Source organism: Oreochromis aureus, linkage group 4, assembly GCF_013358895.1.
Source record: "Oreochromis aureus strain Israel breed Guangdong linkage group 4, ZZ_aureus, whole genome shotgun sequence".
NCBI lineage: Eukaryota > Metazoa > Chordata > Actinopteri > Cichliformes > Cichlidae > Oreochromis > Oreochromis aureus.
This window is the reverse complement of record NC_052945.1, coordinates 6,371,796-6,513,044: the sequence shown is the minus strand read 5'-3', so window position 1 is coordinate 6,513,044 and position 141,249 is coordinate 6,371,796. Positions and strand designations below refer to the sequence as shown.

At 40.2% G+C, this 141,249-nt stretch overlaps 10 protein-coding genes across 11 annotated transcripts; 5 read left to right on the top strand and 5 right to left on the bottom strand.

Annotated features, from left to right (window-relative positions):
- The first annotated feature begins 6,101 nt into the window (after positions 1–6,101).
- LOC116328517 (glycine-rich cell wall structural protein 1.8) lies at positions 6,102–23,520 on the top strand. The gene is made up of 22 exons (XM_039611522.1): positions 6,102–6,196; positions 7,562–7,609; positions 8,104–8,133; positions 8,415–8,474; positions 8,565–8,597; positions 8,791–8,865; positions 8,988–9,071; positions 10,531–10,560; positions 10,779–10,823; positions 15,230–15,292; positions 15,400–15,447; positions 15,565–15,624; positions 16,846–16,899; positions 17,123–17,152; positions 17,643–17,687; positions 17,944–17,985; positions 18,189–18,248; positions 20,191–20,262; positions 20,499–20,531; positions 20,674–20,712; positions 21,199–21,255; positions 23,157–23,520. Exons 1-22 carry the CDS (start codon positions 6,130–6,132, stop codon positions 23,159–23,161), a joined length of 1,080 nt encoding a protein of 359 aa, XP_039467456.1. The 5' UTR covers positions 6,102–6,129; the 3' UTR covers positions 23,162–23,520.
- Positions 23,521–23,708: 188 nt separating this feature from the next.
- LOC116328858 (perforin-1-like) lies at positions 23,709–30,683 on the bottom strand. The gene is made up of 6 exons (XM_039611530.1): positions 30,601–30,683; positions 26,108–26,659; positions 25,870–26,008; positions 25,560–25,771; positions 24,327–25,224; positions 23,709–24,234 (listed from the first exon to the last, which is right to left on the bottom strand). Exons 2-5 carry the CDS (start codon positions 26,638–26,640, stop codon positions 24,345–24,347), a joined length of 1,764 nt encoding a protein of 587 aa, XP_039467464.1. The 5' UTR covers positions 26,641–26,659; positions 30,601–30,683; the 3' UTR covers positions 23,709–24,234; positions 24,327–24,344.
- A 218-nt stretch (positions 30,684–30,901) lies between these two features.
- Positions 30,902–36,553, bottom strand: LOC116328869 (perforin-1-like). 2 transcript variants are annotated; one of them, XM_031750764.2, is made up of 6 exons: positions 36,512–36,553; positions 34,559–34,620; positions 33,650–34,232; positions 33,416–33,554; positions 33,106–33,317; positions 32,006–32,888 (listed from the first exon to the last, which is right to left on the bottom strand). In XM_031750764.2, exons 3-6 carry the CDS (start codon positions 34,180–34,182, stop codon positions 32,006–32,008), a joined length of 1,767 nt encoding a protein of 588 aa, XP_031606624.2. In that variant the 5' UTR covers positions 34,183–34,232; positions 34,559–34,620; positions 36,512–36,553. The 2 variants fall into 2 exon arrangements, with proteins under 2 accessions (XP_039467463.1, XP_031606624.2); XM_039611529.1 differs by lacking the exons at positions 34,559–34,620; positions 36,512–36,553 and having other exon boundaries at positions 30,902–32,888; positions 33,650–34,182.
- A 2,205-nt stretch (positions 36,554–38,758) lies between these two features.
- LOC116328878 (perforin-1-like) lies at positions 38,759–41,604 on the bottom strand. Its single transcript, XM_031750776.2, has 4 exons — positions 41,046–41,604; positions 40,812–40,950; positions 40,497–40,708; positions 38,759–40,279 (listed from the first exon to the last, which is right to left on the bottom strand). The coding sequence occupies exons 1-4, from the start codon at positions 41,576–41,578 to the stop codon at positions 39,397–39,399; spliced, it is 1,767 nt and encodes a 588-aa protein (XP_031606636.2). The 5' UTR covers positions 41,579–41,604; the 3' UTR covers positions 38,759–39,396.
- Positions 41,605–44,968: 3,364 nt separating this feature from the next.
- On the bottom strand, positions 44,969–48,722 carry LOC116328889 (perforin-1-like). The gene is made up of 5 exons (XM_039610592.1): positions 48,343–48,722; positions 47,487–48,069; positions 47,253–47,391; positions 46,728–46,942; positions 44,969–46,510 (listed from the first exon to the last, which is right to left on the bottom strand). Exons 2-5 carry the CDS (start codon positions 48,017–48,019, stop codon positions 45,628–45,630), a joined length of 1,770 nt encoding a protein of 589 aa, XP_039466526.1. The 5' UTR covers positions 48,020–48,069; positions 48,343–48,722; the 3' UTR covers positions 44,969–45,627.
- A 6,963-nt stretch (positions 48,723–55,685) lies between these two features.
- paqr4a (progestin and adipoQ receptor family member IVa) lies at positions 55,686–74,310 on the top strand. Its single transcript, XM_031750385.2, has 3 exons — positions 55,686–58,333; positions 63,419–63,637; positions 66,421–74,310. The coding sequence occupies exons 1-3, from the start codon at positions 58,060–58,062 to the stop codon at positions 66,852–66,854; spliced, it is 927 nt and encodes a 308-aa protein (XP_031606245.2). The 5' UTR covers positions 55,686–58,059; the 3' UTR covers positions 66,855–74,310.
- A 5,654-nt stretch (positions 74,311–79,964) lies between these two features.
- On the top strand, positions 79,965–88,692 carry coro1a (coronin, actin binding protein, 1A). The gene is made up of 11 exons (XM_031750798.2): positions 79,965–80,100; positions 81,216–81,419; positions 82,802–82,924; positions 83,013–83,142; positions 85,333–85,514; positions 85,960–86,079; positions 86,835–86,939; positions 87,033–87,178; positions 87,691–87,748; positions 87,847–88,059; positions 88,352–88,692. The coding sequence occupies exons 2-11, from the start codon at positions 81,222–81,224 to the stop codon at positions 88,442–88,444; spliced, it is 1,368 nt and encodes a 455-aa protein (XP_031606658.1). The 5' UTR covers positions 79,965–80,100; positions 81,216–81,221; the 3' UTR covers positions 88,445–88,692.
- A 61-nt stretch (positions 88,693–88,753) lies between these two features.
- cldni (claudin i) lies at positions 88,754–91,500 on the bottom strand. Its single transcript, XM_031750804.2, has 3 exons — positions 91,396–91,500; positions 90,079–90,211; positions 88,754–89,843 (listed from the first exon to the last, which is right to left on the bottom strand). The coding sequence occupies exons 2-3, from the start codon at positions 90,208–90,210 to the stop codon at positions 89,340–89,342; spliced, it is 636 nt and encodes a 211-aa protein (XP_031606664.1). The 5' UTR covers position 90,211; positions 91,396–91,500; the 3' UTR covers positions 88,754–89,339.
- Positions 91,501–95,442: 3,942 nt separating this feature from the next.
- ppp1caa (protein phosphatase 1, catalytic subunit, alpha isozyme a) lies at positions 95,443–112,905 on the top strand. The gene is made up of 8 exons (XM_031750814.2): positions 95,443–95,652; positions 95,904–96,021; positions 107,402–107,533; positions 107,789–108,019; positions 108,113–108,217; positions 108,326–108,549; positions 109,324–109,458; positions 109,679–112,905. Exons 2-8 carry the CDS (start codon positions 95,967–95,969, stop codon positions 109,793–109,795), a joined length of 999 nt encoding a protein of 332 aa, XP_031606674.1. The 5' UTR covers positions 95,443–95,652; positions 95,904–95,966; the 3' UTR covers positions 109,796–112,905.
- Positions 112,906–118,396: 5,491 nt separating this feature from the next.
- On the top strand, positions 118,397–134,927 carry kmt5c (lysine methyltransferase 5C). The gene is made up of 9 exons (XM_031750826.2): positions 118,397–118,772; positions 119,167–119,299; positions 121,900–122,065; positions 122,201–122,310; positions 122,418–122,581; positions 124,980–124,999; positions 125,191–125,327; positions 125,436–125,608; positions 128,218–134,927. Exons 2-9 carry the CDS (start codon positions 119,187–119,189, stop codon positions 133,452–133,454), a joined length of 6,120 nt encoding a protein of 2,039 aa, XP_031606686.1. The 5' UTR covers positions 118,397–118,772; positions 119,167–119,186; the 3' UTR covers positions 133,455–134,927.
- The last annotated feature ends 6,322 nt before the right edge of the window (positions 134,928–141,249 follow it).

The window sequence follows — 141,249 nt, the reverse complement described above, 5'->3', positions numbered from 1 at the left end:
CTGTTTAGTATTGTCCCAATCTCTGGTTGCATCATGCAGTCTTCTGCTTGGGGCTTTAGATAGAGAAATACACGCAAGGCTTTTGTTTTGTTTTTTGTGTGAAACTTGCTCAGTGTCATGAATCAACCAGTGCATACAGAGTCATGCAATTTTAGTGTGTTTTCATATTTTAATTGCAACTTTTATCAGTACCTAACACCGTTGCCTTTTACAGTGCAAAGTACCAGAGCAGAGTCTAGTATGAGCTAATCAGTTGAGGGGAAAAAATTCAACCTTTCTCTTATGGGATGAATATGAGTGGGACAGGAGTGCAGAGTGACTGGGTGCAGACACTTGAGCAAACCGTGAGAAGCCAGATTTGACCATCAGTATTGCCCCACCATGACTGAGACAGGAGGGGATTCAGAGTGACGCGAGCGGTGTTTCTCCACAGTGGAAACTTCCATATAACACCCATCACATCAGCAGCGCCCATGTGGACAGAATGAGTGGAAGGAAAGTTCTGTGTGTCTATTATCTGCTGTATGGATGTTTTCCTACAGTCTGACATAACACGCACACTCATGTACCACTCAGGTTTTACTGTATGAGACTTGTTCAAGGTGTTTTTATTTTAAATTTCATCTACAAGTGGAAATGTTCAATGCTACTGAACACTGAAGCTGTTCACAGGACTCTGGGCAGCCCTATGTAGCAGTCAGCAAGTGTGAGCAGCTTTGCAAAAGCAGAAGCTTTGGCATTTTGCTGGTATTGAGCATTCAAGTGTGCATTAACACAATGCAACAGTCTTTCCAGGAGTGGTTTTCCCCAGCGAATTCACCCCAAAGTCAGACCATGCAAAGCTAATAGAAGCAGCAAAAATCCCAAGAGCTCAATTTCAGACTCTGCAAGGCCTCAGTTAGCATGTTAAATGTTAAAGTTCCTGTACTTTCAGTAAAAGCCTGAACAAGTGTGGCTTGTTTTAGAAGGATTGCCAGGAGAAAACCTCTTCTCTCGGAAAATAAGATGGCAGCACAGCTTAGGTTTGCAAAGCTCCATCTGAACAAACCACAAGACTTTTGGAACAATGTTCTTTATGCAGATGAGACCAAACTGAAGCTGTTTGGCTATGATGTATAGAAATGTTTGTAGAAACACAGCATATAATCAAAAGTACCTCAAATCAACTAAAGCTTGGACCAAACTGGGTTATGCTACAGGACAATGATCCCAAACAGAGCAGAAAATATCCAAGTGAATGTTTGAACTATAACAAGAATCAGGGTGCTACGATGGCCAAGGCAAACATAACTGCCTGTAAACCTCAATGAACTAAGCAGCATTGTAAAGAAGAGTGGGCAGAAATTCCTCCACATCCATGTGAGAGACTGATGAAGTCATACAGTGAACAATTACTAAATTATCACTGATAAAGTTTGTTCTACAAGCTATTGAATTATGGGTTGTACTCAGTTTTTCAAAGGACTGCACGGAGCCATGTAAAAACTTTCTTTTGCTCGTGGTTACATTGAATATAACCAAGATATATATCTGGAACTAAAGCATGCCAATAATGAAACTAGGATCCTTATGGTGATGTAATATAGCCTGCAAACTGTTTGTACTGTTTGGCATCTAACCAGCTCCTGAGAAGGTTTTCCAGTTAATCCCCAAAACTTAATTCACTATTACAAATATCTATTAATATATTCTGATTTTCAAGATTCTTGTCTATATAATACATGTTTCATTCCATATATTCAAGTTTCATTTAACATTTTCAAACATAAACAGTTCCTAAACTGATATATCATCAGGTTTCCAGAAATGTTCACAGCTTTCTTTCACAAACAATTATTTTGAAAAATTCTGGGAGTTGTATTTCATGATAGACTCCCTGATTAAATACTGTTGGTGTATGTAACGTCTTTAAAAGACACACACAAAAAAAAAATTGCGAGAGATTTCAGCGCTCCACAAGCACTGACCAAACTTTTAGCTGAAACACCTTCCTAAAAACCAGCACCAGTACAGTCACTCGGCAGGTCTTTGTGTTCTTCTCTTTATGCTACATGGAGCTGAACATTAATATTAAGCCCCCTGGAGGTGGCCCACAGTGCTTCACAAGCTGGATGAAGACGAGCATAAAACCTCCAATAAACAGTTCTGTTCCAAACTGCCACAGCGAAAGTCTACAAAGAGTAAACAATGATTGTTTTTCCAGGGTGAAGGTTTACTTCACCAAGACAAAACTGTTCATTTCATGAGCTAAGAGGTGCTGACAACCTTTCTGATGAGAGATACCGACTTTAGGAGCAATGATAAGTAATTCCATGCATTTGTATTTACACGAGACCACCAAGTTGATCATCTTATCGGCTGCAATTGGAAAACTTAATATCAAAGGTGACTTTAAACCTACTCAGGTTTTTTTCACTGTCCATGTGCCCTTGTTACATTGTATCCAAATCTTTGTTAATGCTTAAGTTTGTTTTCACAGTTCCTGTTGAGCATTTTTGTTTGTTTTAAGTGTCTCGCTTACCAATATTTTATTGAATCAGAACATTTCAGTCCAACTGAACTTTATCAGGTACAAAACGATGTATTAGAAGCCATATAAAATGCATACAATACATCGTTTTGTACCTGATGAAGGTCAGGTAGTTAAAAGCATTGTGACTTATTAAAAAAAAAGTGGTAAGTAAGTTTTTAAAAATTCTTTCTCTCCCCTACGTATCTGTTGTTATTCAGGTGTGCAGACTTTTTGAACCAGTTGTTTATTTTAAATGAAAATGGAACCGTGACTCTTTCTAAATGCTACCTGACTGCTTCTTATTGGGATCAATGTGTCATATATGCATTTTAATTGCAACAAATAGTGAAATGGAGACCAGAATTAAGGCTTTGGCTACAACAGTTACGGAGCAGGCATCGATGACATCAAACACGACACTGATTAAAGCGATTTTTATTTCCTGTTGTGGACACAAACACAATCAGCTGCAGACACCATGGACGAGTCATTCCTGTTATAATTCTTTGAAGTCTGCTTAAAGTCCGGCTGAAGGGCGTAGCTGCTGCGTTGTAAAGTAACATCTCTGTGGATGTCTGCATGGAACCTTACGCTCTGTGTCTGATGATGAAAGCTGCATCACTCGGACCAGAGGGGATCCTAGCACATGTGCTGAAACTGTAGCACGCCCATAACTCACCCGGAGTATGCAAAGGGGGATTAATGTAGAGAGGGGGTTGCAAAGCAGCTTGCAGGTGCATCAGCAAAAGTAGGTGGGCTAAAGTAACTTATATAATACTCCCTGTGTGGGATTTGCCTAATGGGTGCGTAATAGGATATCAGCTGATCTACCAGGATTAAGAGAAGGTAAATCAGATAAAATGAGTCCTCAATTCAACTCTTAACCAAAGTGGCAACCGTTATAAAGTCAATTGTACAGGTCACTCACCCTCTCCTCTTTTGTTCTTAAAGGACACATGAGGGCAACACATGGCACATTATATGTATATACTGGGGTACACAGTGCTTTACAGACCACACTGAACACACCGTCCAGATGTGTCTCTCCAAACTGAAGTTATATTACTCTTCTCTCGATTAATGAGCCAACGCGCTTCATACCACCCGCTCTTCTTTTCAGAGCTTTGACTTCTCTTGTGATAAACTCGCACACTCCTTATAAATGCATTGTTTTAAAGGCACCTCTCAAATGTGTAGACAGATAAATATTTGGAGGTGAATCACGGGTGAACGAGTAATGAGTCAGACGTGGCTTCTGTTATTGTCTTACGCTTGGTACCACCAGGGGAGACGATGTGGTGGTCTGCACGTGTGACTTCAGTTTTCCTTCTGTGGCATCTTTAAAAGCAAAAACATCGCATGTGGTTCTCCATTCCAGTCAGACATTTGCATCGAGTGCTGCCGTGCCTCAGGTTAAGACATAAACTTAAACATTACATTAAAAAAAATTGGCTTTCATGCACAGGACCTCACACACTCTATATGATCCTGAGCTTGGCGTTGATATTGCCATGGGTTAATGCTTCTTGTGCCCAGTCTCAACAGACTGTAGTGGCACACACCGCTGTCTATGTTGTCCCAGAGATGGCAGCTGACAGCCTGTTTTAAGAGATTACAATGGTCCCCTGTAGAAAAGTTCTTAAAATTACATTTTAATTGAGGTTTGAGACTGCTGGAGACACAGCAGTACCTTGTGCACACAAATATAATAATGTCGTCATATATTAAGTCTGCAATTTCCAAGTTCCTTTTTTTAACTGGGATATTTGATTTTATATGAACAGATTCTTTTTGTATACTCCTTTCCCCCCTCTGTTTAGGAGGTGCAGTATTTGTTCTATTAACAAAACGCAGGAAAAACCGGCCTGCTGTCAAACAGCATTTGGTTTATGTGGAAAAGGAGTTCAGATGTGTCATAATTATCTGCAAATCATCTGTCTTCACTTTCATATATAAATGTTTTCCAGGGCATTGGGTGCTGTATTTGTATTAGTGAGCACAGAAATTGAGTTTGTGCGTGTGTCATCAGCTTTTTTCATAGCTGTTCCTCAAACTGAAGAAGTCAGTATGGAGAAAACACTGTTGAGTGTTTTTCAGTGGCCTGTTGTCTGAGCTGGTTTGAAAAGCATCCAAATTTTTAAAAAAAGCATCAGCAGCTGGTTTGGGAGACGGTTTGCTGGACCTTAGATCCCAAGAGATCGGTGGAGAACCGGAGATAGTGAGATTATGAAGCATCCCACTGCCCCGGACCAATAAACTGCATATCCTGCATTTGGGAAAGAGGATCGACATGAAGGACAAAGAGGCAGGTTAAAAAACAAAAAGTGGATTTTAATGGCTGATATGATAAAACCGGAGATGCAAAATAAAGGCTTAATATAAAAATAAATAAAATATAGAGGACACAGATAGACAGACTATACATAGAATGGACACTGGAGTAGACAGCCTGTATTTAAATATGTGAGATATTTGGAAACACAAGAAATGTCAATAAAGAAAGCAGAACCATGACAGTCTATGTGTCCAGGGAATTGCCAACAGACACAGAATAAAGCTCTTCTTTACCCCCTGTCAGCTCAGTGAGCCAAATTCTGTCCACTCTGCTTTGTACAGCATCTTTAGCTTGCCTTGGCATATAGTTCCTCTCTTGTAGATTACATATTTGCATATTTTTCATACTATTCAGGGTGTTAAATGGAAAAAAACAAACCCAAAAAACAAACACAGACAAAAAAAGGTAACTGCCGGGTAACTGCCATGTTGGCAGGAAAAACATCTCTAAAGGGCAAATAGGAAAAATCCAGAAACACAGAGAGCCAGCAGGAGAAAACAAGGACTACACAAGACACAGAAGAAGGCAAGGGGTAATAAAGAACCAGTGGACTTAATCAGACACTAAATAAAGTGTCAAAAGAACAAATGAGGGAAGTAAAACCCTCAAGAACCATGTGAGCATCTAAGCTTCAAAGTGAAATATTAAGTCAACTGAAAGCGGGACAAACTTAGATACAGACACAAGGGAACACAGAAAAAAATAGCAATAGCAAAACAATAACTAAGGATACCAAACATCCAAGAATCAATATTCAGCCCCAAAATAGAAAAAAAAAGTAGGATAATAAGAGTAAGGCCATGAATATTTACAAAGACTATGACAACAAGCTTTTAGCATTGCACCACATTGCATTTCATTACACTTTGCATTATAAGTGTGAGTGTATAAGAGATGACTGAATCTTTGGCTCCTTACATGTGTTAACAGTAAAAACAGTAGAAGATTTGATTATCACTCATTAAAATGGTCGTGGATTGTGTGTGTGTGTGTGTGTGTGTGTGTGTGTGTGTGTGTGTGTGTGTGTGTGTGTGTGTGTGTGTGTGTGTGTGTGTGTGTGTGTGTCTGCATTCTCACCTAAAGGAAATGGAGCGAAATGGGCCTTTGGCTTTGCCCATTCAGACTGATGTGTGTTTTCAGAGGGCAGGACTGGCCAGTGGGAGTGTATAAAAGCATATAAAAGAGGCTGCGGTGCTTTAAGTACCAGACTTGTATTTGTCTTTGTGTACATCTGTTTCTTCTCTTTAAGTGCTGCTGGTTTTTGCACAGTGCCTCCTCCATCATGCTGGCTCGAGCTCTGCTCCAGACTTCGCTGGTTCTCTGGTTGGCTCAGCAAACTCTGCAAGGCGGTAAGAAACTCACGGGACAAAGTCTAAAGTTTTATGAACTATTTTTCTTGGCCTTTTTTTTTTTTTTTTTTTTTTTTTTTTTTTTTTTTAGATTTGTAATGGTTTAGATCCATGAGCTTTAACACAAAAGTATTCATTTATGTTTTAATTACTGTCTTTGGTGCTTTAAAAAACACAACTTATAGGAATTGCACAAAGATTAATATAAGTCTAACTGGCACAATCCAACTTTGTGTAAAGAAGTTATTAAATTTAGTTGGAAGAAAAATAATTTATGTTGATATTTAACATGATCTAAAGAAATGCTGCACAAAAATGCATTTTTGTTTAGTCAAAATTGAATTCATTTTGTCTAGCGTCAAGGTTAATTGTATCTTTAGCTGACAAATGAATTAGATCGAAGATCATATCATACTTTGGTCCAAGTCAAAGTCCTGATGAATCAGCATCTTTAGTGAGTCCCTCTCACTCACTTGTTAAATCTCATCTCTGTGAGACTGAGGGAAGGACTGTATGGACTCTGGGCTCCAACAGCAGAGTCACCGCCAAGTTGCTTTGGTTCATATGATCTAATTTCACTGATTCAAAGGATGCAATGAAAAGGTGGCATAAGCAGGCAAAATGTCACATCCAATTGTGAGAAGAACTAACAGGCTCCACACTGGCGCTGCATTTTATCTCGTCCTCTGGTCCCATCAGTGGATATCTGTCTGTCTCGTGCCTTTAGTCCAATCAGGTTCCACTACTGATGTAATCCTCAGCTGACATCTAAACTGTAATTCCCACAGTTTAAAGGTCATCTTTTGAGTCTCCTACATGGTGATAGTGTTGGCATAGAATTAAACATTTAGATTAAAAAAACAAACAAATAATGCTTTTGTTGAAGGACCTCTAATATCCTTTAAAAAAAGTTCATGCAGTAAATCTGTGAAACAAATATGTTAACGTCTCCTAAATGTGCATCACTTCTTTACACTGTATTTTACAGTTATGCACATCATAGTTTCCTTATCTGCATTTTTTAATCAGTTGCATAAAGTTAATAATGGGGGTGAAAATAAATCTCTAGGTCTCCCAATAGATATTGTGATATTTATAGGTGAAATATTCATATCCTGTCGATAAAACATTTTGCAGTTGTTCTATTTGTTTGTTTTTGTGCATATGTGGTTACAGACTCTCACCATCTTCACTCACTTTTATTATCAGTTAGATTCATTAGAAATATAAGTATAATTAATTATAAATCACAGATTCATTAACTAACACAACACAAAAGTATTGTTATCATTACACTGTTTGGTGTTTGATAGGCTGTAACCATGGTGACTGTGAAAAACTGTTCACATTTTTTTAATGTTTCAGGGGTTAAACCTCAAAGTGTTTCCTGGGGGAGAGTGCTTCCAGCCAGAGGTATTTATACATTTTTAAGTTATGTCAATGTTTAATTAATTAAAAAAACAACAACACAGACTGTATATAAAAGATGGACAGCCACTGTGACATCATTCTGTGATTTTGAACTCCAAATGTCTTAAATCATCAGTATCGCTGCAATGCACGGACACATTTTTTATGGTAATTAGTGCTAAACAACAGACCAGTAATAATTTAGCACAAAAAAATTGTCAAAATTTCTTGGATGGTCTGTACCACAGCGCAGGCACCAACAGTATAAACATGATGGAGTTCAGTGACTTAAATTAGCAGCACTAAGGCCCATCGCTGGAAGCCACGCCCCTACGTGTTGGACGAGTTATAAAAAATTGATACAACTCTGTTACAAAGGGGGAAACTATCCATTTAGACCAAAAACAACAAGTCAAATACACTGTTTCCTCTGAAATTTGCTTATGTGCCTTTAACTGTTTCCTGGTTTTGTGTCTTTTTTGTTTGGTTTTATTGAGGTGTTGGCATCGGTGGCGTGAAACCTGGAGGTAAGTCTTTCATACAGCATACATTAGCAATGTTCTGGCTGATTTATGTTTGTAGATGCACAAATGTACATATTGTAGTCTCTCTCAGGCAGATGCAAATTTGCATATAATATTTAAATATATATGTTTCTAGAATCAATTATTCATGCTGCCTATTCCTTCGATGGGCAGTTACTCTATGACTGACTAGGGCTACTACATTAGGATTATTCAATGACTCTGTAAACAAAGTAATATTTAAAAAAAGCAAAGTGTAAAATTATTTTTCTGTTTCCTGTCAGTTACTGGTGCCCTTGGAGCACTGGGTAGCCGATATGGCAGCAAAGCAATGAAGACTGGAAGTAGGTTTAATCTGCTTGATTTTCTGCCTCTTATATCTCTCTAACTATACAGAGGGGATATTTAAACTTTTACTTTTTTAAATATTTCAGTTGGACGTTATCCTGCAGCCCAGCTTGGTGTTGGTGAGTAAATTAAACCTGCAAAAACAATTTCTCCTGTTTAAAAGGGATCCATCACACAGTTTTTAGAAATGTTTTTGACTATGATATTATTTGGGATTTACTATGAAAAGAAAGATTCTGTTGACACATCTGGTTTTAAAAAAATAAAGGTTAACTATACTCTGTATATGTATTATGTTCATTGTGCCCTCAGGAGGTTACAGATCTCTTGGATTAGGAGGAAGAGCAGGTCTGAAGCAAGGTGGATATGGAAACCAGGGAGCCTATGGTACACACTCAAACCCTCACAGCATACTTTTTCATTGTTTTTTCTTGGATGTGGTCAGTCTAGTTCGTGAAATAAATAACAGTTTATTAAAAATGTATGATACATTTTCCCTGTGACTTTAGGTGCCAGTCTGGGCCCAGGAATGGGGCTGGGGGCTGGGCTCACAAACGGACTGGGACTGGGATTGGGCCAGGGAGGAAAACGTGGTAAGACTTATATATAAAGAAAGACATCAAGTGTCAGGTGATGTTTTGTTTAAATTTTGACAGTGAATTATTGTGTTGAGTAGATATACATATACATTGAGAAGGATACAGGATTTCTGCAAGTCATGAAAAAGTCATAATGTTGCATAGTTTTTTTTTTTTTAAATTATATTTGCAGCATTAGTTAAAACATTTTTTTGAGTCACTGGCTGCAGTTTTAATGTCAGCACTGTTGCCCTTTGTTGTTACACACATTTATTCATTTTAGGAGCTTTTTACATATTATTATAGTTGTATAGCATAATTATAGAAGCTGGGATATAGTACAAAATGTCATCATTGGTAATTTTTTCTTGTTGAGGTCTTCAAAAGGTCTTAAAAATGAACAGCTCTTTGGTTTTATTTTTTAAGATGATTTTTTTGGGGCATTTTTTCCTTCATTGGAAAGTGGGGAGGAAGAAAGTGATTGCTAGTGGTACCCACTGAACACATTTATATGTTTTTATGTCAGATATACGGTGATACGCTGAACATGGTCAGAGTTTTAAATAATCATGTCCGCATACATGTCAGTAATCAGACCACTCTGAACGCTTTATTGCTCTTAATGCTGTATGAGAAAAACGAGACTGGATATCCCTAATATGGTGATATCAGACATGGAGCTTTAGCTGCTAGTGCTAAAGTCCTGCTCACCTGATGTTTAAACCTTCTGTTTATCAGAAACAGCAAGAATCTTAGCTTATTATGAGGGTGCAGGAGTTAAATGGCTTGTTTCAGCCAGTGGGTGAACTGGGAGGCAGTGCCAAGGTGCAGTATAAGATAAAGAAGGATTATTTTGAGCTGTTAATCATGCAAAGCTACTTCAGAGCCAGAGAAAAAAATATGCAGCTGGAAAGGTGCAGCAGAATAGGCCCTATTTATATATCTTCTTCTTTAGTCTTCTTTGGGTTTTTGTTATTGGTCGTTATTTATTAGTCGAAATAAACAACTATGTGTGCTGTTTACATGTGTTACATATGTCAAGGTTGTTGAAACTTTACCCTCACTGTTCTGATTTGCAAATTAGCTTAATAATTTTTTAAAACTCTTATGATTCATCATAATTATCATATTAACAATGCGACCAATTATTTTCTCAGTACTTAAGATATTAAGCCGTGTTCTTAAGGGCTTTAAGCCTCCCAGTGTGGTCTGGTGCAAGATTGGGGTTATTTTTAGTTGTGCTCACACCTAGCAGCAGAAATCTTGGCAGCCTGTATTGCATGCAAATCCTGGCAGAAAACCAAGATGGCTAAGATGCAACCAGTTTTGTGAAAGGTTGAACAGCTACAACTCATGTCACACCTTTTACAGATATTACACAGCAAGGATAAGGATGAATCTAACAAACGGCTGGATAGCAGCTGCAGGGATTTTTGTAAAGAAATATTAACTCTGTGTTTTTGTGACTTTTCAGCTTATGGTGCTGGCTTGGGAACACTTCCAGGTAAACACTTTTGTTTCCAAATGAGAGTAAAGAAATTGGTTTAATAAACACAATAAGATGGACCCTGTCAACCTGTCAGTGGACATGGTATATGGGGCAGAATGCATCTCAGCTAATGGATTATGTGTCCTTGTAGTATTGAGAGAAAGCCAGGATTTCAGTGACGTAACCCCAGTGCTGATTTATTTGAAGATGAGTTGTTTTTGTTTCCTTGCCAGGATATGGATCTTTAGGGGGCACTGGCTATCCTGCAGCACGACCAGGTAAGTGATGAACTATGTTTCATGTGATGTCCCGTTCTTTTAGCTTTGAACTGTTTTAGGCCTGTTGCCAGACTTGATGCAGAGGCATGCATAAACATCAGCCTTATCAAGCTGATCAGCAGAGCTTGTTTCTCAGAAGCTGTCTTAACACATTATACTGTACAATAATAATACGCCTACATCTTTGACACAAGCACTTTGCAGAGATTGCGTCTTTGCAAAAAAAACAAACACCAAAACTCTGTAATACACTGGCCTGTGATGCTGCTGTTATCAGTGACATCTACTTTATGGGTTTTACCCGTGCAGGTGTAAAATCTGGGGTGTTTCTGTGTAATCAGAATCTTCATCTTTGCTGACTTGTAATTCACTGCTATTGATGTTGATTTCATGTCTTCATGTGCATGAAAACAGATCATCTGTATCTATTTTACTATCATCTGAAGCTGGTCGGTTTTATTTTGTGTGCAGTTCATCGTGTCTATCGGTGTTTCATCTTGACTGCATGTTGCATGACTTCCTGGCTCTTTCAGCCTAGTGTTTCGAAACCAGATGTCATGGGAAAGCTCTGACTGAGATCACCCCATGCTCATTGGCTGATGACTTGTGGCTGACATGTTGTTAGCCAATGACTTGTCATCGTTTGTGGTTGTTAGAACAGCAAGAATTTACTAATTAAAATACATGTTTTAGTCAGCAAGGGAGCAAATGAGTGAGGGCATTTTCCCATAGACTTTTTTGTAACCCTAAGCTTTTATGCAACCAGAAGCATCGCTGCCAGCGAGGTATTAGAAAGGATGCAATTTTAAGACACTTCCACATTGGTCTCCTTCCCCTCCACCACCCCAGGCCCCACCTGTGGGCTACTTATTATTCCTTATGCTGCACACACATTATTTAAAGGCAAAATAAGAAATTACTCACACTCACACTTTATTTGTTTTTTGCCTTTGAGACATGAGGTTTTAAAACTGTTTAGTGACTCTGGTTCTGGCTCATAGTAAATGTAAATATGCCTGTAGTTTAAACACATATTATGAGTAAAACCTCACTTTAGGAATCAGAAAAATTTCAGTTAAGATAAGGTAAGATAAGGTAACCTTTATTAGTCCCACACGTGGGAAATTTGTTTTGTTACAGTTGCTTTTGCTGTGGACTGCAGGCTTCTCCTTTCATGCCCACTCCGCTATGTTGTTGTGTGTCATACACAGATGTTGCTCGAGTCAGGATATCCTTTTGCCTTGTGCTTGAACGCTGGTGTGTTTTTTGACATTTCAACAATTTGTGATGGAAACAATGTGTTGTCATGTCACGTTTTATTTGCTGGTGTCATTACTCTAAATGAATGTGTAAGTCTGTCTGAGTTCCCACTGATTCTATCCTTGGTTTGGTTCTGAATTACCTCATTTTAAGCACTGATTTTTCTGTGGATGCTCCGATTTATATTACAAACTTCAAAGAAAGGCTTGAAGTTTGCTGCTACAGTGTGCTGCTGGACCTCAAAGAAACACTGTTGTCTCTGAGGAGAGAAGAAGTAGTGAATGCATGCTGATATCTCTCTGCCAGGTGTGTCTGCAGAACATTTGGTTGGACCTGAGATGGCCAGTCAGGGCCAAGCTGTTCAAGATCTTAAACGAGAAAAAATCAGAGGTCTAGACTCGTTTGGAAAGCAGGGCCGAATGCACGCACCTGAAATATCTGACATGAGGAAGGGCAGTACACTCGGTCCCACCACTCCTGAACTACATGCAGGAAAGGAGGTCAAAAGCTGTGATCCAACAGTCCTGTCATCAAGTCTTGGACACACAACACCTACTGACCAAGGACAAAGTAAGCACCCTGCAATACCCAAAAGAAAAGTGGCCCCAAATCATGAAGCCATTTTGGGAGCTGGAGGTCCGAGAAGACAACTGCCTGTTGATAAAGACAACATCCAAAGTCTGGGTTCTTATTCATCTCAGAGTGCCCGAGACTATGATTCATCCAAACGTGAAAGTCAGCGAGTGGAAAACTGTGGTTCCCCTATTGATTTGTCTGATGTACTAGAAAACAGTCGCTTAGGTTCAGGAATTCAAAAGGGTCAAAGTTCAGTGCCTCAGCCGCATGTTGGTGAAGAACTCAGACATCTTGGTAGTACCACGTCACAAAAAGAAAAAGACAAAACCTCTCGACTACCTTTTTCAGAAGCTGAGGATGTAAGAAGACGTATTTACGCTACTCCACTGGATCAGAGAATAAGAGATTATTTCTCTGCTGTGGCAGATAGGCAGCGCGTCAAAGGACTTTTAGCTGAAAACGCAAATGGAATCAGAATCCGTGGGACTGTTACGGTACAAGATGGCAGATATAGTACTGCAAACCTTCCAGCAAAAGGAGGAAGGCGCTATGGAGCAGTGATCCCAGGTACTAGTGGAACCCTAAGTGTAGGCATTGCCTCTAATAGAGCAGATGGACAGGAAGCTCCAGGCTTTATTGGAGATGGTCAGAGTGCTAAACAGAATTCCCAAACTGAACATGATGTCAGAAAGCCAAAAGCCCTCCCTATCCCAGGGCAGACTGGGAGGAATGCCCAGACTCCAAGTAAGAGCAAAGCTTTTTCACCATCTAAATGTCTTTTTTGATTCATATCTGTCTGTCTGTCACAGCTTTCTGTGGGCCGTTCTCGAGATTTTTGAGAAACAATTTCATATTTCTGAGACTGGCTTTCAGATTGTTGTTTGTGTGATGTCTATGGAAGGCTTGCTTTTAAACAGACTTTAGTTTCCTCCACTAGTTGGCCCTTGAGACTTTTGCTGTACTAGTCAAACAAAACACTTTACCAAGTCAGTCTTTTAAACTAGTGACTCTAATTGCCAGTATAGTTCTACCAAAATCTGTTCAAATTTTTTGGCTTAAAAAAGTTGAACTAGTCAAACAAAAGCAGCACTACTTGCTGCCAAAGTTGGATTAGAAAGGTTTTCCCTCTTCTAATATGATCAAATGTCCAATTCATGCTGAAAAACTAGTGACAGAGCTGTTTTCACCCCAGTTACACCTAAATATTTCATGCATTATGATTGAGTAGCCAAGTGTATGCAACCAAAAACTATCAAAGCTATTTAATGATGGCCAAACCCTGCATGAAAGCAGTCAAGCTTTGGCCAGAAAACCTTTACTCAACTTATGTAAAAGTGTCGTTTTTGTCAGATGCTCATATTTAGTTTGCAAATTAACCAAAAAATAAATAAACAAATTAGACTGCATTATATATAACACACAGTAATTACATATTAACATGATAAATATAAGCTGCAAGGCAGTGGAGTAATCACCTTGGAAAACCTTGAATCATGACTTCTAACCTCAGTTTAGTGAAGGTTTGTGATTTTGGCTTTCAGCTCGGATGCACCTTCAGGTCTGTTTGGATATCTTTGCATTTTGTAGGAAAGTCAAAACACATGCAGTGCACAACGCTTGAGCCACAGTAAGCAGCTGTTTGTTATCTTAGTAGCTTAGTTCTCTTGGGCTGCAGTTGCCAGTGATACTAAGAATAGTCAATCTGGGCATTGCACTGAGAGAAATTCAAGACTTAATCACTGGTGAGAGCAGTGATCATTAACTAGATTTTAGTTTCCATGTTCAAATCCAGAAGCTGCCGCAACAACAACAGAATATAGTGATGTAAGTCACTGATAATATCACAGGAAGTCTCTTTGTGCATTGCTATTTCTGTAAGTGTTTCCAATTATAGTTACACCTAATTTATGATTGTTTAGCACGACACAAAACTGAAACCAGTGTGGCTTCAGCCTGATTTTTCTTTATGCTAATGTGCATTCCAGTAAGAGATTTGCATTGTTCTTGGTAACAGGCTTCTGATCATACTACATCGAGATCTGGGAGGAGCTTTGAGTTGTTCTTTTGTTTTTATGTTTTCTTGTTTTGTATGAAATTTAACTCTAAAACAATATATGTCACATGCACATTCTTCCTTCTTACAGCCTGGTTTTGTGTGTGGTTTACTGTCTGCGTGTAATAATATTGCTGGAGTCTTTATTAATCAAATTAGACCACATCTAAACTCATATTTATCCAGATTGGAACCCAGGAATGTATAACTTGTTTTGCTGGGAGCAATAGTAAAACATAAAACATAAAAAATCCCAAATACCTCAGTCTCTCATTCTGGGTATCTGTGACTTAGGGAGTGATTTTAGGTGGTCGTTGTGGTTTTTAGGACTCAGTCCAGTGGAGAGGATCTCCCAATACATAAAAGTCTAAGAAAGATGAAGACATTTATGGCCTGATGAGGTTGAAAAAGCGTTCCATAACTGTATTTATTATGTATAGAAAGGAAAAGTGAAGTGCGTTTAGCCTAAAGTAAATCTCGGGGGATTTTGCTGAGCTTCTGTTTACCTCCTCCTCAGGTTATGCTGGTGGAGCGGGAAACTACATGGGAGCAAGCCTGGGCGCTTTGGGTTATGGAGCAGGTAATGCTGGGCAATGACACATAATTCATGAAGACTAGCTGCTGTTTTTAGCAGATGGAGAGGTAGGTTTACAACTTTGGTAAAGACTTCTGATGTGCTGCCAGCAGGGTTGGGACAGGGAGCGTATCTGGGTGGAGCAGCTGGAAAACTTGGAGGTATGCATGTAAATTTTCCTTATTTTGTCTTTTTTTTGCTTGGAGATAAGAAATTATGTTTTGCATCTCATATTCTGTGTTTCTTCCTGTTCGTCTGAAATAAATTTTGCATTTTAGCTGCTGCTGCTGCACTCGGGCAGGGTGGTTATCCCCAAGGTGTTGCGGGAAAGTCGACTGGTAAGGCTGTAACATGTTTATTTGGTCTCTGCCTGCATCATTTCTCCAGGCTTCATTGAACAGTTTAAAACTTTTAGCAGAATGCTTTTCTTGGCCTTCTAGATAATAATTTGGATGCAATTTGAAAGCACCTTTGGGTCACAGTTACACTATCTGAACCAAATTACTAGGCCAGCTTACCCGTTACACCTACAGGAGCTGCTCAGCCATAGACACCCAAGACATGAAGATCCCGGCACACAGTTTTTGTGTTGCTCTTCATGCCAGAGGAGGTTTGGACCACTGTAGTTACTGAGTCAATAGAGATGTGCTGACGTTTATTCAAAGATCCAGAGGTGTGGACCAATCCTTGTATGCATGGAACACATGTAGGCAAGGAAAAACATTTCTGGTGGAAGCTTTCTGGTCTGGTTTATAGTCTGTTTTTACACCAAATTCTGTTGGCCTGTCACAGTTGCACAGTCTTTGGTTATATGCAGGTAAATAGTTCATGTATAAAACAAAGGAAAATGTGCATTTGCTGACATGCAAGCTACTAGCCACTGCCAATGATCTCGCGGAAATGCCCCAAAATAGGCCGTTGTCTCACCAGACTAGCCAGTAAATTTCCAGACTACCTTAATAATCAGATGTTTCTCTTTGTGTCCAGTCTGTGTGCTAAGCCGTTTGCCAACTATCTTTAATTTAAACATAGGCTGTCAGTTAAACTCATGGCAAAGAAATGGAGGCCTATTCATGGGCCTCTCCCACAGACCCCGGGGTCCTGTGCAGATGTAGAAGCTTGTCAGAAAAGACAGGAGGATATGCTTGATAAGAAAATATGAATTCATTTGCCTACACGAATTTTGTTTTTAAGGAAGTGAATGGAGGTAAAGCCTCAAAGCCAGACAGCATAACTCCTACTTTGCCTTGTAAACCAATCATTTGCTTGTCAGTTGTATGTGAGGAGGTAAAGAAAAAAATCTCTGCCTTACGTTCAAGGTCACACAAGAGGTTTCCTTTCAGATGAATGATTAATAAGTAAGAGACAAAAACAAGTAAAAAATCAACATGTCAGCCATCTTTAAACTGTCCTCCTGTTAATATACAGTTGTTCTTTTTTACATGCAAGAAAAAAGAGTCAAATTTATCACTTCAATCATGTAAATCTATAGAGAGACTTACATCCATACATCATACTCATCATCCCATTAGGTAAACAGTGAATGTGTGTTATTACAGGTTATGGTGATGGAGCAACAGGATATCTTGGTGCTGTGGCAGGGAACGGCTTGGGTAAGTTCAGCAAGTTAGAGAAGTAAACATCAGAGTATTTACACTGAGGAAAACTTTAACCTGCACTGGCAGAGGATCGTTCGTCGACTTTTTCTTTGTTTCCGTTACTTTTGTGTTTCACTGTAGGCTGAGGCAGTTTTGCAAAAGTTTTGCAAAAGCTTTCCCCTCTCTTTCATGTATAATTGCAATCTTTTAAGTGCTTCAACATCTCTCCTCTCAACAGGTTATGGGAATGGTGATGGCTATGGAGCTGGTGAGTGAAGCCTGAAAATTACTGGAGCAAAATGGGGTCTGAAAGTCAGTCTAGCTCTCGACATATGCAACATAATTAGTGCTAATTAGTACTATGTTTCAGGGCTTGCTTACCCTGCAGAGTTAGCCGATGGTGCTGAGAAAAAAGCAGGGAAGAGTGAAGGTAACAGTTCTGAGGAGCGATAACCTGCTTAAAAACCCACGAGGAGTGATGGCACTAACCTTTAGAGGCTTAACCCATGATACTGGATAGCTTGACAAAGTAGATGTCTATAGAAACGGCTTGCTCTAATATGCTCAGTGTGATTTTTTTATCCACTGGGTGTAGCTATTGTCTCTGGTTTATCGAAGCTGACCAGTTAAATCTGGTGGTTTCTGCCCTCCTGCTCCCGTAGATGCTTTTGAAACTAAACTAACAATAAGTTAATCAGTTGAATCAATTAATGACACAAGAATGTTTGACCTGCATGTTTATGTTTGTCTTTTTTCAGCCCTCAGTCCTGGAGGCTATGCTGGACAGGTCCAGGGGGGCTATGGTAAGAGATTTAAGGAAACTCTCTCACATAAACCAACAAAAGTTAACAGAAAGGCTTTTTCTTTTAGTATTTAAAAGCATTTGGTTATAGAATATAAAGCATTTATTCTCCTCCAAATCTGTTTGAATTTAATTTCAAACCAGTAAACACCCTGCATGGAACATAAGCCTTGCATTTACCAGCAGGAGTGATGCCTACATGTGTTTTCTGCGACGTGTGAAGTCTTGACTCAAAAAGCCCTTTCGTCCTCTTTCAGGAGCACTTGGGGCAGGCCTGGAATCAACTGGTGGCAAATATGGTGAGCAACGGTGACAACACCTCGCCCTTCAGTCATGCTATTAGTCAGGCAACTGTCAGTGTGGGTTTCCACACGTGACTCAGACTATAGTGGTGGAGAGTGCACAGCTTGCTGATTAATCATGGAGGTTGAAGGGTGAAGAGAGAGAGAGATGACGATGTATGAGTCAGATTGACCATTTGATTTTCTTTTTCCCCCTGCAGGAGGAGGAGCTCCTCAGGCTCCTTATGGTAACGCCCCAGTGCTTCCTGCTGGACTGGAAGGTAGTAGATGCATGAGCTTGATATCATAGCTGCAACAATAATCATTGCAAAATACCTGCGTCACACAACATTGTATGTTATATCAAACTTTTGCACATCATAAAAGCTTCACCATGCCATTAACAGGTAGTGTTACACTTTTTCATATCAGTGCATCACATTAGTTACACTCATAGGAAGATACTGTATGTCCTTTCACGCTACAATAAACACTTGCAGGATATTGTCTATATAGAGAAATTTTTGTCCTGCACTAAAGAGGTTTTTTCTTGTCAAATGGTACGAATAACAGGAAAATGCACATATTTTTGTAATATAATGTAACACAGACTCAGTGACTTTATTACAAGTAGATGAATTGGGCAGTCCTGCAGACTAAAAACAAAAAAATAAATAAATAATTAATCATAGACTGTAGATAAAAGATGGAAATAGATGCAGCCACCATGACATCACCCATTGTTATCTGAACCCCATTTTAAAATTTTCCCCATGTTGGTGTTTTGGGGCCAGAAGCTAGGTTATAAGCTAATGCTAGCAAGCATAGCTTACAGACTAAATAAGTACACAGGCAGGTATCTGTTAATTAACGCTAAATAACAGGCTAATAAAATGCTAGAAATTACCCTGACCACAGACTTATTGGACCAATATAATTAATTCTGCAGGTTATACATTTTTAAAGCGAAATCTATCAAAATTACTTCAAGAAAACAATCCTGTTAGCAGAGAGGCTCAGTAGGCAGCTAACAGCTACAGCCAGCTATCATGATATCCACCTGTCAGTCAAAGTGGCCGAACTTGAATTCATTCATTCAATTTTATTCCATTTTATATCACCCAAATGTGCAACAGCCATCTCAAATACCTACATATTATACGTTAAAGACCCTACAGTGTTAGAAATAGACCCAAATAGGCACATGACCCCCCTTTGAGCAAGCACACGGCATCCATGGGAAGGAAAAACTCTCTAAGGCTTAATAAATTTTGCATGTCTGAGTTGTAAGACAAGCATATAAAACTTGCATAAAACTACATTTTGGTAAAGTTGTTCTACAGCCAAGCAGACAATACTACAGCAGTCGGCCTGCAGTAAAAATCATGACGACTCACCGTTTTTTCATGTTATTTTACATTTGACATAACATTAATGTTTTCACAAAGAAGTTTTTATTGATATTTTATGTATTTAAGAATAAAAGTAAAATTCTGTAAAATTTATTTGATAAATTCAGTTAAATTATCGATTTTTGTTACAGTGTACTTTACATTTCTTGATCTGGGCATGAGGAGTGATTTAGATGTAGAGTTCAAAACTGTTGAATTTTCTGCTTTCAAATTAGTTTGTTTTTTTTAATTACAATTTGTCGACTGCTGCTGGTTTCAGTTGCTTTGTACAGACATGGGAAAGGCATTGATTACCTTATCAAAGTCTAGAGCAGATAAGCCTTTATCTAAATGGTTTCAACTGTTAGGGCAGCAGCTGCAGCAGTGTTTTAATTAAGATAAATGACTGGGTAACTGCTGTAAACTGGAAGTATAGTAATAGGAAATAACACAATAATCATAGAAAATCTGTTCATACATGAAGATTGTAGGCTTCCCCTTTTGTCTTTGAGTCATTTTGCATCTTGTTATATGAGGACGCTTTTCACTTCACTATAAATTTGTAAACTGAAATATCCAGTCATGCAGGTTATTGGGACATCATCTTTGTTTGAGGGGTCTCGAAATGCTGCAATAAACAATGATCGCACAACCAAAATGAAATTGGCCTAACCCCAGCTTGGTATACTTGTTAGTATAAACTACATACACTAATAAATCAACAAGGCTTACAATTTTCTCATTTTGTCACATCCTGTCAGTTTATCACAGTATTAAAGCTCAGTGAACTGTTAAATAGTCACATTTAACCAATTTCTTTCATTGCCCACAGGTGATGGCGGCTATCCGTATGCTGCACAGCAGCTTGGTCTTGGTGTTGAAGGTGCTAAATCTGCCAAATATGGTGAGAAAAAGTGTGAGAAACTCTAAAGTGGAAAGTTACCATGCGGTCCAGATAAGCTGTGCTGTTTTGGTTTTCTTTTTTTCTAGTTCATTACCAATGAGGTCAAAAGCCTCAGAGATATTGAAAAATAAAACTCATCAGAAGCATTGAGATTGCAGATAAGCTGCAGGGCTGTTTCTATGTGATCCTGCCTGATATTGACTTTTTATTGTTGCCCCTTTTCTGTGCTGTTTCAGGCCCTGGTGCAGGATATGGAGCTCAACAAGCAGGTCCAATTTAATGCACTCTTTCTCTCAAAGTACTTCCAGTATACTCCTAAATTCTCAGAGTGTACTCCTGGCATGTTTGCAGATACATACGTCCCCAGTCCTGGCCTTAAAAGTGTCATTTCTGTTGTGTGTGTTTTATTAGGGTTCGGTGCACAGCTAGGGCCAGCTCAAGATGCTTTGGGTAAGAAAACCACAGACACTTCCTCATTTGTGACGAGCTACTGCTGCTTCTGGTTGCCTTATTAGTCATGTCATTTTGCACAATATCGCAGCAACAACAGACAGCATACAACAGATGTTACTCTGCTGAAAAATGCCTTCATATGTAATTATCACGTGATTTTGCACGAGTCTAAATATTAGTGTCCTTTACTTGGATTCTTTTTAAATAAGAATAGCAACACAAATGTGATGGAGTTTAAAAAAAACCTTTATTCACTGTTGTTCTTTTTACTTAAGTGGCTTACACACTGAAAGTGCAACTGCATGTATTATGCATTATATTCTTCTTTAAGAAGGGTATGTGACCTGCATAGTGTGATAGCTAAGTCCTCTAATGCTACTTTTTTGCTAGGTTTAACACATAGCTGTTAGATTTCTTTGTTTCAATGTAACAGTTTCATTTCTAGTGAATTTGTAACACTGACCTGTGCTGATTGCTTAACAGGAGAGCAGACTGGCAAATATGATCGAGTGAATGCTGCCCTGGGTAACGGATACAAAGGTGAGAAATAGAAAATGAAGGTCTGGTTAACTAATAAAGTGGAGTTAATACACTTTTTCTTGTTTTCTATCATATATTTACTGTTACAGTGATGGATGGTCGTATTAAACATGGTCAAATAATGAAGTCAGTGTATGTACTAATAATCCCTGTGAGTCAAAAGCTCAGGTTTCCTGCTGGTTTGTGAGAATTTTTTTCTACTTTTTGATCTGTGTGATGTCAGAGAGTGGATATTCCCAGTATTGTCATCTCAGATGCATAGCTCTGACATCTGTTGCTCAAATCTGCTGTTTATGAGGGGTTGCCAGCTAAAGTTGGCTTAAAGCGAGAGGAGCGCCTTCTCATCCTGGCATGTGCTATCATGGCAACTGAGAGATAACAACAACTTTGTTGAGATCTTCAAAGTTTGCATTAGATCGCTTGAGTTGTCACATGTTTGACGATAGCTAGAGTCCCTTTGTCTGACCTTTTTCTCTTAGAGATATATATTTAGTTTTTCACCCACCTCGTAATTATAGTTTTGCTTTCACACCCTGAAATTAAGCTACCAAATACTGCTCACTTAGTCTTAGGGAGTGAAAAAGAATGGTTACACTCAGATAGGAAGTCTGGTTTAGGTACCTCTTCACAAAAGGTCTGCTCACTGAGCAATAATAGATTGACAGACCAGTCTTACTAATGCCATACCCGTGGCTAACTGACAAACCAGACAGGAAAACATGTCGTGAGCACAACGAGCCCACCCGCTTGCTATCTAGATTTTCTGTCTGCCACTGGCAGCCAATAAGATATAAATTGGTTTAAGTGGACGGTGGCCTTTAAGGTGGAGGGGCTAAAACTGCTTCTTCTGCTGTTTTCAGACATACACTGCTGCTCTGAACTATACTGAGACAGAGGCGCATGTAAGAACACAAATGTTTGCTGTAGTTGTATCAGAAATCAGTCAGTCTTGAGCCTGTGGTTCCCTGGTATAAAAACCTGTGTGGTAAATAGTAAAAGGACTGGTTCTTATGTTGCGGATTTCTGGACTACCTAAACACTCAAAGCGCCATTCACCGAATCACACTACCACTTTTCTTCTACGTCTTGTGAATGCTTTCTATTCAGCACTCACACACATTCACTCTCCAATAAACATATCTGAACTTGGGGTTCAGTATCTTACCCAAGAATACTTTGGTCCTCCTGAGCTACAGTATGCTGTCCTATTACCCAAACTAATATTCTGGCATCGCTGCCACCATCACATGTGTCACCTCTTGCATGTCTACCCAGAAAGCTAAACCACAAGCTGTATTTCGAGAGTGTATAATGTTTATTGCTGGGTGTTGCATGTGAAAAAGAACAGCTGCGCAACAAAATCTGAACCTGCTTAGTTTGTAACGGTACAAAGGTCATGAGTGAAAACTTTAGTGTTAGTGGATGAGCACCAAGGTAAAGCATAAGATACATAAGGATTATTTCGAACTGTGAATTATGCAAAGCTACTCTAATAGAGTCCAAGAATAACCTTACGGGAAACGGGCACAATAATTCCCTTTATTAGTATCAGAATATTTTATTGTTATTAAGACAAAAGCAAATGCTGTCCCATTCAGTGCGAAGAAAACTGTATAACTATTCTTTAACTTGTATTCTATGTACAAGAAAAGAAGTTTTAATAAAGAAAGTATAAAATGGTATAACAGTATGAATAAATAAATCTGTACACATATGTTTATGTTTGTGATTGAGTCATTATTAATTGTCATTATTGAATATGTAGGTTTATATGGGTTTGAATGTGAAAATTAGACATAAGATGGGCTTGTTTTGTACATTTTCACACATTTTTGTGTGATTAATGATTCTCTTCCTGATTAATGATCTTTGTGCCTTTCCCTCTGTCTGTGTCTAACCAGGCTAATTCTAACGACGTTGACCTCTTCAAGTGGATCATTACCATAAAGTGTTCAGTCCAATGAGTTTGCAGTGCTTCTCTGTGTGATTTACTCTACTTTGTTATGTTGTCATGTCTGTATGTCTTTTGTTTCATTCTTCTCATCCACCTTGTCCTTCTCTGTGAACGGACATCTGTAAACCAGATGTCTGTCTGCTTGTCTCCCTCCTCTCAAACCTGCTGCACCCACGAGTTTGTTCCTGGCAGTGCTAAAAAGGCTTGGTGGTGATTGATAAACATAAATGGATGTGAAATGCAAGAAATATGTCCCTTTGTTTTGGAGTAATGATTTGTTCTGTTTTAATCCAATAAATTATATCACCCAGTGACGCTAAATACAAGTTTCTGAGTCAAAACATTTTGCGTGTGATCATGTGCTCTTTAATAGACACAATGAAACCTCATCCGCACACAGGAAGTTTTACCACTTCCCTTTTCGTCTTAGGTGACATTGCCAAAGATAAAGTAAACACTACCACCAAAAGCAGGGTGAAATATCGACAAGAACAAAGTGTTCAGATATTATATATTTATTGTGCATAATAAAGCTGCATTTATAGTGAGAATAAAATACATATGGTATATTGGAACATAGTGCAAATACTTGAACTGACACATAAACTGCTGCAAAATGAATGCAGTAAAATTCATTCTGCTAATGAATATGTAGATAAAATCATTATTAATGAGGAATAATAAAATTATAAATTAAGGTTGAGCCGGATTAGCAGAAACTTTTATATGATTTACAACAGACATGGCTACATAATGTCTTCATATCTAACTGGCTTTATGGGATACAAATGCATACATCCATAAACATCAAAATATTTATTAAATATATTTGAATATATTAATCCAGTTTTCTGACATCTAGAACATTAAAACATTGCACAAATGATCCTATATGGAGGAATATTAGTGATGGACAAGGTATAGTCTAGAAATTGCAAGATGAAAGCAAAGAACGAATCCTTCACGTCGAAGTCGAGGCTCTTCTGGTTAGGTTTTCAAGTGAATCCTGAGATCTGTTTTCGGTCCTGAAAAACAGACAAACAAATAAATAACCAAACAAATCAATACATCACCCCCTTTGGCCCAGGTAGAAATAATCTTCTCTTTTAAGTCTCACCAAATTCGTAAGTGCGTGTTATTTTATGCCATACTTGAAGCTCTTGCGAGTAAAACTCTGGTTTTTCCATGAGCTTGATTTGTCCACAAACACGCCCATTTTTGACAGGATGGCCGGTGGAATAGGATGAGCGTTGCGGGACACATACAGCTTCTTCAGACTTGGATTAATAGGAGTGGGTTTATATTCCGTGCATGACTTCCCAGTCAGACTCGGAGCACATTGCACTTCCACTTTGTAGAACAGCTGGCCGTGCTGCAGAGGACAGAGATCGGTTGTAACTCCAGAAGTCAGAAGTGGCTCACATTCTCCCAACAGGTCATCGTCCCACTTGTTGTCCTCGTCCCAGACTTCAAGTCTGAATTTGGTAATTGATGAGACATCCTGCGTGCCCAGGTCGACGACCGCGTCCCAGTGTGGGTTGTTGTTGTTATAAATGACAGGAGTACGTTGAGCAATTGTTCCAGCAAAATGCACCTTCACATAACCATCTGTACCTGTGGTGTGGTCCCCCCACAGATCAGAGGCCCGCTTTACTGTTATGATGACCCGTGCCATTCCTTTACGAGCTGGGCAGCAGTCTTGGGTCACGGCGGGGTCATTGTGGCACTGGCAGACGCAGGAATCCCTCGTGTCACTCTTAATCCCAGCCTGACAGCGAGCACTGCAGTTTCTCCACAGGCCTTTCTCCAGGATGTAATGGCTAATGGCAGAGCGCAGGTTTTTCCGGGCTTTGGATGTGGTAGGAAGCAACTCATGAAGGGAATTTAAGGAGTATGAAATAATATCTGGATTTTTTGGTAGGGTTTCCAGCCATTCCTTGTAGGCAGCTGGATTTTTGTCTGCAGAGAAGAGAAGGTCTGGGTCTGTGGTATGCCCACCTTTTATATCTGTAAACCTGCAAAAGAGGGGACTATTTCAAACAGATGTGCCGAAATATTAGCTTAAAATATTAGCGTGAGTTGTTAAAGGGTGAAAACAGATAAAATATTTCAGGTAAAGTGAATTCATGTAGTTTAAAATAGACATACATGTGACTGAAAGTAGCCTGGCCAAGCAGGACAATGCAACGTCAGATAACCTCAGGAACGACTAAAGAAAGCACTGGAGGTGTTGACTCAAGCTCCCACCTTTCCCATTACCTATCCCAATCCAATCAGTTATCGATGAGGGAATACTGGACAGGAGGTTTTGATGTTGTTGCTGATCAGTGTGTAATAAAATGTTCTGTACCTGTCGTTGAAGAGGTCGGAGAAAGAGTTCTTATTTTCCAACTTGTCTGAAGCTTTCTGGCAGTGTTTTGTTTCGGCTTTTATTGTGGCTTTAATGCTCGCAGATGCCTCAGCTTCCAGACACAGCTCCACCTCCTCCAAGCTGAGTCCCTGCAGGCTGGCCTGACACTGCTTGATGCTGGTCACGGAGTCAATACTTCCTCCGAGCTTTACCTGGGATGATACATGAAAGACATTTAAACAAAAGTTTACTTCCTTAAACAATGCCAACTTTTATTGATTAAATACTGTGGTTACATATTTTCCTTTACCTTTGTGATGTAATGGGTACCGAAGTTGTCAATCAGTTTGTAAAATCGTTGTTTGAATTCTGGGGCGTAATATTTGGGAAGATCTTTCACTGCTTTCCGAAATTCTGTGTGCAGCTTTGGAGTATTTGACACTCGGTAGCTTGTTCACAGAGAGATGAAAGACAAGAAAAGACAGAAGGAGTATAAAACAAGCCTGTGACACTATCGCATTCATTTCATAAAGGGTGGAGTTCCTTACCTGTAGTACTCACACGACACGCTCTGGCTAGTGAAGCTGAATTTGTCACTCTTTGTTTTCTCCATGGAGTACTCTGCCAGTTTAGAATTGGTACCAGCTAGCATAACAGAGGCACCTTTGTCATTTATTTCAACTTCTAGATCGGTCTTCCAGTTGTTTTCAACAGAGGAAACGCTGGAACTGACAAGAGACTCGCTGGATTTGTGAAGTTTGGTGGAAACTTTTGCGCTGCAGGACTGCTTTGCCCTCCAGTCCACCACTGTCAGGGGTAGCTTTTGCTTTATGTTCTCAAGATAAGGGTTGGTACACAGCATGCATGTTTTATCTTTGCGTTTCCACTGATTCATGTTGAGCACGAAGGCCCCTTTACGTTCCATTTTGGTGATGTCGAAGCCTTCCCCGGCCAAATTGATGCCCGGAGCAAATTCTGCATCGGCGCACTGTTTCGGTGTCCCATCTGTGCACGACTGAAACGTGCAGTGAGGGAGGGACAGCAGGAGGCCAGCACAGATCCAGATGTTCACCTGAAACATGTTGCTGCTGATGTGGATTCTAAAAAAACAAACAAATGAAGGTTTTCAGTTAAATAGAAATATCAAATTTTCGCTTAAAGAAAATGAACACTAACAATGGAACTGCAATAAAACAGCACATATAAATTCATGATAAATTCAAGAAACATTTTTCAAGACAGACCATGAAATATTTGTCTTCTGTTTTTGAAAAATTAACTAAACTTAAAATACAAGTGCAGAGAAAAGAACAGTTACACTGACAAGATATCAAGTTTTTCATTTTTAAACCAGAAGAACTCCGAGACTGTAAACCTCCTCACTCTCTAGGCAGTTTTTTTTTAAGGGAATAGTAATTTATTATTTAGATTCATTTTATTTACTTGTTTTTTTGTTATTCTTAAACACACTCTAAGATTTTTGTAGTGCAGTAAAAATCAGATAAGGCTACACAAATGTTATGTAGGAGCACACAATGGATAATAGGTACTGATTTATAAATAACCAGACATGACTACGGGGAATAGTCTCTATGTAGCGCTTCATTCTTTAGGCTCACTGGGTCACATCAGCAGTTTGGCAAACCTTGACCGAAACTCTCCAAATCAATCCAACCTTCAGTCTCTCTAAAAATCCTGAATCGGAGACAGCCTCCTCTTTGTACACTGTTTAATCCCCAATATTTCAGTCAAGATGAACATCTATCATCTATAATAATGCGTGAGCCGTCTCCAGATGTCTAATCGCGCACTCGGTCACTTCTCTAAGGCCTTTTCCAGTCAGGTTTTTCTCCTACATAAAGCATATTTGGTGGCTTCAGACTAGATAGTATTATTTTACTGTTGCTGGATGTTACTGGTGCTTTAGTCTGCAGAGCCCTGTGGTTTAAAATCTTATCATCAAAGTGGATCAGTTTCACTTCTGACTGATTATATTTCATCTTGCTTTGAGACTTCTTTTTTGTGGTGTACCTCAAAGCTCTATTTAAGTAAGGACCAACTGTTTTATTTCAGTACACTTCAACTTGCATTTAGTTTTAGAAAGTACTAAATAATATAAATAAGACTGGTACATTTATAACAAGGTTACCTATGATGCTTTTTTTGGGTTGTTATTTTGGGGGGTAATATAAAACTTTTGATCTTTTAAGAGAAAACTAAGGATATAGATCTGACTTTGGCTCCAAAGATGTTAAATTTCAGGGGACCGAAAGTTTTCTTCAGCTAACTGAGAATGAAATAACCCTTTTCATATTAGTCGGCCTCTCTAGTTTTGTGAGTAGTCCAACCAACATTTCCTGCATTTTAAAATGTTTCTTTCTTCTTCATGATTGGCACAAATATGTTCCATCTCAAAACTACTTTGATGTTCTGGGCAAATTCTCCTGCAAAAATATAGAGAACTGTGTAAAAGTCTTGAGCTTCCCCTCATATTTTCTGTCCCTCTCTCCTGTTCGTCATGTGGTTAGCGCTCGCATCATAAATTCCTCTACTGCTGTTAAATTCCCGGATGCTATTAAGTTAGTTTTACCTCCTTATAACGATGTGGATTTACTAACAAATCTTTTTAAGAACTCTTGTGTCTCTGTTTTAGACAATGTTTGTCCTGTGAAAACCAGATTAGCTCCTGTTCCAAAGTCGTCCCCCTGGATGAATGACAGCATTCACTGTTTAAAGCGTTCCTGTCGCAAAGTTGAGCAACTATGGAGGAAAACCCGTTTACATGTTCATCTCCTTCACTTAAAGGACCTTTCAGTTGCATTTAACACTTCAGTTCGTGATGCGAGGGCTGCCTATTTCTCAGACCTAGTATCAACGAGCAGAGGCGACACCATTAATGATATTGTTGCTCCTGGTCCACCTGCCGTTTCAATTACCTCGAATGAAGATTGTGAAAATTTTCTTTCTTTCTTTGTTGAAAAAGTTAGTAATGCCAGGAACAATATCTCTCCTTCTGTGTCTCTCTTGTCTGCTCCAACTCCACCTAGGCCTGTTATTTTAGAAAGATTTTTACCTGTGTCCTTACCTGAGCTGGTCAAATTAGTTAATTCAATGAAAGCGTCCTCCTGCTCTCTTGATATTTTACCTGGATCTTTGTTTAAAAATGTCTTTCAGTCTATCGGTCCCTGTGTGCTTACAATTATCAAGACTTTGTTGGTTTCTGGTCAGGTCCCTGGTTATTGTAAGAATGCTGTTATTGTGGATCATCTGCAGGTTGTTCAGAATGCTGCCGCAAAGCTTCTGACCAAGTCTTCTAAATACTCTCATGTTACACCTCTGCTGATCCAGGTGCACTGGCTCCCCATAATTCAGAATCCACTTCAAGATTTTGACTTTGACATTTAGGGCTCTGCATGGACAAGCATCAACCTATATCAGAGATCTTTTACATCCGTACATCCCCAGCAGGTCCCTGAGGTCATGTGATCAGGGGTTGCTGGTTGTCCAACATACGAGGCTGAAAACGAGAGGCGATAGAGCGTTTGTAACTGTGGCCCCCAGACTCTGGAACTCCCTTCCTTTGAGCCTGAGAGATCTGTGGACTCAGTGGTTTCATTTAAAAAACAGGTAAAAACTCATCTTTTTAAACTTGCTTTTGGTTGATTTATGTTTTTATGTTTTAGCTTTTCTGTGAAGCAGTTTGTGATTTTTATCTTGAAAGGTGCTATACAAATAACATTTTACGTACTTACTTACTTACAAGGAGCTAAATATACAGTTCTCCAGGCTTTCTGAAGGCCTTTCAAAGGTTTTCTTTGGACACTTATTACTTTCACAGTCGTTTTTAATCAGTCCTTGTACCCGACCAGTTCCTAAGGAGTGTTTTTTTGTTGTGCCCCTTCCACCTAACTCAAAGCATTTTTGTGTCTCCACATAAAAGACAACGATAGCACGGACATAAAACAACATTTTTGCACCAACGAGGTGATTTTCAAAATGCTGTTAGCCAAAAACTTGTCATATCTCGGCTAGGCGCAGTCTGAGGACCTTTCAAATAAAGTGACTGGACTTCTTTAACTTAAAGTCCAGGAGGTCAAAAAAATCCAGCAAAGTCCCGACACCTGAGAGATGCATCTGGACCTTCACTTGATCCGTCCACTGTTTGCTGAAGCCTCATCAGAAGTGGTCTCAGTGGATAGGTGGCTATGAAGGAGCTGTTGTTAATGAAGGGGAACAAGGCGAAAAGACTGTCGTATGCCAAATCAGAGCCCAGACCTCAACATTATTGAAGCGGTGTGATCCCACACCGCTGTTGTTAGTTGTTTCTCAAGATGCTGAGAAACAACATCTTGAGAAATTCCAAAGAGCTTTGAAATGTTCTTCAAGAAGCCAGAAGAACCACTTCTGAAGATTACTTAAGAAACTGCTAGAAAGCTTGCTCAAGAGATTTTAGGTGGTCTTGAAGAATAAATACTGATATTTAAACTTATCAGATTTGTACAAAATCAGTTTTTGTCTTAAGTACTGCATTTGCATGTATGTTTGCACGTGCTTCAGTTTCATCTATTTATTATTTTCTCAGCAAAATATAAAGAGGGGTTGGCCAAGACTTTTGCACAGTCAGACTGCACATGTGATCAGACGTTATCTGTTGTGACTCTCCTACCTTGTGGCATCCTCCTTACCCTTTGATCTGTTTTTTTTTACTCTACTGGATTTTTTAAAAACCAGAATTATTGTATTTTTTCCTCATTAAAAAGCTTTTGAGTCTCCAAATCTTCTATGACGACTCTGGTTTAGCATTTGTTGTATTTAAACGGCTCCGTGTTGCAATGGCCTTGAGTTACACATAGCAACTCACTGAACATTTAAATGCATTGCTTTCAAAGATGCAATATGACTAAACTCTACCACACAATTACCTCTGCTGCAGAATGCAGAATGATATGATCCCCCCCACCACCACACACACAAATACACATATTGCTGCGTACATTCAGTGAAGAAAAAGATCGATGTAAGCACACCAGCAAAGACTCACCTTCAGCTTGATGGTTCACAGTGCAACTGTGAAACTGATAGCAGTTAGCAGGAATACCAGTGCCTAATGTATAAGAGTCACAAAAGCAGGGCATGGGGGTGGGGTGAGGGGGTGGGGTATGAAGTGACAGTGGTCTTTAAAAGAACAGAGAGGAAACAAACAGTGTTTTAATAGCTCTATCAGTCTTCAGCTTACCGAGTACAAGGGGGAGGAAACGATGGTCTACAGACACACTTGCACAAGTAGTGACAACATAAAAGCTCGACTGGCTTTCCAGTCAGTGAGGAACCAGAGACCACAAACCTATCATTTCTCTGAAGTGGTGGGAGGGAGTGGTGGGTTCCTGAGAACCAAGGTTTCTTCACTTTGTACAAGTGGCGTGGTCTCACAAACGCTTATTATACAGTTTAAGCAGCAAATACTGACAAAGAAAAGCATGTAATCTGTAGAAATGGAAATGAGGCCTCTTACATATCAGCATAAGAGTATTTTGAAAAGACATTTTATTTTGCATTGATTAAAAAAAAGAAAAATAAATCTAGGTTGCAGAAATACAAAAAAGAACAACTATTTAAAAAAAGGAAACCTATGAAATTCAACAGCACTACATGAAAAATATCTAAATATGAATCTTTTTCATTCTCTCGCTACCTTAAGGAATGGGAGTCACGTTATATAAATGGCCGACAAAGCAACTAAAATGAATAAAACAGGCTAGCGCGTGTTATAAGTGCCTCTACATGAGAAATAAAAATGAACGCTTGCTAAAATAATGCAGATATATGATTTTGAATTTAAAAAATGAATTAAACTTGGATTTCAGCTTTAATATGATCAGCTGCAGTGATCATAATGAGATAGCTCAGGCTTTATTACCAGTAGGCAGAAGTATAACCTTTACTTTGAACTGCTAAAGATGTTGTCACAGACACATTCACTGAAAACTAAAGATAAAAAATATGTTTTCTGATGTTTTGTTCTGCCAGTTCTTTCATCACAGATGTATTTGTATTTGTTTTCTTTTATTATCAGTAGATAGTTTCATAGATCAGTTAGTGGGGTTATGCTAATTGGTGATCATAAATTGCACATGGGCATGAATGTGAATGCAAATGGCTGTCTGTCTCTATGTGTTAGCCCTGCGACAGACTGGCGACCTGTCCAGGGTGTAACGTGCATCTCAATCTAAACCAGCTGGGATAGGCTCCAGCACCCATGGATGGGATACATTGTTTACGATGAATTTTGCTTTAACTAAAGCTTCAATAGAGGCCACACTGGAAAGTGAGTCTCATCCAGGGGCAAGTATCTATAGTTTTTTTTTAATTATTATTATCTATATTTTGACATGTGGTTTAAACTAACATCAATAGAACTTTGCTGATACCTTATAGTCTCCATTACGTCACAGTAATATTACATCATACTTGGGACTCTCAGTAGTAATACTCTGATTTTTCCATGAACTTGATTTGTCCACAAACACACCCATCTCTGACAGGATGGCCTCTGGAATAGGACGGGCATGACGGGACACATAGAACTTCTTCAGACTTGAATTCATAGGCGAAGGTTTATAGTCCGTGCACGACTTTCCGCTCAGACTTGGAGCGCACTGCACATCCAGTTTATAGAACAGTTGGCCGTGGTTCAGATTACAGACATCCGCTTTAACTCCAGCAGTCAGAAGTGGCTCACATGCTCCTAATAGGTCATCATCCCACTTGTTGTCCTCATCCCAAACTTCAAATCTCAGTTTAGCTGATGAAATATCCTCTGAGCCCAGGTCGACGACCATGCCCCAGTGTGGGTTGTTGTTGTTATAAATGACAGGAGAACGCCGGACTTCTAATTTGTTGAAAATCACCTTCACGTATCCATCTGTAGATGTGAAGTAGTCCCCCCACAGACCAGAGGCCCGCAGTATTGTTATGATGACCCGCGCCATTCCCTTACGAGCTGGGCAGCAATCTTGGTTCACGGCAGGGTCATTGTGGCACTGGCAGACGCAGGGATCCTGTGAGTTGGTTTTAATTCCAGCCTTACAGGGATCAGTGCAGTTTCTCCACAGGCCTTTCTCCAGGATGTAATGGCTAATGGCAGAGCGCAGGTTGTTTCTGACTTTGCTTGTGGTGGGTAGTAACTCATGCAGAGACTCCAGGGAATATGAGACGATGTCTGGATTTTGTGGTAATGTGCTCAGCCATCCCTTGTAGGCTTCTGGATTTTTGTCAGCAGAGAAGAGAAGGTCTGGCTCTGTGGTATGACCACCTTTTATTTCTGTGAACCTGTGGAGGACAGAGTTGCTTGAACAGCTGCGACAGAAAGAAATCATAACAACACTGGAGGAGTCCGTCTTCAAGGAGTTTAAGTCTGAAGCCACCAGATACAAGGCATAATATAGCTGTTAATTATTGTGTTTTAGATATGGAAGAGCAAGTCTGACACCTCGCTGGGGTTAGAAGAGATAACAAATCAGAAATATTTGAGCAAACTTTTACATACCTGTCATTAAAGAGGCTGGAGAAGGCAGACTTACTGTCTGTCTGCTGTATATCCTTTTTGCAGTGTTTTGTTTGAGTACTTATTGTAGCTTTAATACTTGCAGATGCCTCAACTTCGAGGCACATCTGCACCTCCTCGGCACTGAGCCCTTTAAGGCTGGCCTGGCACTGTCTGATGCTGGTGACAGACTTGATACTTCCTCCCAGTTTCACCTGGAATCAAATATTCCAACACAATCTGCATGTGTTATTTTGGATAACTCAGAAATGACTGATTGTGTTTCAGGTGCACTGTTGTTATTCTGGTTCACCTTGGTGATGTAGTGGGTCCCAAAGTCATCAATGAGTTTGTAAAACTGTTGTTTGGTTTCTGCGCTGTAGGTTTTGGGAAGTTTTTTCACTGCTTTGCGAAATTCTCTGTGCAGCTTTGGAGCACTGGACACTCTGTAGCTGATTTCAGAACAAAAATTAAACATCAGAATTGCATTTCTGCATTTTTATCTTGATAACAAAGGGACAGTGCATCAGAGTATTCGTATTCTTACCTGTAGTACTCGCAGGACATGCTGTGGCTTGCGAAGCTGTACTTGTCATTCTTGGTTTTTTCCATGGAGTAACTCGAGAGGTGAGAATTGGTACCAGCCAGCATCAGTGACGCACCTTTACTCCCCACTTGAAGATCTAGATTCGCCTTCCAGTTGTTTTCAACAGAGGAGACACTGGAACCGACAAGAGACTCGCTGGATTTGTGAAGTTTGGTGGAAACTTTGGCGCTGCAGGACTGCTTTGCCCTCCAGTCCACCACTGTCAGGGGTAGCTTTTGCTTTTTATTCTCCAGGAAAGGGTTGGTACACAGGATGCATGTTTTATCTTTACGTTTCCACTGATTCATGTCGAGCACAAAGGCTCCTTTACGTTCCATTTTGGTGATATCAAAGCCCTCCCCGGCCAAATTGGCTCCTGGAGCAAATTCTGCATCGGCGCACTGTTTTGGTGTCCCGTCTGTGCACAACTGATACGTAAAGTGAGGGAGGGACAGCAGGAGGCCAGCACAGATCCAGATGTTTACAAGAAACATGTTGCTACTGAGCTGGAAATATTTATTTAATGAGCTTGTGTCATTGAAAGCTGAAAAAGAAAAAAAAATTAAGGTGAAAAAACAGAGAAGTGAAATGGTTCTAAACAATGGTAGTAAACTATAAGATCTCAAGGCCACTCAGCTGTTTCTAACATCTTAAAACATCATACTTGTTTCAGAAGTCCATCATGGTTTTCAGCTTTGAAATTAAACACTTGAATATTTACTTCTTTTTATTTTGAATACATTCTGCTATCTTATTTAGCATAATATTACATTTTAATTAACTTCATTAATAGCCTACACAAGATGATGTCTTCTCAAAACAGTTAACTTTATGACTCAAACAGTCAGCTCTTCAGTTGAGGCTACTCACCTTGTCTCGTGTTTTTGCTGCACGCCAGCGTCAGACTGAGAGCCTCAGCGCCAGAATGTCGCCTTATAAAGACAAAGAAAAAAGACTGAACATAACTGATGGTGTTACTTTGTGAGAAAAAAACAAACAAATACAAGTAGGGGGGTTTAGGCTGGTTTAACAGTCACCACAGAATGAACCTGTTATTTTTCTCATGTGGTTGTGGACAGTGATCAAAGGTGAGAAGAAAACATTGTATTTGTTGCAACTGTTTTAACAGTTAACAGCTTTATCAAACTAACATCAGCTCCTCAGAACTCCAAGTTCATCCTTTCCTTTAATGCAGCAAAGTATGTCCAAGACCGCCTTAAAACACAAAACAAGAAAGATAGGAATAATACAAAAGTAAAAAATATAGGACATATAAAACAGGATGGTTATTGCTGAAACGCAAATGGAGACAGATGGGTTTGGGGCTGTGATATGAACAGAGTTAAAGAGTCTAGCTGATGAAGGTGTAGTTATAATGAGTTCCAATGACGAGGTGCAGCATAGCTTAAGGCTTGGCACTGAGAGTGTTAAGTTTGAAGTGAGGCATCTGGAGAGCCCATGAAGCTGAGCAAAAGGCACAGGAAGGGGTGTAAGGGTGAAGGAGGTTTAAAAGACATGGGGGTGCCAAGTCAGTGATAGGTTTCAAGTCACACTGGGCAACAGTCTTTGTTCCACGTTGAGTGGAAGCTGGATGAGAATGGGAGTAATATGGTCAGTCGACTTGGTTTGAGTGATGACACTTGCTACAGAGTTCTTTCTATTTGGAGCAAACTGTGGAGTTATTTCGGGAGGCCAGAGCGAATGGCATTCCAGTATTCCAAAGAACAGGTGATCAGAGCATGAACTAGAAAGGAAAAGGATGAAGTCTCTAAAAGTTACAAAGATGGAGAGATCTCACTGACAGAGAGTATTCTCCAAAATGACTCAAAGACTTCTGACACTATGTGAATTTGGAACCTGACAACCATCTATAGAACACTATAGAGCTATACAACTTCACTTTTATTGCCAGTGGAATTTTAGCTGATTGACTGTGACCCAACTGGTGATGGCCTGTAGGAAGGAGGTGAGGACAGGAGGGGGAAGTTCTGGTTTTTGTAGAATAGTACATTTGTGTGTCATCTGCATAAAAATGTATACCAAAATGATGGAAGACATCATTTTGGTATACATTTTTCTGTCAGTTTTCTGTCAGACAGGTAGGATGTAAACCACTTAAGTGCTGTGTTCTTATTTTCAGATGTTCTAACAAAAGAGCTTCAGTGCTGCTTGTCAAAACCAGCACTGAAGTCAAGAATGATGAAGATGGTGAGAAAGCCAGCATTGAATGGGAGCTGGAGGTCACTGGGATTTTAGCAGGAGCTGGTTCAGTACTGTGTCTAGAATGGAAACCAGACTGAAATGGCTCATAAAGGTTTACTACTGATGCTACTGTATGTTCCAGAACGTTAAAGATAAATGGGAGGTTGGAAATGGGCCTATAGTTGTTGAGGTTAGTGAAGTCCAGACCTGTTGTTTTGTTGTTGTTGTTGTTGTTTGCTTGTTTTTTTTAAATTTGCAGTTATGATCGGTTACAGTATAGGAAGTATTTCTTACTAGTGGGCTCTCACAAATATAAAAAATCATTTTTTAATCTGTACTCAGTTTAAGAATATATTATTTTTTTAAATCTACTGAAGGTAGTTTAATGAAGCAGAAAAGAGCCAAAAGTTTAAATATTTTGGTTTCAAATTATAATCAAATCTTTAACATCAGATTTGTACCATAAAAACCATCTTTACTTCTAGCTTTGCTTTTAAAACAAAGTCAGCTGAATTAAGGAGCATGAAAAGCGTCTCTGCAGGGCAACAGTAACCCCAGATTTTCAGGCTCACTAATTAGGGCATTAGCCTAAATGCATACTCTAAAGTCGAGACTACTCACCTTCTCTTGTGTGCTCTTGCTTCACACCTGCATCAGACTGTGAGCGTCAGTACCACTATACTGTGTTTTAAAGACAAACAAGAAAGATTGAAGATAACTGATGGGGTCGTGTTATGGAAAAAAACGTAGGGGGCTGGTTTAACAGTTTGTGACCACAAAATAAACCTGCTATTTGTCTCGTATGCTTGTGAACACTGGCCACAGGTGTGAAGAAATGATGCTTCATTTCTTGCAACCGGTTTCCCATGTACAAAATCTTTATCAAACTAATATCTGCTTGATGTTAACTGTGAATACATTGGACACAAGGTAATAGAAAACAGAATAAAATCAGTGTAAAGGTCAAGTGTTAAACAGATGTTCAGACAGAAGCAGAACTGGGTGAAACATAAAAAATTATAATTAATAAGTCATATTGTTTCTCTCAATTCTGCATTTCTTCAGAAAAGAGTCATTGTGAAACCTGGACCACATCATTAGCATTGCATGTGGCCTGCACAGAGGTGGGGTTGTAATTGCGACATACCACAAGGTGGTCGCAGTAAAGTGGGTTGAGAGGTAAGGGGTGGTGTAAATTGTTCAGATCTTCCACGGTTCTCGTTCGTGAGGGCTTTACAGGACGTCACCTACTCCCTTCGAGTGCTCCTCAGAACTCAAAGTATATCCTTTCATTTTGTGCAGTAATAATAGCAAAGTTGGCCCAATGATGACAGTAGGCTGGAGGCTATCCCAGCTGTCAAAAGGTAGGATACGGCCTGGAGAGGTTGTCAGTTTGTTGCAGACAGAAAACTATTCACACCTTTGGTGGCTGACGCTCAGGGGGTAGAGGAGGTCAACAGCAGGCCTAACCATGCTAATCAGAAGGCTGGTCCCTGGCTGCTCCAGTCTGCATGTGAAATATCCTTGGGCAAGACATTAACCCTAGATTACCGCCCGATAAATCCATCGGAGTATGAATGCGTGTTATTGTTAGATCGAAAGCACTTAAGCGTATAGGAAAAAAGTGCTTGTATGAATGGGTGAATGAGGCACACAGTTCTTGAGAAAGTAAAGTTATCTTTCCTAGTGACACACATTAATACCTATTTTCATTTTTTTCACAAAGTTTGTTCTACATTCCAAAATACAAGGTTGTATAACCTATTGATGATAATTATCTACATTATTTTATATTATTCTAGAATTATGTATCAGCAAACTGAGCATCATAATGGGGCAAAAAGGTGATTGAAGTGACAGTGGAGATGGCATGGTTGTTGGTGCTTAAATACCCTTGATATCCTTGGTGATGCCAAAAGTCAAAAGAGAGCTTTCAACAGATAGAAAGGCGAAAGTAACTTAAACACTGACTTGTTGCAACTAAGGTATGCTGAAGATAATCTCTGATCTTTGAGGATCATCTGCCAGTTAAGAACAGGACACTGAGGCTACAATTCATATAGGCTAACCTCCTGCTGGTGGTGTAATATCAGGATATTTTCTTGGCACACTCCAGGCACTCATCTCAAACAGGTTTCTTGAACATGACAATGAGTTAATTGAACTGAAATGACATCCACAGTCAGCATATTTCAAACCAAAATAAGACCTTTGGAATGTGGTGGAATGGGAAATATGCATCATTAATCTGCCTTTGACAAATTTGCAAAAATTGTGCTATAGTATTTCATCAGTATAGACCAAATCTCTAAGAAATGTGTCCCATACCTTGTTGAATCTTTGTTATCAACACAGTTCTGAAGGAAAAAGGGGTCCAACCCCAAACAAGCAAAGTGCAAATTTTCCACTACATTTTCCATATGTATGTATGAAATATATATATATATATATATATGTACATATGTATTTATACATAATAGGACATGTGAACCATATGTAAGTATGTAACCGAAGTTCATTTTGAAAGAGACGGCACCACTCTGAGTCACGGTGCTTACCACAAAAGTTATTTATGAATATGTACGCATCTTTAACCTTGGTGAAAGATGCTACACAGGGTTAGGTCACCTCATCAGGCGTTAAAGCCAGTTGCAAGTGGGTTGAAAGCCACCTAGAGTGAAGCAATGGCATCATTCCCAGCCTTCATGCTTCATTAGGCCCATTTAACTTTTTCTGCTTGCTTTAGTCATTACAAACTGTTTCAATTAACATCAAGACTAAAATAAAAAATTGTTGCTACCTTACTGTCAAGTGCTGTGTGAAGTGGGCAGGATTGGAGGACCCAAATGAAGCCTGATGGAGACAAACTGAGCTCAAAAAGCAGTTTTATTGCTGTACTACAGAAATACAAAACTAAACTAGAAGGTATTGGAAACTAGACAACCAGGCAGAACACACAGCTGAGAGTAAGGGAGATTGGGAGGCAGGACATACACTAAATACAAGAGGGAATAAGGACAAAGAGGGGGAACACGGCTGGCAACAATCTATCAGATGACACAGGGGGGCTGCTAAACTGAACATGATGCACACCAGACAGGAGACTATCAAAGTAAAACAAGAATCACGCACACTGAGATGCAGACTGACAGAACCGGAGAGGACGAGGGAGCAAGTGACAGAGAGACACACACACAGATACACAAGTGGGAAATTAGAGAACCAGGCAAACATGAAGACAAGACTGACTTAACGGGGGCAAAGCTGAGGGAAGGACACGGAGACAAGACAAAGACATCAACGGGACCAAATACCTACAAAGACAACCTAAACTAAGAATAGTGAATAAATTCAAGAGAGAAAGCAAACTAAACTAAAAAATATAAGATACGCAGAGAATATAATGAATAAACAAGACTCAAAACTGTATTAACTGAAAACACTGGGTCAACGACCCAGGTATCCTAACACTTAACTACTTAGCAAAGCCAGTTTTTTTCACCACATCACACTATTATTACATCATACTTGGGACTCTCAGTAGTAATACTCTGATTTTTCCATGAACTTGATTTGTCCACAAACACACCCATCTCTGACAGAATGGCCTCTGGAATAGGACGGGCATGACGGGACACATAGAACTTCTTCAGACTTGAATTCATAGGTGAAGGTTTATAGTCCGTGCACGACTTTCCGCTCAGACTTGGAGCGCACTGCACATCTAGTTTGTAGAACAGTTGGCCGTGGTTCATATTACAGAGATCCTCTTTAACTCCAGCAGTCAGAAGTGGCTCACATGCTCCTAATAGGTCATCATCCCACTTGTTGTCCTCATCCCAAACTTCAAATCTCAGTTTAGCTGATGAAATATCCTCTGAGCCCAGGTCGACGACCATGCCCCAGTGTGGGTTGTTGTTGTTATAAATGACAGGAGAACGCCGGACTTCTAATTTGTTGAAAATCACCTTCACATATCCATCTGTAGCGGTAGTGTGGTCCCCCCACAGACCAGAGGCCCGCTGTACTGTTATGATGACCCGCGCCATTCCCTTACGAGCTGGGCAGCAATCTCGGTTCACGGCAGGGTCATTGTGGCACTGGCAGACACAGGGATCCCTCGAGTCGGTCCTAATCCCAGCCTTACAGTGATCAGTGCAGTTTCTCCACAGGCCTTTCTCCAGGATGTAATGGCTAATGGCAGAGCGCAGGTTTTTTCTGACATCACTTGTGGTAGGTAGTAACTCATGCAGAGACTCCAGGGAATATGACACGATTTCTGGGCTTTGTGGTAATGTGCTCAGCCATTCCTTGTAGGCTTCTGGATTTTTGTCAGCAGAGAAGAGAAGGTCTGGCTCTGTGGTATGACCACCTTTTATTTCTGTGAACCTGTGGAGGACAGAGTTGCTTGAACAGCTGCGACAGAAAGAAATCATAACAACACTGAAGGAGTCCGTCTTCAAGGAGTTTAAGTCTGAAGCCACCAGATACAAGGCATAATATAGCTGTTAATTATTGTGTTCTAGATATGGAAGAGCAAGTCTGACACCTCGCTGGGGTTAGAAGAGATAACAAATCAGAAATATTTGAGCAAACTTTTACATACCTGTCATTGAAGAGGCTGGAGAAGGCAGACTTACTGTCTGTCTGCTGTATATCCTTTTTGCAGTGTTTTGTTTCAGTATTTATTGTAGCAGTAATACTTGCAGACGCCTCAACTTCGAGGCACATCTGCACCTCCTCGGCACTGAGCCCTTGAAGGCTGGCCTGGCACTGTCTGATGCTGGTGACAGACTTGATACTTCCTCCCAGTTTTACCTGGAATCAAATATTCCAACACAATCTTCATATGTTATTTTGGATAACTCAGAAATGACTGACAAAATTGTGTTGTGTTTCAGTTGCTGTTATTCTGGTTCACCTTGGTGATGTAGTGGGTCCCAAAGTCATCAATGAGTTTGTAAAACTGTTGTTTGGTTTCTGCGCTGTAGGTTTTGGGAAGTTTTTCCACTGCTTTGTTAAATTCTCTGTGCAGCTTTGGAGCACTGGACACTCTGTAGCTGATTTCAGAACAAAAATTAAACATCAGAATTGCATTTCAGCATTTTTATCTTGATAACAAAGGGACAGTGCATCAGAGTACTCGTATTCTTACCTGTAATACTCGCAGGACATGCTGTGGCTTGCGAAGCTGTACTTGTCATTCTTGGTTTTTTCCATGGAGTAACTCGAGAGGTGAGAATTAGTACCAGCCAGCATCAGTGACGCACCTTTATTCCCCACTTGAAGATCTAGATTCGCCTTCCAGTTGTTTTCAACAGAGGAGACACTGGAACTGACAAGAGACTCGCTGGATTTGTGAAGTTTGGTGGAAACTTTGGCGCTGCAGGACTGCTTTGCCCTCCAGTCCACCACTGTCAGGGGTAGCTTTTGCTTTTTGTTCTCCAGGAAAGGGTTGGTACACAGGATGCATGTTTTATCTTTACGTTTCCACTGATTCATGTCGAGCACAAAGGCTCCTTTACGTTCCATTTTGGTGATATCAAAGCCCTCCCCGGCCAAATTGGCTCCTGGAGCAAATTCTGCATCTATGCACTCTTTTGGTGTCCCTTCTGTGCACGACTGATATGTGCAGTGAGGGAGGGACAGCAGGAGGCCAGCACAGATCCAGATGTTTACAAGAAACATGTTGCTACTGAGCTGGAAATATTTATTTAAAGCCTGTGTCATTGAAAGCTGAAAAAGAAAAAAAACATTTAAGGTGAAAAACAGAGAAGTGAAGCAGTTCTGTAGTAGTACGTTCTGTTATTTCTAACTTCTTAAAACAACCTACTTGTGCTTAAAGTCAATGATGGTTTCCATCTTTGAAATTAAATGCTTAAATATTCATTCTTTTTATTTTTAATCTAATTGAAAATTTCAACTTCTGGGCGTCTGTATTCATAGCCCCTACAAGGTGATCATGAGTCCGAAGATGAAGCGCAGTACAGCTAATGTTCCGAGATCCGATGGTACTATGTTTCAAGTGAGGACTCATTAGAGCAGCTGAAGCTCAGCAAAAAGCATAAAGTGATGTATGGGAGAAGGAGATCCAGATGATATGGGGATGCCCATTTATTGAGAACTTTGAAGGTGAGTAGCGAAATCTTGCATTGAGCAGCAGTCTTGGTTCTACATTAAAGAATGGTAGCCAGTTAAGCTGGATGAGAATCAGTGCAATATAATCAGTAGATTTGGTTCGTTTTGTATAAGTAATACATTTTTTAACCTGAATATAGATTAAAAAAAGATTCATACAAATATAATCTTAAAAAAAAAATCTGTACTCAGGTTATGAATATATTATTTCAGAATCTACTGAAGGTATTTTAATGAAGTAGAAAAGAACCAGAAGTTAAAATATTTTGGTTTCACATTATAATCAGATTTAAAACATCAGGTTTGTACCATAAAAAAACATCGTTACTTCTTTTTTAAAACAAAGTTGGATAAATTTAAAGAGGATGAAAAGTGTCTCTGCAGAGCTTCAGTAACCCCAGATTTTAAGGCTCACTAATTTGGTCAGTAGCCTAAATGCATACTCTAAAGTCGAGACTACTCACCTTCTCTTGTGTGCTCTTGCTTCACAAGTGCATCAGACTGTGAGCGTCAGTATTAGTATACCGTTTTAAAGACAAACAAGAAAGATTGAAGATAACTGATGGGGTCATGCTGTTGGAAAAAAACCCGTAGGGGGCTGGTTTAACAGTTTATTACCACAAAATAAACCTGCTATTTGTCTTGTGTGTTTGTGGACACTGGCCACAGGTGAGAGGAAATGATGCTTCATTTCTTGCAACTGGTTTCCCATGTACAAAATCTTTATCAAACTAATATCTGCTTGATGTTAACTGTGAATACATTGGACACAAGGTAATAGAAAACAAAATAAAATCAGTGTAAAGGTCAAGTGTTAAACAGATGTTCAGACAGAAGCAGAACTGAGTGAAACAAAGAATTTATAAAAAAAAAAAAATAGTCACGTTGTTCCTTCCATTGTGCATTTCTTCAGAAATGAGTCATAGTGAAACCTGGACCACATGATTAGCATCGGATGTGGCCTGCACAGAGGTGGGATTGTAGTTGCTACATGTCACAGGATGAGAGGTAAGGGGTGGTGTAAATTGTTCAGATCTCCCACAGTTCTCATTAAGGAGAAGTTTACAGGGCGTCACCTACTCCCTTCGAGTACTCCTCAGAACTCAAAGTTCATCCTTTACTTTTGAGCAGTAATAATAGCATAGTTAGCCCGATGATGACAGATCAGCCCTCATATTAAAGTTATCTGACTACTCGGGAGTGCAACACTTGAAACAGTTTACAAGACACTGTATGCAAGTACACCTGCTGATCTGTGAAACCACTTTTACATTCCTTTAGTGATTTATACTATTTAGCTGTGATTTGTTTGTTTTTTTAATTCCATATTATAGGCTCATGCCTATCCCAACTGTCATGTGGCAAAGGCCAGGGTACAGCCCGGAGAGGTTACCAGTTTGTTGCATTGCTAAAAAAAACAGAGGGGAAACCATTTACACTCTTATGTAAATTGCGTGGCTGTAGCTGAGGGGATAGAGCAGGTCATTTGGCAGCTCCAGTCTTCATGCCAAATATCCTTGGGCAAGATACTAACCTCAAGTTACTCCTGGATGCATGCATTAAAGCATGAACTTGTGTGACTGTTAGACAGAAAGCACTTAAGCATATAGAATCAGTGGGTTTACCTATTTTTACGCCTCCTCGAGGGCAGGAGGGGGTAACACAACAACTCCAGAAACTCAGTACAAGTGTTATATGCTGAGACAAGTTTAATGGCAGCTTTCACACAAAAGACAATGACCCAAAAAATGTGGGGGAGAAAGGGACAGTTAGGTTGTGCCAAAAAAACCCACCAAAATAGATAAAACCACCCCTAACCCAAGAAAAACAAGGAGGAAAAAAAAAGTCCTAATCCTCAACTCAAAACAAGCTCAAAAATGACATGGGTGGCACCAACCTACTTACCTAATGTTTCTAACAGAAAGGATTCTACGTGAGTAAGTGTATGGGGGTCCCCAGACTTCCCTACTCCTCTTTACTCCCACCACAACCTTCAAACAAAAGAAATACACCAGAGGAGCTTTACACATGTGCCAAACAAGTCCAAGCAAGGAAGAGAGAGACACTTCAGCCACAGGTGAGTTTCCTTATCAGGACTCCAGGTTTGTCCAATCAAAGCCTCCTTCCTCTAATTAGCTGGAGAGCCCCATATTGACAACAGCCTGCAGTCTGTGTAGCTGGGGAAATGGCAAGCAAAGGGAGAGGGAAAGAAAACATGCAGCCTGCAGACACGTAACACTATCAATCAGAAATCATTCATCAAAGACAATAATATTTCACACATCTATAACTATTTACATTGTTTGCACAAAGTTTGTTTTGGATTTCTTTAAAATACAGGGATATGTAACCTATTGATGATGATCAACATATTATAGAATTATTTATATTATTATACTAAGGGCCTGGAATTTTGTGGAACATCGCTGTTTGTTTTTTGAAAACTAATTTTCCACACCCCTGCAACAATATTTGATCAAAGGTCTTATTGTAATATTATTAGTGAAGGATAACAGGTTTCTTCTATGTATTTAACACATTTGTTACTAGTGGCATACAATAACAAATTGTCATTTTTAATCTATACTCAGGCTACAAATTTTCCATATGTGTGTATGAAAAAAAATATTTACATATTTATACATTATGGGATATGTGGCACGATCTGATATCGTCGTGTTGGTGTTGTTCCCAGATCATCATACTAAATGTTGTTCCAGGATCAACATTGCAAGTGACCAATGAGAATGTTGTGACGTCATACTTTTGCGATTTCGGGAAAAACCGCCGTAAAACAAAAAAATGTAGTTAAGCTGCGAGAAACCGCCTCTGTCCGCCGATCAACGGACCCTGACCCTAATCCTAACCCTAACCCTTTAATAAACAGTAAGCAGAATTGATATTGTCCTTGTAACATTGGAATTTCATAAATGCACGAATGGCTTGGCACACAAAAGAATAACGTCACAACAATGTGATTGGTCACTTGCAACGTTGAACCTGGAACAACATTTTCATGATGATCTGGGAACAACACCAACACGACGATATCAGATCATCCGGGATATGTGAGCCATATATAAGTATGTAACAGCAGTTGACTTTGAATGAGACGGCACCACTGTGAGTCATGGTGCTTACCACAACTCTATTTATGAATATGTACACACCCATAGCCTTGGTGCAAGATGCTACCCAGGCTTAGCTTGCCTAGCCAGGCGTTAAAGCCAGATGCAAGTGGGTTAAAAGCCACCCAGAGTGAAATAATGACATCATTCTGAGCCATCAGAACTGCATGTGGCTCATGGTGCAGGAGTTATGTCACCGAATAAACTGCTGCATGCCACACTGATGCGCAAATCTTTGAGAGGGAAGCGCCTCATCATAAAGCTCAAGAGGTAGTAGGACCTTGTGCAGAGTGCCTACATTGCTGCATTAGGCCCATGGGCTTTTTTGACACGTAAATTTAACTTCTTCTACTTTCAGCTGCTACCTTTCGGAGTCATTACAAGAGATTTCAACTAACATCAAGACTAAAATAAAACTTTGTTGATAACTTGTCGTTTTAGCAAAGCCTTTTTTTTTCTTTTTATTTCACATCACACTAATATTACATCATACTTGGGACTCTCGGCAGCAACACTCTGGTTTTTCCATGAACTTGATTTGTTCACAAACACACCCATCTCTGACAGGATGGCCTCTGGAATAGGACGGGCATGACGGGACACATAGAACTTCTTCAGACTTGAATTCATAGGTGAAGGTTTATAGTCCGTGCACGACTTTCCGCTCAGACTTGGAGCGCACTGCACATCCAGTTTGTAGAACAGTTGGCCGTGGTTCATATTACAGAGATCCGCTTTAACTCCAGCAGTCAGAAGTGGCTCACATGCTCCTAATAGGTCATCATCCCACTTGTTGTCCTCATCCCAAACTTCAAATCTCAGTTTAGCTGATGAAATATCCTCTGAGCCCAGGTCGGCGACCATGCCCCAGTGTGGGTTGTTGTTGTTATAAATGACAGGAGAACGCCGGACTTCTAATTTGTTGAAAATCACCTTCACGTATCCATCTGTACCGGTGGTGTGGTCCCCCCACAGACCAGAGGCCCGCTGTACTGTTATGATGACCCGCGCCATTCCCTTACGAGCTGGGCAGCAATCTTGGTTCACGGCAGGGTCATTGTGGCACTGGCAGACACAGGGATCCCTCGAGTCGGTCCTAATCCCAGCCTTACAGTGATCAGTGCAGTTTCTCCACAGGCCTTTCTCCAGGATGTAATGGCTAATGGCAGAGCGCAGGTCTTTTCTGACTTTGGTTGTGGTGGGTAGTAACTCATGCAGAGACTCCAGGGAATATGAGACGATGTCTGGATTTTGTGGTAATGTGCTCAGCCATTCCTTGTAGGCTTCTGGATTTTTGTCAGCAGAGAAGAGAAGGTCTGGCTCTGTGGTATGACCACCTTTTATTTCTGTGAACCTGTGGAGGACAGAGTTGCTTGAACAGCTGCGACAGAAAGAAATCATAACAACACTGGAGGAGTCAGTCTTTAAGGAGTTTAAGTCTGAAGCCACCAGATACAAGGTATAATATAGCTGTTAATTATTGTGTTTTAGATATGGAAGAGCAAGTCTGACACCTCGCTGGGTTTAGAATAGCTAATGAATCAGAAATACTTAAGGAAACTTTTACATACCTGTCATTAAAGAGGCTGGAGAAGGCAGACTTACTGTCTGTCTGCTGTGTATCCTTTTTGCAGTGTTTTGTTTCAGTACTCATTTTTTTAGCTTTAATACTTGCAGACGCCTCAACTTCGAGGCACATCTGCACCTCCTCGGCACTGAGCCCTTTAAGGCTGGCCTGGCACTGTCTGATGCTGGTGACAGACTCGATACTTCCTCCCAGTTTCACCTGGAATCAAATATTCCAACACAATATGCATTTTGTTATTATGTTATTTTGGATAACTCACAGAAAAAATTTCTGGCACAACTTCACCTACTTCCAAGGTGCATGGAGAGGATGAAAGAATTCACAATGTAGCTTGTGGCCTTCATCAGGGTCGACCCTGATGAAGGCCACAAGCCGAAACGCGTTGGTCAATTATTAAAGTTGTTCATCTTCCCTTAAGTGTTGCTGGAGTTCCTACATTTTGGATAACTCAGAAATGACTGATAAAATTGTGTTGTGTTTCAGGTGCACTGTTGTTATTCTGGTTCACCTTGGTGATGTAGTGGGTCCCAAAGTCATCAATGAGTTTGTAAAACCGTTGTTTGGTTTCTGCGCTGTAGGTTTTGGGAAGTTTTTTCACTGCTTTGCGAAATTCTCTGTGCAGCTTTGGAGCACTGGACACTCTGTAGCTGATTTCAGAACAAAAATTAAACATCAGAATTGCATTTTTGCGTTTTTATCTTGATAACAAAGGGACAGTGCATCAGAGTACTCGTATTCTTACCTGTAGTACTCGCAGGACATGCTGTGGCTTGCGAAGCTGTACTTGTCATTCTTGGTTTTTTCCATGGAGTAACTCGAGAGGTGAGAATTAGTACCAGCCAGCATCAGTGACGCACTTTTACTCCCCGCTTGTAGATCTAGATTCACCTTCCAGTTGTTTTCAACAGAAGAGAAGCTAGAACCGAGAAGCGACTCGCTGGATTTGTGAAGTTTGGTGGAAACTTTGGCGCTGCAGGACTGCTTTGCCCTCCAGTCCACCACTGTCAGGGGTAGCTTTTGCTTTTTATTCTCCAGGAAAGGGTTGGTACACAGGATGCATGTTTTATCTTTACGTTTCCACTGATTCATGTCGAGCACAAAGGCTCCTTTACGTTCCATTTTGGTGATATCAAAGCCCTCCCCGGCCAAATTGGCTCCCGGAGCAAATTCTGCATCGGTGCACTGTTTTGGTGTCCCGTCTGTGCACAACTGATACGTAAAGTGAGGCAGGGACAGCAGGAGGCCAGCACAGATCCAGATATTCACCTGAAACATGTTGCTACTGAGCTGGAAATATTTATTTAATGAGCCTGTGTCACTGAAAGCTGAAAAGGAAACATTTTCAGGTCAATAAACAGACATGTGAAGCAGTTCTGTAGTATATAGTAAGTTCTGAAAAACCACATATCATTTGTGGTTAAACTCAATCACGGTTTTGATTTGTCTAAACCTGAAAGATTTCTATTTATTTCAACATTTTTGCCATCTTATTTAGTAAAATAAGCCCCAGAATTTGATTTATTTCCTTAGCACTTTGATAACATCTTAACAAAAGCCCAAAAAACGGATCAAGGAACTCTACAGTTAAGACTACTCACTTTCTGTTGTGTGTTCTCGCTGCACATACGCATCAGACTGCGAGCAGCAGTGTCACAATATAATCTTTTATATGCAAAGAACAAAGGATGAACACAGTGGGGTAGCGGAGGTGTGAAAAGCAAGTATGCAGGCGGTCTCAACGACACTAAGCGAACCTGTTATTTTTCTCATGTGATCATGGAAAGTATTTTAGCATGTCTTTGTCTTCCTTTGTTTATCAAGCTAAGATCAGCTTGACAGTAACTGAGAACAAACTGGACATGAGGTTACAAAAAACCTACAATAACACGGTCAATCAAAAGTGTGATCGGGTAAAAGATAAATTCTTTTTTTAAAAAGTCATGCTCCTCCTTTCTCATTTTCTTTTTTTCAGAAATTAGTCATTGTGAAACCTGCACCACATCATTTGCGACATATAGGCTGTCCAGACCAAAGAATGACTGAGTAAGAGGAAAAGGACGGTGTGAATCGTCCAGATCTTCTACACGCTTCTTTCATGAAGCGTTTACAGGATGTCACCTGCCGCCTTTGAGTGCTTCTCAGGAACTTCGAATGCATGCGTATCTGTGAACTGTAGGAGGACCCCAGAGTACCCGTATAGATGGGGAAAACATTAAAACTCTTCAGAGAAAGTCCCCCATCTAAGTCAGGGGATTTGAACCCAGAATCTTTATGTGATGGTGTGAACCACAACATCACCATGCCTCACATATACTTCACTGCTAAAGTAATAAAAATTTCACACTATAGACCAGAAACTTTTGACTGAGGATCCAGATTTAATCTGTACTTTTGTGTCAAAGAGGAGAGGCTGCTTGCATTCTAACCCTTTGAGGTGTAACTCTCAGCAATTTGAATATGTAATTAATTCTTTTATTAGTTTTGGCAATCAGGTAATAAAAAACCCCCAAAACCAAAACGTTCTTACTGTCACCCATCAATAACTATTTAGATTTTTTTCAGAAAGTGTGTTCTGGACTTCCCCAAAATACAGGGTTAGGGTTATAACCTCTGTAGGAGTTCCATGATTTAGACCTCAGAGTGTTAAAGAAACCTTGAAGTCAAACAGATTAAGCCTAGGAGCCCTTTAGTTCAATGACCAGTTTTATATGTCTTGATGCATGCTCAATAATCAAGGTAAGGACATCCCAAAAAGCTGATTCTGTTCATCTGCACGTAGCGTTTTCGGTTGAAGAAATGTTTTGTCGCCCATCCAAGTGACTTCTTCAGTCTCATTACTGAAGAAGTGACTGAAGAAGCCACTTGGATGATTGATGAAACATTTCTCCTGCTGAAAACGCTACATCCAGATGAACAGAATCTACTTTTTGGGACCAGTCATACAGAATTCTTGGTAGTACTTTCTATTACAGCTCAAAAAAAAAACAAAAAAAACAAAACAAAACAAAAAAAGAGCACTTAGTAAGCGCAACTCCCCCCGAAGGGTTAGGGCTATACTAAAGCTTTCTATACTAAAACTATCATGTTTTCATCACACCATGCTGACGTAAGCCTGTTTTTATTACAATCAAATGATGTTAGCCTCTTACGGCCTCGTTGTGATGTCGTAGAGTGTTGTAACAAAAAAATAAAACATGTTGTGCAGATTTCTGTGTGCCTTTTTATATGATATATTACTCAATGTGGTTTAAAGAGAAAATTAAGGTGAACTTTGACCTTGGGCAGTGGACAGTGATTGTAAAGATCAAATGTTTGGGCAACCTAGGTACTCATGTCATCCACGGCCTAGTATGTTCACTGTCTGAAGATGACCCATAAAGAAATTGTGGGTAATATAAAGTTCTTACTGATTTTCACATTCGGCGTGATCTAGACCTGATTTTCACCTAAATTAAATCAGCTGGAGCTCTTAATCGGTAATTACCATCACACAAAATTTGAAAATCACATACTGAAAACTTTGAAAAATGAAAAAAAGGAACAAAAAGAAATTTTCCACAGTGGTGACCGGTGAGCGGCAGGATTTGGCTGTATGCAGATGACTTTGCAAACTAGGCAGCTACAGTACAGCCTGTGTTTTGTAAAGTGCAGTCAAGCAGAATCAAACTGGACAGAAAAGGACCGGAAGCTTTAACTTTAAATCTAAAATAAGATTTTTAACATAAGGAATTATTTTCTAAAAGCTGTGTTAGTTCTTTGTTTTTAAGACAAAGCGGACTGGATTACATAACATGAAAAGCGAGTACCATGACCTACAATAACCCTGGAGTTTTAGGTTGACTGATATGGATCGCTGGGTTAAACACAGATTTTACTGGGTATATGCACCTATGATGACTCCTGCAATTTTGTCATTTATGATTTTAATACATATTGGTTTAAGTTTGAAGAAGTTATATTTGGCAAAAATCATAAAATATGATGCAAACGATCAAAAAAGTACACTGAAGTTTTATTATTCTTGCTCAGGAGTACTAGGTGAAAGATGGAGCAATATGGCAGGTATTGCTCGAGGAAGCAAAAGTAAATATTTGTAATATCATCATAATCTTAAGTAATTACAGGAACAAGACCTTTCCAAACATAACTGAACAATGAATATCCTGGGAACACCCATGAAGCAGTAAAATATGTTCAATATACACTCAGGAGGAACACCTGTTCAACTACTTGTTAATGCAAATATCTAATTAGCCAGTCACATGGAAGCAACTCATTGTATGTAGGCATGTAGGTATGGTTGAGACGACCTGGTGAAGTTCAAACTGAGAGCAAGAATTGAGAAGAAAGGTGATTTAAGCGCCTTTGGATGTGGCGTGGTTGTTGGTGCCAGGTGTAGTGGTGTGAGTATTTCAGTAACTGCAGATCTGGTGGGATTTTCCTGCACAACCATCTCTAGGGTTTGTAGAGAATGACTCATAAAAGAAAAAAAAACACCTAGTGAGTGGCAGTTCTCCACGAGAAAAAAACAAAAACATTGGTGATGCCAGAGGTCAGAAAATAATAGCCAGACTGCTTCAAGCTGATAGGATAAAAAAGGTAACTCAAATAACTACTCATTACAACCATGAGAGGAGCATCTCTGAATGCATAACATTCAGAGTGGACCCTTGAAGCAGATGAGCTATAGCAGGAGATTGCACGTACCCGGTGCGAATCCTGTCAGCTAAAAACAGGAAATTGAGGCTACACCTTGCATGGGCTCACCAACATTGGTCAACACAAGATTGGAAAAAAATGTTGAATAATCTGATGAGTTTCATATTTACTGCAACAATCAGATGGTAGAGTCATAATCTGCTGTAAACAAAATCTTTCCTTGTCTCACCATTTCATGCTGTTGGTGGTGTAGATATGTTGTGGGAGATATTTTCTTGGCAACTGGAACAATCTATCCTAAATGAGTATTGTATCTGACCATGTCCATCCCTTTATTCAATACATCCCTTTATATATAATACACTTTTTCAGCACCTTAGGCAACTGACACCTAGGGCATGAAGGCAAGGTGTAACTACTACTACACTGAACAAAAATATAAACGCAACACTTTTGTTTTTGCTCCCATTTTTCATGAGCTGAACTCAAAGAGCAGCACGGTGGCACGGTGGTTAGCACTGTTGCCGCACAGCAAGAAGGTCCTGAGTTCAATTCCAACATCAGGCCGGGGTCTTTCTGTGTGGAGTTTGCATGTTCTCCCCGTGTTTGCGTGGGTTCTCTCCGGGTACTCCGGCTTCCTCCCACCGTCCAAAGACATGCAACTTGTGGGGATAGGTTAATTGGATAAACCAAATTGCCACTAGGGTGTGAATGTGCGAGCGAATGTGAGTGTGAATGGTTGTCTGTCCCTGTGTGTTGGCCCTGCGACAGACTGGCGACCTGTCCAGGGTGTACCCCGCCTCTCGCCCCATGACAGCTGGGATAGGCTCCAGCGCCCCCCGCGACCCTGAAAAGGAGAAGCGGAAGCGAATGGATGGATGGATGGATGAACTCAAAGATCTGAAACATTGTCTACATACACAAAGGACCCATTATTATCAAATATTGTTCACAAATCTGTCTAAATCTGTGTTAGTGAGCACTTCTCCTTTGTCGAGATAATCCATCCCACCTCGCAGGTGTGGCATGTAAAGGTGCTGATTAGAAAGCATGAATATTGCACAGGTGTGCCTTAGACTGCCCACAATAAAAGGCCACTCTGAAATATGCAGTTTGATCATACAGCACAATGCTACAGATGTCGCAGCGTTTAAGGGAGCGTGCAATTGGCATGCTCACTGCAGGAATGTCTACCAGAGCTGTTGCCTGTGAATTTAATGTTCATTTCTCTACCATAAGCCATCTTCAAAGGCGTTTCAGAGAATTTGGCAGTACATCCAACTGGCCTCACAATCGCAGACCACGTGTAACCACACCAGCCCAGGACCTTCACATTCAGCATCTTCACCTCCAGGATGGTCTGAGACCAGCCACCCATACAGCTGCAGCAAAAATCGGTTTGCATAACCAAAGAATTTCTGCACAAACTGTCAGAAACCGTCACAGGGAAGCTCATCTGCATGCTTCTCGTCCTCATCGGGGTCTGGACCTGACTGCAGTTCATCATCGAAACCGACTTGAGTGGACAAATCAATCACATTCAATGGCGTCTGGCACGTTGGAGAGGCCTTTTATTGTGGGCAGTCTAAGGCTACGTTCACACTGCAGGCGAAAGCGCATCAAATCCGATTTTTTGGACCCTATGTGACCCATATCCGATCATGGTATGACAGTGTGAACGGCACAAATCCGATATTTTCAAATCCGATCTGGGTCACTTTCGTATGTGGTACTGAATCCGATACATATCCGATGTTTTAGAAAGCGACTGCTGTTTGAACGGTCATGTCGCATTAAATCCGTCTTTTACGTCACTGACACAAGACAGACGCCAATTATCAGCGCCGGAGAAGCGCCCGAGAAGACATCGCGAACGCTTCCTGGCCATCCAGTGTAGATGTCAGTGAAACTGTTGGGAAGACAACTTGAACATTTTATTTGTACTGTATAATCTGCAGATTCTGACAGAAATCTGCAACTATCCTTTGAAGCACCGCTCCTCTCAAACAGCAATAAGGATAATTTTTAATGTATTTACATTATTATGTAAATAACAAAATAACTTAAAGCAAAAATTGGGAAACGTTAAGTCCGAAGTCTTTATATTAAGGGCCATCAGTCAAACAATACTGTTTGGTCTGGGTCTAAACAGAGCGCGTTGTGTGTGTGACATCTTCTTTTGCGCATGCGGGCCGCTTTGAGCGTTCACACTAGAGCGCATTTGCTGTCGCATTTTATTTGTAGTGTGAACAAGCAGACAAAAAAATCGGATTTGATCAAAAAATCGGATTTGAGCATTAAGACCTGCAGTGTGAACGTAGCCTTAGGCATACCTGTGCAATATTCATGCTGTCTAATCGGCACCTTTACATGCCACACCTGCGAGGTGGGATGGATAATCTCGGGAAAGGAGAAGTGCTCACTAACACAGATTTAGACAGATTTGTGAACAATATTTGATAGTAATGGGTCCTTTGTGTATGTAGACAATGTTTCAGATCTTTAAGTTCAGCTCATAAAAAATGGGAACAAAAACAAAAGTGTTGCGTTTATATTTTTGCTCAGTGTAAATTACCATCATGGCCCAAGTAAGGAATGATGCTGTTACATGTATGTAAATGTTAGGGAGAAGAATAGTAATACTTGGAATAAAATTTCTCCCACCTTTGTTTACTGTGTGTTTTGTGTGAAATAAACACTCAAATTATGAGATGGACAGAGAGTATGTAACTGTAGCTGTACAAAAAGTATGCACAAAGAACAATTACACTATGAGGTCTGTACAATATCTGAAGATATAAGAAGTATATCTTTGTAGAACAAACAATATAAGAAGTTCAGAATAAGTATTATAATTTTAACACTTTGTGAAGACAGTTGACTCAGTTTCATGTCACTCATGAATTATTAAGTTGTTTACCTGAGTTGTTAGTCCGGGCTGTAGGATGACTCATATTAATGACAATGGGCTTGTAGTTTATTGTCTGCCTTAATGATAAGACTGGCAAGGCCTTTGTTGGTCTTGTTACAATGTGTGTTATTAGTTATTTATTCCAGGAGCTCAAATATGCCCCCCTCTCCTAAATACCAAGTACTCTGTCTGTCCACAGCAGATGTCAGGATGACACTTTGCACTTATGTCAGAATGCTGTTTATTGACTTCAGCTCAGCATTCAACACAGTCATTCCCCAGAAGCTGGTAAAGAATTTGGACATACTAGGAATAAACACCACTCTCTACAATTGAATCTTGGACTTCCTAACTGACAGGCCACAGTCTATCTCCATAGGAAATAAAACCTCCAAAGTCCTCAGACTGAGTACAGGATCGCCGCAGGGCTGTGTGCTTAGTCCACTGCAGTTCACCCTGCTAACACATGACACACAGTACAGCTCAAATCATCATCAAATTTGCGGATGATACAACAGTGGTGGGTCTCATCACCAACAACTATGAGTCTGAATACAGAGAGGATGTACAACACCTGGTGGACTGGTATCAGAATAACAACCTGTCTCGAAATGTTTAGAAGACTAAAGAGATGGTTGTTAACTTCAGGAAGAGCTCAACGACCCACACCGCACTGCACATCAACGGATCTGCTGTTGAGATGGTCAACAGTGTGAAGTTCCTGGGTGTGCACATATCAGATGACCTCTCCTGGAACCTGAACAATACTACCATCATGAAAAAAGTCCAACAACTTCTTCACTTTCTTAGGAAACTGAAGAAGGCCAGTCTCCCTCCTCCCATCCTCACATCATTTTACCATGGAACCATTGAGAGCGTCCTCTGCTGCTACATCACTATCTGGTATGGGAACTGCACCCTCGCTGAAAGAAGTCTCTGCAGCGGATAGTGAGGAGAGCAGAAAGGATCATTGGAGGCCCTCTCCCACCCATCTCCCAACTCTACGTAAAACACATCATCCGACGTGCAAATAGCAAAGTGAAGGACACTTTCCACCCCTCACATGCAATGTTCTCCCTCCTTCCATCTGGCAGGCGGTTTCGCAGCATCAAAACTGTAACGACCAGACACTGCAAGAGCTTCTTCCTGCAAGCAGTCAGAGCCCTCAGCTCACTACCACCAAAGGACTGATATACACATACACCTTTACAAATAGAAATACACCTTACAATACTCACCAAAAGACTCAAAAACAACAAAAACTTCCACAAATCCGCTGCAAACTGGACCTGGGAACAATATGCTCATTTCCTCACTCAGTCACATAGTTACTGAAAACACATTTATATTATACTATATTTGCACATTTTGGATCTTGCACATGTCTTCGTCCTGTCTTGTCTACAATATCCTGACAACAACTTGAACCTAGTATTCAATACCTACTGCACAATCCACTTTGTATTGTCTCTGTCCTGTCTTTGTTTATTGTACAGTTAGTATTGTATAGTTATCATTATAGTATTGTATAGTATTATATAGTTAGTAATTATCCCCTAATTTTACCAAAATTTAGCACGTTATTTATTTATAATTCCTAGTTTTATATCTCTTGGATATATATCGTTTATATACTTATAAATGCGCCACGGGGGGCTTGGGGTGAAACAGCATTTTGGTACACTGTATACTGTGTATACTGTTGTATTGACAATAAAGCTCTTGAATCTTGAAATATGAGAATTTCTTTCCAACTCAACTTTGAGAAGTGAAACAATACAGTTCCTTGATTTCTCTAAAATTCTTGTAAATGTAGCTATTATTTGTTGTAAATCTACCAGTTTTATTTTTGTAAATTTGCCCTTTTTGTTCCATATATTTGCCTTTTTGACTCTCTGAATTTTCTCTAAATATTTTTCTCCTAAATTTGAAAGTTTCTTTCTCATTAGTTATTTCTGTATTCATTTTTTTTTTTTTACCTCTGATATGGAAGCTTGTTTCTGCCTTTGCCTCATTTGCTATCTGTAAGTCAAACTGATTTCAAAACTCAAAATATTGAGGTACTCAGAAGTAACTCAAAATACTAAGTACTTGCTAAGAAGTACTACTAAATTACTTATTTAGAAGTAACTTAAAATTTCAAGATAACTAACTCAAAACTTTAGCCCAATAAGTCAAAATTTCGACTTACCTGTGGCTTCCTTTTCCTTCCCACCATCCTTCTCTGTCACACCCATCACTATTGTATTTTTGTCATTGCCACCATCTGCAAACTATACATCATAGCAGGTCTCATAACCATCTTATAAACCTTCCCTTTCACTCTATCCTTCTGTCACAAATCACCTCCAACACTCGTTTCCACTCACTCCACCCTGCCTGCACTCTGATCTTCGCCTCTCATGTGCGCTGTCTGTTGTTTTGGATTTTTGACCTCAGGTATTTAGACCCATCTGCCTTCTCTGCTCCCTGCAGCTTCGCCGTTACATCTGTCTCCCTCTCATGCACACACATGCATTGTCTTGCTTCAACCGACTTCGGAGAGATGAGAGCAATCTCTCCACGAGATGGCTCTTCGTGGAGCCACCTCTCCACGAAGAGAGCTTACTATCACTAAAGATCACACTGTACAAACATTACTGTCCACGGAGACAGCTGCCTGACCTCATCCTACCTCTCTCTGCCTGGCTTTTTTTTCACTGGCGGAAGCAACCTTCCAAACCCTAATATCCTGTCGTATTTTTCACTCGCAGCTTTACTTTATCCTTTAGTTTTAGCTAAATATAATAACCTTATTTGGGAATAGTTGTGCGAAACTTCCTGGCTTTTATTTTGAAAACACCGATCGGAAATGTCCAGGTTTCTGTCTGAGTAACTTGACGCTTGGAAGACGATGCAGGGGAGACTCGAGGCCGCCGGAGAGGACTCCGCATTTCAAGCAAAACAGCCACCTAGCAATAATGATGGATCATAGTTGGCTCAAACACCCGATGAAGACACTGAATACTCGCCGTATGAAGCAGGCTGGGCGTGTTTAAAGCCAGCCGGCTCAAGTATCCGCTTTTACATCCTCAGCCACCGGACGTTGGTAGGCGACTGCCCGGCTTGCTAGCCCGCAGTCCTTCAAAATCTCTGCTCCACAATCACGGACCTTCTCCATTTATTTTTTATTTTTTCAGTGGCATTACGAAATTTAGCAAGTATACAAGGGGCTGGATTAAGAAAAAACGCCCGTCTACTTTCATTACAGTGAAGGTGTAACCTGCTAGTCCTCTATTTCACATCTGACCGCTGGGATCGAGCTAGCATCATCTGGAGTTGGACGCTGGCGCGGCTCCCCCACAGCATCCTTGCCCGCGCCGCTGCACCGGAATGCTAACTAACGAGGAAATGGCTTTAACATGACCGCGAACCCTTCGCCTCTCAAACGCCTAGCGCTTGTAGGTGGCACACGGACACTTTAGATGCCAAATGTAATGACCGCCGGGAGCTTGCATCATGCGTGTGGCTTTCCGCGTCTGTCTCCAGCCTCGCGGATGACAGTCGCACAGGTACCGGCGGTTCAAAGCGAGCAGCGACGGCGCGCGCACACATTTGCCGGGTAGCGCTTAAAGACTTCTCCTGAGCTAGCTAGCGCCGAGCTAGGCGGCTAACAGCACAAAATAATAATTAAAAAACAAAGCAAAAAACAAAAACAAAAAACAACAACCCCCAAACAAAACAAAAAAACTCACAACCAATACCAATGGTTTCCCATAAGGTTTTAGTCGCAATAATCTTACTGAACGTGTATATAGGTGTACAGTCAGTTTTTTACTTATTCGGCGGTGTCCTTTTAACCGTCCTCTTTGCTATGGCATTTTTAAATGGACCCAGGCTGCTGGACTGGGCGAGTTCACCTCCACATCTTCAGTTCAACAAATACGTCCTTACGGGATACCGGCCAATTTCCTCCGTGCAGGACTGCATCAGAAGCCTGTTTTACCTGCACAATGAACTTGGAAACATATACACTCACGGTGAGTACAACAAAAATCAGATTGGAGTGCTTAGTCAGCAGGTGAGATTTGTGTAGAGTGGGAGACAGACCCTGTACCTGCAGAAGGATTCACTGCCAGACTCTGCAACACAGGTTGGGAAGCTTTCATGAAGGCATACATGACTCAGACTCTTAAAAAAAACCAAAACTTTATTTATCCAGATGACAGCAATTTACAAAGTCATCATTTCTTGTACAACTCTTCAGTGTGATTCATCGAAAACTTACAATAACAGAACACAAAAGCAGAACATGGTTTGACTGACTGACTGATTAATTTATTTTTTATTTTTTTATTTTTAATGTGTCATGCATAAGGGAATCAGTCCAATCCAAACAGGCTTACAAGGCACAAATAGCAAGAAACCAGAGCTAGAGTAGGACCATACAAATTACAAGAGTACTAAAGAAATAATCCAGCTTTGAAGTCTCACGCATTAGGAGCAAAGGCAGCAGACTCATAGACATAAAAAATGATTAAAAACCATCTTCAGTCATCATCAGCGTATAAACACATTTATGGTTTGACAAAGAGCTCATTAACTATCACAGAAGGACAATACAAAATAAACTGATTTATTTTCAAGCATAAAATAAGATTTGGCGACTATCACCAGTTATTACACTGGGAATACCACTGCCAAGTTTATTCAGTTTTCACTGAATAAAAAAAGCAGGAAATCATATACTTTGAAAAGCTGTAATGTTTGCAAGCTAATGTTTGCATTGTTGCAAAGTATATACTCCATAACGAGCATATGATGTTTGTAATGAAGTAATTAACACTGTGATATATATAGATATGTGCATGTAAGTATTTTAGAATTAGATTAAAAGGAAAATTAAAAGTCTCTTAACTTTCTAGCACTGCATGTCATAAACTAGTTGGTAAGTTATTGTGAGGCCTCTGCACCAGCTCTGGTACATGTGCTGCAGGCAGTGCTGAGAGTATTAAAACAATAGATTTGCTGAATGAAGCATCTGTTTCTGCATTATGTTTATTAAAAGAAAATGTTTTCATGTTGATAAATACTGCCAGTGCCAATATTCATGTGAAACACTCAGCCCACCAAAGAGCTGAAATCCAGCTCACTGGAATGCTTTGCGGAGAAGAAGGACATCAGTTTGACATTTGACTGCATTTTGCAGGCTGCTCTTTGCTGCTATACCTAAAACAAAGGATCACATGAAAATGTTTGGCCGACCTGTTATTTTCATCTGAGTCATGTCAGTTTTACAGCCTTCTTGCTGGCAGAGACATCAACCATTGTCTGCCATACCATGCCACACTAAAGTGATGGGTTTCAGCCCTGTCCACTATACTGTTACATTTCTCTGACATGACGTTAGACTAGAAAAATGTCGAATGTGGAAAAATTGAGGCATATTCTTGAAATTGCAGAGATTTCTCAGGCTGTTCATCAGTTTTATACATGTTATTTGTACTAAAGGCTGAGCTTATATAAAATTCTCGCACCCACCACAAAGGTTTTGGCCTTTTGCAGAAGAAGGCCTAATTTACTCAAACTTAAAATACATTTTTGATTAACAAGCATCCAAAAATAACAGGAAAAAGCAAAAACTTGTATTAACTAATGTAACAAAGGCTCTTTGTCTTAATTCTATTGCACCAGTCGTGCTTGTGTGGATTTTCACCCTCGAAAGACACATTTTTAATTCATGAGAAACACTGAAATCCTGATGTTTTAAAGAATGTGCTTAAACTTCTTTGCATTAAAAAAAAGTTTAGGTGTTTTTCGCAGGCCCAACTTTTCCAAGTTCTGATACCTTGGCTTTGAGTATCTGCCAATGCCGAGTAGTGTTAGATAAATAAGCTGTAATCCTTAACATGGATAAAAAATGGGGAATATGTATGCAGCAGTAGTCTCCACTTAAACTTTGTTTTTCAGCTTTGTAAGAATAAATGGTCTTGCCTAATTACTGAGCGTTTAAAAGTCTTCTTTCAGTCAGGATTCACAATGATGAAACTTTTCATCATGTTGTGTATGTCTCATTACTAGTTTAGTAAACGTTAGGTCCCAGATGTCTTGCCTGCAAAGAAATAACCTTGGCTCAACTTTGCATAGTCATTTTCATGTGCGGTTACACGCCTGCTTAGAACAAATGCGGCAATCACAATGTGATCAGGAGTGTGACTGTACCTATGTAATCTAAGAGCTATTCTGGATCAAAATAAAAAGTTACTTTAAAAATGTTTACATTTTGAGTTTTAGCAATAATGATTATCCGTGTTTCGCTCATTGGCTAACGACTTTTGACTGACAAGTCGCAACGTCTATCTTTTATATTGTGGTGGTGAAATAAATCCATAGAACTGAGTTGAATACATCATCCCGTAGATCAGCACATTGTCGTTGCTTGATTTAGCTTTTTCAACTCAGGATTGAACTGATATCCAATCCAAATATCAGAGCAGATCATCCCTAATCCCTAACCACTTAAAATCAGAAATTAAATGCATTTGACATGCATTTGATTTATGCCAGTACTGCCCAACTTATTCAAAGGACTCTATTTTAAAAGCTGCCACCCTCCCAAGGTGCATTTTTTTGGCCTAGATGTTAACTGTATGGCAGTTTTGCAAAGAGGGAATTTTTGTTGGTAAAGAAATGTTTTTCCAAGACTTTTCTTTTTGGAGGCAAGCGTTTAAACGTGGACTGAATTTTTAAAAAGCAGTTTGACTTGCACCTAATGGAAAACGCCACGAAGAACGGTGTTTTTGGTCTGCTCTTGAATTTTGTGTTTACACAATATGCAATTCTTTTAATAGTTTGCTACAAGCCCAGATTAATTGCAGAATTGTGTTAATCTGTTCAGCCAAAGGTGAGATTGAGGTGTCGGCCTGTTAGCAGTTTGCGTGGTGGGTTTTTTTATTTTCACACTGAGATGATTAGACAGCCTGTAATGTGGCACTCAGCAGCATGACTTGTGTCTTTTGCCCTTCTCTTTTCATATCAAAGTGCAATCCGGATGGTGTAATTTAACTGTGTTGTGGCGCTCCAGCATCCAGCAGTCACGGCGCAGTTAAACAGCATCAGTGATTATCAGCTAAGTGGCTCTGGATGTCTTTATTGCACTCCAGTGATGTTGGCTTAGCATGCGACCTCAACATAACAGGCTAATGTTTAATCTAATGAGCTTTATTTCCTAGTTTTCCAGATCTGAGAAGAAGAAGAAAAGGCTGCGCTGTGCTTGTAATTCTTCTTTATTATTGCGCTGTAACATTTCGGCTGAGTTTCATGAGCCGGCTTGTTTTGCATATAAACTGAAAACATCCTGCCCGCAGCTCAGGTCTCAGATACTCAGAGGTCCTCGCTCCCGCTGCTGTGTCCACGCCTGACTTCAACTAGCCAGCTCAGGGCGAATGCTGAGGGGGAGATAATGTGCTTAAAATAGACGCGTTACAGTTGCATGCCATTCCTTGTATCACCTGCCTTGACTTCAGCGAGAGCAAAAATGAGAGAAAGGGAGGAGTGCTGTAGGTGTGTCTCAGAGTGATAAGAGACGTATGTAAGCGGATCAAATTTCAAGGTCTGCATTTTGCTCACGTAGCAGTCAACGCCAAACTCCCTGCCAAACAGGGAAACTTGAATGGGAGCCGTGTAGCCATTAGCAGCGTGGCCTTTTGCTGCATCAGAATTAGAGCTTAGTGGGAGCTTTGGCTTTCTCTCAATGGGGAATCACTGATAACGTTGGTGCCAATCACGTAGGTTTCCCCTTTGGCTCTTCTTGCTGGTATCTGTGCACTCTCAGCAGCCCTTCACGGCTACTGATTCTCATATAGTGTGAAAAACAGCGTCCTCGATTCCAGAAACTCCTGAGCTAGATAATCCATCACCGTAAACACGACACCTTAATTTGCTTTTGTCAGAGTTGAGCGGATGGTTTTCATACCAGCGTGCGTGCATATTACCTCAGGCAACATTATCCGTTGGACTCTATTTACAAGCAGAAGTAAAAGATGGTGCTTCAGTCGTTTTAATTGCATGTCATCAGAATTGTTAAAAGTGTTGAATAAACAGACGTTATTTGACACAAGAAGCACTGCTGTCAGGACTTTAATTACATGTGTGTCTTTACATATGAGATAAGATAAACTATACTTTCTTCATTCCAGAAGTTTTGAGAAAGTATATTTTTTCTTGTATGGAATAACAATGAAAATAATATACTAAATAATAATAATAATACCAATAGTAATTTTATTAGTAAATGGAGGTACATAAAGCAGGTAATATTATTTATAAATGTAATGAAATAAAATAAATAAAATATAGAAATTAAATAGTGATATGAATGTTAATTAAATCAAAGTTATGAGATATATGCATGTATTAATAATAATGATTTTAAAATATAAAATGCAGATTAAAAAGTTAAAAAAAATGAAGTATTGTTATTTAATATTTTACTGTATTGTGTTTTAATTAAAGACATTTTTTAAATTATTAATTAAATTATTGCCCTGTATTAAGCTCAGCCTTTTACATGACGTTCTGTTGTTTAGACTATTTAGACTTTTATATAGCTCCATCATTAATTTTATTTGATTATTTGTTTTATTTTTTCTATTTATTTAAAGTTTATTTGATCTTTCTCTTGTGTCATTTTAACATTACAATTTTTGCCTAATTACCTTCAAGATAAACACAGTTTCATTGTGTGCATATTTCGCAGTGTGTTTATTTTTCCACTTTCAGTCATTACACATGCTTTTAAATTTACAGATCAGAGTGGTTCTACAAAGATAAAAAATAAAAGTGTTTCACTTCTGTATGAACTGACTTGTTGAGCCCTAGAAGGACTTTAATTTAAACTCCTGTGTGGTAAAAAACTCATTTTTAAATACTACTACGTTCCCATTCAGCGAGTATTTGTATTTGTAGGCTGATTCCAGAGCAACTAAAAACTCTTGAGTTATGCCACATTCTGCAGATGTGATAAAGTTAGTCTTTTACAAGTCTTTTATTGTGTGGTAAGCTTAAGGTAAAGCCTTCTTTTATAACCACCGCTCTCTCGGTTTCTCTGCCTGCTCACTCTTCAGGCATCCCTCTGGTTTGCTTCCTGGTGCTGCTGCCTCTTAACATCCCCTGGTCTCAGATCAGCGTGACATGGCTGGGTGTGGTGCACTTCCTGGCCTGCCTGTCACCCCAGCTGGGCTCTGTGGTCTACCACCTGTTCATGAACCACGAGGGAGGGGAGCCGGTCTACCACACCCTCCTGAAGCTCGACGTGTGTGGAATCTGCATGATCAACACGTTGGGTGAGGCTTTGGATTCATTGTCAGCTGTTGTGCTCTTATTGCTGATCTGTTTTCTTCCAGGATGGAATTGATTGTCAGTGATTTACCGTGCAAGTGTTTTGCTTGGAGGTGTACCAGTATTGATTTGTCGCAACACATTCTGATTCGATCTTACTTTGCAAGCAATGATTCGAGCTCTGAAATGATTATTGATCTGTCTATGCTGCCTACATCACCCTATTGTAAGAAAAAATGACAGGCACATTATTTTTTATTTCTTTATAGACTTGTACACTTTGAATGAACCTTTTAGATTTGCCCACTACACCGATATCGATAATACAGTACATTTATTATTAATATTGTGACAAAGCATGGGAATAACAGGAATTGTTCCAGGAATTTTTACCAACCCTGCAACCTGCCAGGCCTAAGCACCGGGGATATTTATTCATCTTTACGACCAAAGCTACAACCCTTACGTTAGCTTATGTATCTTACAGGCCTCCTGTTCCCATTAACTGTTTTTAACCATAAAAAATATTTGGAAAATCTACAATAAAGTCTAAAAAAGGATTAAACACCCAAGAAAACATTGTGACTTATTACCGTTTTACCTGATAATCTGATGTTCATCCTCTATGCCCACTAATTATTCATTTAGGTGGGCCTAATCATTCATCAGTGTATGTTAACGAGGTTTAATATGATATAAATGTTCTTTTCATGCTAGTTGTGGATAAAGTATCCTTTGTGCTTCCTCACAGAGCTACATAGACACGGGCAAAGATTTTTATTCTAGATGTCCTTCGTGACACAACCTTCCTGGTGTATTCAGAGTTAGGGCATGCACTAGTAGCACACTAGCTTTTGACCGCCTGTGCTCTGGTTGCACAGTTTTACCCAATTAGTAGTTAAGAAAATACCATGAAAGCAGTTGCCATCATTTAATTGTACTAAATTCCTTCATCCCCTTAAATTCACTGTTATAGCCAGATCTAAAATCCTTTCTATCAAAAGGTTTAGCAGCAAAATCTAGAGGCAATGAACAGCTAGGGCTGGGTGGAGGTGAGGAGGAACAGGGCTACCATGATAAAAAGAAAGAAAAACAGCTCTCAGGAATGCAGACAGACGAGTGTATACACGTCCTCTCGAATGAACTAATGCATACGCTTCATGTGAACATAAAGAAAACTCTGTCAGGATTAGTGAAGTTAAACAGACTCAAGTGCAGGGCAGGGAGAGAGTAAAACAATATAAATATTAATGGACTTAGACCTACAGGTAATTTCAGGATTTTGAGCAAGTAAATAACAATTCTCCAATATAAGGGAACAGAAGATGGTTAGCAGTGCAGAATTAGGCAAGAAGGCAAAAGCAAATATAGCTTTAGACAGAGGACAGACTTCGAAACAATAAACATGTGAGAATAATTAAAGCAGGAAATCCAAAAAGGAAGGAAAATCCACAAAGGCAGGAAACAATGAACCATGTAAGAAAACGAACCTTTACAGTAAAACGTGAGTCAACTAAAAGACTAATAACTCACCCTGACGACAGGAGAACACAGAGAGCAGGAGAAGTCTAACAACAATGTAATATATAACAAGGATCACTTCATCTTTTTCTCTTTGCCTACAAGTGATTTTCCATTTGCAATTAAAATGAATCAGAAGAAAACAGTTAATGATCACATTTGAGCCACAAATTAATTGTCTCTTGTTCGGCTAATGGATTCATCACCCTCAGCTCAAGGTGACTGCGAGTTTAATAAAACAGAAATGCTTTCAGTCTACAAAATAATAACTTTTCCGTTGAAAACAACATCCTCTACTTGTTTTATTTTTTCCTTTGTGCTAAAAAAAACTCCTTTATTTTACTGAGTTATCCACATCTAGAAAGTGTAGCTTATTTAGTAGCTGTATTTAGGAACAGTGCATTTAAAGCTCAGTTGAACATTAGAAGAACTGACACACTCTGCAATATTAACAGTCTTATAACTTCATTACAAGCCACACTGCGTAGCACGGCTCAAACAAACTCACAAACATCAAGTCTGAGCCATGTATTCTGCTCATTTCCTGTTATTTCTGTGTTACGTCCTCCTTGGAACGATCACGGTAACAGCCGGAGGACACACGACACACACACACACAAGCTCCTGCTGTCACAACTCACCTAGACTAGGACGGGAGCAGGTGACAAGATCACTTTGATTCACGATTAAGCTTGTTGAACAAGTACTTTGATGAAGGACCCTTATTAGCTTTTGACCCACAAAGGTTATGACTATGGTTACAGTAATGAATGACACAGTTATTAACTCTAATAAAATGATTTCACTCAACCTGTGTTCACCTTCTCAGTAACGGCACTGCCTGCTGATTGTGTGTCAGAGAGGACAGGCTGCAGACCCCTAATGACAACATAGAGAAAAAACAAAGGGACAAATTTACAGTCCACATGCTTCTATTTTTTGTTGCACACTGTAAATCTCTGTCCCGTCAGTGCTGCCCTCCTGCTGAGTTCTCTAGAATAGAGAACTCTAGAATAGAGAACTGCCTCCTTATTTCAGTAACCTCACCATCCACTTCCTGTAATGTGACGTAAAAAAATACAAAGTTGGAGGTTGTTTCAGCCACCTTCCTGCACAGTTGAACTGTGATTAATGAAACCATCAAGCTTTGGCCAAAAGCGCAGAGTTACACACACAGCTTTAAAGGGTCAACGATTCAACCTTTGTGCTTTTCACGAGGTGTGGCTTCGTCGCTCTTCTGACTTCCCTGTCTTTTTTCGTGTCTTAGGAGCACTGCCTATCGTCTACACCACGCTGCTGTGCTACCCATTTATCCGCACCGTGGCCCTTTTAGTCTACATCCTGCTGTCCAGCCACGCCATCTACTGCGCCGTCACCGCTCGGAGCAGCGTTCGGCGGTTGCGCTCCTTCGCCTGGCAAGCGCTGTTTCGATTCTCCTTCTTCCTGCTCCGCTGGGTGGGCGTGGGCGGCGGCAGCCCCACCTCGCTACGCCACTTTCTCACGATGGATGCACTGGCCGTGCTGGGCGGGGTCATCAACATCACACGCATCCCGGAGCGCTTTTGGCCGGGTCTCTTCGACTACTGGTGCAACAGCCACCAGATCATGCATGTACTGGTGGTGATCTCCATCCTTTACCTGCACTGGGGCGTGCTGGACGACCTTCTCTGGATCACCAGCTACGACTGCCCCTCAGATTGACCCACACAGCAGCCCCCCGGCCCCTCCCAAGGAGCGCTGGAACATACCATTGAAAGACCTCTGGGGGGAGGGGGGAGCCTGGAAAGGGAAGGGAAAGGACAGGGATCACAGAAACTGATGCTGTGCATGTGTTCACTTCATGCGCTGAAACTCAGAATGTTCATATCTTCGTCCATCTTGATTTGTGCGAATGCAGGTAAAAGTATGTCGAGTAACACGCACAATCATTCTGACTTGCTCAGTTGCCACAAACTTGGTGCAAAGGTGTATACATACACACATGCACACACACACACACACAGACACATTCATACACAAACAGATAAAAAAAGTGGAAAATTTTAACAAGTAAATTTATTAACCAAGTTTTAAACCCTATAATGTCTTAGGTAAAGGTTACAGCTCGAAACCTTTTACATAATGATAGAAGTTTCTCTTGAGGATTACTTGATGTCGTTGATTAAAACGGTCTCAATCAGTGGTTCTGAAAGTTGGGTCCACGACCCACAGCTAAAATATCTAGTGATAAATTTCCTTTAAATTGCTGAAATTACATTCTGATCTTAAAAAGTGGTGATCTACAGTTGGAGACTATATTTTGTGTCCTTTAATCACACCCATGTTATCTTTGGACGAGTAGAAACTGACACATGTGTCTAAAATGTTTAGATTTAAAAGTTTCATAATTTTGGCATGCAAGAGTAGAAATGGTAGTAAGCATGTGGTTTGTCAGTGTTGGGATTATAAGCGAGATCTTGGAAAAATGTTCTTGCCTGTAGCCTCAGGAATACACCGAGCATTCCAAGTCTCATGCCGCTGCCGAAGCTGATCTCGCCCACTCACGACAATACTTGCGAATCCATGAGACAGGTCGCGGCACGCCCCAGAAGCAGCTTTGTGTCCTGAGTTTTTTTTATGGAAGCTGCATTAAGATGCACAGAGTAGGGCGGGAATTCAGACCCAGAAGAGCAAAGAGTTTCATATCAATTTTGAAAGAATGCTGGCCGGTATTCTGATTCTAATTTAATTTATCTGAATATGAATTTAAGTAAGTACTGAGCCTTTTTACTGGTAGAGACCTATAACAGTAAAAAGACACAACACTTACTGTGACCTTTGGAGGGGTTTATATGTGGTAAAACATTTTGTGTAAGAAGTACTTTGGAGTGTTTTGAGCAGGGGCTTGTATTAACTTTTCAAACTCAAGGTTACCACTGTGTGTTAAAGCCACTGAAGGTTTCATAAAGATTTAAGGGGCTGGGTGAGTGGGAGGAAAATTCATGACAAAACCTCAGAACTTTCAAGATTGAAGCTGTAAAAAGGACAAAATGGCACATTTATGAGGAAAAAGTCAGAAGTTTATATTCCTGAATCGCCTGTGTGGTCTTCCTAGTTTCCTCTTGCCTGGCAGCTCCATCTTCAACATCATTTGTCCAGTATATGCACTACCCCTCTTCTGCACATGTCCAAACTATCTCAGCCTTGCCAATTTTGGTCCATACATCACAGCAGGTCTCACCATCTCGTAAACCTTTCCCTTCATTCTTGCTGTTAACAAATCACTCCTGGCACTTGTCTCCACCCGCTCCACTCTGTTCTTCGCCTTTGTTGTGCACTGTCTGCTCCTTTGGAGGGTTGACACCAGGTTTTAAACTAAGCTACGTTTCTAACTCATTCACCTTTCTGCCTGTCTCCTTCTCAGTCACACACATGTATTCTGCCTTCTACTGACTTTAATTCCCACCCCAACCTTGGAACCATCTGTCACTCCTACCGCACACCTCACCACTGTCTCTCTATCCTTATGCATGTCCTGCACCACTCTCCCATACTTCTCTGTCACGCTTGACTTTCTCATGCAGTTACATAGTTCCTCTTTTGGGACCCTATCATATTGTTCGATCCACAAAGACACACTGTCACAAGTCTTACCTGCTCTATACTTCTCCATCAACACTATCAAAGCAAACATCACGTCTGTAGTGCGCTTTCTCATTTTGAAACCATACTGCTGCTGACTGGTCATCACCTCTCTTTTTCATGGCATGGCCCATCACCTTCGTCCTTCTGTAGTTACTACAGCTCTGCACATCACCTTTGTTCTTGAAAATCAGCACCAGTACACTTTTTCTTTATTCCTGAGACACCTGCTCTCTCCAGGGCTTTGGTAAACAAGCCGATTAAAGGTCCACTGCCCTTTCTCCCATACATCTCCATACCTCCACAGGTATGTCTGGACCAACTGCCTCTTCATAGCTGCCCTCACGTCCTCCTTTCTAATCCTCTGCACTTTCTGATTCACAAACTGTCCTCCATCTGTCCTCTCTCTCATTTTCTTCACTCATCAGCTCTTTGAAGCACTCCTTCCACCTTCTCAACACTCTCTTCAGTTGTAAGTACATTTCCATTTCTATCCTTAATCACCCTGCACATCTTTTCCAGTTGAATCTCTCCACCTAGCAAATCAATACAAGTTCTTTTCTCTTTCCTTAGTGTCCAACTTCACGTAACACTCACTGCAAGTCTTTGCTTTGCCATTTCTTTTGTTGCTGTACTTCTGGCCTCCCAATACTCCTGTCTACTTTCTTCAATCAACCACCTAGGCTTCTTGACTCCTTGTCGTCCTGAAGATACACAAAATACCTTCTTTGCAGTTTTCCTCACTTCTTCAGCTGTGCTTTCTCAGTCATTAATTAACTTTCACTACCCACCCAGAAACTCATCTCGTCTCCTTCCTAAACTCTGTACAGCATTCTTCCTTCTTCAACTTCTAACTTTTTACCCCTCAGGCGTGAACTTCAAATTCATACCATGAGTGTAGCCACTAAAAATCTTGGACGAGTTTGAACCTCATTGACCTCAAGGTCAGAGGTCAAGTTTTCTAAAAATCTTGTGAATGTGATGACTCAAGAATGAGACGGTATAGAATTGTGAAACTGATACCATAGGTGTGTGTACTTTGAGGCTGAGGGGCAGCACTGGTCGGTGGCCAGCATTTTAATACTTGCCTCTTCCTTCACTCACTTCTTCTTGATTTCCAGTATTAATGTAAGTTGCAACATTCAGATTGATGGAAGTTGAAGAAAGACCAGAGATGCTCCAAAATAACTTGTGGCAGGGCTAGCATCTGTGTTTGCTGAGTGGAAATTGTGTTTTGTTTGTTTTTTAATCCAAAGTATTTTTGCTTGGTTTCTGGTCATGCAGTTTTGATCCTGGCCTACGACTGCTCACAGCAACAGGGAACCAGAGGAGGCAAAGATAATGTGTTACTCAGGCTAGCAGATGTTTTTACTGATGAGAGAATCATCTGTGCCTGACAGAGGAGAAAGCCATTGTTAAGCTATGTAAAGAACTGCTCATGCAGAAAATAATAATAATAATACATTTATAGAGCCAGAATCTACCCTCCTGTAGAAATTTGCGCTCATACCACAAGCACTATTTTAAAAATAAACACTCAATGCAGACCAAATTAATCGCCCCTCAACCCGACGTCGATTTGCATGAGAAACAGTGACCGGTGTATTCTTGGGGTAAAGGCTCCCTGCCCCCAGACGAGTTTAAAAACCCTTCATCCAAATGATATGACAGTCTTTGTCTCAACCTGCACAGCACATTCATATCTCACATCGCATACACAGCACGCACTCCCACGCACCTTTGTTTTTACACATGTACAAAGCACTTTTAGAGTTTTAACTTCGTCCAACAGACTGAATTTTACAGGACTGTTTAGTTCCCTGTTTTCTGCCACTGCCTCTTTTTCTTCTTTGTCCTCTTTGTCGTCTGAATGGTCCTTACCGAAGGCGTGCGAGGGGCTCATTCCTGAAGCGTGCCAGCAATGAGTTTACCTGCTGAGATGTCCCAGACCACCAGATGGGATCTGTTGAGTGTTATCAGCATTGTTTGCACCAGTGCCAAAGAAATTCAGGCATTTTTAAATCAGAAAAGAAACTGATGTTTATGAGCTGCCTTTGCCAAACTTCTGCTTATGTCCAGCCAACTCCAAGTTGATTGGTCTTATGCATTTATTATGACCTCCCTTTGTTTGGAAGACCACCGTTTCCATTTGTGCGAGACGTAATTATCTTTTTAAAGGCAGAGGCTGAGTGCTTTGTGAGTCTTCTGCGCAGTTGTGTATAAAAGCCATCGAATGTGCGTAGTTGTTTTACACTGAAATGCCACCATGTGCACATAATATATAAAACTATATGTGGCAGTGCTGAAATGTAAAGGGGTAATGACTTAATAATGCTATTTATAGTTATTTGTCTTCTGGCCCCAAACGCGTAAGGATATATATTTAATCAAGAAATAGATTATATTTGTGTTTGTTTTTATTCATTTGTATTAATTTAAATGTGTGTGTCAGCTGCTTAGAGTTTACATCATTGCAGTGCAGGATCGCTCTGACTGACAGGTCAAATAAGAGGTCAAAGAAAATCCATTGTTTTATTTAAACCATGCAAATCCGGAGGATTAGCTCCACATTTTCTCTGCGTACAGTTTTGCTTGCCTTCCTGCAATATGTGACGTCTCAGTCACACAGGAACACTGTTGAAAAAGATCTGTCTTTACACGTCGCAGCTCGGCGAGGAAAACAGCTGCAATGTGACCTTTAAAACAGGTGCAGGTCTATTCTGAAGTTATTTATGTCCTCAGGCATGAATGTAGATGTGCTGTGCTTAGATGTTTACTTATATATTGAACCTAAATATTATTATATGGTCAGTCATTCTTGCCACATTATTTATTTATTTATCTGTACTTGCTTGCACTTTTCTTGAATTGATGTTTAATCTTTTTAAAGTGGTGGTTTATACACTAAGCTGGCCTACGTATGCAGGAATGAACCCCTCTGAACCCGCCTCCCTGTCATGTATGAGTCACAGCACCTTTGTGTGTGTGTCCAGGCGTGTTACTGTTCTGTAGAAGTAATCGTCGCACTCTTCAGTCATGTTCAGGACTGGCTTCTGAAGCCTCATTTCATAACTAGACTTTTTTTGTGTTTTTTGTAAGCATTGGGTTTGTTTCTCACGCTAGTTGCCAGCCATGTCAGCCCCACTTCATCTCGCCAAATTAGCAACGTCTGCTTCCTGTGACACTGACTCACAGATGAAGGATTTCCCAAAGTGTGTATGACAAGCATTAACCCCAACACGATCCGACTTTATGGCCTTGCCCTCATTTAAAAAGTCAAGTTTGTCTGCTAGTCTCACTCTTACAGTGATCTTACAGTACAATGTAAAAGCTGAAGTTAATGTATTTTTGGCAATTGAATGAAAAAAAAATGCATGAAAGTAGCTGTGAAACAGAAACTGATGTCTCATAGTGTTAGCTGATTGTTAGTTCACTATAGCCAGCAACTGATCATTCACTCGGCCCTGGAAATGACTGTGTGGTTAGTGGGAGGTGGGGTTTGGAGTGTGGCGTTACCCCTGCAGGAGGAGGCTTTGAAGCGATCCGAGGCCATGCATCACAATCAAAACAAACTGCACTGTTCATCGTTCTCCAAAGGGCTTTGAATTCAAGTCAATTCTGAAATACATTTAAAGTCCATATAAATAATGTAAATACATTTATGTAGATTATATACAGTGCAGAAGAATATACAGTGACTCATTTTTAACACACACACTTGGTTAAGGAAGAAAGATAGGAAGCAATGGGATTACCCACCCAGTGAACGTGCTCAAGACGACTTTACCAAAGTTGAGATTTGGTTAAAAGATGGAAAGACGTTGGGAGAACGATGCCCTTTTACAGCTAAACGTGGTTGTAAAGAAACACACTACAAACTCCTCAGAGAACCAGCAGTTCACACCCAAATTCAGTTATTTTGGTCAATGTTGAGGTCAGAAATCAAACTAACTTTAGCCTGCAGGCTGTGTGCCATTTAGATGTCTTTTATACCTCCAATAAACTGAAAGCGGGAAAATGTGAATTCCAGCCTTTGTAGCAGCCTGAAAACTCAACTTTTAATAAATTCTGACATAAAGGGACATCTGTCTAAAGGCTAAGGACTGGCTGACCAGATTTAGCCCAGAAAACATCGTCCGTTGGACTCCTGGTGCTTGGCGGGTAATGAGGGACGCAGACGCGGCTCGATGTGGAGCTTCAGATCGATATGAGTTATGTATTTGATTAGCTATGATGATATATATGTGAAAAACACAGGAAAAAAGAGACTGGCATTGGTTTCTGTTCAAATGTAGAGTTGTTTGACCGTTTTGTGGCCCTGACTAAGAATGCTTCTGATCATTTAAATGTAACCGCTTTTTTAAAGACACACGGGAAAGATATGCGCGACCATAGCAGGGGAATCTTGGCGGGCATGTGAATACCTCGTGACTACCACTGGTCTATCTATGCATTATCAGCCGAAGGATACGTAACAGTGAAGTCAATTTGTGTTTGTCAAACGGCTCTCTGATCCGCTGTAACGGAGGGCTCTCTCCCAACATCCTGAGTCTCCCGCTTCTCAGGGTGCCATAACAGTAGCTGTAACATCTGAAGCCTGACCGCTGCTGTCTGAAACATGGACGCGAGACTCACCTGCCCTCTTTAGTCCGGTCTGTTCACGCTGGGAACCCAGCTGGCAGGGTGGGCGCAAGGGCGAAGGAAGGTGGAGCATTTCTCTGAAAACCATGTTGCAGGAGTGGAACCTGGTCAGAAAATTGGTCTTTGTCCTTTTGTCTGTATGTTTAATGAAAAAAGAAAAGACATGATGTATAAAAGCATCACTAACAAATCTAAAACCTTTTTTGTTTTTTTAAATATTACACAGGTGCCGGACAGCCTGTTAACAACCTGTTTATAATGGATCACCTGTGTTGTTATATACTGATTATTAATGATTACTGTTATTCTGTGGATCCTATAATGACACTGGTCTATGTGTACAGGTAATGAGACAAGCCCTTTCCTTTAGGATGAAGGGAGCTTTCTGGAGGGTCTGTCTGTTATTGTCTCCATATCTGCATGGCTTTCTTAATGTGTCAAATGAGTGAGTGTGGCTCCATCTAGTGGAAGTTCATGTTCACTAATGCAGGCATTACTGTAGCTGAACTGCAGCCAAATGAAACGTAACTAACTGGTGGTAATACTGTCACTGCTGGTCTGCAGTTATCCTCCAGGGTTATTTATTTAGATCCCCAGATCATGTATGTACACATGTGCGTATGAGCTCTCCTGCAGAACCCATGCAAGCATGAAATCTGTATGTTGTCCCGTTTACTTTCGCCTGTTGCACCGACGGGATGCTGATTGCATTCCCAGAGTGCCTCGTTATCCAGTCTGTGTGCTTGCCAATTAATGTGCACGAACTCAGACGGTTTGTTCCTGTGCTGTAGTTCACATGTCTGTGCAACATTAGTGTCCTGTGTAACAGACAGGCTCTCACACTCCTCAGTCTCCAGCAACGATTGTGCAATAAACTGAAGTCTATATTTTTAAATCTGTCATCTCTTTTTTCCTGTTTGTTGCTGTGTTTCTTTTAAGATGTGTGTGTGAGAGAGAGAGGAAGAGAGACTATACTTTTATGTGTGTCTTTGTGAGGAATGATTTGAGTTTGAGGCTTTTTACTTGTCCTCGAGTATCTGAGTACATGTTCCCATGCCTTGCAGTTTTTTGTGACCTCCCTACCTACGCATGCATCCTTCAGGTGGACAATAAGCAAAGCAGCTGTCCTCGTCAGCCTGGTAATTTAATCCCTGCCCGAGGCCACTCCTGCTGACGGCACTCATTTTGGGAGGGTTAAGGGTTGGTTTTAGAGTGTAGGTAAGAATTAGGAATTAGGGTTGGTGTTTGGTACAACAGGGAGTTCAGACTTGGTGTCAGGGTTAAAATTAGATTTGGAGGTTGTTTTATACTTTCAAATTTGGTGGGGGTTTTTTATCCAGTGTTTTATTTGATTGTACAGCAAAAATAAATAATATGACCCTAATATGTCATATTAACAACCTGAGCAGTGTGTTAAAAACATAGATGCTTTTAATCCTTTAATATTTTCCAGCGGCTAACTACAGGAGAGAGACAGTTTTCAGGTGGTGGATGCACTTCAGGTGTCACTATCTAAATCTTAGATCTCCTTTTTGTTCAGAACAATTTTCAACTTTGAGCATCAGTATCACGGGATATGTACACTGCTCAATAAAATTAAAAACACATCAGATCTCACTGGGAAACAAAATCAAGTCTGGATATCTACAGCGATATGACTGGAACGAAAGGATGCCATGTCATTTGATGGAGATGAAAATTATGAATTCAAAGACACTGAAAAGTTATGTGGCAGGCTAGTCCAGGTAGCCAAAATGTCATTGCAGCATTTCAGAGTGGTTCTCCTGGAGGATCTCCTTCAAGTGCTGGACCAGGGCGTCGCTGGGCTCCTGGACAGTCTGAGGTGCAATCTGGTGACATTGGATGGACCAAAACATAATGTCACACAAGTGTTCAATTGAACTGGGTCAGATGAGTGTGGGGCCCAGTCAATGGTGTCAATTTCTTCATCCTCCAGGAACTGCAGGATACACTACACCAGTGTAGTCTGACAGTGGGTTCAAAACTTTCATCCCGTTATCTCGGTTATCACTGCTGAGCCTGTAGAGGTCTGTGTGTCGACCACCAAACCGGTGATGCTGAGTGACGCTAGAGGCTGCATAATATTCTCCAGACTCTGTCACGTCTGCCAGAGCCCACTAGAGGGCGTCAAGCCCTCAGGCCAGCCCTCACACCAGTGGCCTGCTGGAGGCTCTGGCATTGCTCATCAGATAGCAGTCCTGCGGGGGCTTTTTGACATTTTTGCCTTCATTGAATTGTAAGAGTGAAGACAGACTGGAAGCAGGGAGAGAGAGAGGAGGACAGACATGCAGCAAAGGGCCACAGGTTGGACTCAAACCCGGGCCACTGCTCACCCTCTGATTCCCCTTGTATCAAAATTAATTCTTATATGTTCATTTTTAAATGGTTGTCAGATTTAAGTTTGAGATTCTGTCTGCTGAAAGAATTACAAATGTGTGAGTGAAAATGGTGCAATTCAAAGTAACATTTACAAAAAGGGGGTCAGGTGGGAATCTTTTTTCTGATTTGGCTGATTTTAATTGAATTACCTGCACACAGGCTGATATCTAACTGTACTGTATACTGTACACCCCAGATTATTCACAGATGTAAAACATTCAAACAGCTGCCAGTCAAAGTTGCATCTCAACAAACCACATGAATTCAGCCATGTCAGAATCAGTTTCTCTTTTAGCACATAAACACAGTGTGGCTATAAGTATAAGGATGTTGAAAAGACGGTGCATAAAGCTGCATCTGGCTAGAAGGAAAAAACACACAAAAGTAGAAGAGTTGGGCAGATTTGAACAAAAGGCTGGCAGTGGCAAGGATATCGATGGTTACGCCCTTGTCCAGTACAGAGGATGTATGCTGTATCACAGCTGGTCCAGATGTTTCACTAACTCATCTACAGATTTTGTAGAGGGTTGTAGGAGCTGTGGCAGTTGTCTGGCTTGAAATGACAACTGTAATATTCACGTTTTGACTTTTTTCTCAAAATACTATTTTGAGTTTAATCTTGAAATTTCATCTTAAATCTCAAAATGGACACTTTTCTTAATGTGACCCTAATACTAAGATAAGATAAGATAACCTTTATTAGTCCCACATGTGGGAAATTTGTTTTGTCACAGCAGGAAGTGGACAGTGCAAAAGTTATGAAGCAAAAATTAGAATAAAATAAAATAAGAATAAATACAGTACACAACTGTACAGAATAGAATAAAATAAAATACTATATACAGTAGAATAAAATAGAATAAAATATACAATAAGATAAAAATAGAATACAAATGCTATATACAACTGAGTAAAAAATACAACGATGCCAGGAAGATTATTGCACTTAGTGTTATTGCACATGTGTGTGTTTGATCAGTTAAAGTCTTTGTTGTGGAGTCTGACAACAGTGGGGAGGAAAGACCTGCGAAATCTCTCCGTCCCGCACCGTGGGTGCCGCAGTCTCCCACTGAAGGAGCTGCTCAGTGCTGTCACAGTCTCATGCATGGGGTGGGAGATGTTGCCCAACAGGGATGACAGCTTAGTACTCTGTCGTACTATAGTGTAACTTCCAGAGTAAATAAAATGTTTTAAAATCTTTATTGGGGCCAAAGTTGGTAAATACTATAAGTCTGGTCTTACTATATTTGACTGGTGATACTGGTTATATTTTATTTATTTATTTTTTATCAATTCTTTTTGGGGGACTTTGGTATTTGCAAAGGGAAATACATTTTAAGAAATAAATCAGTTTATGTTGAGTTTGTTTGCAGCAATATATCTCAGAAACAGCTTGCACAGGGCCATTTTTGCTACTGTGTAGCATCCTCTCTTCTTTAAACAACACTCTGTAAACCTCTGGGAACTGAGGAGGAGACCAGAGGTTGGACTTTTGAGGGAGGAATGTTGCCCCATTCTTGTCTGACAGACAATTGTAGCTGCTTAACAGTCCTGGGTCTCCTTTGTTGTATTTTTGGTTTCATAACACTAAATGTTTTCCATTGGTCAAAGGCCTGGACTGCAGACTAACCACTTCTACTATAAACCCATGCTGCTGTGATAAATGTGGTATGTGGTTTTGCATTGTCTTGCTGCAGTATGCAAGGCTTTCCCAGAAAAAAAAAGTACTATAGTCCAATGTGACGTAGGCATGCCCTGGTAAGGAAATACAGTTGTCCTAGTTCTGCTGCATTAAACCAAATGATATGTGAGTGTCATTTGCACACATGTTTTTACACTTGTGAGGACAAGTGTAAAAACATGTGTGCATGAGGTTTTCTGTCAAAACGACAAAAAACAGGAAGTGCTTTAGCTCTGCTACTCAAGGATTAGACTGAGTTTGCTTTTATAATAAAACTTATAGAATAAAAGTTTAGAATTTTAGGAGTTGAAAAGTTCTCCCTGCTGTTTGAGTATTGCATTTCCTTATAGTTGAAGGATTTAAAAGAGGTTTAAAAGAGCACACCTAGAGGCCCATGCATTCAAATGATTCTCCTTTGGCTGCTCCTTTTAGCAGTCACCACAGGGGATCATGTGCCTCCATCTCACCTTGTCTCTAGCAATCACCTCTGTCACACCAACCCTCTTTCACAAGATCTGTGACTCTTCTCTGTGGTCTTCCTCTTTCCCTCCAGCTGGGCAGCTCCATGTTCACCATCCACTCACCTCCTCTGCACATGTCCAAACCATCTCAGCCTTGCCCCTACAAATTGCTCAGCCTATGCATCTTCCCTTTTTGCACCTGTCTCATTCTCATCCACACAGATATTCTGCCTTGCCTCTACTGACTTTCATTGCTCTTCACTCCAGAGCATACCTCCACCTCTCCAGGCTCCCTTTGCAACTGCTCCCTACTTTTGCTACAGATCAGAATGTGCTCTAAAAACATCATAAAACATGGAGACTCCTCAATGACCTCATCTGGTAGCCTGTCCATCACCACTGCAATGAAGAAAGGGCTCACAGTGGTCCCACACAGACTTTGAATTCTGTCCTGCACCACACATACTTCTCTGTCATTCGTGACTTCCTCATTCAGCAACACAGTTCCTCTCTTAGCACCTTAACATATGCCACAAAGATGCACTGACACTCCTTTTGACCTTCTATGTACTTCTCCATCAACTCTCTTCAAAGCAAAAAAAACCTGACTATACTGCCCTTTAGGACCAGTACACTTTTCCTCCCTTCCTCAGACATCCTCTCACTCTCCTAGGCTTTGGTAAACAATCTGTCAATCTATCAAGTCCACTTCCCTCTCTCCCAGACATCTCCACTGGTATATCATCTTTACCAACCACCTTTCCACTCTTCATCTTCTCATGGCTGCCCTGACTTCCTCTTTTCTAATCTCGTGCACTTCCCGATTCACTAACTGTCCTCCATCTGTCCTCCTCTCTCCCATTTTCTTCACTCAGCTCCTCAAAATACTCCTTCCACCTTCTCAACTCTCTCTTCACTCATAAGTACATTTTCATCTCTTTCCTTAATCACCCTGCACATCTTTTCCAGCTCGATCTCTCTGCCTAGCCGATCAATACCAAGTCATTTTCTCCTTCCTTAGTGTCCAGCCTCAGATACAACTCACCAAGCCTTTGCCACCCCTCAGTTTCCACTACACCTAGCCTCCAAGCACTCCTGTCTACTTTCTTTGCTAACCTCTTGCAATGGTTAAACTATTAAATTACAGCATCCCTCATTTCCCATAATGTAAGTGTAAGCCTTTCCACAGGCTGCGTAATCATGACTAATAAAGTGGCATCATGTGTAAAAACAGCTGATTGCCAGTTTAAGTCTAATTAGGTTTGGTGTGAGAACAGTTTGCTGTAAATGTGATATGTAAATAAAGTGGGTTAGATTAGGGGTTAACCTGAAATTCAGGGTCCTTTAAGAAGCCAGTCTCAAGTCTTCAGACTCTGACAGGTTATTTGAAACATGATCTAAATAACTTTAATTTCATTTGCAATCATCAGCATGTAAACTGCAGGTGTCCCCAGTTAGACCCGAGAAACTGCTTAAAAACTGAAAATTAGGCCTTAAAAACTGTTTTTTTTTACCACCATCTTTGCTCTTGCTCCCACATATTTAAATTTAGGATTCTTTGTCTGTCTTAGGATTTGTCTGATGCCTTATATAAATCTTATAAAATAATAGCAGCAGATGAGAAGCCTCTTATAGAGTATTTAACTCCAATATCTGCAGAAATCATGAGTCAAAAAGAACAGACATGCACTGACATCCATCACTAAAGAAAATATTGAGTTTTTTTCTTAACTCAAACTCTGTGAGCTCTTCAGACACACTGCATTTATCTGTGTTGTTGGAAGTGAAGTGGTTCTGATAATCAGGTGACTTCTAAGCAGCAGTGGCCTGCATCTGTTTGCCGTTGTTGGTAAGTGTGGATTGAACTCTGCATTGCACCGCTAGACACTTTTATCATGATTCAATCCTACAAAAGATCTCATACAGTGCCCTGTGTTTCACTTTGGTTTCTGCAGCTTGTTGCAGACGGCACATGTCACAGCTGACACCTCCTACTTCCACCTTGTTTGAAACTCTCACTTCCTCCCTGTCATTTGTCATGTACTTTAACCTACAGTCTCCTCTCGTGTTCTCATTCTGGTGGCAGGGCGTTTGGTGCACTGCCAAAACTCCTTGAGCTGAATCACCCCCACTCGACTCCCAGGTAGGCCCACATCATCTCTTTGCAGTCTCAACCTCTTGAAGATATCATCTTACCTGTAATCGGTGCATTGGTTAAAGAGGGAAATAGCTGAAGCTAACCATATGTCATTAATTTCAGTGACACATTTTTGTTTCTCATCTTCCACATGGCCTTGAGTTTCTCCTATTTCAAGGCAGTGAATTGTTTCCTACTTCGTACTGGTCAATGTTTTCCATCACAACACAGAGAGATAGTGGTCGAGACAGATTACTGACATGCATTTAGAGTCCTGATAAAATTACGGCTCACTCTGTAAAGGATTATTAAATTAGCTGCAGAGAAGCCCGAGAGGTCTTGTGATGCACATGCAGCAAAACTGTCATACGCTACCGAATCTGAGCTTAGGCGCGGCTGCAGATTTCAGGAAGTAAACTCTACAAATGGAGGTAAAGAAAGACTTATTTAGTGCTTTTCATCTGTTCCTGCGTGATGCAAAGTTCGTATATTTTGCAGCTGCTTTTGATTGAAGTTCTGATCTCATTGCGCTCACAGACACATGCGTTTACTGGATATGTTTCAGCTTACTTCGTCAAATATGTCATTTAAAGCATGCCCTACATGCGGGGAATTAAATAACAGCATGACTGTATGAACTAAGGGAAAGAAAGGTTTGTGGTTTTGTTACTCTCTTTGTAGGATGTGGTGTAACTGCCGCTCGGGCAGCTTCTGTACCTTTTTTAAGGACACTGCATGTGCTTTAGATGATAAAAGGCCTACTTTTTTGTTTCCTTTCTGCTGTTTTTTTTGTACATTTGCTTGCTATTTAATATTTCTGTGTTTCATACACACATATTAAAAAGAGAAGGAGATAGAGTGCCAGAGTACCAGTCACAGAGGAAGCAGTTGTGAAAGCTTTTGCTTCTTCCTTTTTTAGCTTTCCTCTGTTGAGTCTTTCAACGGTTTCATCAGCTTTGTGTCTGTCAGATTATTTCCGCATGAAATCAAAAAGCACCAACAAACAATATGATTTATGATGACCCATAAAATAAATCTCTCTCAACTCTGCTACAGACTTCTTGCTCTTCTTGCACATTAATTTTCTCCTCTTTGCGCACTTTTTTTTCATTCTTTCTCAGTTCACCATGTCCAGAAAGGTTGTGAGGACCAGCAAGTTCCGTCACGTCTTTGGCCAGGCTGTGAAAGCTGACCAATGCTACGATGACATCCGAATCTCCCAGATGACCTGGGACAGCAATTTCTGCTCTGTTAACCCCAAGTTTGTGGCCATGATTGTGGACGCCAGCGGTGGGGGAGCCTTCATGGTGCTTCCGCTGAGCAAGGTGGGTCACAGGAATCACCAGGAAACAAAAGAACACAAATAAACCCACCGTTTGGCTCTATACTGTTTTATATACTTCTCTTAATACCATGTTTAGGTGTGTTAACTATTACAGATGCAGGTTGGGGATTAAATTTTGTTTTAGCAGCATTGTTGCACTTTAAAATTTGAATGCTGCCAGTCACCATCACACATTCAGCTAAATAAGGAAGTTTGATGCTGTCTTTGAGTCTGTCTACACGTCACTTGCTCTGCTGTTGAGAAGTTTTCACCATATTAGGAGTTTGTTGTCAGCTCAGTGTAGGAGGACAGGATGTGGCCTCAACCCACTTATTGTGCAGTCACTTAAAGAGGGCGTTAGGTTAGGGCTTGCAGCTCGTTTATTGCATTTTATGTGCCCGAAAAAGTGCAAAATTGCAAACCTTGTAGCCGAGTTAATGGCCAGCTGAATTTGTCAGAGGCTGTGAATTCAGTGAAGTGTCTGTCCTGATCACCTTTGTGTTCACTCGGGCTTGGGAAGTTCGTTGTGTGCAGGCACTGAAAATGCTTACAGTGAGGTCAGGTGTTTTTTATGTGATTGTGGTGTGAAGACTGTACTTCAGAAAGATGTCTACTCTTTTTTCACTGAATAATGTCACTGCTGCTTGCTGCTGCAGTTAACTACAGAGAGATCACTGTCTCCTAGCATAAACTTAATTACCATCTCCTGCAACTAATTATATCATTAGAAATGAAAGTGACAAGAATCTGGACGTCTTGTCCTTATTTTACCTGACAATTATATTGTCCCACTTTGTGGTATTAAAAAGGCGATTTTAAACAATCTTAAATTTACCTTTGTGAAGCCTGCAGAAATCATATTATTCATGGTCTTATCTCGCGTCTAGCATGCGATTCTCAAAGGACAAAAATAAGTGCAGGGACCAGTGGGCATAAAATTGCAGAGCTGCGCTGTAGTGGAAAAAAACTCATCCTGTTTTGAACGTGATGCTGGCATGGTTGTGTCATCCTGCTTTAGGGCCCAGTGGGTTTTTAAGGTTTTACCAGAATGAATTCAACTACATGGAGCTAAATGTGACTGACTTATAATGGAAAATATAAAAATAAAAATGATGTGTAATTGTCATTTTTCCCAGACAGCTTCATGACTGGGTTTCCTCTTCTTGGCCCTGATCTCATTTTTAACCCACTTAATAGAAATGAGCGCTCATTGAAGGCAAAGCTGTGTAATTGGTGTCAGCTGATAAACTTCTCCTCATCTAGCTTTGTCTTCTTTTTCTTCCATTTGCTCTTTGCTCTTTACGTTTTGTAGCTGCAGTGTTTTCTGCACTGCATGCATGAGTCATAGTCAATGTCCTCCTATCCTGATGCTTGCCTCTGCAGACAGGACGTATCGACATGTCCTACCCCACTGTATGTGGCCACACGGGTCCGGTCCTGGACATCGAGTTCTGTCCTCATAATGACAACATCATTGCCAGTGGCTCTGAGGACTGCAGTGTCATGGTAAGGCAATAAAGTCTGACACGGAATATTCCTAATGCTGTTTGTGATTTCAAAAACTAGATGTTTAAAAGTCTTTGTCGGTGAATAGATTTGGGAGATCCCGGAAGGCGGGCTCACCTCACCGCTCACAGATCCCGTTGTCAAGCTGGAAGGTCACTCCAAACGTGTTGGCATCCTGAGCTGGCACCCCACTGCCCATAATGTGCTATTGAGTGCAGGTATTATTCGTTGATCCTAAAAACACAGAAGCGTATCATGTGTAATGAGGAAGCAGATGGGGATGATCGTAACATATCGCAGATGTTTTGTTGAATGAGACTCACACCTCTGCTTAACAGGAAGTTCTCAAGCCTCCACCCTCCTTCGCTCTGCGCTCTGAACTCTGATCAGCAGCACCATGACATTTCCGCTCACGGTTTTACACGAACTCTCTGAACCGTCAGTCTGTCAGACGCTGAAGTCACACTTTATTAATCTTTCATCTTAATTACAGACTCAGTGTTCTGGATTAAAAACAAATCACACAAAATAAAGAAAAAGCACAGGAAAAAGGAGAATATAGATCCTTGTCCTAGAGACAGCTGGGATTGGCAGCGTGTGGTTCTAAATCTTATCCTTAAAAAGAACCCAGTGATTTAATTTTAACAGGTGTTAAGTCTGAAAATAAGTTTAGACTTGGGAATTTCTTAACGCGGCTTTAAAAGTTTCGACTCCTGCTGAAACATTCAGGTGTCTTCAGAAATAATCTCATGGCATCATTACAAACTTAAGATCTTATTTTGCCCAGCAGGGTGCAGCACAGGAGGTGCACAGTGCACATCTTCACCGAGTGGGCACACATCATTCAGAATATTCTTGAAATATTTTTCATAATCTGTCATTTGAGCTGCAATAATATTTCCAGCATATTTCACTTTATTATTGGGTGGTGGTCTAATAAATTTGCTAAGTAAGCATGTATCATAGGCGTAAACTATAGTTTTTGCATTTTCTAATTAGTTTCTATTTGATTTCATTTTGACTTTTTTGTTCTTAAGTCAGTTTAGTTTCAGTAAATTTCTAGAGCAAATTTTTAATGTTTCAGTTCAAGTTTTGTTGTTTAAAATGTCTAGTTTTAGTTTACCTTTTATTAGTTTTAGTGATAGTTTGAGTCTTTTAAGTTATTATTGTATGGGCGGCATATGTCAGAGGCAAGATTTAGGAAAAGATTTAGGTTTTATAGTGAAAACACAAAACTTTTTGAATGCAGTTTACTCACCATCTGAAGACATCCAAAGTCTGAATATATATGATTTTTTTTTTTTACTGAACTAAAAGGTAATAAAAAGATATTTGCTAGTTTTTTAAGCCTTATTTTAGTAACTTTTCAAAGTTCTCAAAATAGTTTAATTTATGTATTTATTTTTTAATTATTATTTTAGTCAACTAAAATGTTTTTTTAACATCCAGTTTTACTTTGTAGCTTAGTTTTAGTTAACTATAATAACATTGCTTCAGAGGAAATGATGTGTTGTCATCGTGGGCCTCTAATCAGAACAGAAAAGTCAATTAATTTTGCTCCAGTGTTTCCACTGTTGCTAATATAGTTCAAATCACATTTATTGTTACTCCAGTCTTTTTTTACCTTCTGGTAACCAAGCTGGTGTATCTATTAAATAGCTAGCTAATTAGGTTCCCCTTAGGTACTGTTCCCCTTATCAGTGTTAGATATTTGAAAATATATACCTATTTCTATGCAAAAAGAGTTAACAATAGAAACTTTATGAACAAAAATACATTTATTTAGACAATCTTTGCCTGTTAGCTCTTACAAAAGCAAGTTCTCCTCTTTCACTAACAGATATTAACATTTAAAGAACATCTTAAAAAACAACGATAGATGAAACAGTACAGTTAATTACACATTCACAGTATTTTCAATCCTTTGTTTCTTCCATGTGTCTGTTTGAAAGAAAAGAAAGTTGAATCAATGTGTGTCACTGCTGCAGTTCCTTTAAAGAAAAACTATGAAAAGTTATATGAGAGGTAGATCAACAGAAACATTTTTGCAATCAAAAATTTCACACATGCACATGCAAATATTTGGCCACACGAAGCTTAGACGTGTCTCAGATCTTTATATGGTGCTCTGGTATCACAGTGTAATCCAGAGGCTTTATTTGCTGTAAAACAGCGTGTGCACTTCATTTGTGAACTTCTGTTTTCTGCATGTTCCTCTTTACTGCAAACTTGAAACTTTGGCTGTTTAAAAGTGAAAATCTGAATCAGGCTGAATTTCACATGATGCTAACTTTAAAAAAAGAAAAGAGAAACTCTGTATCAATCACTTAAATTTAATGAGCCTCTAACGAGACTCTTTAAGCTGTTTTTTTTTTTTTTGCATTGATGTCACCGTTGTGTCCGTGCAGGCTGTGATAACGTGGTGATCCTGTGGAACGTGGCTCGTGGCGAAGCGGTGGTGAGGATCGACAGCGTGCACACTGACCTCATCTACAGCGCCTGCTGGAACAGGGACGGCTCCAGGATTCTCACCTCCTGCAAGGACAAGACCATGAGGGTGCTGGACCCGCGCAAGGGCACCGTCCTCTTTGTAGGTTTCCTCATCTGATGGTCCTTTGCTATCTCGCTCTGTCACCAGCATCACTTCAGTGTCACAGAGGAAGTCTTTAAAAGACACGTTTCCTCACAAAGATCTTGAGTAACACTGGCCACACTAAGCAGAGCTGCACCAGTTATTTTTGTAATTACTGATAAATCTACAGGGTATTTCTCAGTTAATCTTAAATGCTCATAAAAAAAGATGAAATAAATTAAATTTATTTTTTTGGTTTGGCCTTTTGCTGTATGACTAAACCAGGAAACCACAAAATATAGAAAGTTTTTCAGTTGATTTGTTGATAATGATGATGGAAAAACAGAAATAAAAAAAATTATTTAATATTGCACTTTTATTTTCATATTGAAAAGTTTTTATTTCTTATATAATTTGTAATTTTCTTCTTTCTCTGCTACTCTGTGCCACCTCCCGCCTGCAGGAGAAGGAGAAGCCTCACGAGGGCTCCAGGCCTGTCAGGGCGGTGTTCGTGTCCGACGGGAAGATCCTGAGTACCGGCTTCAGTCGCATGAGTGAGAGGCAGGTGGCGCTGTGGGATCCGGTGAGTGACAACAACTGGCAGAGTCAGCCTCAGACAAAGCATCTTACTTACTGAATATTACGATTTATAATCCTTAGTCATGTCTTAAATTCCTCTGAGCGTGTGGTTTGAAACCTCTGCGACATGAAATGTGTATTCGTTAATGTTTGAAAATAAAAAAAAATAAAAAATGTAGCACTTCTTTGTTTTCCTAAATTCAGAGTGGGGTCCAGTTTAGTCATACTTTCCCACCTGAAATTAAAAAAAGACATTCTCATAAAAGAGTTGTAACCTTTCTCTCAGATAAGACTCTGGGCTTATCCTCAAACAGATTTTGTAAGATGACATGTGCTCCGACTTTAATATCGAGACTCTTTTTTTATCTTTTACTCAAGAGTTGCTGAGCACAAAACGCCCCCAGCTTCAGCTTTCCTCCTTCAGCAGATGATTGTAAGAGCAGCCTGCTGTGCTGAGTTGTACTCATGAATCATTTTGACCTGTTACACAATAAGTAAAAACCCTTTTATAGTGCGAAAATCTTTACAGCTGGACCTTTATGGTGGATTCCAAACTTTAGCTGTTTGCCTTTTGGGAGCATCTCTTCACATTTACAACACCATTGTTTCACAACAGCCAGATTACAGTATTAAGTGTCTGTGCTGAAATATTAGCCTCAATTAAATCCTCAGCTTACCTGCAGTCTGCTGGGTACATGTGATGCTAGAGTGCATGTGATTAATTGCTAAATATTTCTCTATCTGATTCTCTCTTAACAGAAAAACTTTGGAGAGCCGCTGACCCTGCAGGAGCTGGACACCAGCAGTGGCGTCCTCCTGCCATTCTTTGACCCAGACACTGGCGTCGTCTACCTCTGTGGCAAGGTTAGATTTAGATTATGAAACAACAGCCTTTCTGCATCACTACCACCCACACAGACTCAGTCAGCCCTCTTGTTGATCCTGTCACCTTCACAGGGAGACAGCAGCATCCGTTACTTCGAGGTGACAGATGAAGCTCCTTATGTCCACTACCTGTCCATGTTCAGCAGCAAGGAGAGCCAGAAGGGGATGGGGTACATGCCCAAGAGGGGCCTGGAGGTCAACAAATGTGAAATCGCCAGGTAATGGCATATCTCAGTGGTTTTAGCTATGCGAGCACCAAGGAGACCTCTTTAACACCTTTGTGAAGACTTTATGGGCTCAGTCACTAGTTTGGGGTCACAGTGAAGAAAACATGAAGATTATGAGATCGTTATAGGCCTCATAGGATTATCCAGGCTGTGCTGGATCATTATTCAGTGACCATGTGGTTTCACAGTCAGATCCATGCCTCACATCTGCTTTCAAAACACTAAGATGGCGAAAGCTTAAGCACTCATAACAGGACTTTTCAAAGCAAACGGTGACTTCACAGTGTCTGCATCCGTCTTTTCTGCTTTCTCATTCTCTTAATGCAGAATGGGATGGTAACCACAACATCAACTTGATACTAAAAGCACTGTTAGATGAGCTTCTAGCTTACTGTTCAACTCTTTAACATTTTGAGGGCAAAAGTCTTTCTTCTTCCTCCAAAGGAAGCGCATTATTTCAGCCTAATCTGACACAACAACCTAAAATGCAATTTTAATTTCAGATTCTACAAGCTGCACGAGAGGAAGTGTGAGCCTATAGTCATGACCGTGCCACGCAAGGTAAGGTTTTAGCAAATCCTAGGTTTTAGGTTTATGGTTCAAGAACATCTGTGCGTAATTTGAACTCTGACTCCCTTTTTTCTTCTCTGCCTGTGCAGTCGGACCTGTTCCAGGAAGATCTGTACCCAGACACCGTCGGTCCCGAGCCCTCGGTTGAAGCTGATGAGTGGTTTGAGGGAAAAGATGCCCCACCTAATCTGATATCCCTGAAGGACGGGTTTGTAGCTACGACTAAAGCTAAGGAGTTCAAAGTTCACAAGAGTCTCCTGAAGACCACGACTGCGTCTGCAGGGAATCATGACAACGGCGGAGTGAGTCTTTTAGATCCACAATGTTTTGCTTCTGTTTTAGCTGCAGATAATAAGTGAATGAGTTTTAAGAATTAGACTTTCCTCAATAACTGATTTATGAGTCTTTAAACTTTGCGTTTGGTATCTCTGTTGCAAATGTATTTTTGACTTTTTTGGGTGGGAGGAATCGGTCAATAATTACATTATTGGCTTCAACCGAACCTTGACTGCTAATTAGACCATCAGCTGAATATGAGCCACTCCATGACATCATCGGACTCCACCCAATCATAAGTGTGTCTCTGTCCCTCAGGAGGTTCAGTCTTTGAGGAAGGAGGTGAAGGACTTGAAGGAAGCGATAGAGGAGCTGACCAAGCGTGTGAAAGAGCTGGAGAGCAAGCATTAAGCAAGCAAGAAAGCGACGAAGAGCTGAAATCACGCGAGAACAGTGGAGCAAAAACTACACAGAGAAAACTTTTCTTAACTTTTGATTGCAGTGAAACAAAGGGAGAGATTAAGACGTAGATGTCATAAAACTATTTTTTAGCGTAAAGCTTGAATTTGTCTATTTGGTTTGTGTGATCAATTTGAAAAAAACAAGAACCATAATATATGCTTTTAGTTTGAAATAAAATTTTCTGTATTTTCAAAGTACATTTTGACCCCCTTTTTTTCTTTCTTTTGAAGGAAACACACATGGAATGCACACACGCACTTGATTTAGACCCAGTTTTAATCATTTATACTCATTACCGTACAAAATGTGAAACAAAATAAAATGAGTACAAACAAACATCTCATGATTATATGTGAAATATACTGCGGACCCTTGAGAACATATCAAGAGAGAAACACGTGCACCAGATGTTCCCCGAGGTTCACTGAGGTGCGTTTGGTTAGAGACTTTCAAAAAAGGGATAATAAAAATATCAAGGAAAAAAGACAAGCAGAGCATTGATTAAACATTCAAACTGTAAAATATGAACCATCTAAAAGGCCTTTGATCATTTAATTGCTCAACAAATTAAATATATTTTATACACAATTAAAGCCAAAAATTTAAACTTTACGAAAATGTTTAATCTGGAATTTACAGCCTTTACTTTCATAGCTTATGCTTTACATCACCGGCAGCTCTACGAATATGAAAGTACAAACTGCAGTATGTGAATTTCATATTTACATTTTTTTGTTTTTTCCCCCAAAAACATTCAACCGGTGTTGTCTATTTTATCGCTTCCAGTCCGACTAGATCACCATTCCCTCCTTTCTCTCAAACACCAGTTCCTTTTAAAACACCACTACACGTAGTTTTTGTTTGGGGCTGAGGCGCTGTTGCTGTAATACTTGGCTTTTCCTCCTGAGCTGCCTTGCTTGGGCCTGCTGAAGCAGCAGAGCAGACCTCCGGCTATGATGAGCAGCACACCTGAGGCCCAGCCCACAAAGATGCACGCTCCCAGCTCCATTCTTGGGGAAGAACTCAGGAGGGGGGTGTAGAAGTCCCTCACGGTATTGTGCGCAAACCAGCTGACAGGGATGATCACGAGGATGCCAGCCAGCAGCATGCCCACCCCGGCCACCAGGCTGATCTTGGGCTTGATGTCTTCGTTTTCCAAACAGGTGGTAAAGTCGGACCCGCAGAAAAGAACGAGCAGGCTGAGGCAGCAGAGCATGCCGCTGATGATGGTCAGAGCTCTGGCAGCCTGCCGGTCTGCGCCCAAATCCAGCAGGGATTCAAAGTTCTTGCACTGCTGCTGGCCAGTACTCTGCACCACACAGGTGGTCCACAGGCCCTCCTGACTCCTCTACTCACACACAGAGAGGAAGAAATATACAATTATAGACATCATTTCATGACATGATGGTGGAAGGCAAACTGAGTCCTGCATAATTAAATCAGAATGGCATCTCATACACGTCGAACACTTATGAAAAATTGAACAGTAAACACTCACTTACTCAACATCGAGTAAAATAAGCTCACTAAACAGAAACAATCCAATATTGCTTATACAACCCTACATACATATGTTTAATTACCTCTGCTGTCACAATGTTGGATCCTGTGAAGGCCGATACTCTCCAGAGGGGGACGGCACAGCATACAACAATCCCAATCAGGCCCACGACCCCGAGGGCCACACATACCATCTGAACTACAGCAGATCCCATTCTATAAAAGGCAAAATGGCGTAAAGAAACAGGAGCATCACTAAAAGCTTTTCATTGTTATTTCACAGTCTATTTAATGATGTTCTCATTCTGTCTTTGGCTTTAAAAAGCTCATTTTCTAACATCCGCTGAATGTTTCTCCAATATTTTTGCTGTATCTGTTTTATTAATCTGCTGTGATAAATATATATTTTAAAAAAAATAATTTACCACTTCTGTTGGTTAGCTGTGGAGTTGTTTTAAGTCTCCATCGCTGATTCAAAATATTACATGTTGTGCTTTAGCCTTACTGTTGATCCGTGGGTTCCCTCCTTTGTGGTCGTGTAGGTGAGGAATCATGTAGGTGAGGAATCATGGGGCAATGTTTTTAAAACAAATTCATGTCCTGACTGGTCCAGGAAACTCTTCATACTCTGACAGCTTTACCTAATTGTTTGAAGGCTATTTTATGAGTCATTGTCATACAAAAGAAGGTAAAATTTGAGTCATAAATGTTGGAAGTAAGACAAACCTGTAGTGAACAGATTAACTGAGGAACAAAAAAACCTTGCCAAATTGGAGGAATTTTTTGAATCCACTTCAAATCAAGGGGGCGTTACAATCATTACCATCAGATAAAACAAGTAGGGACACTTTTTCTCGCATTTTTTAAATCTTTTTCCATTACCCAAAATGTATCGTATTGATGATCATCATTAAATCTAGCATCCAACAACCTAACTTAGGTGAAATAACAAAAAAAGATCCAATCAGGTGTGTACAGAATTAACAGGAAGGAGCTGCACTGAGCAAAAATACCCTGTGTTTAAGTGTAACTGACTTTCAGAGCAGATTAAACCCTGAAAATAAATCTGATTTGAGTTAATCCTCATTAAGACTTATTTCCAAGTTTTATTGTGACCACAGGTGGGACTTTAGAAACAGAAAACAAAAGGAACAGCAGGCCTTTCAAACTATTTCAACCTTTTTTTACTCTCACAGCTGTTTATTTATTTGCACTTCATTTCCCCTCTTATGTCCATTATAAAAGATTATTTATTTTATTATGATTCTTATAATTTTATTTGAGTAATTATCAAATTAATCCTCAACCAGCCCTTTTGTCCTCAAGCCTTTTCAGATATCCGTCTCCTTTCAGAGCTCAGGCAGTCCTTTTGAATAAAAAGTGGATAAATAGATTCTTACCTTTTTTGAAAATGGAAAAAAATCAGGTGAGATTTCAGTGGAGATTCTTCCTTTGTTTTCCTGTCTGCGTGCTGTCTCGAAGATGCTGTTTCCTGTTGTACAAGTCTTGTAGAGAAAACATGGGACATATATAGAGAAATGCGAAGGCGTGGGTGGAGCTGGTTGCAAACATGGGAACATAGATGATGGAAGGACCACAAGACCTGGCTGGACATGCCCTGTAGCATGCTCTGTACTCACTGAAAGCTGCTGTGGAGATAAGGAGTGCTTACCTGATTTGCATCAGTGGAAAAAGAGCCACTAGAAAAAAGATTATTATGTCTCAGCATCAGAAAAGCACATACAGAGGTTTGTGGGATTGTAGTCATGACAGTGATGCTGATGCTAATTAAAATATTTTGGTTGTTGCCATTACAAATTGCCCAGAATAGAAAAGTGAGTCATCTGAATGACTCCTCTTTTTTTCCCTCTGCATTCCCAGTCTACACAGTTACCACCCACCTTTCCTTACCTGCACCCCTCCTCCTCTCACATACGCACCTACCTCTGTTGAAACTCTGATGACGAGTGTACGGAGATCAGTTTTGGAAACCGAGATGGAATGGGTTTATTTACGTAAGACCATGAACTGGGTTTCATGGATCACGAGGACATGAAGAAATAAAAAGGAATGTGGCCTCTATTGTTGTTTGTTTTTACCTACACAGCTGAATTTTACTGTATTTTCACAGAAACTGAACATCAGCTGTAAACTTTATATCAATGAGAATCAAGAACAAACCAAACAGAACAAGAAAAAACTGTTATTTGTTCTTTTTTTAATTAGTAAATGCCTTGAATACCAGCACAGGGCTTGTCCTGGCCCACTTTCATCACAGTGCTCCAGTTGTGGAAAAGGATCTTCTGCTCACATGTTTGCTGGTGTCCACTGTTGTGTTTTCCCTCTTATCTCCAGTTCAGAGCAGTCTGTGTGATGGAGCTATTCTGAGGAAAGCTTCCACTTGATTTCCAATGTTTTTTTTTCTCATTTTTGACATATTTAATGAGCCCATGCAAGATTTTACCATAAAAATACAAATATTTTCCAAGTCGCAGGCCCCTGACATACATGGGGTGGGTCAATATTGTGCGCTTTTTAAATTTATGTTATTTTTTCCTGCATTTTTGAGGCCTTCTAACTTGTTTACTCAAGGAGATATCCAGGTGAAATCTTCAGGTCTGAAAAACACATTGTGAAAACCTGAACCCACTCTAGTGTCCTAATCTAAAATCAAAATCTTCTTTGTTCAGCATATTTTTCCTATAACCAACTCTGAGCGTGGGATTTATCATAGCTTCGATAGCAAAACTGTATGAATTAATGTGTATGACTCAGAGGAACAGAACAGTGAATACTTGATATGTTTTCGTATAACTCAATGGAGGAAAAAAGTGTTTGGGGCTAACTTTCAGAGGCCATGTCACCACGTGGGATAGGTGGCAAAACAAGGTCTTCTTTCACCTACATTTTGATGCCAGGCTCATCTTCTAGTCATCATTCCTGCTGCGTGAATATTATGTGTTAAAGTTGTATTTATTTGACATTTGTGCATAAAATGGAGAATCGTTGTCAAAATCTCTGCAATTTCAACATACAGAAGGAACTGGATCACAGAGGGTCTCTGGATCAATGGATGATCTGAATATGCGCTAGAAGATGAGGATAAGCAATCACATGTTCCCCTCTAAAGTTTAGCAAAGCAAGTAAAACAAAATGCCACAAACTGAGCAGACAATGAAGCCACAAACAGCAAAGAGAGCATCGACTGATCCTTAGACCTGTATATTAATATTTTTGCTTAAAAGCAGTGATTGAAAAAATCATTCTGAGTAAAAAGTTGATTTTAGCTTTATATTGCGACACTTGGAGTCGGTGTAAACCTAGATGATTGGAGTTTAAGTGTGTTTTACTCCACTGAAACTTTCATGTGGTTATCTCTGTGCTAATGAAATCATGAAGGCTCAAAATGATGGAAAAAATGTGGCAAATTTCAGCCCAAATGTACTTTGAGAACCTGTAAATCTTAAAATGATTTATGATTGTGATAATAGTAAAATTTAGCATGCCTTCCCTAATGAAATGGAGATACCATGTAATTATTCTGAGAAGGTCAGATTTTTTAGATTGATTTTTTAGAATCAGTGTAAAGGAGACAAAGTAAGATACTAACAACATAAATGTCCGCTGTATTTTTATTTGAAAGTCATATTTACAGTTGCTCTCCTCTTTCTGCCTAAAAGCGTGTCTTTGTGTCTTTGGCATTGATTTTCCTCATCAAAAAAGCCCCAAAGCCTCTGGATTTCTTCTTCTTCCTGAGCAACGCTCTAAGCTGTAAGACAGACAGACTAAGGACTGATGGAGAGCAATAAAATGAGATCCTCACATTTTGAATCAGACCACCAGACTGAGAAGATAACACCTCCCACCTGCCAAATGCCGATAAATTCTGCAAGCAGCCCAATCCAACAGCCACATCACCAGGTAATCACATCATTTAAAGGTGATGCATTTTGGAAATAACAACCTACTGACACACAACTATTAATGACAGGATGATGCCTGGGATTTATGCAAAAAGATGCAGCATCAAGCTGGTTGCCACCTGACCAGAGGAAACTAGCTTGATGTTGTTAAAAGGAAGTCTTGTTTGGTTAGGATACAATTTTAAAATGATCATCTATAAGTTAACATAATCAGGAGAAAGATATGAAACCTGTTTAATGTCACAGATGCAAAGACACAGTGAAGACGGAATAACACTTCTAATTATATGTGCACTACACAGTAAGAGATACATTCCAAAAACATTCACAAAGGCCAAGTGAAAGACACTCGTTGCTACTTATTTCTTGTTATTTTTAGTGATTAATTCAATGACGTTTTATTTTATATAACTCCGAATCGCAAACACAATATTGTAGCTTTACACATTCAGTGGGTCTACTGTCATTTGATTGTGCAACTGCAATTCCCTGCTCACAGGGGAAAATGCACAAAACCACATGTAAAAATGTAAGTAGAGAGAGGTATGTTAACTATATAGATCAAACCACTTGTGTAGATCTAGAAATACTTCTATTTGTTTCTCATTGTCACTTTTGTGTGGCAAAGAGTCCCTTTGGTGGCCCAGTTCTTGCTCTAAAGGGTCTCTATCCAAACTATGTCAGCAGAATGTCCCTCAGATTGACTGAGGGATCAATACTGTAGGGGTCAAAGAATTCAGGGTTTTTCTTTGTTAAAAATAGATTCTTACCAAAGTCCTTCTAAAGTCAAGCCAGTTGGCAGCCACCTTTAAACACATCCAGAGACTTTGTTTGAGTTTTATTTTGAAGTATTATTGAAATTAAATTGATTGTCACTCGTCATCTAGGCATAAAAATTAAATATGTAGAATCATGCTTTTCACATGAAACTGTACTCTTACTTTTTATTTAGTTTTGGACTTTTGTTTTTGTATCAGACTGTTTATTTTCCAGAGTGGGTCACAGCTGACTGTAACAGATGACTGACAGTACTAATGAAAAGATGCACAAAAGCCCTTTGTATTATTCGTGCGCATTTCACCACAGTGACAGACCTTTTTATTGTTTTATTTAGTTTATTAAACACACAATTGTGTGTGTCAGATAGTTTTTGCTTCTATTAAAAGCCTTAAGTTCAATTAACTAAGATGTATTTCCCACTTAGTTTTAGTTTACTTTATTATAAAACCTTGTTGCGTGCTGCTAATTTATAATTTTATTTCAGTCAACTATAATATCTTTTTTCTTTTACTTTTAAGTTTTTGTTAATTGGAAAACGTTGGCGGGTACTGCTCTGTCTGATAGAAGTGTGGTTTTAGGGTTTAAAGTGCAGTTCCACATCTCCACACTGGGTGGCGCGCTTTGAGCTTTAGTTTAAATCTTGCCATTGTAAACGGCTGTGGACGGGGCCTAAGAATAAGACGGACCCAGTGTGTATCCAATCAGATGCGAATATTGGGGAGCTGAGCTCTGCGATTGACCAATCGCTTTTTGAGAAACGTGTGAAGAACTCGGTTTGATTCACCCTTCTGTGTTACCGTAGACGCTTCGCTCGAAACGGCCCTCTTTTAAAGTTCCTGGGGGAAGAGTGGAGCGACCCGGACAAACCGAGGGAAAAGGGCCAAGATCGAACTCAGGGGATAAATATTTACACAGATTTCAACACGGGAGGATTGATATTAAACCGGACACAAGGTTTGACATGTTATCTCTTTCTACGTTTAAATATTTAGCTAACGCTTGCTCACTAGCCAAGGTTCAATTTTGCTGCTGCTAGTTTATGATACTTAGCTAATAGCTACCTAGCTAGCTTAGCTAGCAGAAGCTCGGTTAAGCTCATTGACTGTTTTTGACATTGCTCGACTAGCAAGTGTGACTCATTCAGTGAATTACGACATTATAATTTGAGTAACTCTCAGTGTCCATTCCCCGTTTTTCCCTCACAGAAATCTAAGGTGAGACACAGAAAACCATCGTCTTGAGCCCGAGAACGTCAGAAAATAAAGAAAATGGCGGAGCCGGACAAATTAAACATCGACTCTATAATTCAGCGTCTCTTGGAAGGTAAGGAGGATCAAATCCGCGTCACAGCCCAGTGTTTGTTATATTAGGGCATGTCTTGGTGGCAGTGAATTGTGTACATCATGTAGGTCAGCTGCAGTTAAAAGCGGCCACAGTGTGTTGTAGTAGCCTACTTAAGATCGCTCTACTCTCAGGCTCGGTGGCTGGTTTTGGATCAGCGGTTGAAACCAAAACAACAGTGCTCTTTATAGATTGTTTAGCAAACCGTAAAGATTGGGCGTGCTGGGGTTTTTTGTGTTTTGTATTTTTTTTTTTTTTTAAATTTAGATGGTTTGCTGTTGTGCTGTCTACAAAAGAAGGGGAAACGCGTGACGTTATAGAGTGATGTAGAATTGGAAAAGATGAGCATTACTCACCTATTTATGCAAATTACGCATTCTGATGCGCTATTTGCGTAGGGATATTGTGCTTTTACCTGTTTTGTTTGTTTGTTTGTTTGTTTGTTTTCATAAAAGAGGAGTTTATTCAGGGGAAATGCTCAGACACGGTAGCCGCAGTGGACTATTTCCATTTTACGTGTTAATTCTCTTTGAGTAAGAGTAGTTTTGCAGTCAGCCCCTTCCCCACTACAGTTATTGAGTTATTTAAAACGAAATGCAGATTTTGGTTAGTTGGTTTCAGTTAGTTTCCAGATGGGGTTTTCTCATTGTCGTTCAGGTTTTTTGTTTCAAAAATGTTTGGTTTTAGTGTCTTTTAGCTTATTTATTTATTTATTTTACTGTGGAGGTTATTTGTCAGGGATATTTTCAGAAGTTCAGAATAGATGTCAAAATTAAAAGGTATCTGGCTCACACTCTAATAAATACGTGAACCGAAGGTTGTGATAACCAATTTGATCAAATTGCTAACGACTAAAAAAAATGAGGACATACCTTCTTTTTATTTCAGTTTGCTTAAATGTTCCTTTCCAACTGGTTTTACTTTTGATTTTAGTTCTAGTTGACTATAATAACCTTGCTTCTTGCTAGCTTGGCTGGACTGTGGGTTTTTGCTTTTTTCCAACTGCATTTCTGGAGTGTGTTTGTAGTCTGCTTCCCTGAGAGACTTGTTAATGAGCTGTACAAACAAAAATGCTCTGATTGGGACATACTCCATGTAATGGTTATTTAAACAGGTTAAGATGCCTCTGTACAAAAGACATGCACTTTAGGAGCAGACAGATGTATACTACAAAGACTAGATTTTCTCAGGTCACGAAAGGCATGTGCAAGACAATCTGCAGATACACAAATATGAATATGAAGAATGTGGCTTCATATTGTTTGTAGGCCAAGTATTTAAATTTTTGCCTTAGATCACATGTGAGGAAAAGGGCAACCAATAACTTGAATCAAGTTACAGCAACAACAACATATTTTCAAGGTAACATGAAGACCTGGGCCTCTTGTTTTTTGTTGTTTTTTAATCTAAAAGTTGCACTGAAACACAGCTTCAGCTGCCCTCAAATGGCATCAATAAGCCTGTCCTCCATTTCAATGTAAAGTGAATTTCCACAGAAGTTTATAATTTCCTGGAACCAGGATTTGCCTTGTTTTATAATAATTTACGTGGTCTTTGTATGTAATTATGCAGTGGTAAAACATAGATTTGCATTTGGTATAAACATACCATGAAAGATGCATTTAATGTTAGAGTAACCAGGCCTCATTTAGTGCAGTTTTTTTTTAGAAGCCTTGTAAAATATATTAGGGATGTTATGATACTTATATTTATATTTATAATTTTTCTAATTTATATAAAAATACAGATTTTAAATACCTGGAAAACTGTAATACTCAATAAAATGCTTAATACTGCTTTTGATACCATGAAGTTAAAAAAAACTTGGCAATTTGAACCATACAGACAGCTAAAACAAACACAGTGAGATAACTGTAGGGTGAGCGTGTATGGCAAATATTTCAAAATTGGGGAATTTAAAAAAACAAAACAACAAAAAGTATAATTTAGGTTGTCGGAGATAGCGCCGTACGTCCGAGGACTTGACACCATATTTCTGTTGCTGAACAAATATAGCAGGTAAGGTAGGCTGACAGAGTTTCTTTGCTCTGTTTCAGTCTGCAAATTTAAGAGAACACAACATGTTCAGACACACACAGTAATATCATCCTGTTAAATTAACATTGTTTATGTTATATATGGGCTGGACTGATAACTTTTGCTGGCTTGTTTTCACATTATGATTTTGTTATTAGCTACACTAGCTAGCCACTACCTTAATGATAACCTAACATGATGCTAATGTGGCTATTTAGCACAGATTTTATGTTGGATGCCCTTCCTGATGCAACTCTCCCATTCATTTAGGCTTGGGAATGGCACTTGGAGTACACTAGCTTGTGGACCCCTCGATTCTGGGTTTGTCCATTGAATACAGGCTAATATTAATGTATGCACTAGCCAGATTAACATAATGACTGTTTGATAATGGAAACAAAACTGACCTCTTGAAATTTTTCAGTGTTTTAAACATCAAGTACTGTTCAGCTGCTAGTGAGGGGAGGGGCTGTGTGCGCCACTCTTCACCCTGCTGCCTTCTGGCAGGAGGTAACGGAGCATTCGGGCCCTCACTGCCAGACTGCGAAACAGTTTCTTCCCCCACGACTCCTGAACACTCATACTGGACTGACACACACACACACACACACACACGTTCATACACGTCACTGCCTCAAAGACTAATCGGCACAATCGCACGCACACTATCATACATCAAGTTACGTTTTTCACAATGCTCAGTCTTTTGCACAACTTACTGTCATTGTTGCACTTCTGCGTGTGTTGTGTGTCTGCACTGTCTGGTGTTGCACTGTCTCTGTTTTGGGGTTGTTGTTTTTTTGTGCAATTTTTGCACACTTGCACTTTATGTAGTCCTTTGTTGATTGTCTGTTATATGTGGCAGCATGGTTTTGGAGAAATGTTGTCTCGCTTCACTGTGTACTGTTCCACTGCAAATGGTTGAAATTACATTGAAGCCACTTGACTTGAACTGGAGAAGCTAAAGATGGCACTGTGGTATCAGTGCTCCTGCAAATGAGTATGTAATCCAAAAGTAATTTTTAGTGTTTATTAGCATCTGACAGTCTCTTAAAAAACAAACAAACAACCAACCATACACAAGACAGTGCCGCATTCTTTTGCAGTGGTGAGTGAGATACCATCGCTGCTGATAAACAGTGCTCTGTGATAGACTCAAGGGCATCAGTGTAAACAGTATCACCATAATCAAACAGGGGTAGGTTTGGATAATACAGTGAAAGTGAAACTACAACTCCATAAAGAAAAATGTGTTTATAATAAAAAAGAAAAGATCAAAGTTTTGTCTTCCGCTTGGGTCTTAAAAGTGAGTGTAGCATCCTGCCAGAGTCCTAAGCATTTAACAATATTTTAACAAACTGTTTCAGTGTTATTACCATGAAAGGTCAGTACTGTTTGGGACTCCTTGCTGCATTTGCTCCACTGCTGCTTTTAAGCACAGTACAAACTGCTTACGTCACTTCTTTGTTTCTTAAAACAAGAATTGCATTAGTATTAAAACTTTATTGAAGCTATTTTGTTACTGTAAAATATGTAGTTGTTGTAAACAAATGCATTGCAATTGCGTCACAAAAATCCCAACACATTCCTGAAGGAGATATGAAGCAAGCAATATTGTGTGTTTGCTCTACGTGCTAACTGTCCTGGAAATGGTTGCTTTAAATCTGACTGCTCACTGACAAATTTGTCGTGGCTTTAAGTGTGTGCGAAATAAACAGGACTGTTTTATCTTCACATCCGCGCTGTGGTTGTGTAATAGGAGCCCAGAGGACATCAAACAGAAGAATAAATGTACCCAGACCCAGCGGTACAGTTCAAACTGCGGTTAGAAGAAACTAGGCTGTGACCTCCTGTAGTTGTCCTTGCATGTCAGTGCACTGGGCACAGCAATTATGAATTTTCCCATGTGAAACTGCTGAAATGGAAAAATATTTTTGTTAATTTGTCACTGGAGCAACATTTGAAGCGTTAGGCCCAAATGTGTTTTGTGGCTCCATGCACATAGAAAAGTTATTGACCTCTGATATAACCTAGCATGACAAATCACAAAATTACTTCAGGGTGCTTTATGGATGAGGTAAAGCTCTCCCACACAGTGTGATTCATTGAAATTATGCCTTTAGGGCCCACCTGATAGCTGAGTGGTTGGAGGCCTTACCACAGGGGTATAAATGACGTCAGTAGTCAGTCTCCAGTTTGATTCCCAGCAGGTCGAACCTTCACTCTCCACCACTGCCTCCTGTCTCTCTCTACCACTGCAGCTTTCCAAAAGATGCAAAGTAATAAAGTTCTTTTGACCAGTAAATGGAGAAATAACATTTGGGATAGAGTTTTATCCCAGGATCACTGCTGTTAATAAATTTGACCTTAGCCCTCAGTTTGTTTACCTTCTTTAAATATAGGCCCTGCATGATCAGCCTAAGCTGAGCTGGTGGAGGTGATTGGGATTATGTACAAATATGCATGTGCAGTCAAAGTACCTCCCAGAGAGAGTGTGCCTTTGTGGGCCATGCTGGCTGCTGCTGGAGTGTTTTGTACATAGATTGTTGTACTTGGGCTGTGATAAGACTGTCTGCCAAACAGAGGAGAAGGCAAACACGCCTGATAATGGCTGTATTTATATCCACTTATGTAACTACCGTGACCTTTTTTATCCACATTTGTGGTTTTATTGGTGAGGATAACCACTCGTCAGCTGATATTTGTATTCTCAGCGTTCTGTTAAAGGCGGCAGACTCCCACTGCAGGCACTACATCAAAAGGTTGATAAATTATCCTCATGCTAGTTCAGTCTCCCATGTGGACAACGAGGTATCCCTGCTCTGTTTCAAGACCAAACCAATTAAATGTGTTTGGGTAGCAAGCAGTTTCAATTGGATTACTTGCGTAGATCTAGAGCTAACTGAACTCTTAGCTTGTGCTTCTAATAGCATGCGTGGTAAGCGTGGCATCACGTAAGCTAGGCCAGAACAGCCGGCATTGAGCGAGGGAGCGCTGGGGCGATTCAACTGTTGATTCCAGCACCCCTGACATCCCCTCAGCTTTTCTGCTGTGCTCCATCTCTTTGTTTTCCACTGCCTGACCAGTGTACTGGAAAGCCTTTTGTCTGCACCCCCTCATGATAAGCTTACTGTTGCCCACTGGCTTGTGTGGCTAACTTTGGAGTAAGCTCTGTCAGTGCTTAGCCTTCTGTAATCCAGGTTTAAAGTGGGAAGCAGCACTGCAGTATTTATATCTACTTTCACTATTTTTAGTTGTCACTTCAGGACAGTGCCATTATTCTCTGTCAGTCTGCTGATTTCTACTCTCTCCATCCCTTTTAAAAGTGCTCTGCAGCCACTGTTAAAACCTGGATTAGTTTTGATGTGAGATGGCCTTTAATTAAGTCTCATGTACTTTGTGTAGCAACACACAAGTAGTGGCATATCTTTGGAGGCTTATTTAAAGCCCATAAAGGATTTATGAATTCTTTAAGTGTAGTTAATGTGGTACTGTAGTGGGTTTGTTTGTGTTGGTCATTGTGCGGTGGTGTCTGCATCGCTCTGGCATCACAAGTTATTGTTGGACCTGATAAACGATTAACAACAGCTACTTTTATTGAAAAGCAGAGAGTTTTCAAACAGGACTGCGTCTACACATTTCCTGTGTTATCAAAACAAGAAAAAAGAACACCTACACTGGCAGAATACAAGCCATGTTATTAGCATGATGAGTAAGCGAGAGCTGTAGTAATAATCAGCTGTATTAATAAATATTCGTCTTCCTCCGCTTTAAATATAACAGTGATCATAAGGGCATAACATGGCTGCTTGCTCTGCTCTTCTTCTTCTGTGTGTTGCTTCGTGGATAACAGGATTATTTTTAAAGGTTTGTTACTAGATTAGATTCAGTTTTACTCCTGTTGAAAAGTGTATCACACAAACAATGAAATGGAAGTTTGGTATTCAGTCTGAAGGGCAAACAATAAATTTATATGTATTTATAAACTATACATATATATAACCACACACCATATAAACACGTACCTATCTAGAGTAGTTTTTTTTCCCCCTGTAGTGAAGCAAATTGTTAAGACCTGAGTATTTCCTTCATTTTCTGACCTGATATCCCTGATATTGTCTGAAGCTCGTGTATAAAAACTGCTCAGTTTTCAGCTGTAATAAATTCGCTCATGAATGAGCCTGCAAAAAGTGTTTGACGACTTTACTGTTACAGCTCAGCTGCTTCAGATTCACTAGTCAGTACTTCTTAAATGTTTGCTCTTACTAATGGCATCTGTCATGTTACCGTGGCAGAGAAATGCACTTTGACCACAGGGGTATGTTCCAAGTTTAATGAAACAACATTTTTAATACGGAGATCAAATCATCAGCACTGCTCTGGTGTCATTAGAATGGCATTTAATTTAAATGTGGCTTTGTGAAGTTAAATTGACTGACATAGGGCACGTTTGAAGTGGGTTTTTGGCGAATTGCTTAATGGTTACAACATGAAATGAGGGTTTTTCCTGGCACGAAATGGCCATTTGGGGTGATGTAATTGTACACAAATGCGCAACTGATCTTTGTTACCTTACTCAACAGAAGGTCATCATGTTGTTTGTGGTCATTCTGCTAATTTACCTTTAGTGGAAGGTCTTGTTTTTGATTGGCCTTGATGATCTCATTTTCTTTGGTCACTACAAAAAGCTTGTGACCATAGGTTGAGGGCAGGGACCTCGATCGACCGGTAAATTGAGAACTTGACTTTTACGCTCAGCTCTCTTTTTACCATGGCGGACTGGTAGCATCTGCATCACTGCAGCTCCACCACCAATTGGTCTGTCAATCTCCCGCTCCCTTCACCCCTCACTAGTGAACAAGACCCAGAGATACTTGAGTTAAAACCTTTGGTTGTATCTACAAGCCATATTGAAATTATTTTTTTTTTTTTTTTTTTAAATAAACCAGCTTACAGCTTTTTTGTAATTGACAGATACAGTGAAGAAATGACAGGAAAGCAGAAGGAGAGAGAGGCTGGTGAAGACATGCGGCAAAGGGCCGCGGGTCAAACCCGGGCCAGCTGCTTTGAGCCCTACGGCACGTGATCACCTACAGTTAACGGTTCATCCGTATATTTTAATACAACTTCTGGAGGCTTGCTGCAGATTCTTCACTGTGTAAAACAAACGGTGGTGGATGGAGCAGATATAAAGTTTACTTTTCTTCACGTTGAAGTTTGTTGATCGGGTTGTTTGATGAAGGACTCCCGCTAGCTTTTTCCCTGGCAAAGGTTTTAAAGGTGATCACAGGAACAGTGCTGCTGTTTTGGACACTAGAAACACGTTTTCTTTCACTCAGCCTGAGCTCACTGTCTCAGTAATGGCTCCGCCTCTTTGCTCTTCGCCATGTGTAAACAGACTCTGGTGCAGTGTTAAAACTATGATAACGTAACACAACAGTGATGACGTTGGCAGTGGTTTTTCTTTTGTTTTTTGTGTGTGTGCTTTTTTTTTTTTTGTTTGACTCTGTATTCAATCACTGCTCCTAAAGACATTTGTATTGCAGGTCCGTTTTCACTCGCAAATGTGGGTGTAATGCTCACATTTACATGATTTAACACGTCAGCGGACTACAGAGCTGTGAGTGAAACAAAGCATCGAAGCAAAGAATTTGTCTCAGGAATTTTTACAATGAATTATTCGAAATACTCGATGAATCGTTGCGGTCCTACAAGGAACTAACAGTTTAAATATAATTACACAGTTTCGGCTGAACTTGTTTTGAGGTTCACCAGCAGCAGGTATAGCCATCTTAAATGTTTAATATTGTCAGAGAGATCCAGTTTGAAAAGGGCTGCCCTGTGTTGCTTTGCTCTTTTTGGTATGTAAAAGGGAAGTGTTTATCTCTGGGACGTTGTACACCTGACAGCCATTAAATCAGTACCATTAGAGAGAAGTCTGTTTACCTGCAGCTTGAATATAATTGTCACTCAGATTTTTGGCGGTAGTTGTTTCCATAAAGTATATTACTCTGTTCATTAGCCTGTGTAGAAATGTACTGGGTGAGAATCAGACTCCTCATTAGAACAGCGGTCCCAACCTTTTTTGCGCCATGGACCGGTTTATGCCCGACAATGTTTTCACGGACCGGCAATAAGGTGTCGCGGATAAATACAACAAAATAAAACTAGTGCCGGTACCAAAAAAAGAAGATTTATTCATAACACACGTGAAAAGACCCAGGAAAACAGAGTTAACGATAAAAACGATAACAAAATGACGCTGAAAACCGATAAAAACCCTGAAAACCACACATTTCACACCTGAGCCTCAACTCTCGCGGCCCGGTACCAAACGACTCACGGACCGGTACCGGTCCGAGGCCCGGGGGTTGGGGACCGCTGCATTAGAAGGCTTGTACAGTTTGTGTCGGGAGCTGCTTTGGCATCAAGCAGCACATGTACGAGCGGGGGTGTGATTGATTCTGTCGCTGATACAAACAAATCTGATTCCAAACTCCGTCGCAAGCAGTCTTGTGTAAGTGTGCAGTGGACTGAATTGCAGATTAACATGGCATCACATCCACACCCTGCAGCTGGCGTGTCAGTGGACAAATATTTTGGTCTGAATCATTTCACACTGCCTGTGAGACTCCCAGATACTTTTTTTTCCCTCTTCCTGTGGCTGTCATTTACATCACACTCCTACCTTTTCTAGCATTAAAGCTGTGTCGACGACTATTTCATGTGATGTGGCTCCGACAGTTTGTCAGGAAAATTAGCTGGACTTGTTCAAGTCTTTATCATGACTGTGTGGTAAGTGTGAAAACACATGGCTGAGCATACACTAGACAAACCTGCTGAATTCTTAACATACCATCAGCAAAGGCTCTCTATTACAGGCACAGAGCTTTTCTTGCATAAGAATTTTTTGTTTTAAAAAAGACACTAACCAGGATGGTCAAAAAATAACATTTTTTGGGTCATAATTTATTCAAGCTTTTTGTTTATCACATGGGCAAAAATAACAGGAAAACTGTTAGCACAGATTCTTTGACTTAAGTATATGCTTAGTAATTGTTCCTGAACATTTTCATATCCCATGGACTTGTTTTGAGCCTGTTTACATATAATCAGGATTGCTGCTGGTCATTAAAGTCTTACCTGAACGATAAAAGGAAAAAATTAGGTCTTCAAAAGCTTTTTTTTTCTCTCACATGATTGCTGTAAGTATTAAATTTGCAGATGCTCAACGATTTGATCCATTTGTCATCATGCATATCTATCGTCTCTTATTATCTAAAACAACATGCTAACCTAATGGCATAATTACAGATGTCTATTACTGGCCTGTTACCAGGTTGACACCACAGGCTGAGTGTAGATGTTGTCACTACAGCTTTAATTGTGGCTCACTTTGTTGGCCATAAAAGTTACCCCTATGCCTTAATTCAGCTTTAAGGGTACCTTGTTAAACAAATCCGGTTACCCATACGGATCAGGAAGCCAAGTGTGCAGTGTTTGACATAACCAATGACCTTATAGGCTGAGGACAGTTTAAACAAAGTTGGTGGGGCAAGTTAAGCCACCTGCTGGCCTGTTCGGACCACTGACAGTTTTCACCAACCACTACTACTTATGAGTTCATCTGTGAAGTAAACTGGTTAAAGCAACACTCACTAATGAATATCAATGTTTTTGTTTTTGTTTTTTTTCTTCTTCTTGCTCTCTGTAACATGTTTTTATGTGCTGAACAGAGCATTTCATAGTGGTGTGGAAAACGCAGCAGGAAGGTGACTGGTGCAGGACCCCACAGTGCAAGCATTTCACACATTTTCTGCTAAGAACAGATTAGGGTTTAATAAAAAGTACAAAATTAAGCACAAGTATTATTATTTTTTTCCGCCCAACAAGGTTGAAGTTGAAAAAAGCATCAGAGATGTCATAGTTTATGGTTAAGCTGGCTAATCCTCTATGATACAGTAAGCAGCAAAGGCAGTGATGCCACTTAGACGTTGAACACGGGTGGAGTGAAAGAAAATGTTTTCTTGGAAACATTTGTGGGGAAAGAAGCAAGAGTACTTTATCGTTTTGCCTGTTTAATGAGATTAAAGGTGAAGAAAAGCTGTCTTGTGGGCTCCTCCCATCCACTGGAGGTTTGCTTTATATCATGACAAAGCTAAAGAATAAAGAACAAGTTTTAAAAGGTGTGTGCAGATGAGCGGCTTGTTTCGTTTTCCACCCTGGTTATATTTGGCACATTTTTCTGTTTAACTTTGCTTCATGTTGCAGCCTGTAGCAATGTGTCTACTCCTATATTAAAAACGTAAAACACACTGATGTGGAAGGTCCTCACAGGCCAGGCTTGTCATGCACTGGTGGAAGCTCTGAGCAGTAATTGTTAAAGCCACAAACCATAGTCACGTCTTCAAATTCCTTGTTTTGTCTTAAAATTAGTCCAAAGTTCACGAAAGTCATTTGTTTGTAGAGAAAACCATGTAGCACAGTTTCAGGGATTAACACATGGCTGGATAGTTTAGTTGTTCTTTTAAACCTGGAATATAATACATTGTTGTTGTTTTGTTTAATACTTTTTTTTTTTTTAAAGATGCATCAGATTTATATTTTATTTTATTATTATTTGTGTGTGTGTGTGTGTGTGTGTGTTTTAAACTGGTAGAGGGGCCTTGATTATGTTTATGATACAGCCTGTGTCGTTGCTTTATTTTTGATTTGAGACATTGGCACGCAACTGGCTGTAAAACCAATCGTTTCTTCTTCACTGTGCATATTGACAGTCCTAATGAAGTGTTTGCTATCTCTTTGCTGCAGCCACATTAGCGAGAAGGGGAAGTGGGTTTCACGTCCTCTAGCTTCGGTTTAAACTGCAGCCTAAGCAGAAAGACGTGCTTTTTGAGGCTGTGCATATCGAGCAATTTTTCCACTGATCAGGCTTTCTCAGATGCTGCCTCTCGTTGCATACTTCGCAAGCTCATGTTGTGGTGTTATGTTTTGGTAAGCATTTAAAAGTGTGTGTTGTGTTAGTACCGTGTTATTTCCAAAATCTGTAGTGCATTATTACCTCCAAATGATGTGTCTACCTGCTAAAGTGTCTGTTGGACTGGTCTGCTGACAGAATTTGTCAGCAGTTGGTTGGTGGGAGGTGTTAATTTTCCAATCTGGTGGTTTGGTTCAAAATTTGAGGATCACGTTTTCATTGTTTTACGTCAGTCTTCATTCAGTCTTATTTACAGATCTCTTCTCTTTGCAGTGTTGCTGAATCTCTGAAATTTCTCATCCCTGTGTGTTTTTTGTTTGTTTGTTTGTTTTTGTAACCCCTCTTTAGTCAAGGGATCTCGGCCAGGGAAGAACGTCCAACTGACCGAGAATGAGATCCGTGGCCTCTGCCTCAAATCTCGTGAAATCTTCCTGAGCCAGCCGATCCTGCTTGAACTGGAGGCTCCCCTGAAAATCTGTGGTGAGTTTTAATCAACCAAAGGGGTTGGTGAGTTTCACGGGACAAAGACATGATGTGCATCTCAGAGGATGCACTGTAGGCGCACTCTTGCGCAGGAGAAGACAGTCATTATGAGAGGGTTTTCTCCTGGTTTGCTTGTCTGTAATTAACGCTTTTATCAGCTGATAAGCGTGGGCTGTTCTGGCAGAAGCATCAACACCAGAAGCAGTGAAAGCATGTTGTTTTTAAATTGCACATCTCTGCTGCCCCCTGCAGGCGATGTCCATGGTCAGTACTATGATCTGCTCCGGCTCTTTGAATATGGAGGCTTCCCCCCAGAAAGCAACTACCTGTTCCTGGGTGACTACGTCGACAGAGGAAAGCAGTCACTGGAAACCATCTGCCTGCTTCTAGCCTATAAGATTAAATACCCAGAGAACTTTTTCCTGCTGCGTGGCAACCACGAATGCGCCTCTATTAATCGAATCTATGGCTTTTATGATGAGTGTAAGTACAAAAGAAGCTTCTAAAAGGAAACAAAGGCAAATTTGCAACTTTAAATTTTGCATTTAATTTCTTTTGTTTTTTTGTTTTTGGTAGGTAAGCGACGGTATAACATTAAATTGTGGAAGACCTTCACAGACTGCTTCAATTGTTTACCTGTGGCTGCCATTGTAGATGAGAAAATCTTCTGCTGTCATGGAGGTGGACCTTGTTAATATGTGACTTTACGAAGCCTAAACCATTTGATCCAGGCAAAGGTTGGCACATATTTATTTATTTATTTATTTATTTAAACGTTTCCTCTCTCAGGCCTCTCTCCTGATCTCCAGTCGATGGAGCAGATCCGCCGAGTTATGCGACCCACAGACGTGCCTGACCAGGGTTTGTTGTGTGACCTGCTGTGGGCTGACCCAGACAAAGATGTGCTCGGCTGGGGTGAAAACGACCGTGGAGTCTCCTTCACATTCGGTGCAGATGTGGTGGCCAAATTTTTGCACAAACATGACATGGACCTAATATGCAGGGCACATCAGGTAATGTTTACTAGTTTAGTCACTGTTAAATGAAGGTGTGTCTAAATTCATCTTTGTATAGAAGGAAACTTGGAATAAATTCGGTACAATTTGACAACACACTCCAACCACAAGCCTTTACCAGAGTGTACATTTCAGACACTCTGAAGAGGTGTTCCCTTAATTCTTACTAATGAAGATGCGTTGTGTGGCGGTGTTTTTAATAGGACTGCAATGTAATCAGAGGCATTTTTAATGTTTTTCTTGCCATATTAAAAAAAAAAAAAAAAAAAAAAAAAAAAAAAAAATACGAGGAAAGAAAAATGCTACACCTCCAAGCAAAACTATGATAAATAATTTAAATAATTTCATTAGTATTTTCTCACTTTTATATCATTGGACTGTAGATTATGAAGATGCATTAGCTAACTTCACAGCTGTAAGTCATGCCTACACAACCATCTAAAACGAAAACAAAAAATAAACCCCACATCAAACAAACACTGGTGGAAATCTTGGAGATGAAGAATAAATATGTGAAGATTCAAGTTTAACAAACTGCTTTCGAACACTCACAAAAAATTGCTATTAGTGTTTAAAGCCGGAGAATAGAAATACTCATAAAGCAAACTGTGAGGGTGTTTCAATGTAGGTATGATATATTCTATTTTTTAACAATGCCTGAGTGCCATAACATTAAACTATACATCTGATTCTTGAGTGGCACCAGCCTCTATTTTTTGTTTGAATGTTTTTTTTAATATGTAACATCAATGGTTTCCTTTTGGTCTTCAGGTGGTTGAAGATGGTTACGAGTTTTTTGCAAAGAGGCAGCTCGTCACTCTGTTCTCTGCTCCCAACTACTGTGGAGAGTTTGACAACGCTGGTGCCATGATGAGTGTGGATGAGACGCTCATGTGCTCCTTTCAGGTGTGGAGAACAGAACTAATAACTTTTCAGAAAACAGATTTGTTTTGTTTAGTAGCGTCAGACTAAAACGATACAATATATGGTTCGCATATTGATTCATGTAGTAGTGGCAGAATTTTAATTGTAGTTTTTTTTTTTTTGTTTTTTTTAAACCCATATAATTAGAGTTCACTGTGTGCGTCCGTCGATCTAATCGATTACTTCTTTGTCCATCTCACAGATTCTGAAGCCAGCAGATAAGAAATTATATCCTTACGGTGCTGGGGGAGGAATGGGATCAGGGAGGCCGGTCACCCCTCCGCGAAATTCAGCCAAGGCCACCAAGGCCAAGAAATAACACCCACTGGGTCCGCCTCCTACAACCTGCCACCCCCTGTTGGCCCAATGCTTCTTTTTTATGTTGTTGTTTTATGTCTCCTCCTCTACCTCCCAAACCTTTGTCTCCCTTGTCACTAAACGGCAACAAAGAAACCAACTGTCCAGGGTTCAATCATGTTTTTTCTCTCTAAAACTATTTTTAACTGTTCGTTTGGTTGACTGGTTGAATTTTGCGTGAATGAGTGTGTTTAAAAAAAGAAAAAAGTGTGAATGATGCAGAGGGAGCTGCTGTATTCTGTACGTATGTTTTCTGCCTCCTCCTGTGCCCTGCGTTCGGTTTTCCTGTCATTTTGTAGAGGTGGGCTCTGCCCATCCTTCATATAAGCTCAAACCTTGCAGAGGAGGAGTGAAAAGGGGTGGGGGTGGGGGGGGCTTAGCTGTTTACGGTAAGGCCTGCACTGTTTAATGTTAAACACAAGCTTTTGTACATCCTGTCTCTGAGGTCAGTGTATCTCTGTGTGATGTGATGGGAGGGGGGAGGGGGGTGCTGGGTTTTTGGGGATCAAGTTGCACGGTCATACGGTAACGGCACATACCACACACTGGGTGCACGGGTGGATAAATGTGCAGGTGAGTCCTTGAATGAAATGGATTCACAATAATATATATATATATATATTTTTCTTTCCTCTTCCATTTTTGAAAACCAATGATTTCAGTCATGGATGTGAAAAAGTTCTTTTTTCTTCTTCTTCTTCTTTTCTCTGTAGATAAATGAAACCAACGTGGTTTTACTTTTTCTTTTTCTCGTTTTTAGTTCACTGAAGTTGAATAAAAAATAACCATTTATTTGAGGCATGCCATCATGTTGATCACTTTGCCATTGCTTTATGTTTGTCACGCATAATGGCTGCTTTTCTTTTCTTTTTTCTCTCTGTGGTACCTTGAATTGACAGGTGTTTTATAAGTGAGACTCTCAAAGCGTAGAAGCTAGGATGTGTAAGTTTGGTGTAGTTTAACACCTAGTGGAAACAAAGTGGCATTTACACATAAGTGGAAAAATCATGAACATAAACAACACAAATCTGGTTGAGCCAGATGTTGCTGTTTTTATCAAAAAAAAAAAAAATCCTAAATGTTTATTTTTTCTAATGATTGTTGGCTTCTGATGCAGCTAATGATTATTTTTGCAAGGCTGAGAGGACCAGGAAGGTAAATGACATCATCACGTGCAGTTAACATGTTGCACAAATAGGCGCCACTGACATTGCATCTGTGTTGAACTTTGCACACGATACTTAAGATGCCTGCTGAGGAGATGAGAGATTTTTTTTTTTTTTTTTCCCCCCCACATTTTCACTGATTAAAAGCAAAAAAAAAAAAAAAAGGCAAAACATAAATGGAGACGAGATGGTGATTCATTCGCTCTAACCTTTCAAAATGCTCCAGCTGAGACCACTTCACTCTTTGTTTTCTATGATGAAACGAAGAGTGGGTTTATTTAAATGTAAAAACCCACACTGAATGAGGGGTGCATGCAAGTTTAGCTTGTGTTTTGCCAGTTTTAACACTGATATTTGAGAAGATAAATAAATAATTCAAGGAGGTTGGGGGTCCCCCACAAAGATTATATTAAAGATAATCATGTGCAGTGAACTCTCGGTGAATCCAGCGTGAGGCTGAGCAGCTAGTGCTGTGTGGCAGTGAGCTAGATGATTATCTACGCTTCTTAGATTGCTTTTTGTAAAATATGTTGCCCAGATTGTGGAATTACTTTAATTGCTTGTGAGTGCAATCATTGCTTTGAGCACGTTCAGAATTTCTTCTTATAGAAAATTTCAAAAAAAAAAAAAGTCATAGACAAGAGTTAAAAATATGCTACTGGGTATTATCCAAGTGTACCACCTGCTGCCCTTATGTAATCACCTTGACTTGATTCAGATCCTAGATTCATGAATTTTTAATTGGACCCATCTCTATTACCGTCTAATGTCAGAGCTGGTCCACCCCCCCTCCGTGGCAAACAGGGTGTTCCCAGTGAAAGCAGGCCATAGTTCAACGCAGGCTGTTGTAAACTGCTGGAGAAATCTCCCTGCAGTGTTTCAGGGTGTCTTACTGCCCTTTTCTGATAAACTTTTATATTATTTTTTTTTTGTTTTGCCCCGTTGCATTATTGGTCAGTCTGATTTCATTCGTCTGTCCTCGCGTTCTCGTGAACACAAACAGTCACAGTCATCCCAGCCCCACTGCAATTTCTATCAAACCCGTGTGGCTGTTAGAAAGCTGTGCGTGATGGCTTTTTAACAGGGGAGAGACAGTGGGACTCCTAACTGCAGCAGATATAATGCAGAAAAAGGCTGGTGGTAGGGTGGGGTAGGGTGGGGTGGGGGGGCATCATTAGATTTCATCGTGTGCTCATGTCTGATTCACATTGAGTAATTTCAACTCAGGAAGTGAAATTTAAATATATTCAAATGAAATGATATGATTCATGTACTGAGAAAAATCCAAGCTTAAATGCCATTATTGCAGAATATGTGTACGTGTGAGTGATTTCAGTTTGTGTTCATATTTCAAAGTGGCTAAATGAAGCTCGAGCTTGGCATGCTGGTGAATGGTGCATGGTGGGTGGGTGGGGACGCCATGATTTACAAAGATATCGGAAAATGAATGGAAATTTGTGATATTATAGGATAACAAAGGGTTTATACAAGGCTTGAGGCCATCTCCACAACAGTAAGTGGCTACTGTAAAACAGTCCAATAAAGGCCACTTTCACTCCCATTTCATAGCTGTACAAACGCTTATGACTTTTTAAATTGCTTCGCTATATTTACAGTTGTTACCTCTAAGAATCTGCGCTCTCATCGCTTTTTCTCTCAGTCTTGATTTTTACTGACAAATTTAACCCCAGATACTGCAAAGCTTCTTAGTGTAGGATTTTTTTAATCAATCAGGGATGTTTTGCACCATGCACTGTCGCTGGGTAGAAATAAAAATCATTAGATTGTTACGATTAAGATAACAAAACAACGGATATAAATAGTATTTTTATTTGTATTTCATTTGTTTTCAAGTCGACCACGATTTGTCTCTGTTTAAAGGTAGAAATAAAATGGAATTTGTACATTTGTGTCTGGTTTTCTTTTCATCTTCGATTGTGACTTAAAGCTTTCTGCAGGAAGACCGAAAGCAGCTTCGTTTGAGGGGAGCGAGAGCGTAATTTTTCCACGTCTTTCCTGCCTCTAGGCTGTTTTGCTTTATTTCTTTTGCGGGGGCTGCCTTTATTGTCTGTCAAACATTTGGAGGATGAGTCAGTGGCACGGTTGGCCCATTTATCCCCCTGCATGTGCATTTACTTATTTATCTGATTTCAGCTGGCTCAGACGGCACCGAGAGATGCTTTACAAAATCAAAAGGAGTCTGACAAGTGATCGTGTTGGGCGTGAACTGGATGATTTTGAAAAAAGGAAAATGAAATCATGTTGCCAGCCTTATCTTTCGTCTTTTATTACAGTTGGATTCATAGCCCCTCTTATTTTTAGAAATCGCTATGATAAGGGCCAAGTCTAGAGTAAAACTGACAAATGGTGGGTGTCTTGTGGTTTTTTTGTTGGTCACAGTACAATCTGTGAATGCATGCATGCTGACTGGTTTCACGTTGATGCTTTCCTTCACCACACTAACAGGAAGACATCGGACACGCACGTTCATATCTCAATTTCAGTGGAAATGAGTTCAGTGAAATCATGCTTATTTTAAGATTGAGCTTTTCTAACTTGCAGAAGTGGTTTAAAGTTATCAAAAGTAATAATTTTAATTAACAAAAAAATCAGTGTAATTCGAGATATTGATGGTAGGTAGTTGCACAGTTTAGTTTGAATTAAATAGACAGGAATAAAACACATTTTGATGTGATTGGAAGGTTGCAACGCTCTGCCGTCTAACCATAAATCAACAGAAATTGCCCATTTAAAAATTAAAAATGCAGACATCAGTTAAATTTTAGAGTTTCGACTCCAAATTTAACCTCAGTGAGTCGTATGTATATCAAGTGTGTGTGTGCGCGTGTGTGCTCTGTGGGTTTCTGTTTCTTTCCACACTCCTTTTATACATGCAAACTGTATATTAGGTGGCTTATTTCTCAGTGCAGGCTAATATCTCGCAAAATGCGGGGTAAAGAGGATGCTTGGGTGGGACAATGTAGGACACCGAGAGGTACATTTAGATATACAGTATGCAGTGTACAGCTTAGCATTGTGCCCATGAATATCAAAAATAATGTATCAGGACTGAATGCATTTTTTTTTCTAACTTCATCACTTGATAAATATTCATAAATGAAAGCTACTGTTTATTTTTAGGTTTGTACTCATTTATGTATCTGGTTATATTCCTTTGGTTTCAGTAGGGATGTATCTGCACATTACTATTTTAGCTGCTTGTTCTTATTTATTTGTGGGAGTCAAGTGCGTTGACTTTTATAAACTACAGTCAATAAAAACTGCCAGAATATTTGGGATAGAGGAACAAGAGGTCAACATTTTGTGCAGTCGCCTCTCTAGTGAGGAGGTTGTCATACTTCTTGACATCAGCTGTACTTCTCAGAGCTAGAAAGGTCAATTTTGGATGGATAGAAAAGAAGAGTTGAAGTAGAGGAAGATGTGCTTTTGTTCTCGTCATCATGACATGAACTGTGGTTAGAGTGAAAAGTAGTGCTTATCTTCTCTCTCACGCTTGAGGCTGCATAGTCCACAGACCACACTTGGAGGACCCGGGCTGTAAGGTAAAGGCACTAGCTGTCAATTCAAGAATTTTTTTTTGTTCATTTGTTTTTTTTTATATTAAAAAATCGTACATTTTCACCAAAAAACAGCATTGTATGCTCTGCGTGCAGATTTATTAATAATAAAATATAGTAAATAAACACAAGCTTGTACAGTGTAAACAAACAGTGGGAGCATTTATGGCCCCAGCAGTATATTATTTTATGTCTCGTGGCCATAAAAAAACACTTCCTTCCATCAGTTTGTCAGTCCAATTCTACAAATTCTCATTGTTTTCCAGGGACTGGCCCATTTGTGTAGCAACGATAACAGGAAGCTGTCAGGTTTTATTTTCATTTTCCACATCTGTTCACTAAATTGGAATGTTTTGCAGGCCCAAAAGACCCAGCGGAGAAAGATTTACAGCTGCAGAAGCTTTGATTATGAATTTTTCTGCATAAAATATTTAAAATCATAAACTTCTACAAACAAGCCTCGGTCATTTTAGTCACTGTAACAGCTCGCTCGCTCGAGGGCTCAATAAATCTAGCAAAAAGAGAAAAAATAACTCATAGACAAACAGAGCAGTTACTAAGGTTTCCTCAAGTGCTGAAGGGAGCTACAGTTTCCTCCTCCAAGGAGCTGAGAGAGACACTCTTTGATAGCTGAATGAAGTCATCCGGCCACTTGGAATACTCCAGCTGAGCCTTTGTGATGACAGAGCGATTGGTGCTTTCCACTTCTGCTCCTTGTAAAGCAGGCTGTCACCGGGTTCCTGAATGCTTGACACCCTTTAAAATATGCAGTAGCACTACTTTGGATCGTTTTCCAGTTGAGACCTGTCCATAGAGTTTTAGGGGGTGCTTATTTATTTCTAAGAAATTTCAGCACTCCAGAATAGTGGCTGGCAAAAATCCAAAGAGCAGCGAGGTGTCTGCATTCAGTGTGTCTGAAAATAGAAGCACGGAAAGATGGATTGTGTTTCAAACAGCGGGGCTGAGATGGCTGGCACAGCTCACTTTAAAATGTTTTATGTCCGAAAGAATCAGAATCTATGTGAAGCTACATTTTTAACTCAAATTGGTCCAATGTGTGTATTTCTGACTGCAAATGGTCTATTTAAATGAACTTTGAAAGGCAGAAGCAAGATGACTACAGACTGATATTGAAGCAGTTTGCCTGGAGTAGTCATTGGCAGTATGGGAGAACAGAGTGAAGACGTCAGGCTGTTTGGAGGCACCGTCTTAAAACTCTTTGTGAGACTTGTTCTTTGGCCAACTTCATGTTCACATGTGGTCATGACTTCCTTATTTCAGTAAGCTAAAAAAAAGCTTGTATGGAACAATTAAGGTTGCCACATGCAAAGTTTCGTTTCTATATAGTTTTAAATAGTCTGAGCTGCTTTCCAGGGTGATTTTTTTTTCATACAAATTCACTTTTTATTAGTTTAAATATTAGTTTTAACTTATATCATGAATGGCATTTGTCAGGGGAGTTCAGAATAGTATTACTTCACACCCACACGAACCTCTCTTCAGGCTTGTTGTGTTAAAATAACTGATATAAATATGACTGCAAACTAAATATTTTTTTCCTATTTTCTTAAGTTTAGTCGTTAATTTATAGTTAACAAGTTGTGACAATATCACAACACTGTGATATTGCAATATTGTGAAGGAAGGGAGGATCCACAGAGAGAAAAGGGATGGATATCGGAGGACAACAGATGGCTGAAAAAGATTAAAGAAAGAGAGTATCAGCTCACCATGGTGTGCCTGTAGCCTGATGTCAGACAACGCTGTAAGTGTGTTTATACTCTGACTTTTATCCCAAGCCTTTGTGTGTGTGTTGACTCAGCAGTGATAAAATTAGAGCATTTGAGGATAATGCCTGATGGTCTCATGGCTTTATATTCCATTTTATGTTAACTAAAGATTTTTTTGTTCCACTTTAGATGCTAATGGCACCCAAAAATTCAACAAATGTAGAAAATTAAGTGATGCTCACAGTTTGCTGGGGGAACACCAAGCAATCCCACACTTTACATGGCTATCCCACCCAGTACTCAAACCCTATGTCGATAAATGGAAGTTTATCTGTTATATTTTTATCTAAAATATTGACCTCAGATGATCCAGGGGTCCATTTGAAGGTCACCTGTTGCCAAAAGCAGGGCACCTTGGTGGCTCTGAGCTAACCTGGGTGATAAAGATTACCAGATCCCCAGCTTCCTTCAAATGACTTCTAAAAGCATGTTGTATAAAACTCTGTGTTTAAATCTACATTTCCTGCACTTTCTGAACTGTTTTCCAAGGTTTACATGGATTCTGCAATCGGTGGACAATTTAAACTTAAAAAAACATTAAAAACTTTCTAAATCTTCTTCACCCAATTTTCAGCATTTTTCTATTATTCGCCTCTGTCAGTGTGCCCCAGGGCAGCTGTGGCTACAATGTAGCTTGCCATCGCCAGTGTGTGAATGTGTGTGTGTGTGAATGTAGTGTAAAGCACTTTGGGGTCCTTAGGGACTGAGTAAAGCGCTGTACAAATGCAGGCCATTTTACTATTCATATAATAATTCAAATTATTACAAAGGCAACAGATTGTGCCAACATTTATGATGATTGTTAAAACATACCAATTTAATAAAATAATGTTTGTTTTCTATGTATGGTACTAGGGTTGCTAATATTTTTGTTTCCTCCGAAAAAGATGCAGCAGTGGAACGTCTTTGATTAAAGGATGTTATATAAATAAATGAGGGAAACTTTTGAAAGGAATTCATCTGCTTTTTAAAAATATAAGTAACAGGCTTGCATTGATTAGACTGACACACCAATCTAATAAGAAAAGACTGGAAAAATACAAAATAGGTCAAAGAGGACTGACCTTTGGTCTTTCCATGCTGTTAGCACATGACTTGATCATGTCACTTCTTCCTTGTTATATCATGTCACTGTTTTTTATCTCTTCCTTTTCCAGGCTAAATAGATTTTGGTAACAAGGTTGCATGTGTGTTGTTGGACACGGCAGCAGTGCATAATGACTGTTCTTTAAAAATATGTTGATGTGGAAAAAAATGTTCAAGAGACACATATGAACAAAATCATCAATCTTATTTTAACTAGTCTATTAGACATGCTTATCAGAAGACTATGGCAAAGAAAAAAAAATGCTATTTTGGGCGGTTCTCATGAGCTATTTTGTATTTTAAATAATATTTTGGAATCACCTTTCCAACCACTAGGTTTACATTTTGTCCCAGGACAAGAGTAATTTACACGACAAATGTATTATGTGTGTATTATGTACTTTGTGCAAGAATTATTCTCAATTTTCGAGGGTGGGACAGAAAATGTCCTGCAATTGTAGAATGGCGTATTATTTGTGTTTATTACGACGTAATGCAATCTAAAGCTTGGCCCTTAAATTTGTCATCTCATTAATTAAAACTTAAAATAAATTATATTTGCTTAACCTTTAAATGAGGTGTTTAAATAGCAAAATTTCAATCCCGAAGCATCAATCTAATGCACGGAGTTCCTCACTGTGAGCTTTAGATGTGCAATTAACAGTGCAGGAGGGTTTCAGGTAGGTTTTAGTGTCGCTGATGAGCGCATCCGGACTGTGTACTAACAGTGTGATTGTGTGAAATGCTTTCCAGCAGCCAAATAGAGGCAGAGGCCGCTGTACAAGAAAACACTCACCTCTGCACGTCGTAGTAAACCCAGTGTATGGATCGGCGCCGCCCATAAAAGGGTCTGACCAATCAGAGAGCTTAAAACAAAGCCCTCTGGTTTGATTTGTAAAATTGACCTTGACCTAAGCGAATGGCGCAGCGTGAGGGGCGTGGCCAACTGCTAGTTCGGTTGCGTTGGACGTCGCTCATCATCAACTTTTGCTACTAGACGAGCCCGTAAAAGCTAGTTAGCAGCTACAAAACACACACATTTCGTGCCTCAATCGTTCCCCGGTGTCGTGCATTTGTCCCCCTTTTAAAATTTCGGCTGGGACCCGGAGTCGTGAAGGAGCAGTAAAATTCCATAAGCGTCGAGAAGACTCCATCTTCGGGGAGAGCCAGCGAGGCGGCAGAGAGCTAGCGGGCTTCGCTGCTGCTGCTAGGCTAACTTGCACCAGCCAGCAGAGCGAGAGCCGGAGCAGAGCGAGTGAGCGGCTTGCTGCTAAACGGTCAACCTGACGATACTTTCGTTGACTACAAAAGACTCCCAGGTAGGTTTGGGAAGCCCGCATAGCTGTGTCAAGTATGTATCGATGCGCTGGCTTTCATCAGCGTTGCAATGCAATGCTGTTACTGTAGCTACAGGCCATAGCGTTAGCTCCCTCCCTCCCTCAGCTGATAACATATTTACCCTGCTAAGCTAATGGACTGTTGAAGCCCGTAGAAACACAGCCACATTCCTTTCTCACGCAACGATTTTATCTACTGTTCTTTATCATGATGCAACTCAGCTGCAGACCGGTTATATACGTAGATATATACGTAGATATGGTGAGAAATTTAATGCAGGTGTTGTGTGATGTGCAGAAATGCAAAACTCGTAGCTGATTGTGGTTTGTTGTTGCTGCTGCTGTCACAGCGTTACTTTGATGCCTGTGGTTTCAGCATGCTGATGGTGGGAGGCGATGGACGGAAGCACTAGAATGAGTGTGAAGGAGCTGTGTGAGACGGATGACCTGGCCACCCGCTTGGTGCTGGACCCGCTGCTGGGCTTCAGCACCCACAAAATGAACATCAGGTAATCTGACACACAATACAACAATCATGAAGTCCAGTGACCACCCAGTGCTATGGTATGGCTGGCAAAGAGTGTGATCACTGCTGTTTTGCTGGCTTTTTTAAGGCTTGATTTCTTTGATTTTTAGTTGGGTGTAAAAAAACTACAAAAGCAGAAGAAAGAAACTGATCTAAACTAATAATCCCAGGATAGGGTTAAAGGGTGAATTTCACTTTATAGAGAAATATAAAAATAAATAAATAAATAAATGTGAGGGTGAAAGAGAAACCATAACATGTAGGTTTACCTGATATCCCGTACTGGTGTTTTTTGTGCATCATCAAAATAATATTGGTCCGGTTTTAGCTTTGCACCTGACCAATCATATTGTTGTGATGTCATAGCTTTGCAACTTGACAAAAAAAAGACTGTTATAATGAAGTTATGATGATGTAGGAACAACACCCACATGTGGATATCAGATTATGCTCCATTTCAACATATTTTTGTCACTTCTGTTCTGATTGTACATCACAGTTTGAACAAATGAAAAAAAAATGCTTGTATCATTCCTGTTACTACATTTTTTTTCATTAATATTTCTTTACGTCAACGGCCGATTGTGTTGCGTTACATCAGTTTTGTGCTGGGAAAATGTTAAAAAATAGTTTAACAAAGAGCTGAAAAGACTTTAAAGCATGTCAGTTATTATTTATAATGTCAGTGTTTGTTTCCCCGACACAAAGGGGGAATTAATAACAATAAAGAAATAATATTAACAGAAGAACAATATTGACTCAAACTGTTATTTAAACGCCCAAGCAGCCGAGCTATTTTAGTGTCTGAAATGACAAAGCGGGGTCATGACTCATATTTTATACAGGAATAGAGGAATAATGGGTCTGCTTGTGTTTATCATACCATTTCCTTTACCTGTAGCATATATTGTTAAATCCACCAGTGCCATTACTTATGTGTCCCCCAACTGTTATGTAATAAATGGTAACATTAGATGAACTGGTGATGCCTTCATCAACAGCAATTACAGTGAAGTTTTCATTCAGCCTTTGTTACTTCCAGGCTTCTTAACAGATATGTTGTTTTTATGTGTGTGGGTTTGCACAGAAACATTCAAATTATTTATGCCACTTTTGCCAACTAATTTTTGTCAGTTGAGCTGTTTTCATTGTTACTTCAGGCTTTAAGTGTCTGCCTCAAGGCTTCTGCAGCAGTAAATGGTGCTGCTCTAGTTCTGTTAGTCATGGTTGACTGCAGACCATTACAATGTCGTGATCAGAAGTGGAAAATAAAATCAGAGCCTGTAATTTTACAAAAATACATACATTTCCAGGGTCATAAATGACCCTGTATAACTTTCCATTATCCTCCCAACACCAGTCGGCTAATTCTTGTTATTTGAAAGGTGGGGGGAAAAAAAGCTTTACGTTTTGTTAAAGTAAATTGGAAATGTTTTTATTAGAAATATCACTACAGCACACAGAAATGTGCAGTTTGAGTTCTAAATTAACTTGTTTGGGCTCTTGAAGGTTAATCATCAGTCCAGAATTTCGCAATCCGTGCATTCCTGTTAAAGCGGCCCCTGAGCTCTATAAAACATTAAGAATACCAGGTGGTTCTGATTATGCTTTAATGCAGTGACACTTCAGGCCAACTGCAAAACCTGGATGTTCAGTGAAAGTTAATACATAATAACGATGAGTGGCCGAATAAAAGCTCACACCTCAGCAGTCATTAGAGAAAGTCATTAAAAAGAAAAACCTGAATTTTACTTTAATGAAGGTGTACGCAGCAGCAGCAGTAAACTGCTGTTCATTTTCCTGGGAAGAAAAACAAGATTTTTCATGAGTAGTTTGAGAACTGCTTATTTTAAAGCAGTTTTAATGAATGAGTTTGTTAATGTTTGTCAAATTCTGGGCAGAGAAGATGTTTAAAATAACAAGTCGGCTCTGTGATCAGTTTAATTTTTGTTCTTTATTGTAGGTAAAGGAGGTATGAATGCCTCATTTTTCAAGGAAACAATGAAATAATCCTTCTAATTAATAACAGAACTTTTGAGACTTCGGCACAGAAATGATGCGAAACAACAGATGGTCAAAACCGGATGCTGAGTGCTGGTGTTTTTCCTGCATGAAATGTATTTAAATCCACTTTAAAATGAATAATTGAAAATTATATAAGAACAGAAAAATGCATAGACTTTTATTAAATAAGGTAACATAGCCTCTTTGCCCCGTCTATATCCTGACCAGTCATACATATGGGTGCAGCGACCTCCCAGAGGGCTGTGGATAAACCCTGTCTGCACCTGTTGTGCATGTTTTGGTGCATCCGTATTAAATACAGAAGTGAAGAAAGGTTAGATTTCTGAGAAAGATGCACAAATATTTATTATTGTTATTGTAGTTTATAAGAACAGAACTGTGGAACATTTAGTCCTAATATTTCTTAACTGTGGGCTGATTTGGGTGTTGATGGTTCAAAATCTATATTTCAATGCTATATTTAAATTTCAGTGTTAAAAGGCAGCTTCTTAGACTCTGTTAATTCCTGTTCAGTACCATTTCTAGTCTTCTTATATCTGTCCCTCTCTCTTTGTGCAGCCCCCCACCAGAGATCCGACGTTGGGGTAACCTCAAAGAGACCCTTTTGCGGTTTCAGCGTACGCACGACTTCAACGCTACGTTTGAGGCTCTGACGGTGGGCGAGCTGGCTGGTGACTACTTTAATGCTTTGGGGAGCCATCGACAGGAGCTGCTGAGACAACATGTATGCATAAAACAAAAATGTTTGTTATCATTTGACTTTATTGTCTATGTTAGGCGTGTATGTGTTTATCACTGATTCTTGGATTTGTCACTCGAGTGTAACATCACAATCAAAGACCGCGTGTGATGTTTGCAGGTTTATCGCTACCTCAGTGCCTTCCTGTTGGATAGCGGTGTCAAGATAGAGTCCTGTGACAGATACTCCTCAGAGACCAACGGAGCCAAGATAACCTCAACTAGGCACTGGTATTCACACGCAGCAACGTCACGAGCTGCCACTGCAGCAGCACTGCGTCCTGTATGTTGTCGATTTTTACAACTGAAAATGTGATGGCTGAATTGTTCCTCGGCAGGTTTGTAGGAGAGCGAGTGGAGGTCCTGCTGGGCTGCATAGCAGAGCTGAGTCCTGCTGACAGTGCCGTGCTGAGGGCGGGAGTCAATGACTTCAGCGTGATGTATTCCACACGCAAACGCTGCGCTCAGCTCTGGCTCGGGCCTGCAGCCTTCATTAACCACGGTGAGTGTGTTTACCCTAGTGGTTGACTAGACGAGACTAGTGGTTGTACACATATATATGCATCTTAATGGAAATCTAGGCCATACCTTCAGTTTTACACTGTAGTTACTATTGAGCATGCCAGAGCTTCAGATAGTGTGCAGGCAGTCCTTTTAAAATTCAGAGATCTCAAATAAAGGATTTCTACAGAAACCCATTTCAGGTTCAGTTCATTTCATTTGCATCTACATTTTGATTTATTACGATGAAAGTTTGGGGAAATGAACTTTCTTCAACTTTCTTTCTTTTTAAAAAAAGAGAATTTAGTGAAATAAATCATTTTTTTGTGTATTTTTTTTAGTCTGTGTTTAAAAATGTGTTTAAAAAGTTCTCCATGGTGACCAAATTAACTGATTATGATTTTAGCTGTTATTGAGCAAGCCTTTATTTAAAGTTTGATTTAGGGCTGTTCGATATAACGATATATATCGGATGACGATAGAAAAACGTCTATCGTTTCATTTTACGCTATCGTTTGTTTCGTGGTGTCGCAAAATAAACTGTTTACGGCAATATTTTTTCATCGTTTTGATGGTCACTGTAGTGGCTATATTAATTTCTTAATTTCTCTCTCTCTCTTATATTTAATATAACCACACTACGGACGGACAAGCGCTTGTTTTTATGCGTCGTCGTTAGCAACAACGACGGTAAAACCACCTCGTGTCCGCTTGTTTATGTTCCACATAAACCCTTCACAATAAAGCTCAAGATCCTGTTGAGACTTTTCAAAATAAACTCAATCACGTGAAAGATGCAGATTATTTACGGATGAGAAGCAAAACAAGAGCCGCCAGGTGCTAAAAAATAAACCTTAGACTCAAACGTTAGAACAGGCTTTTCCCCGCAGCATGCCGTGTAATAAATACTCACAAAGAAAACGGCGGCCGTTACCACATATGTCTAAAAATGTATAGTTTCATGCATCAGTTAAAACACTCGACTCCAGCTACATGACGCGCAGAAACACTTCACGCAAGTCGAGCTGCCCGAGATTCACATAATTTACAGAAAATGTTACATTTTTGTGATTTCTATCGTTATCGGGACGATAGAATTCTTATATCGGGATATGAGATTTTGGTCATATCGCACAGCCCTAGTTTGATTTTAATCATTCCTCAAGTTTGAAATGCTGAAGCTGGTGTGCGTACAGTTATCTCTGTGGGCCAAAAGCTGAGGCTCCAGGCTGCTCTGAATGCTCTGTTTCAGATACGTTTCTGCCCTTTGCTTCTATCAGGATAAAGAGGTTGAATATCTTGACCCTCGTGCTTGCGATGAGCAGCCAACCAGAAGATTGTTGGCTAAAAAGATGAAAATGGAAACTAAAACAGTAAAACAAAAGAGGAATTGAGGGGCTTTACCAAAGCTTAATAATAGATGAATAAATATGAATAAAAATAAATAAATAAATCATGCAAACCTGTGCTAAATATGGAGCTGGAAACAAGCATAATAGGCTCACTTTAGGTTCCTTATTCAAGCTGATGAATGTATATAATTCACAGAGTACACCAAAACAGATTTATCCTGAACTCGGTTTGCACTGCAGTGACGCAGGGATAGCGGTCAATGTTTTGCACCCATGTGTGTGTCCTCATCATAATTATAGTGAGAAATTATAGGTTTCCTCATATGATTTATTGACTTTCTAGTTACAAGAGCGAGAAAATCATGTTAGCAGATGACATGTTGGTGCACAGTAATAAAGATTCAGGAGGTCTTTCATACCTCATGCAATAACTCTTTATTACACAAAACATCTGTCTTGCAGAGAGTAAATTGTCTGAGTTTATTTCGGCCCTGTGTTGTCTCAACACTTCACATCCTGTTATAGTGAACCACTTTAATGTGACATGACATATGCTGTGCTTGTTTTTACTGCTGTTTCTTTTTGCTCTGTTGAATTTGAACTCTTTTACTTTATAAGCCACTTAGTCATATTATATGATATTAAGCTTTTTTTTTTAAGCATCTGATTGTATTTCGTTTAGATTTGGAGCTTTTCTTTTGCATGTTGTTTGTTTATTGCACCTTGTTGAGCTGTTTTGTTTTGTCAAATTGTATTTGTGTTGATCTATTTGGTATTTGAGGTGTTCTGTTGTAGGTTCTGTTTAATGTTTCAGCTCCATATTTTAAAGAAAACAAAGAATATCTTATCCTAACTGCAATTATGCCAAAGGCCTAGTAATTTTTTTTGCATCAGAGGGCTATTTCTTTATTTCTTTTGTGAAAACAAATCCAATCTAAACCAGTAGATCAGCAAAATGTGGAGTTTTTTATCCACTGGTGTGTTTTTTTTTTTTTTAATGACCTAACCTTATTTATCTTTTTTTTTCTTTGTCCCTTTGCACTGAAGACTGCAAACCAAACTGCAAGGTAACCTGCAATAATAATTCACTAAAACACTTCAAGTTGAAATTATAACATGTTATTTTCATACTAAATGTTGTATTTTAAGTGCAGATTTAGACCTGCCTTCTGCCTCCTGACTGCTTTGTTGTTGTTTCCCACGGGCCATCCAACCTTTGTCTTTGTCTGTTTTTTTTCCTTCTTTTTCACCCGCCCAGTTCGTCCCCGGTGAGAAGAATATCGCTTGTGTTGAGGTGATTCGACCCATAGCACCTGGGGAAGAGATCACGTGTTACTATGGAGCCAGCTTTTTTGGTGAAGGCAATGAAATGTGTGAATGCTGCACCTGTGAGAGGTGCGTCCATTATCTGATCTTTATCAAAGTCTTTTTTCTCAACAGATTTTATTCATCTAAGAGATGAAAACTCTGAACTTTGAACCTTTTTTTTTAACTCTTCTTTAGGAATGGAGAGGGTCACTTCAAGCACAGAGGGAAACAGCCTGAAATCGAGGAAACAAAGGACCCCGTGGGCCAAAAGTACCGCCTGAGAGAGCGATATCTTCGTCATCAAAGAGAGAGAGGTCACTTTTCTACAAGGCCGATAACACCAGGAATACACTCGGGAATCTTTAAAGGTAACCAGTTTGGGATTTTCCTACTAAAAAGGTTTTGGGCTTTCCCCAAAGCACAATCAGAGGGATTGTACTTAAAGGGAAAATCCATAGATTTTTATTGAGTAAGGTAACACAAGGCCAATACCTAAACTATATGCAGTCCTGTCGTACTCAAGGCCTCTTTTGACTCAGGAAAATCCCTGATGTTAATGGGAAAACACACAAATAAACAGAGTTTATGCCTAATTTTTTTATTAAATCCTATCCAGTTTTATTTATATAGCTCCAAATCATAGCAACAGTTGCTTCGAGGTTCTTTAGATTGTAAAGTAAAGACTACATTAATACAAGCCCCACAATAATACCCGGTACAGCTTAAATCCTGCCGTGACCGCATCGTTCAGATTAAGATTATCGCTCTGTTCAAAGTATTTGCAGCTTTTGCATATTAAAACTGCAAAGCTGTCACGATATATATTATACATATTGTAAAAATCTACATGGGGGACAGAAATCTGGTTTATAATCAGCGAGTTGACCTTTAAACCACTTTAAAACTTGGATCATCTGCTGCTGAAAAGTCATCTAAGGTCCATGGAACATTTTTGTGCTTTGATAAACCACAAGGAAGATCAGCAAGTGGTTACCTGTTAATGAACAACTTTATCCTACTATTTTTGGCCAGATGAGAGTATGGAACAGTGGCAGTGCAATTATCCATAACCTGTAAAATATAATGCCTTAAAAAGGGTCTGCTATTAAATATTTGTGCAGCTACCACATGACATATATAATATAAAATCTCCAAACTTGTTTACTTACTCTACTAAATAAATAAACTAAATAAATCCAGATGTTTTAATATCCTTTTGTTCTTATCTGTTTGCTTTAGGTAGCATACGCATGCTTATGCAATCATATAAATAAAGGATTTATTATGTGGGGTTTAGAATAATTAGACGGGATCTTCCTCAGGGACAGCCAACATAAACATTACGAGGGACCACTCACAAATAGATCCTCATTAAAATATTTATATTTATCAAAAGTTATTCAATAATCTGTGTCGATGATTAATAACAATGGAGCTTTAGTTGTGATTAGACTGCATGCGATTCTGCGTGTTTTAACGAACTGTGTGGAAGGTGCGGTAATGCAGCTCCAGGGAGAAGAGTGTACTTTAACTTTTTCGAGGAATGACAGATGTTCCTGTAGATGTTTTATGTGCAGATGCAAGAAGGAGCTGTACCATATGCTCCATACACTGTAAGGCAGGGCTGAGCTCAGATTTTAATTCAAATGAAAATTTTGGCTTCTAGCAATCATGAAAAGATGGTGATCAGGATGAACTTACTAAATTACTTTTCATCATTCATTTTTGCTACAAAGCTCTCATTTTCTCTTGTCTTATGAATCAAGTTGAACCTTTTCAAAGCTCAACCTCACCCAGTTTAGTTGAGCTCTACCCAAGGTGTCTGAAAGAGAGCCCTTGCTCAGTGAAATCTGCCTAGGAGGAGCAAATGTAATGAAAGTTTTTTCCTGCAGCTCTAAGGGCCCCTCACTTGATCTTCTTTTGCAGACCTTTCTTGTGGGAGCCTGTGGGCAGGCAAAGAGTGGCGGCTACTCTTGTGTAACGGGCTTTATAGTCAAGAAAACAATCCCTTAGAATGGGCCCCTACCAAAGGACACTAACCCTAACCCGCCTCTTTTCTCAGTTTATATTATCTATTTTTCCTTTAAATAACTTCTAGGGAGCCACTGTTTGTTGTTTGGTTTTTTTAGGTTTGTTCGAGCATTTATTTAAATCAGGGATGTCAAACTCATTTTATACCACATGCACATGAGCCACCAATGCATACAGAGAGGTTTAACTACACATTGCATAAAGAAGTGCAGTTCCAACAGTATTTCCACATGCTATAGAAATGCTTCTGTTGTAAACGAAAGAAATCTTTCAGCTTTGGGCTTAAATTTTAAGAAATAAATGTTTAAAATTACAAAAGAAATTTTGCCTAGAGTGTCCTGTAATTATAAAACAAACAGCTTCTGTTCATAGAAAATATTCTTTTGTACGTGGACCTATTGTAAGTAGTGAGAAACAGGAACTGTTTTTGTTATGCGATTGTTTATCTATTACTTAATTACTGTTGTGTAGTATGATTGGCCACAGGAAGGTCTTTATCAGCAGAAAAAGCTGTAAAACACATTTAAGTCCAACAATTCATGCCCTTCACATTTTCCAAAGCTATCCAGTGAGTGTATTAGAGTCTTTGTTGGGGTGATTCTGGTCCCCGGACCTTACATTTGACGTCCATTATTTAGATTTTGAAGTGGGTTGATAACTGAAAAAATGTAATTATACTTCTGTCTCCTGTTAGAAACAAACTGTTATGTGTTCCACTGCTGTGTTTCAGAGTAAACATGCTTTGTTTCCTTCTTCTTTTTTAAAAAAAAGAAAATGCTCCAACTTCTTAATGCATTTTGCAGTCGTTGTCTTCACAAGTTTGATTTACACTATAGACCAGACTCTGCACATGAAGTGGTTCACAGGACAGAAAAGCAGAACAATTGGTTTTGTGTAGAAAACCAAAAAGTTAATTTGCTTCTTTGTTGTTGTCTCTCTTTCAAAGCCATCCCCTCAAGGAACTCATTCACTCAGCAGATGAGGAGAAATGCCTTGAAGAACAGAAAACTGAGTCAGACAAAGAAGTGGAGACAGGAGAAGCAAAGACGATCAGGAAAGCACCCACTAAAGTCCTCCTCTACAGCCAAACAACGGCGAACGGTTCCGCTTTTGTCCCAGGTTACACTAAAGGACCTTAGAGTCAGAGTGCGGCGCCACTCTTTGGATTTTTTACTCAATTGTAAGGATCCAAAAAGCAAAGAAAGGGCACTGCTGCAGCAACTCGAGGAAGTGAGGCCAAAAGATAACAGGCCAAGGGGACTGAACATGACTGGGGAAGAAAGCAACAGCAGTGCGGTGAACTTGAAGCCCTTTACTCTGAATTCCTCCATGTCAGTTTGTCAGAAAAGCAGATCTGCGGTAAGAGGCGCAGGCCTTAATGGGAGGTTTGTAAAAGTGGTGGGCAGGAAACCCGTTCACATGAGGGCCTCTTCAAGAACAAAAAGCATTGTTCGCACCACGCTCACACACCAGACGAAGTCCAGTAACACAACTAACACTACAACTGTTTGTCACCCGGATGAGGTCGTCAAAATCTGCAGTGCAATAAAACAAGAGAATGTCGAAACTGCAATCACAGAAAGTCAAAACGGCCCGTGCAGCAGCGGCGCCGTTGAAACCAGCGTCATCGCCAAGGCTCAAAATCCAGCTGCTGAGCAAACTGAGCTCAAGACTATCAGAGCTTCATCCACGAGTAACACGGATGGATTGAAGAACACTGGAGACAATCCGCTAACATCTCTGAAGCAATATCTTACAGTCAATCTAACGAGGTTATCGGTGTCACAAAGTTTGGAAGTTGGAGAAAGCTGTGAAGACAGGAAAGTAAGGGTGGAGGTAAGAGGAAGGAGGAGGCCGAGCCAGCGCCCAGGTCCAGCAACAGAAAAACGAGCGTCCAGATTTCAGCAGAGGCAGGCGAGAAGTTCAGAGGTCTGCACAGCTGACGGTAACAGAGGGGTGAGGGAAATGTTTTTCAAGTCTGTAGATAAAACCAGTGTAAGGAAGCGGCATTCGAGCGAGAGCACGGGCGACTTATCCCACAGCGAGAAAAAGAGAAGTGAGAAATTTATTGAAATACAAACGGCTTCGGTAGATGAGAAAGAACAGAAGGATTTTTTAAAAGGCAAAACAGAAGGGCAGAAAGACAGTAAAAGTAACAGAAACCTAGAAGAAGTGAAATCGACCGATTGCAAAATGGTTCCCAGCAAATGTCAAAATAATGTCCAGGATGTTAAAAATACAGCCAAGGGTGTTTGCACGCAGGAAGGATCGGGACAAATGAGTTTGAGTAAGCAGCCAGTAAGTAGGCATGAAGATGATATTGTTATAAAACAGGCAAAGGTTCTGCTATCTGATATTTTAAGAAAAGATAAATCATTAATAGATGGGAGATTAAAGGGAGGTAACGTAGGACGACGGTTTTCTACCTGGGCCTCCAAGGAGAGTGCCGAGGAGGATGCAGAACAAACTGAAATAAATGGAGGCAGGTTCCGGCGTTCAGTGCAGAGGAGGATTATTAGAAGACGAAAGATAAGGCCCAGAGCAGTGAAAAGAAAAGCAGAAGATAAGCCAAGCACCAAGGGACACTTAAGCAAAGACATAACAGCTACAGTTAAGACAGAGTTGAGTCAGGAGAGATTGGAGCTTAAGTTGCCGCAGAGGCACAATGACCCACCGGCCACCTGCCTCAACCCACTACCTCACAAGTCACCGATTTCGGCTAAAACCACGACTAATCCAGACACCAATGCACAAGCGCACGCGCAGTCCAATATACCTCTGAAGAAACGTACATTTCGCAGTTCAGCACTAGATTCTGAACAAAGTCTAAACTCTGCCTTAGATCAGGTTTCTAAAAATGTTACAGAGTTGAAATCGTCTGCAGAGCTGAAGCAAGACCTCGCCCCGTCTTCAGGGGAGAGTAGCAAAGTGAAAAGAGAGAATAAAGTCAGAGTTAGGAGAACAGAAATGCAGCGGTTAGCCCCCAGAAGACACCCCTCTTTTAACAGGGTCCTTCGCTCGAGACCTGCTGAAGCTCAGCGTGGTCATTTAATGAGGAACGCTCGAAAGTGTAAATTAGAAAAGCTGGATGAGGATGACGCTGGTAAAGCACAGACATTAGAGAGCGAGCGTGCTGAGGATGTAGCTGAAAGTCCGACTTCAGATGAATTTCAAAGTAAAAATCAGGGGGAAATGATGACCCTGGAACAAAGTGGTTTGGAAGACATAAAGCCAGACTTTTTTAAAATTCGGCTTAAGAGGAGAAGAGGGAAAGTATGGGAGATGCAAAATGCGGGGTTGGAAAACATGGCATTAAAAGCAGAAAAGGGAGATGAGCTGGTGGCATTCGATCCTTTTAAAGCTATTATGGACTCGGTGTCAGTTTTAAACATGGAGATGGAGGCAGCTCAGGCTCACGTGCAGGCTAGTAAGAAGTCAAAGAGCAGATTGCATCGTTTGAAAAAAAGAGGAGAGAAGTTGCAAGCTATAAATTTCTACACTGGTGCAAAGTCAGACAAAGACCTTGAAAATGACAGGGAAAACGTCTGTGGACCCGATGTATCTGCCAGCAACGAAGTACAGTGCAAAGAGAAAATCGATAGGGACCCCGTGGTTGGAGTCAAGCAGCTGCCAGAAAAAACAGAGAGTCAGAAAAATGACAGCGCAGCCCTGTCAGCGGTAGGGCTGGAAACAAAAATCGAAGACGGTTTTTTAAAGAGTTCCTGCTTGTTTGAAAGTGGGTCACAAAAAAAGCAAGAGCCGGAACTGGACATAAATGGCTGTCCATTACCGGTAATTAAACTGCGTAGGAAGGTGGAGGATATTTGGGAGGTGGATAGTAAAGAGGAGCTCATACAGCCCGATCTAAAAGTAGAGACCATTATTAAGACGGAGATGAAGGGTCACGTTTTAGGTAAAGAAAAAGGACTTTCCGATTGTTGCAAGCTCAAAGAAGAGTGCCCATCTTCTCAGAGACTGAACAACAGCTCTCTGAAAACCGAACCGCCACCATTTTCTTTGTCCCTATCACCACTGTCGCTGTCCTCGCCCCTCAACGACAATAAAACTGAAGTTATATCCGTAGCTGCAGACAGAATCACTGAAAGGCCAGAGATGATCAGCGGAGGAAGGAAACAGAGGCACAAAATGGACAGAACACACAAGTGTGGGCCTGTCGAAACACCCACCACTTGCCTTAGTCACACTCTTCAGCAAATTGATAACAGTCTCTCTCGGCTTTCCGAGGGCTTGTGTTCATCTCAGACTTTGGAAAAGCCCACAGCCTCTTCTAATTCTGTCATCCAACCCCCGTCCCAGTCTCCTCCATTTGCAACAGCAGATAACATGCTTACCAGCGAGCCCACCTTCACAAACTGCTGTGATGACATTCTTGACTTTCAGTGTCTCAACTTTGAGGGCTATTACCAGCCACAGAACATGCTTCCATCTTCCCCATCAGATCTGTGTTCCCTGGATCCTCCTACAGATCCTTTCAGCAGTCCCCTCTCTCACAGCCCTACCGACACGTGGACCACGGAAACGCCATACCTTGGCCCTCCCAGTCCTGGAAATAACTTTACCAGTGAGGATTTGCAGTTTTTTCCAGGCCTAATGCCTTCCAAAAGTGACTCAGTTCCTCTGGAATGTGAAGCAAAGGATACCTCCAAAGACAGAAACCCACCCAACACCAGTTTCAGTTATTCAGCTCTGGGCAACCCCGACTTAGCGGCTAAAGATCGAATTATAAGTAAAAATCTGGGAATGAGGTTTTCCAAAGAAGACTTAAAAACTCAGTCTTTCATGGCACCCAGTAAACCTCGTTTTATGGGTCCGTCATCGTCTTCGGTTACAACTCAAAGTCCTGTTACTTTACCCCACGCTGCCATGAACATAAAGCCAAGCACCAGCCAATCAAAAACCCAGGCTAACCTCAAAACCCAGGGTCCCTTCCATCGTATGACCATTCCCAATAAATCCCAGTCATTTTCCAGCAATCAGCCAAACGCAGTTAGAGCAGCGTCCCAGAGCTGCTTAACAAAGCCCGTACAGTCGTCTCAAATGTCTAACAAATTCCTCTCTCCTCAGCTGTTCACTGTGAAAAATCCCAACCCTCCCGACAATCCATTCAACTTTCCTGAGAAAACCTCTACAGTTATTCACAGGGTGCTTAAGTTTCAGGGGGGCAACCAGAGTCAGAACTTGTACAGCGCACCTTGCAAAGACACCACGGCTGCCGGCAGCCCGACCGTCTCGCCCAGAATGCTAGGCGCAAAATCAGGTGCTATGGAGAAAACCCAGCAGAGTCCAAAGTTCTGCTTTAGTGCAGACAGTCATCAGAAAGGCAACTTATCTGTTCAGGGGTTCGAAAAGGACGTTCACCTCGCTTCCTCCAACAGGTCCAACATTCATTTCAATAAACCCAACTCCTCAGTTTCTCAGTCTTATAGTAAAGCTAAGATGTCATCAGACAAACATGAAAGTGGCGAAGCCAACATGGCATACAAAAACTTTTCTATCCTGCCAAGGCAGTTCTACTTTCCTAGCAAAATGTCCGACAGTTATTCGTCACCACACGAGAAAAGTATGAAACAGGATAAATCCACTACGCCGACCTCAGACAAACACCAGCCGTGTTACACTCAGCAAGACCCCTTTGATTTCAGTTTTGGCACTTCTCTTTCGCCCATGTCTCAGCACAACAGTCCCCAAGTGGTTCACAATACACCACCTGGTACACCAGCACCAGCAAACAAGTCCTCAGCCCCCTCGGCCTCGTTCCCTTACGGCTATCAAGGTCCTCCTTACGTACTAAACTTCAGTGGAGACCATTCTTTGACCCTGGGTCTCAGGGATGGTGCTGAGGGCTACCCAGGAATGGGCTCAACAAACTACACCTACCACTGCCTGATGGAGCCTTCGGGCACACAGGGGCGGCTGGTCGTCGAGCCCTGTGGACCCCAGCTCTCTAACCCAGCTTCTCTGGCTGGATTTTCAGGGCTCAAAGGTCACGACGAGCACTGCAGGAAGGATATGCAGCAGCAGTGCCACGCTGGGGATCACCAAGGCACATCACACTATGGACCTGTTACAACATCTCACTCCATGGGTGCCACAAAACCCAAGAGGGTGAGGTTAGTGGTGACAGACGGCACAGTGGACTTAGATCTTCAGTACTCGGACTGAATTAGTCTCCCAATCCCAGAATACAATTGGGAATATATCGTGTCTGTCGCACACACAGATGCGCAAAAACAGTTTTGTAAGAAAAAAAAGAGCTTTTAAAACCATCTGACTGACATTTTTTCTAAATAATAATTTTAATTGACTTGTAATGCTAACATGTACAGGGTTTTATGTAAAGAAAAATTATGAGTGTTTCAATTGCTGTACAATTTTTTTTTTTTTCCTCAAATAGTATGTCCACTAAAATTTCCTTAGATTACCAAATTTCCAGTGTATAAATAAAACAAAGCATTAAATATATTTGTGTCTGGGAGGCCCTGTAAACATTTAAAGCCCTCTTCGTGTACTGTAACATAGATGTATGCATTTTTCTACACCCCGTAAGGCAGTAGAGGCAGGAGCCACCGTCACCGGTTGCTGGTACTTGTATTGGTGATTTTAAAAAGGCAGCTTTGTGCCTCAGTCTTTGATATGTTCTTGTGACTTTTTGAAGTACCCGTTGAAACACCCTCTACCCTCAATTTTATACTCACAGTAAGCTTTTCTCACTTGGTGTGTGTTTGTGCGTGCGTGTGTGTGGGTGTATGAGTGTGTGTGCATGCATTTGACAGGCAGACCTGCAGGTGTCGAGGGATCAAAGTGTAAGGTGTGTGTCGCCGCACCCGATCACGCGACTGTTGCTTTGCCAGGTTTAGGTAGAATCGTTAGTGCGTGAATGAAAGGCTCGTGCATGAACAGTGTACAGTTAGCGACTTCATCGTAGGACAGTTTTACTGGGTGACGACGGGTTTCATCAGTGTCCCAGTGTGGACGAGTGACTGAGTGAGGAACTGCGATTTGTTTTTTGTTTTTTTCTTGCTAAATGAATTGAGATCTCTAACGAGGCTTCACACAGGTGGCAGACTAAGTGACAATCCTCTCACTTTTGTCTTTTATTTGGTCTCTTTTTCAAAGAAGGAACTGAAGGAAACAATGCCGCAGCAGTTACTAATATTCTGTCGTTGCTGATGGAGCTACGCATTAGTAGATGTTCATATTGTAACCACAGTTATTTGCTGTTGATTGTTGGAGTCACGTTGTGTCATTACGTACTGTATGTTTGACATCAGTGAGCGGGAGCATTCAGTGTGACTGCACAGCCTTACATTACTACCATCAAAATGTACTGTCTTGATATGGAAAGGCCAATTATTTATTTTAATATCCTCATTCTTGAAAAGGTGCTTTAATGTAATTTATATTTCACATTGATTGTTCAAGCTATTAAATGTTTGTATTATTATTTAATGGGACAAAATACTGAGCTGAATATTTACACTGAGTATTTAAATTCAAAGCTTTTCACATCTTATCCAGTTTTTCAGTTGTTACAGGTGAAATGTTCTCCCTTTCTTATTGGCAGTTAGTCTCATTGAAAGTCTGCTGTAGAAAATGTACAAATGTAGCCTATATCATTAAAGACACTTAATTCTTTTTTTGGTATTTTCTCCTTTTACTGCTTCTTGTATTTTTTGTTGAACAGCGGTGGGAAAATGAGCAGAAACCATTCAGAAACAACAATCTGCTCCAGCTGGATGATTCTCAACATTAAATGGGTCTTTTTCATTTTCCCTTAGATGCACGCACCTTCCAAACTTCAAAAAGGGTTCCCAAGCATTTGTAAACATCCCGTGTGTGTCCTTTAATGTATTTATATGAAAGCTAATCTTTTCCAGAGTATAATTTGCTCTGTGAGTTTATTTTAATCCCTTTACAGTGGGAAAAAAAAAGTTGGGGAAAGCACAAACTGTATATAAAAATGGACATAGCCATCACGATGTGACCCTGTAGTTTCCGAGTGCTGCATTTTGAAGGTGTTAGTGTTTTACCCACATCCACGTTGGTATTTTGGAGCTAGTCGTTATAGTGCAGCAGATAACATTAGAGTAAAACTGTTCACAGGTGGATACAAAGTACCAGAATTAGTAGAATAGAATAGAATAGAATAATCATTTAATTGTCCCACAAGGGGAAATTTGGTTGTAACAGCAGCCAAAAAGACACATATACAAACAAACAGGACACAGAACAGAAACATACACAATTAAACTCTTTTTGATGAAGGGCCATTAGGCACTCAACTCAAGCTCAGGAGTTTTTTAGTGGCAGAAATGAGCTTCCACAGTAATGTGTAGTAGCACAAGTAAAAGAAATAAAGAGAGACACTTTCCATAGAAACCAAAAATGCTGCTTGTGTGAATGTAAACAGAAAACAAAGTTTTAACATGCGAGTCTGTGGAGATTGACAGACTTTTAGACACAGCCTCAAGCTGTTAGAGGAAAACAGGGCTAAAACAATTCTAACAACATTTTTCCATCTTGTTGGTTTTCTCAAGGGCCCATGTAATCATTTAGTCCATTAAACATCTTGTCAGGGTTGTACCTTATTGTATCATTTGTTCTATGTCCCCTGATTTAATCATCATTACCTTGGCATTAGTCTGTCTGTTGTTTAAAGATCTTTCACTTCACAGGGAGCCAGCAGCACTAGGAGCAAACAAATGCACCCAGTCCCCTAAACTGGAACCAGGAAACCCAATATTTATCCTGGAAATACCCAACCACCTTTTAAAGTAGTTTATAATTAATTAGTATCAGTCTGGTTTATTTGCTAATGTAATTCATCCTGACAGAACAGCGGGAATATTAAATGATAAAGTTCTTAAACAGAAGAAAAACATTTAATTTTCTGTGACATTAAGGTGACAGCATGAAGAATGACTCATTTGATATGGGTTTTTTAAATGTATTTATTTATTTATTTTTTTTATTTTTTATCAAACTCTGATACTTGAGTCAACAGTACAATGTTTCCCTGTGATATGCAATCACAGTAAAATGTACTTTTCATTAAGCGGTTTATCAGTGTAAACTACACTGAAGCAGCCTCGGGTTGAGTTCATTATTTAGTAATTCTATTTAGATTCTTTTGGATATTGGATATTAAATTACATTAAAAGAGAAGTTCATACATTAAAACAGCCAAAGTACAAGAAATACATTCGTGAGATTCAAAAAATATTTTTATTAATGAATCAGATTGCTTCACTTTGTAAGCTTGGATCTTTTTCTTAAAGATCCATCCCTGGTAATCCCGAGATTTTGTGCTCATTTTTAAAACTTTATGCAGATTTGAGACATAGCACCTTTCGGAAAACCAGGAAGTCAACATTTCCTTATAAGTGTTCAAACCAGCAACACTTCTGAACCTCACAGCTTAAATGGTTTTCTGTGTTTTTCCTTCCATGATTATCAACCTGCCCGCTACAGGGAGCCAGCAGCGGCTGGCTGTCATCACAGCACTGCGTGAATATGTATTCTGTGGGTAATTATTACAAAAGAATCAGCACTTGCATGAACTTGTTATTCATATTCATGCTCTGAGAGTTAAAAAACAGACCTACCTGGGACACTTTTGACTTGCTAACTATATAGTTTTGCCTTTCACTTCTTTAATGGTGTTAGAGAAATGATCTAATTTTAGAAACAAAATGTTGATTCTACCATACAAGTAAAATATTTCGTCTTGTATGAGTATAAGGAGTGGTGTACTCATCAAAGCATTCAGTCAGTAGAAGAAATTTAAATAATTTAATCATAAGATTGTGTCAAGTGTGCAAAGAATTCCTTTTTACTATCAGTTAAAACTCCTCCTTTGCATTCACCTTTGCTTTGCTTCATTTTCTATCCTGCTCTAATTTATTCATCTGGTTAATTTCACAGCTCATGGCTATTGTTCACCCTCCTGTTTAGTGCTCAGCCTTTAGCTCCTTCCTCTCTACCTATGCTTTCATCCTACCCAACCAACACTATTGCGTTCTTCTCTTCTTCCCCTCCTCTCCTTGAACATATGACCCACTTCTTTCTTTCCAGCTCTCGGTAGCAGACGAGCAGTTAATTCTGTTGCCAACTATAACAGTTTTCTCATAATGAGGACAGAAAAAAGAGAGCGAGAGAGGGAGAGATTATCCGTTATGGCAGTGAGGACACGGTGCAGTTAAAGAGACAGAAAAAAGGGAGAAAACTGTGACAAATTTTAATATTAAAAGCCAGTTTTTCAGGCTGTCATAACTGAATGCACGTTTTTATTCTGCTCAGATTTACACACTGGTTTGGTTGCACCGAATGATCAATTCATGATTTCACAGGGTGAATCAGATTCATGTCATCAGCAAAATTTCCCCTTTTATGGATTGCATCATTAGGCTCTTAATGCATGTGTGCATGTGTGAGAGGTTGAGGTGGAGATGGTTTTTAAGTACTCGCTGAGCAAAAATCGGCAGGCATATAAGAAAAACACTGGCTAACCACACATATTATCATGGATCTATTGTAAATATGTGTTTTTTCGATAGATATTTAACTGTTTGTGAGTCTAAGAGGAGCATACAGTGGCATGCAACATGCGTGACAAAGAGATATTTCAAACTGTCATCATCAAGTTCTTTATTTACCATTTTCTGCATGAAAAATTCATCAACAGTGAAAATCTGTTGTTCATCACATCAGGAGCGAGATTTTAGTGAAACTGTAAATACTGTGCATGGATGTTATGGTGTGAAAATGAAAAGGCACCAAACAGAACTCACCTTTAGCACACTTTGGGTGAAGACCCATTAGGTGATCACTGGGTGCAAGTGACACTAAAATCTCCAGGTGGAACAGCAATTCTTGTGAACTGTGGATGGAAGATGACCCAGCTGCACCATGGTGGGAGCTAATGCTAACAGTAGCTTTAAATACAGTGCTTAAACACACAAGCAAAATGCAAACAGAGCGAAAAGCTAAGAGGCGTACAAGAAAACTCCAAATTGCAAAATGCAAATTGTCAGTATAATTTATAAATACTAACAGAAGCAATAAAACAATAGAACAGTAAAGATAACACACCAGAAAATTGTAAATGATACACGAACAATAAAAAAGCTCCATATAAGGCAATAAAAAGGGCAATAAAACATGTGTTTTAGGAGGAGATTGACTTCAAGGTAAGTAGCTTAATACTTCCTTCTGTATTGTAGTAAGAACTGTAAATGTATTCCTCGACTGCTCAGCACTGCTTTTAACTTTGTCTTCTCTCTTATACAAAATACAGCAGACTTCCATTCTGTGGCACATCAAATATTTTCCAGCCATTTTAACACAGGGTTTCCACACTTTTAATTATTCATTGATGCGTCCCTTTCATCTTACTCATGCGTACGTTGCAACTCCATTAAACTCAAACTGCAGCACATGCTCAGTGTGCATGCATGTAGACACTTGACGCCATGTTCCCTCTGTTCACCACTCTGGGGATTATAATCTGTCATGTGCATGACAACTGTAGCCCTGCAAAATGGCTGGCTGAGTGAAGATGTTATAGGATTATATATGAGTGTAGACTACTGGTGCCATCGTCATCATCACCAGCAGCAGCAGCAGCAGTAGCAGTGAAGTAGCAAGAAAACACCCCAAGAAACAAGTTGAGGCTGAGAAAAGAGGGGAGAGAGAGCTTTGGAGAGGTTATTTCCCAGGTGACAGGTGGCCCAGGCTTCAAATGACCGGCTGCTGGCTGAGGTGTCAGTGCATTAGTGTAAATTATGACTGTAACAAAACCCCATGTGTCCGACAGAGCGAGCTGAATAAATATGTCAGCTGCACAAGATGGGATATTGCTCCGATGTTTATTGTACCTATCTTTCTGTATTAAGTCTGAGTGTTTGCTATGAAAGCAACTCCACTGTTTCCCGTGTTCAAGCCACGGCCACATGTGTCTTTATAGATAAAGCATTGTAATACTTTTTTTTTAGCTTACTGGAATTGTTTTTTACTCTCAAGCAGTTGACTCTGTCGGTCCAGCCTGAACCCGATAAACAACACTTGTTAAACAAACCCTTCGATTTGTGCACTCCTCTTCTGCTTTTTCAGTTTGCACATCCTCATTTCCTGTTCGCATGTTTTATTTATATTTATGACATGTGGTGGAGCTGTGTCATCTGTACTACTAGATTTTATGACTTCTGAGGTCAGATGAGCTTATTGGTGTTTGGGCAACGTTTAAATAAGGCCTGCTTTAAAAAAATGTGACAACAACGATACCATGTTTCTTTTTAAAGTTACCAACCACACAAGTGGTGAACTGCAGAATGTTTCACCATGCAGCTTATCATTTTTATAACTAAAGCAACTCATGAATAAAATGGATACTTAGTTGTGTTTGATATTTCAGCTTTGTGCAAAGCCTCTTTCATGCCTCATGAGTAGGAATGCTTCTGCAAAGGATCAGAGCCCATCTATGGGAGCCCTTCCCTTTCCCTGTTAATCCCACTGAGCAGAGATTGTCTGCAGTTCAGCCACATGTGCAGCAGGCGGTGCTTGCCAGTGAATGGAGCTAAATACAAGGTAGCTTTGTGCAGTTCCTGTCATCGCCCCAGTGTCAGCTAGAAATCTTTCTGAGTGGTCTAACTCTCTGACAGCAGCTACTTTGGTCACTAAAAGATTATTGCCATATTTATCAGACATGCAAAGTCCACAGAAGAAGATTGGAGAGATGATGGGAAGGAAGGAGGATCTGGGGGATCTTTGTACTTTGCACCGTCTTGCTGTTTTACTTTCACTTCCACTTTTGGTTATATTTAGGCAATAAAAGAACTACTTTGTTAGTTTGGCTTGACTCATTTACAACACTAACCATGTGCTGGAAGTGACCAATTATCTTTAGCTGCAGTAAATATACATATATCTCTGGGATGAAAAGAACCTGGCTTAACAACTAAAATAATGATTTTTTTCTGTGTCTGCACAAAACTTTTTGTTTTGTCCTCCTTTGTTTTAGTTTCATAAATAAAATAGTGTTGGAATTTAAATAAAATGACACTGATGGTTTTTGAAGCAGTTTTGAATTAGTGCTCTGTAGAGAAACCCTTGTTGGCGAGCACAGCAGTAAGACGTTTCTTGTTGTTGGTCTCCAGGTTTGCACACATTTCAGGAGGAATTTTGGCTCATGCATCTTTACAGAAACTCTCTAAATCCTTTAGGTTTCTTGGTTGCTGCTTGAGAACTTTAAGCTTCGGCTCCCTCTGCAGATTTTCTGTAGGACTGAGATCTGTAGGATGGCTAGGCCATTCCATAACCTCCATCCATCCATCTTCATCTGCTTTATCCGAGGCCGGGTCGCCGGGGCAGCAGCCTAAGCAGAGAAGCCCAGACCTCCCTCTCCCCAGCCACCTCCTCCAGCTTATCCGGGGGAACACCAAGGCGTTCCCAGGCCAGCCGAGAGCTATAATCTCTCCAGCGTATCCTGGGTCTGCCCCGGGGCCTCCTCCCGGTGGGACATGCCCAGAACACCTCACCCAGGAGGCGCCCAGGAGGCATCCTTGTCAGATGCCCGAACCACCTCAGCTGGCTCCTTTTGATGTGGAGGAGCAGCGGCTCTACTCTGAGCCCCTCCCAGATGGCTGAACTTCTCACCCTATCTCTAAGGGAGAGGCCAGCCACCCTTCGGAGGAAGCTCATTTCTGCCGCTTGTATCCGCGATCTCGTTCTTTCGGTCACTACCCACAGCTCGTGGCCATAGGTGAGGTAGGGACGTGGATCGACCGGTAAATTGAGAGCTTCGCTTTTACACTCAGCTCCCTCTTCACCACGACGGACCGGTGCAGCGTCCGCATCACTGCAGCCGCAGCACCAATCCGTCTGTCGATCTCCGGCTCCCTTCTCCCATCACTCGCGAACAAGACCCCGAGATACTTGAACTCCTCCACTTGGGGCAGGA

Excerpts from the sequence above, each read along its gene's own strand:
- LOC116328517 (XM_039611522.1), top strand. The coding sequence starts at position 6,130 with ATGCTGGCTCGAGCTCTGCTCCAGACTTCGCTGGTTCTCTGGTTGGCT. Across the intron at positions 9,072-10,530 it reads GGGCCAGGGAGGAAAACGTG|CTTATGGTGCTGGCTTGGGA; the intron begins GTAAGACTTATA and ends GTGACTTTTCAG. Across the intron at positions 16,900-17,122 it reads TGTGGCAGGGAACGGCTTGG|GTTATGGGAATGGTGATGGC; the intron begins GTAAGTTCAGCA and ends TCCTCTCAACAG.
- LOC116328858 (XM_039611530.1), bottom strand. The coding sequence starts at position 26,640 with ATGTTTCAGGTGAACATCTGGATCTGTGCTGGCCTCCTGCTGTCCCTC. Across the intron at positions 26,009-26,107 it reads GTGTCGTGTGAGTACTACAG|CTACCGAGTGTCAAATACTC; the intron begins GTAAGGAACTCC and ends TCTGTGAACAAG. Across the intron at positions 25,772-25,869 it reads GTACCCATTACATCACAAAG|GTAAAGCTCGGAGGAAGTAT; the intron begins GTAAAGGAAAAT and ends GTATCATCCCAG.
- LOC116328869 (XM_031750764.2), bottom strand. The coding sequence starts at position 34,182 with ATGTTTCTTGTAAACATCTGGATCTGTGCTGGCCTCCTGCTGTCCCTC. Across the intron at positions 33,555-33,649 it reads ATGTCCTGCGAGTACTACAG|CTACAGAGTGTCCAGTGCTC; the intron begins GTAAGAATACGA and ends TTCTGAAATCAG. Across the intron at positions 33,318-33,415 it reads GGACCCACTACATCACCAAG|GTGAAACTGGGAGGAAGTAT; the intron begins GTGAACCAGAAT and ends ATTTGATTCCAG.
- LOC116328878 (XM_031750776.2), bottom strand. The coding sequence starts at position 41,578 with ATGTTTCTTGTAAACATCTGGATCTGTGCTGGCCTCCTGCTGTCCCTC. Across the intron at positions 40,951-41,045 it reads ATGTCCTGCGAGTATTACAG|CTACAGAGTGTCCAGTGCTC; the intron begins GTAAGAATACGA and ends TTCTGAAATCAG. Across the intron at positions 40,709-40,811 it reads GGACCCACTACATCACCAAG|GTAAAACTGGGAGGAAGTAT; the intron begins GTGAACCAGAAT and ends ATTTGATTCCAG.
- LOC116328889 (XM_039610592.1), bottom strand. The coding sequence starts at position 48,019 with ATGTTTCAGGTGAATATCTGGATCTGTGCTGGCCTCCTGCTGTCCCTG. Across the intron at positions 47,392-47,486 it reads ATGTCCTGCGAGTACTACAG|CTACAGAGTGTCCAGTGCTC; the intron begins GTAAGAATACGA and ends TTCTGAAATCAG. Across the intron at positions 46,943-47,252 it reads GGACCCACTACATCACCAAG|GTGAAACTGGGAGGAAGTAT; the intron begins GTGAACCAGAAT and ends ATTTGATTCCAG.
- paqr4a (XM_031750385.2), top strand. The coding sequence starts at position 58,060 with ATGGTTTCCCATAAGGTTTTAGTCGCAATAATCTTACTGAACGTGTAT. Across the intron at positions 58,334-63,418 it reads TGGAAACATATACACTCACG|GCATCCCTCTGGTTTGCTTC; the intron begins GTGAGTACAACA and ends CTCACTCTTCAG. Across the intron at positions 63,638-66,420 it reads CTGCATGATCAACACGTTGG|GAGCACTGCCTATCGTCTAC; the intron begins GTGAGGCTTTGG and ends TTCGTGTCTTAG.
- coro1a (XM_031750798.2), top strand. The coding sequence starts at position 81,222 with ATGTCCAGAAAGGTTGTGAGGACCAGCAAGTTCCGTCACGTCTTTGGC. Across the intron at positions 82,925-83,012 it reads CTGAGGACTGCAGTGTCATG|ATTTGGGAGATCCCGGAAGG; the intron begins GTAAGGCAATAA and ends GTCGGTGAATAG. Across the intron at positions 87,179-87,690 it reads AACAAATGTGAAATCGCCAG|ATTCTACAAGCTGCACGAGA; the intron begins GTAATGGCATAT and ends TTTTAATTTCAG.
- cldni (XM_031750804.2), bottom strand. The coding sequence starts at position 90,210 with ATGGGATCTGCTGTAGTTCAGATGGTATGTGTGGCCCTCGGGGTCGTG. Across the intron at positions 89,844-90,078 it reads CCAACATTGTGACAGCAGAG|AGGAGTCAGGAGGGCCTGTG; the intron begins GTAATTAAACAT and ends GTGTGTGAGTAG.
- ppp1caa (XM_031750814.2), top strand. The coding sequence starts at position 95,967 with ATGGCGGAGCCGGACAAATTAAACATCGACTCTATAATTCAGCGTCTC. Across the intron at positions 96,022-107,401 it reads AATTCAGCGTCTCTTGGAAG|TCAAGGGATCTCGGCCAGGG; the intron begins GTAAGGAGGATC and ends ACCCCTCTTTAG. Across the intron at positions 107,534-107,788 it reads GGCTCCCCTGAAAATCTGTG|GCGATGTCCATGGTCAGTAC; the intron begins GTGAGTTTTAAT and ends TGCCCCCTGCAG.
- kmt5c (XM_031750826.2), top strand. The coding sequence starts at position 119,187 with ATGGACGGAAGCACTAGAATGAGTGTGAAGGAGCTGTGTGAGACGGAT. Across the intron at positions 122,066-122,200 it reads AGGAGCTGCTGAGACAACAT|GTTTATCGCTACCTCAGTGC; the intron begins GTATGCATAAAA and ends TGATGTTTGCAG. Across the intron at positions 122,582-124,979 it reads TGCAGCCTTCATTAACCACG|ACTGCAAACCAAACTGCAAG; the intron begins GTGAGTGTGTTT and ends TTTGCACTGAAG.